Here is a 122353-nt window from a genome sequence, read left to right on the forward strand (position 1 = left end):
CCTTTATAGAGAGAGATTTCTATCCAATTGGGCATTTTGAGTGAGAAAAATCTGGTCCAAAAGGTCTTAAAGAGAAAGAGAGGGAGCTCTAACATGTTGGGTATTTGCAGATATTTGTGTATTTGTGTTTCTAGAGAGAGATGATGATCCTCAAGAGAGCAGCTGATGCCATGGAGGACAAGCAAAGTGTCACGTGCAAGGTTGGCAGACTGAGTAATTCAATTGGTTTTATCCCAATTACTAAGGACACTCTCACGAGCTAAATAAGAAAGCTCATGAGTCTTCCCATTGTTATTACTCTTACATATTTTGGATGGACTCTTAAGATAGAAGAATAAAATAGAAAAGGGAAACAATAGTTTCTTCAAGGGAAACTAAACTTCCATATAAACATTCATACTTATTACATATTTCACCATTTAATTTTATAGACTCTTACCCACCTTCAACCACTAAGCCTACAGAATAGCTCATACCTACATTCTCTCCCAAAGATTAGGACTTAACAACTAACTCCTACATAATAGCTCATACCCACATTCTCTCTTAAATACTAGGACTTAACAACTAACTCCTACATAATAGCTCATACCCACATTCTCTCCTAAAGACTAGGACTTAACAACTAATTCCTACATAATAGCTCATACTCACATTCTCTTCTAAAGACTAGGACTTCATACATGGAATTTATTTGATACAAAAATAAACACATAACATTCTTCCCCCCTCCTTAAGGGTGGACTTTGGAAATTAAGTCTTCATTTGCTTCAAATCCTCCCAAGTTGCGTCTGATGGGGAGAGTCCTTGCCAGTGTATGAGAATCTCTCCAAGTCGCTTTCTGATTCATCGATCAAGCACAGCCTACGGCCAAGCCAAAACATCATCTTTTTCTTCTTGTACATTGGGAAGCTCGTGTTGCACCTGCACAGTTAATCCCACCTTCTTTTTTAAGTAAGATATGTGGAAGACTGGATGGATCCTTGATTCACTAGGCGGGTTGAGTTTATATGCTACTGTTCTTACCTTCTGAATGATACCAAATGACCCATAATATCTTGGTGATAACTTGACATTTTTACAAAGTGCAACAGAAACCTGCCTATGTGGTTGTAGGCGAAGATAAACGAATTCACCCACCTCAAAACTCATGTCTGTCCAATGAGCATCATAGAATTTCTTCATGTGGTTTTGGGCAGTTTGCAACTGATTCTTTAATTCTTTGAAAACTTGATCACGGTCATAAAGCTCCTTATCAACCGACTCCACTTGAGTTGCACCAGGAACATAGGATAACAGAGTTGGTGGAGGCCGACCATAGACGATCTCATAAGGTGTTTTCTTTGTAGAAGTATGAACACTTGTATTATAACAGTATTCTGCCCACAAAATCCAACGAACCCATTCTTTTGGCTTGTCACCAATAACGCACCACAAATACATCTCAACCATTCGGTTCATCACCTCAGTTTGACCGTCGGTCTGAGGATGGTAAGCATATGAGAATTTAAAATACGTGCCTTGTAAAAGGAATAACTCCTTCCAAAATGTGCTTGTGAAAATCGGATCTCTGTCACATATTATGGTTTTTGGCATCCCATGTCATTTGAAGATGTATCAACGAAAATATGAGTCATTGATGATGAAGTATGCATATGAGATATAGGGATAAAATGAGTAAATTTAGACCGGTGATCCACCACCATGAATATTGTAGATTTACCCCTATAAATTGGGAGTCCATCTATAAAACCCAAGGATAGATCCATCCATAACTGCATAGGAATGGGATGAGATTGGAGAAAGCCACATGGTGAGGTGTTTTCCCATTTTTGATGTTGACATATGTCACTCTGCTTAATATTCTTCTTGATGTCTCGCCTCATTCCTTTCCAAAGGAATATAGATCTTATTCTTTAAAAAGTCTTATGGTAGCGCTCATGCATACTAGAATGCATCTCCTCCAAAATAATAGGAATCAAAGAAGATTCAACCAACAGGAAAATTCTATCTTTAAATAATAAAATCCCTTCTTTATAGTGCCAATGGCCCCACGACTTCACCTTGCTGCACTCAACTCACAATCTCTTACAGAGTCAGATTGCCTTCAACTTCTTCATGGATTGGAGTGAGCCATTGTGGGACTGGCCTGGAGATTGCATAACTTTCTTCTATCTCCTCCCTTCTAGACAATGCATTGGCCACCATATTCTATTTATCTAATTTGTGTTTGATGATAAAGTCATAGCCCGTTAACTTCACCAACCATCTTTGTTGAGCAGGAGTTGTAATTTTCTGCTCCCATAGATATTTTAAACTCCTCTAATCGATTCTTAACAATAAATTGCTGCCCAAGTAAAATAATGCTTTCATTTTTTCACTGCAAGGACTAATGCCAGCATTTCTTTTTCATAAGTAAATAAAAGTAAATTTCTACCTTATGATGCATGGCTAAAAAATGCCATTGGTCGCTTCTCTTGCATCAGCACCCCTCCAATTCCTGCGCTAGAGGCGTCACACTCGATGATGAAAGGCTTAGATTAATCGGACAAGGCTAGAACCGACGTCTTGTCATGGCGTTCGTCAGATGCTCAAAAGATGCTTCAGGTCGTGGATCCCATTTGAACCTGTCATTCTTCAACATATTGGTTAAGGGTGCTGCAATTTTACCGTAATTTTGTATGAATTTACAGTAATAATCAGTCAATCCCAAGAATCCATGCAGTGCCTTCAAAGTTGTTGGTTTTGGCCATTCGAGCATAACACTCACCTTCTCTGGATCCACGGTGGCTGATAATATGTCCAAAATATTTCACCTCCCTCTGCTCAAAATTACATTTTTCATTTTTGACATACAACCAGTGAGATCCTAATATATAAAAAACAATATCAATGTGCTTCAAATGAAGCTCTGGCTATAAATTAAAATGGCATCAAAGAATACCAATATAAACTTATGAAGGTACTTTTTGAAGACGGGGTTCATCAATGACTGGAAAGTTGACAAAGCATTCGTTAACCCGAACGACATCGCTAAAAACTCGTAATGGCCTTGATGAGTGCAGAAAGCAGATTTAGCTACGTCATCAGCTTGCATGCGAATTTGGTGATACCCCGATATCATATCCAGCTTTGTGAAAAAAGAAGCTTCATGTAATTCATCTAGTAGCTCTTCAATAATGGGTATCGAAAATTTGTCCTTCATAATAAACTGGTTCAACGCTTTGTAATCAACACACCTCCGTTACGAATCGTCGTTCTTCCTTACCAATAGTATAGGTGAAGAGTAAGGGTTGCTACTTGGCCGTATCACACCAGCTCTCTGCAAGTCGCCCACCATCTTCTCTATTTCCGACTTTTGATAATGCAGATATCAATAGGGCCACATGAAGATGGGCCTGCTTCCCCCTTTAAAAAGTATTTGATGATCATGATTCCGCTTGGGAGGGAGCCCTTGCGGTTCTTGGAAGATATCTGCATAGGATTGTAACAGCTGGCCGAGTTCCACATTAATAATAACTTGAGATTTTTTTGGAACGTAATTACCTTGCGGGTCCATCATAGACAAGGAATAAACCTGCAACAAGATTCCTCCCTTCCTTTTCTTAATTTCATTGTTGAATTCGGCCTCATCCACGATTTTATCTTATGGAGCTTTTAATCCGTTAAGAGCGACCTCCTTGCCGTCAACTTTGGACGACATCTGCATCTTAGAGAAGTCCCACACGATGGGACCCAATGTGCTCAACCAATGAGCACTTAGGACAACATCCCACCCTTCCAACTGGTTGGATCTTCTTCTCCATCAAACTTGGGGAAATTCATCTTTACCACTATCGGAAGACACGTACCAACGGTGCGAGTACTGATTCTGCTTCCATTTCGTTGAGGATGATTATGGGAGCTCTTATCTCGTTCATGGTTGTTAGACACGTTGTCAAGCCTAGTGTTGATAGCAGCAAACATTTATTGCATGAATTCCATCATCGCTTTGAACTTCTGATGTTGCGCAGCTGCAAGGTTCCCCATCTCAGTCTCCATTCGATCTAGGTGTGAGTCAGCCATGCCTGGCTCTGATACCACGCTGTTACGTATAAGGTCGGCAAAATTGAGTAATTCGATTGGTTGTATCCCAATTACTCAGGACACTCTCACGAGCTAAATAAAAACACTCACGAGTCTTCCCTTTGTTCTTACTCTTATGTATTTTGGATGGACTCTCAAGATAAAAGAATAAAATAGAAAAGGAAACCAATAGTTTCTTTGAGGGAAACTAAACCTCCATATGCTTAAAGCAGTGATTAGATAAAACATTCATACCTATTACATCTTTCACCATCTAATTTTATAGATTCCTACCCACATTCAACCATTAACTCCTACATAATAGCTCATACCCACATTCTCTCCTAAATACTAGGACTTAACAACTAATTCTTACAAAATAGCTCATACCCACATTCTCTCCTAAAGACTAGGGCTTCATTCGCAGAATTTATTTGATACAAAAATAAACACATAACACAAAGCATCTACATGGCAAGGGTGAACAGAAGGCTAGGCTTCACCCACCTTGACCTCGAGGCTGCCATTATCAAAGCCACAAGCCACGACTCCTCCTCTCTCAACTATAAACACTCTAGAGTTTTTACATGGACTCAAACTTCCCCATCCTCTCTCTCTCTCTCTCCTCTCCTCTCTATATCTAAAAGGTTGCACAAAACTAGAAGTTGGGTTGTGGCTCTCAAAGGTTTATTGCTCATTCATGACATCTTTTGCTCAAAATCTCCCCAGCTGTTGACACGTGTGGCTATGGGGCCTTACGTGTCTTAGCCTACAATTGTGGGAATCCAATGTTCATTATAATTGTCCAAAAAATTTATATCCAACGTTCATATGGTCCAACGTCCATATGGAAGTTTGATGAATATCCCTGAGATCAATGAAATCCTTTTTTTTTTCAAAGACCCGTTGGAGAAATATAATGGTTAGCCCCCTTATCGGTATAAAATGGGAAGCCAGAGAGACGAAGATAAGAACAAAAACATAAAGGGTTACAGAGCTTCTTTTGTAAACACAACTTTTCTTTCTCTCTCTCTCTAAAAGGCAACCAACAAGGGTTCCTAATCCAAAAATCTACCCCTTCTCTGATATTAGGTTTAGTCTCATAAGCACTCCATCAATTTTCACTAGCATTGGTATTAGAACATCCATGTTTCATCTTCCATATTGTTTTGGTGTTATATTTCTTTATGAGTTTCTGGATATATACATTTTTTTTTCCAGCAAGTTTGGTTCTGATAAAATGTAAAAAATCATACCTTGCATCATGTTGTAAATTTCATTAAAAGAAAAACTAATCTTTATGAGCAAACTAGTCTCGTTTCCTTCTCTACCATAAAAGTTGGCTACAATTTTATTTCTTTGTTAATTAGGAACTTTCTCTCCTTAAGTTTTTTTTTTTTTTTACAGAGAAAACCCACTTCCTACTCAAAAGCACGTATTTGCCCTTTGATCCCTCTATCTTCTCACTACTCACACTTTATCTTGTGTTGGATCCATATATATTCAAGCTTATCTTCAATTGTGAGGCATATATGAGGCATGCATTTTATCGTATTTTATATATCACGTATTTGCCCTTTGATCTCTCTATCTTCTCACTATTCACATTTTATCTTGTATTGGATCCATATATATTCAAGCTTATCTTCAAGGAAACCCATATATTTTGTTGTCACTCAATAATAGCATATATATCTTAATTTATGATATTGCTTATAATTATAGAAATATATAAAATGATGAGCAGCAGTCGTATCTTTTAATCTAAGAAAGTAGTTAACTTTTGGTGGGCCCCAACCTCACGTATTAGTTTTGTGCAAGTCATTGCAACCCCATTATTAAATCGCACATATATCGCATATTTGTTAAATATTTTTATGGTGAATTATCTGTTACATCGATTCAATCACTATGAACATATATCGCATCTCTGAATACACATTTTACTATTTTGTTGTCATATATATTGCTAATATCAGCAATATATCTCTATTAAAAAAAAATGGGGGGAGGGGAGGGGGGGGGGGGGGGAATAAAAATGGAAGGCTTATTTTGCTCATTATTAGTATTGTTGATATTTAAATGCACTTACTATCTTGGTGTGATATAGAAATTGATTTGTTTTCTACAGTGAATCACATATTTGATATTTGCTTTTTTATTGTAACAGCTCACACACCCTTGATATTGTTCATGCACCCTAAATAAATATCATAAAAGGGAAATTTTATATTATCTTTGATAATTATAGTGCTTACTTGTAGATAAGGAGATTGCCTATTTCATATTTTTTTAAGGGATCATTTTATAACTGATATTGTTTTATGAAATAATTGTAGCTCTTTCTATACAAGTATTGGCCACATATTAAATTGTTGGTTCCTTGTTTAGCTTCTTTGGAACTTAGAAAGTATTAGGTTGCTCACACAAAACTTAACAAATGACTAGTAGAATTGTAATGGCTAAGCTTTCTAAAGTTGAAAATTTGAATGGAAACAATTTTGGGATGTGGAAGAAAAAGATTCAATATCTCATTATCCAAGATAGAATCATATATGTACTAAAAGATGATCCACCAGTAGTTGGTGATAAACCAACTAAAGAACATAAGAAAAAGTTAGAAAAAATTTTAGAGGATGACCTCATAACAAAACTTCTATGTTAAATTTTATGCAAGATGACCTTATTAAGTTTTCGAGTATCGTGAAACATCAAAGAAAATGTTGGAGGTAATAAAAACTAAATATAACTCAACCTCTGAAACACACCTCGGATTGCTCTGAGAGCAATATAACTCATTTAAAATGAATGAGGGTAATAATGTAGTGGAACATGTAAACAATATGCTTGTTATGGCTAAGAACTTGGCCATTGTTGAGAATGAAGTCCCCTAGCGCATGCAAGTTTTCATTATTTTAAATAGCCTTCCACCTGCATGGAGGATGTTAACAAGTGCACTTAAGTTGAATGCAAAATCTCTTACATTAGAGGACCTACCTATGCAAATAGCCTTAGAGCAAGAGTACATGAACAAAGATAAAAAGAGTTAGCTCCTGCTTACTGAAAGACCTTCCAAATCTAGCCAACCCAAGCCTAACAACAAAAAATTTCAAGGGAAGTTTAATAAAAAGAACAATCGATTCCAAAAGAGATGAACTAAGCTTTATAATCAAGAAATTAAATAAGGACCGCCAAAATGCTTCTTATGTGGTCAGCCAGGTCACTTCAAGAACCGTTGTCTATATAATAGAAACCTGTAAAATCCAAAGAATAACAGGAATGGAAGCAAGAGGCGTAAAATTGTTTGCGTGGTTTCTGAGTGCCTGCTGACAGACCACGACATCAAGGGATAGTGGGTAGACTCAGACACTAATCGACATATCACAAGCTCAAAAGTCATCTTCAAGGACCTCAATAAAATAAAGATGGGGAGAAATGCATCTACATGGGAAATACCAACTATTATAATGTATTAGGTATAGGAACTTGTAGATTATATGTAGGGACAATCGACCTTGTATTAACTGATCTATATTTTGTCTATTGTATGAGACAAAATATTGTATCTATCCCTTTGCTCGTTAGAAAGGGTTTTGAAGTCCATTTTCAATCATTAAAAGTATCAATCGGAAAGCATGGAAAAATTTATGCTTGGGGACACATGGTTGATGACCACAACTTGTTTTTTCTTTATGTAAATGAGAAAGCTGATAATAAAATTTCAACTAATTCTGGTTATATTGATTGTGTAATGGATGTTGATGCATATACCTAGCATCTTAGGCTTGGCCACATTGGACAAAACTAAATATATAGATTAATAAATAAATGTCTTATTCTTAATCTAAATAATGTCGAATTTCCAACCTGTCAGCTCTCCTTGTGAGTTATTGAATGTGGTCCACCTAGATATTTGTGATTCCCTCAATGTTAAAACTCATAGAGGGATGTCATACTCCATCACTTTTTTTTATGATTTTTTTAGATTTGGATATGTTTATCTAATCCACCATAAATCAGAAGCTTTAGAAAAATTTAAACAATATAAAAAGGAAGTAAAAAACCAATTGGGTAGGAACATCAAAGTTCTTAGAACTAACAAGGGAAATGAATATATATCTGAAGCTTTTGATACTTATTGCCAAGAATATGGTATTAAAAGACATACCACTATGCCTTATATGCCACAACAAGGTGGAATACCTGAAAGACGTAATGGAACCCTATTAGAAATGACTAGATCCATGATGGCTCATGCTAATCTACCCAAGACCTTTTGGGGAGAAGCAATAAGCACATCCATGTATATTCTTAATAGGGTTTCAACTAAGGCAATAGATTCTATCCATTTATGAACTATAGATAACTAGAAAACCTTATCTATCCAACTTAAAGAAGTGGGGGTCGACTACACATGTCCTAATTCCATATTAGCATAGAAATAAATTAGAAAACAGAACTCTAATTTGTAATTTTATAAGATACCCCGAAGGATAAAAGGGATATCGATTTTATCATAAAGATAAGGGACTCATTGAAAGCAGAGATGCTGAGTTCCTAGAAGATTTTATTGAAGAAAACCTACTTGTAGTAGATAATGATAATCCACTTAATATCATAGATGACTTATAACTACTACCTACAGTGGATATGGATAACCCTGATCAACATGATGATATTGAAGCATCCACTCACCCAATGTTAAGTGGTCAAAAGAGGTCTAAAGCTCCTCCATCATACCTTTATGATTTCTATATCTATAAGAATGAGGAGATAGATAACTTCATTGGCTTAGATGAAATCCATGACCCTTTTGAATTCAATGATGCTATGAAATCACAAGAATCTCAAGAATGGGTTAATGCCAAGAGAGAATAATTAGATTCTATTGAGAAAATAAAGTTTGAGATCTATGTGATTTACCATCAAATAGAAAACCTATGGGTTCTAAATGGGTACTTAAAAGGAAGTTAAAATCTGATGGATCAATTGATAAATTTAAAGCTAGGTTAATAGCAAAGGGTTTTACTCAAAGAAATGGAAAGTTGCAACGTTTATATCCATTAAAATAATTTTGGGAATCATTGCATATTATGACTTAGAACTTTACCAAATGGATGTGCATTCTTGAATGGTGAACTAAAGGAAACCATTTACATAGAGCAACTTGAGGGCTTTATAACTAAATGTCAAGAAAATAAAGTATGCAAATTAAATAAACCTTTATATGGTTTAAAACAATATTCAATACAATAGTACTTAACATTTCATGATGTCATCCTATAGATATGATATGAAGTAAATAGATTGAACCATTGCTTGTATGTCTTAAAGAGTGAGAGTAAATTCACAATACTCTCATTACATGTGGATGATATCCTAATAGTTGGAAATGACTTAGAAATGATTGATAAGACTAAGTCATGGCTTTCTTCTCGATTTGATATGAAAGATATGGGAGAAGCATCTTATGTCCTAGGCACAAAAATAATTAGAGAAAGAAAATAAAAAATATTGTGTTTAAACCAAGAGAGATATATTGACTCTGTTCTCAAAATATTTTAAATGGAAAATTGTAAATCATTGTCTACTCCTGTTGAAAAGGAAGTAAAGTTGTTTATGAAGGATTGTCCAGTAGAAGGACAAGAAAAGCCTAGCGTTCTCTATGCACAAGCTATCGATAGCTTGGTATATTCAGTAAGATGTACAAGACCAGCTTTGAATTGTACCGTAGGACTTATTAGTAGATATCAAAGTAATCCAGGCATAACTCATTTAAAGCCAAGAAAAAGAATTCCAAGGTACATTAAGGGAACAAAGCATCTAAAATTGTATTTTCAAGCAGATAAACTTGAAGTTATAGGATATTCAGATGTTGATTTTGTTGGGGATAAGGACGATAGTAAGTCCACCTTAGGACATATTTTCCTCTTTAGAAGGGCAATTATTTCCTGGTCTAGCAAGAAACAAGGCTGTGTAACTAGGTACACACTGGAAGCAGAATATATTGCATGCAGCACTGCTTGTACTTTCGTCGTTTGGATACAGGGATTTCTCGATTCTTTACCCGAATTGATTCCTTTGTTGTTTCGGAGAAAGGGAAATGTGAATCACTTCATAGATGACTTAAAACTGCAAATAATCGATGGACCGATCTAAATATTTTGTGATAATCAAGCTGCAATTAAATTAATTTAAAGTGGGGCAAATAGCTCCAAATGAAGACATATAGATGTCCAATATCACTACATTAAGGATGTAGTTGAGAAATGTGAAGTAATTGTTAGTTACTTGCCCACATCAAATATGATTCTTGATCTATTAACAAAGAGTCTAAGTGTTGAACTACTGTCTAAGCATGCTAGCTTAATATGACTTCAAATTTTTTTAGTCAATCAGTTTTCATGAGTGACAAATCCACATTAGCATGAAAATCCTCATAATGGATATTTGTTATGAGAGGCATATCCATGAAAGCATGAGACAAACCTCATAACAATATATTTTCTTAAAGGTCATATTCAAAAGTGAGAGTATGCATGTGACTTATTATACTCAGCCGTCATAGCTAAGTGGGAGATGTTGACACGTATGACAATGAGGTCTTATGTGTCTTAACCTACAATTGTGAGAGTCCAATGTTCATTATAATTATCCAAAAAAATTATATCCAAAGTTCATAGGGTCCAACGTGCACATGAACGTTGGATGAATATTACTGAGATTAGGGGAACCCTTTTTTCTTTTTTTTTTCTTAGAGGCCCGATAGAGAAATATACCGGTTAGCCCCTCTTCTCCCTATAAAATGTGAAGCCAAAGGGAGGAAGGGAACAACAAAAACATAAAAGGGTTACAGAGCTTCCTCTGTAAACAAAACTTTTCTTTCTCTCTCTCTAAAAGGCATGCAACAAGGTTCCTAATCCAAAAATCCAGGCTCTGCAATCACCAGCCTCATAGCACCCCTTCTTTGATCTCGACTTTTATCTCATACGAGCTCCAATAATTTTCACTAACAATCTCAGCAGGATCAGATGCTCCCATTTATTCTTTCCTCTTTTATGATACATACATCATGCCTTCTCTCTCATGGGGCCTCGATGCCTTTGTTGGTACCTATTTTCCTCAATGATTTTTCATTAGAGAGAGGAAGTGTGTTATCTAGTTTAGATGGAGAAAGTGAGTTCTCTAGTTTTGAGAGAGAACGTGGTTTAGATGGAGATATTAGTTCTCTAGTTTAGAGAGAGAAAGTGAGTTTTGTGGTTTGGAGAGAGAAAGGGGGATTTTTAATGACGAAAGAGAATATGGGGTAGAGGGAGAAACTAAAATGGATACATTTCTTTCAAAATTAGAGAGATCCTATCAATGTTCACAAAATCAAACTGGAACTGTTAACCGGATATGGCCTTGGAAGCGGTTTACCCAGCCTAACAGTTAAACTGGCCGATTCAACTGCTTTAACAAAGCAAGTCCCGGGCGGTCAAAAAAGTGTTTAAAAACAATAAAAAAGACACAAAAAAATCTACTAAAATACAAGAAACCTATAAAGAATGATTAAAACAAAACACATTCAAATGAAATTGAAAATTGATGAAAAAATGGATTTTGACCCATTTTATATATTTGAATGGCTATTTTAAAAATTTTCTAAAAAACATCGGAAAATATAAAATTGAGTATTAATAACCAAAACAATTTTTAATATTTACCATAATGTAAATAATATTTAAAAATGCATTACAAATAAAATTCCTTATTTTTTAGAATTTATATACATTTTTTTAAATTTTTTTTAAAATACCAGTAGATCACCTTAACCACCTAAAACCAGCCTGTTTCGATCTAACCGGGCAGTTAGCAGTTAGCTCGAGTGATTTTACGAATGGATCCCATGAACCAAAAAATGGTTTTGGAAGCCACAATATCTGGAGCTTTTGCTGGTTCCTAGAGAGAGAGACGTGAGGAGGAAGAGAGAGAGAGAGAGATATTTGAGAGAAATACGTGGAGAGATATTTGAGGAAATAAGGGGGAGAGGGATATTTTTACTGAGAGAGAAATGGGATTAATAAATAGCATGTCTTTTTAAAATTGAGAAATTATCTCTAAAATACCTTTATTTTGATAAAATTAGAAAAAAAAAACTCCGACTTTGAAAAACTTTGCGTGCACACTTTTTGCCCATTTTCGGGTTTTTATGGACGAGTTTACCCTTTACTAGTCAAAATACCGTAAATAGCATTACAGTAATTTTAATATCGTAATGTATACAAAATTATTTACGGTATTTTATATACCATAATAAAATGAACTACTTTTACGATAGAAAAACTACCATATTTTTTTAACTGAAGATTACAGTACAAGAAGTGCTGTAATAAATTGGATAAACTATATGGTATTCATATTACCATATATGTTTCCTGCTTTTCCTGCTTTTTCTTTTTTCAACAATTTTTTTTGGCACTTTCATCCAATTTTTTTTCTCTCATCCATATTCTATCTCTCTCATCTATTTTCTATTGTATCATCTATTATCTTTGAGCGAGGTCTATGAGAGCATCAAATATACACACCAACATTGATTTATAGGTATGTCATCAATATATTAGGTTGTTTTGAGCATCTAAAGAAATAGTATATGTTGCTTTGCTATAGTGATTGATGTTATTTGATTAAAAATTTGAGTAAATAAGTTTTAGATCTATTTATACCGTTGCATAAATAAATTTCAGATTTATTTAATGGTTGGCCATCAAAATAATGTTTTTTTTTTATAATACTTGATGTAGTTGGGTTGGCCATTGTAATTTTTTTTATATTATGGCATCTATTTTGCATTCGTTTCCCCCATGCAACCTCCTCATTATTTGTATGTATTATGAATTTCTTATAAGTATTTTATATATTTTTCCATCTGAAATTTTTATGCAGTGATTCAGCTTGTACGCAATAATAATAGGTGAGAACAAAGTGAAAATCATGTTACACTTTGATGGTTTTTTCAAAAAGAAATCTAATGATAGAAGTATTTCTTATAATGGGGACGTAAAGGTTATATTTTTTTAAGGGGATTCCAACATTTGAACAAGTCAAGGATCACTTGTCAAAAGTATCAAATTATGCCTCAAGTAGCATGACTATTAGGTATACTGACCCAGGGTTATCAAGTAACATGATATGTATTGATGATGATGACGACATTGTCAATATGATGGAAGGGTCTTCTCCCATCGCTATGTACGTATCACACATACTTATTGAGTTTGACTGCATTGAATATTGACCCTCAACAATGCCCGATATTGGTCTGTCTGACTGCGGTGACTTCGACGATCAACAATACCCGATAATGGCACATCAACATCGGTCACGCAAGAAGTTTGCAATGAAAATAATTAATTTTTCATATTTGTCAATTATTTGTTATGAGTTCGGATAATTTTGACTTGTTTTGAAATTTTTTTTATACAACACATCCTAACCAGAGCAAGTAGGTGACAGTGAATGTGCTGCTGGCATAAGTACAAGATGATAATGAATGTGAAATCGAGCGGCATATCGATGACATCGATCTGATAGAAAGCCCCCTGAAGATTAACCGTTACGAATTGTACTTCAAGTTAGTCAGGATTTTGATGATGTACAGGCATGTCGTAATCATCTTATTGATTATGCCATATCACAAAACTTCAATATGACGTTCATAAAAAGCGAGGGGAGACGTGTATGGGCAAAGTGTGCTGCAGATGGTTGTTCATGGCAAGTGTGGTATTGGAGGGTATACAACAAACTTCTTCAGGGTGAAAAAGTTGATAAATGTGCACTCATATGCTGGGGGAATAGGTACAGTTCATCAGCCACTTGCTCGGAGCGACTTGGTGGCAAGCAAGATCAAAGACTGGTTGAGTGATATGCCCAATCTTATATCTAGGGATGTGGTTAATGATATACAATGTGATCACGGTGTCATGTTATCGTACCAACAAGCATGACGGGGCAAAGATGTTGCACAACAGATAAATGAGGGTTCCCATGTGATGACATACGATGATCTTGCTAATTATCTTCATAAGATTCGAGTCACTAACCTTGGAACCTTAACCATCATTCAAACAAATGATCATGATAGGTTTGAGCGTGTATTTAAAGGTAATCGTCCATGTTTATATGGATTTTTGTCTGGTTGTAGGCCATTAATAGGACTAGATTGGATATTTTTGAAGGGAAAATACAAAGGGATATTATTGGCTGCAATTGGGGTAGATGTAAATGAAAATATTTTTCCTATAGCATATGCAGTGGTTGAGAGTGAAAACACACTAAGTTGGACTTGGTTCCTAGAGCTTCTGAATGAGGAGTTTTGCGAGAGGTCTGATTTGCCAGCATTGATTATTGTCTTAGATCGTCAGAAAGGGTTGCAAGCCGCAATAAAAACAGTATTTCCAACCAGTGAACAAGGTTATTGTATGAAACACCTTGCCAATAACTTCAAAAATGCCTATAGAAATTCGACGCTCACAAAGCTTTATTGGAAAGTTGCATGTACATTGTATTTATCAGACTTCGATGAGTACATGACAAAGATTAAGAGTGTAAATGCTGAGGCTTATGACTGAATCATGTTACAGCATCCGAAATATTGGGTAAACACACATTTTAAGGGGTGTAGATGCAATCATCTGACATCGAACATCTCTGAATCATTGAACCAGTGGATATTACAAGCTCGGGAGAAGCTCCTTATGAAATTTCTTAAATGCATAAGGGTTAAGCTCATGGGAGAATTTTCAAAGAAAATGGCCATGTCCCTAGAATGGAGCGACGTTCTTACACCGAAGGCTCAAAAGGTAATAGACCAGAGGAGGGATAAGTCCAGATTCCTTCATACAGTCACATGGGCACATGATGGAATGTATGAGATCAATGCGGATAAGATTTATGTTGTTAATCTGGCGACTCATACATGTAGTTGTAGGGTATGACAGGTTAATGGGTTGCTGTGCAATCATACAACCGTTGCTATAGATCATAGGCATGAAGATGCTACAAATTATTGCGGTGTTTATTTCATAGTTCAAATGTATCGTTGGCATATTTCATTCCTTTCAACCCACTACTTGATGTATTAGAGTTGCCAAAGATTGTCTATACAACTATATGCCGCCAGCTGCAAGGAGAACTGCAGGTCGGCCAAAGAAACGTCGTAGGTAAATAGAGTACAAAGATATTATGCCTCTTAAGTGTAGTCGATGCGAGGTTATGGGCCATAACCGGAAGATATGTAAATCGAGTATATAAAATGATATAAATAGGTCATTAGTATCAGTTCTTATTTTCTTGCTCTGTCTTTTTGTGTTTTAAATTGTAAAGAGATTCATCTTCATATGAATTTTTGGTTTAATTAATGAAATATCCAAAATAGCATTGTGATGGAATATCTAAAGTTATGTAACCTTGTTATGAAATAAAGTTATGAAATATCTTAAGTTATGTAGGCATATATATTGTAACAAGTAACGGTAATTTAAATACTGTAGAGTATTTTTTGCAAAATAGTACATGAATTTATTCATCATGTAATTTTAGTGTAAATTTTTTTATTAGGATTATCTAAGAACGTAATTTTAGTGCACCTCTAAATTTTATTATAATATGTAATTTTTGTGTAAAAGATTCTTAAGATTATCTAAAAAATTATTTTCTTATCTAATTATAAAATTTTAAACTTCAAAAATGGTTAAAATCATGTAGATCTATAAACATGTGAAAATCTTGAAAATGGATGGTCTAGATAATGTGTTACAAGATGTACTATTTTTGCAACTCAAAATCTTTCTTTTTACACATTCATACATCTCGATGTCGAGATGATCAATTAGAGTGCCTTTCAAATTGCAAATTTTTAAGGTTATTATACTTAAAAATCATTACGATAATCTAATTACCGTAATGTGTATTACGGTAATTTAATCACCGTAATGATCTTTGATATCAAAAGGAGTAATACAGTCTTTGTTCCACCGTAATGCTCTTTGATGCTCTCAAAGAGCATCACGGTAATCAAATTACCGTATTGTGTATTACGGTAATTGGATCACCGTAATACTCTTTGAGAGCATTACGGTGGAAAAAATTCCATAATGCTCGAAAAAGTCCAGACTTTCGAGCATTACAGTCTTTGTTCCACCGTAATGCTCTCAAACAGTATTACAGTGATCAAATTACTGTAATACACATTATGGTAATTTGATTATTGTAATGATATTTGAAAGCATTACGGTGGAACAAAGAACGTATGCTCGAAAGTCAGAAGACTTTCGAGCATTACGATTTTTGCTTTACCGTAATGCTCCCAAGTGTATCACGGTAATCAAATTACTGTAATACACATTACGGTAATTTGATTACCGTAATGATATTTGAGAGCATTATGGTGATGAAAAAACCATAATAAATCAATTTTTTTTTATTATTTTTATTTTTGAATATTGTGATCTCTACATTTTGACTTTAAATGTTTTAGATGCACTGATACTGATAGATCCATTGGATGTGTGTCAATGGCTGAAGCCACTACCCCATAGCTTCCATTTCCAATGACCTCTTCTATTTGGTAATGACTAGCCTCACCATATTCAGTGAAGAATTCAGAGTCCAACACGTTCTACATAGAAGTCATATGTGGCTCGTCCACATATCTATTTCAGCTCTAAGCTCATTCCCCCAATTGTCAGTTCTCTTCCCCTTCTCTCCCTCCTCTCCCATTGCAAGGGATCTACCGGTATCCCTTGGTGAAGTCCAAATTGTCGGAGCACTAGATATGGCATATACCCCTCACAAATATGTCCACATATGAGGGATGTGCGACACAAAGCAGTCTGACGTACAAGAAGCCCCTACTCTCTGTCCTGCAGTTTCCTGTCCTACTTCAAGATAATCATTGTATAGGGTCCATATGGCCTATGACAAAAAAGAAGACAAATGTTAAGTTGAATAACCTGAACCTAAAATTAATTTCATTATAAATAAACAAAAAAAAAATTTAAGTATATTATACTAACATCATTTATATGCGCATGATCAATCTCCTGTCGGCCCACGGGACCGAAGTTGTGCGCGTTATCCCATACTCTAAGAGGGGCCCACTTGAAGGATCTAGGTTGCCTTGCTCTTATTGCTTTAGGAATTGGGCGCAACAATTTGAAATACTTGTACGCCCAACACTGAAATACATATATAAAAAATTTAGAACCACAACAAAAAATATATATCAAATTTGCTCAAAAGTATGTAAACATTCATATATTAGCATTATCAGCAACATAGTGGCTGATCCACTTAGATGTTGATGATCGGAAATAACAACCTTTGACAAGGCTCGCAACAAAAAAGCTAAGGCAATTGCACCCCATGCATAATGACCAGCTACATCCATATCCTCAAAAAGTTGTAAATAAGGGACCGTACCATCTGTAGAGTCGGCAAAAATTGTGCACCCTACAAGATATAAGAGGTTGACACGGGTGTATCATAGAAGAGTGTGCGTGGTAACTGTTGAAATGTGTTTCTCAGCCATGTCAGCCAAATAATGGAATGGCTATGACTGGGTGGCAGCTTTCCTATCATACGGACTATATAATCCCCGTAGTTCTCTACTCTTCTCAAAGTTACAGCCACACCAGTTACCTTTAACCGAAGAAAACGTCATGTATCTTCAAGAGTAAGTGTCACACCCCAAGAATTTACAATACAGATATTCTTGAGATGTGACAGTCCAAAACATATATACAACTCTTGATAGGACAAATTTACAATGGCGAGGTCTTACAAAATAAATAAAGAAAGCTAGTACAACAACAATATCTTCCAAGGTTGATCTTGACTAGCACTCAAAATGAATCCGTAGTTATCCTGAAAAAATGTTTACCATAGTTTGATGAGTTTGGTTACTTAGTAAGTGATCATCATAATCTTAAAAATAATCATGGTTGGAAGATATCAATATTTTCTAAAAGGAGATATATTAATAAAAATACATCAGCAGTTTCACTTTCAATAAATGCATAATTAAGTATAATCCGAATAATTGAAATGCATATAACACTTTAACGGTAGTGCATAATTCAAAGGATTTCACAAAATACCCTACTGGCGTCCCAAGTAGGTCACCTATATACCCCATCAGCGTCCTGATGGGTCCACTTAATCCCTATCGACGTCCCAGATAGGTCCACTTAATCCCTGCAGGTCCACTTATACCTCACCGCCGTACCGGATGAGTCCACTTAATCCCTACTGGCGTCCCGGATAGGTCCACTTATACCTCACCGATGAACCGGATGAGTCCACTTGCATACTTAAATTATTTCTAAATCTCTTTAAACATTCGAAAGTAGCAATATCATGTACTCAACATATCACTGGAATCATTAATATGAATCTCACTGAAACCATTAATAACATTCACTTTCAATAACATTTCAAAAATAACCAATCAAATATTTTGGGCTCAAATTTAGAAAGGTAGCAGTTCGTAAAGACATTCTAGCATAATTGTCAATTTAATATGTATAGAAAAACTCTTATAAAAATTCAAGAATACGGAATTATCACAATTTATGGGATATCAATTGATAAATGAACATTTCACAGACAATGCTATAATCAAATGCAAAAATATCAGTTTTCAAATAATAAGGTAGTCATTTGCACATAAAATTTACAATGTCTAAATATTCAAAAACAGTAGAAAGAATTCTCACAAATTTACTAACAGCAGAAATATCACATTTATTTCTAAGAATTTTACAGTATCTAAAATTTTCTAACAATAGACAAGAAAAATAAATAAATTTATTTTTCTAAGAATTTACGGCAATTAAAATTTCTAACATAGATACAATATCATAATTTTTATTAAAAAAATTATTTTTCAAGAAAATAAAGTCACTTACATGCAAAACTTATAAAATAGATATTCTGGACGGAAATATCACTATTTATTAAAAACAGATTATTTTTCAAAAAGATGATGTCACTCACCTAAAATATTTTGTGAGAGCTTCCGATAAAAATTCGGCTAGAGAGAGAGAGAGAAACCTCGCCTCTCGTATTTAAACTCTTACGACACCTTATAATAATATTTTATTAAGTTACACCTCACACACGAGGTGTAACGTTTATATTACCTCTTATACACTTAAAGCCCACGTCCACTGGACGTGGCAAGGCAGCAGCAAACAAACAAACTCAAACTAAAAGCTTTGAAAATGGTGATGGTCCCTAAGGACTATCATGCTCATATGGACCATCACTTATTAAAAGTTTCTTTTTTATTTTTTTATTTTTTTTGAAAGTTTAAGATTGTTACAGTAAGCATCATCTCTTCAATGTCTACATTGAAGTGCCCGGTGTTTGTTTCTACACGTCACTTCTCAATAATAGTAGATAGCGTGCAGTGGTCATGGTGAGTCATCGGTACTATGGTAAGATGATACAATCCTAATCTCCTGACCAAATCAATTTGATCGTTGTTTATTAACGATCATGAAGAATTTGCATTAGGCTTGTCATCTCCTGAGGGCATTTTCTCGATCCTGAAATATAATGTGTGATTTCAGGTACTACAATAAATAAAGTATTCAACTAATATGATAAACAATGAATATAATTTCAAATACTTGTACATACATCTCCTTCCCATATCTTCTGTGATACCCTCTGTCTTAGTAAGTAATGTAGGAATCTCAGGACCTCCAAGGAATGGTCCATCTTCTACCATGATCACAGTTCAAAAAACCATGATAAATCACTATTACTCTTCAAAAAGCCGAAGAGTAATCATTATTACTATAAGTGGATGGTGGTTGTGCAAGTTACATTGGATATTACTTTTGAAAGAGAGACAAAAATAAAAAAATTTACAATAAAAAATTAACATATTGAGGCTCAAATACCTGAAAAACATAGTTTTATAATTAGAAATTAAAAGATGAAGTGGAGACAAAAATCAATGATCAATATTGCATACATCAGTCACTAAACATGATTCCAACTTGATGGACTAGTATCTTCTAGTTGACACAAAGTAAAAGATATCTCAATTATCACAAATTGACAAAAGCAAAATATCAAGTCAAATTTCGATGATACAACTTCAATAACAATTCTATGAATGTCTAATAAAATCATGGAAATACAATTTTCTTAATGTCCAATAAATTCATGGCTAATAAAATTATCTAAACAACTTCACATAAAATTTTGATACCTATCTGTAGATCACTGTTAATACAGTATAAATGCCAATGTCCAATGAAATCATGGATAAAAACTCACAAATTCATATATTCAAGAACAAATTTCCCCCCATTAAAAAACATATCCAAATATTGACTTCTCAATTTCATCAAAAAACTATTTAAATAGATTTTGCATAATAGAACTAACAATTGTATATAACTCAAAATAATTCCATATTGTAAAAAATTTCATATAAAGTGTTATTTGGATGTACTTCTCAATGATAATTCATTCTTTCATTTTTTTTGGGCATTTAACATAAAGCCAAAATAAACAAACCTAATTTTTCATCTCTCAATTTCACAAAACTCTATGATAAACCGATTATACATCACAAAAATCAATCCCCCACAGAGAAACCCTAATTTCTCACAATACCCTAATTCAGAGTTTTCACTGGAAAATTCTCAAATTTCACAGGAAAGCCCTGAGTGGATATAAGGGGGTATGGCAAAGCTTTACGGCACTGCATTTGCCGTAATAGAGCTTTAAGAGGAGGGGGGTTTCTGATGAGGGGATATATGGGAAAGCTTTACGGCAATACATTTGCCGTAATAGAGCTTTAAGAATTTACGGTATTCAAAATACCGTTAAAATAACAAAGGTTATTACGGTAAAATATTTACCGTATTATCTATTATAAGAATTACGGTAAATATATTACCGTAATTGAGCTTTAATATTTATGGTAAATAGATTACCGTAATAGAGCTTTAAGCTTTTATGGTAAATATATTACTGTAAATATTTCATGAATTATTGTTGTTTATCTACTGTAAAGGGTAATTTTGTCAAAAAAATTGAAAAATAGGGAAAAGGGGTGTGGGCGAGGTATTCGAAAGTTTAGGGGTTTTTTCGAACTTAACTAAAATTTGGGTATATTACTGATAATTTCCCTTTAAAATTTGTTTGGATTAAAAAAATACAGTCAAAATGAGTAAAGTTAACCCAGGGGCTAGAAGATATAATAGATGTGATCTCCATGCCCTAAGATATGCTTTGAAACCTTGAGCTTATTGGAAAATAAAACATAAAAACAGGGGATACGAAGATATTTCTCCAAATATCATCTCTCTTAAAAGTTACTTACTATATTTGTCAATCTTTATCTTCCCCACATCAAATGTACTTATCTTTTTTCTATTTAAATACCCTAATTAAATCTTTTAAGTAAATTTAAACTTTAAAAAAATTAACTTACACCAATATTTATCTTTTCTAAAAACTCACGCTACCCATTCTTAAAAATTTGCTCACTTAGGCTCTGGTCAAAGTTGTAGGTGATCGTGTTGTTTCTCTTCATGTTCTAGAATTCCGATTTTCTCTTCATGTTCTAGAATTCCGATACCACATTCCAACTCTCTCTTCTCCCCAAATTCTCTCTTGCCCTTTTCTCCCTCTGTCTCACCTTGTCGTACCGATGTCCTCTCTCTCTCTCCCAATTTCTCTGTGGCTCTTTCTCTCTTTTTCACGCCCATTTTTTCTCTCTTTGGGATAAAATATCGGCTAACTGCTATGCTCTTCGCAATACTTTTTTCTCTCTATTGCACTTTAATTTTTATAGAACTCTCAAATGATTGGAATTTTGCTAAATTTTTTTATGGATTTAGCCTGTGGAGCGAGTTATGAGTAAAATAATTTGTGTAATTCCCTAGGATCAAATAAGTTTTAAACTTCTAGGAATCTTTCGAGATTAGAAGTTTAATTACCTGCTATGTTCGTAATGGTTTATGAACAAGGAAGCCTCGCCGAAAGGTTCCAAGAACCTGTCAAGCCGCCACGGCTCTAATAGAGCCATTACAAAGGTAAAAACGTCATTTGTGAAAAAGAAGAACAAGCTAGAAATGGACATAGATGTGTTAAACGAAAACTAAAGATAAGTTTAAAATATAAACAACAATGAGAGATATATTTGCTATTTTCCCTAAATTAATAAACGATAGTAGAGTAATATTTTTGTAAAAAACACAACTAATATGATAATTAAAGCTCAAGGTAATGGGGAGGAACGAAGAAGAAATCTTCATAGAAGAAAAAATAATAATAAAATCTAAAAGTAACAAATTTCTGAAGGGATCATATACTATGAGCCTGTTTATCATTTGTACAAGGATGTTACTCGTAGCCATTAGATGTTAAATTGTATGGTTTGGAATGTGTCAAGAAGTTCAAGAAATATTTTTTTTGAAACTTTTAGTCTAATAAAAAACATGCTCATAACCACTCGATTTGGAATCTAAAGGATGCTCATAACCACTCGATTTGAAATCTAAAATACAAGAATGATTATGATATCCTCGTGCTAAAAATAAATGATGTCTCTGTATACTTTTCCATTTCTTTCTTTAAAGTTCCATTTTTTTTTGTTCTTTCAAATTGGAAAACAAAACGATCCTGAAGATGACCTCTCTTTTTACGAGAATTGAATTCGTAAAAGATTGTCCCCCCTCTCTCTCTAAAGATGGAATCTCAAGAGATGTGAGAACTAATGCAGCGATTTGCCCTAAAAATTTAAGCCCAAGGCATTGGTTAGGATACATCGTCCGCTCCACTCTACTTTCTCTTGTTTCTCTCTCTATTATGTTAGCAAGTCGGGGACTATCAATAAATCAGCTCATCATAAAATCAGAAACAAATTGTTTTTATTTTAAAAAATTTGATGAAAAAATTGGGTAAAAAATATGAATAAGGAAAAGTACTTCATATAAAGATATAGCTAATATATCGGATTAGGCTAAAAAATTCGAAGTAAAAAAATCAGATAAATTTATAATATTAGAAAATTTAAAATTCTAAAAAATAAAAATTATGTCAAAGCCATCAATAACTAATTCATCTATAAAACTTTACTAGATTAATGTAATTAAATCAATTAATTTTGGTACCTCATGACTCTCATCCAATCTTCCAATATCAAATTCATAATTGACTAGTATATACCAAAAAAAATGTACTATATAAGTCTGCCCATTAAATATTTTAAAAAACATCACATCTTATTACATACTAAAAACCAATGGTTTAAAAACCGGATCGGTGACCCGGATCGGGCTTTTCAAAAACCGATCCGGATCGGCGATCCGGATCGGCGAATCGGCGGTCCGGATCGGAATCGGGTGAATCGGTCAGAATAAAGCTTCAAAAAAATCCGAAAAAATTATTAAAATTCATTATAAATATTGTTTTTTAGGAATTCAATAAAAAATGAGGGTACTCCATTAAGAATTTTCATGTTTTTGGATGAATATGCGAATATTGATATGTCCTATGTTTGGCAATTTTTTTACCTTTGCTAGCATTAAGAATTGCCACCATCTGTTTTTTTACATTACTAGGGACACTAGTGCATGCAGAAACTTCTCCCTTAACCCCTGCCAAGTGTTGCTTGAACCTATGTACCCCACTACTTATCACTCTTTGACAGTAATTACAAATAATTTTGTCTTTCTTGTTGAGATCAAGTCTGACCCCATGTTGCCATGCAGGGTCTTCTATAGATCTTGACATGATTCAACTGTTTTAAGATGTAAAAAGTTTAAATTAACCTGACAGTTCAAAAAGAAAAATAATCACAATATGTAGTGATAATATGTTGCGGTAGTTCATGTAGTCATATTCGTTGTTATTTGTTATTGCAAAATACCTTTTTTGACAATAATATTTCGTACATATCAATTACAAACATTTAGAATAATACAAAATGCAAGCTCCAAACATGGCTACAACTCAATTATCAAGAACATACATTTTTTGCATTAAAAAATTAATAATAAAAACAATTCTTCAAAGAGCCGGCTAACATCAGTCATTCCAACTTAAAAATCCATGAACAACAAATAAAAAAAATACAGTTTTGTATTGAAAATATAATAACATGCATTTTTTTGCATAAATAATCCATCAACATACAATTTTTTCAACAAAAACTTTAACAATAAAAATTTAAAATATGGTTTAATACCTCATGATAATTAAAACCTTGTCACGATTTTCACATCTTTTCGGAAAATCATCAATTTTCAAAAAATTCGATCATGAAAAAAAAAAAAAAAAAAATTACAGCAAACTCAAACAATAAAAATTAAAAATTAGGTTTAAATGTTTAATACATCATGATAATCAAAACTTTATCACGATTTTCACATCTTTTCGAAAAATCATCATTTTTCAAAAAATTCGATCATGGATAAAAAGAAATAAAAAAAAAAAGTACAGCAAATTTTCAAAAAATTCGATCATGGATTAAAAAAAAAATTAACAAATTTTCAAAAAGTTCGATCATGGATTAAAAAAAAAAATTCATAAATTTTCTAAAAATTCGATCATGGATTACAAAAAATTCGATCATGGATTACATAAAATTCGATCATGGATTACATAAAATTCGATCATGGATTACAAAAAAAAAAAAAAACATAAAAAAACAAAAAATTCGATCGTGGATTACAAGAACAAAAAAAAACAATTCCATCATGGATTACAAAAAATTCAATCATGGGTTACAAAAAAAAAAAAAACACAAAAAATTCGATCAAGGATTACAAGTAAAAAAAACAAACATTTTGATCATGGATTACAAAAAAGTTGATCATGGATTACAGAAAATTCGATCATGGATTACAAAAAATTCGATCATGGATTACATAAAATTCGATCATGGATTACAAAAAAGTCGATCATGGATTACAGAAAATTCTATCATGGATTACAAGAAATTCGTTCATGGATTACATAAAATTCGATCATGCATTACAAAAAAAAAAAACAAAAAAAAACAAAAAATTCGATCGTGGATTACTAAAAAAGAAAAAAACAATTACATCATGGATAACAAAAAATTCAATCATAGATTACAAAAAACTCTATCATGGGTTACATAAAAAACAAAAAACAAAAAATTCGATCATGGATTACAAAAAAAAACAAACATTTCGATCATGGATTACAAAACATTCGATCATGGATTACAAAAAATTCTATCATGGGTTACAAAAATAAAAAATAAAAAATAAAATTCGATCATGGATTACAAGAAAAAAAAACAAACATTTTGATCATGGATTACAAAAAATTCGATCATAGATTACAAAAAATTCTATCATGGGCTACAAAAAAAAAAAAAAAAAAAAAAAAAAAAAAAAAAAAAAAAAAAATTTGTTCTTCACAGAGTCGTTTTACATAAGCGATTTTAACTCAAAAATTCACCTCCAAGTGAATAAATTACATCCAATTGACTATATTTTCTGATAAACAACAATATAAGGAATCAAAAACCTAAATTTTTAACACATTATTTCTAATATATCATGAAAACAAAATCAAAAGGCGGAAAAAAAAAAAAAAAACAGCGGAATTTTTTTCCCCTGACATCTCACTGTTCATATCAAATTTCTTGCTGTAATTGACCAGATTACGTAAAATTAAAAATTTTAAATCATACTAGACACAATAAAGATTAAAAACCCTAATTATTGAACTCATTTTGTTCAAAATATGCCATGAAATAAATCAAATGGCGGAAAAACAAAAAAACCCAAAGTTCTTACCTGTTTTTGTGAACCGAAGCCTTCAATCTCCAAAAAAGTCTGTTTTTCTCAACGATTTTCACAAATTAGTAACAAAATCTTTTGATTCACAGCTTTAAGATCAATATGCCAACAAATTTTGAAAGATTCATGCCCTATTTGGCATGAAATTTCAAAAATGGCGGAAACCCTAAACCCCGAATTTTTCTTGATCCAAAAACAACCAATTTTTCCACCATTAAATCGTTAAAAAAGCTGAATAAAGCTGTTTACAGCCTGAAAAACAGATCACGTGCCGAAAAAAACAAAAAAAATGATCAAAAAATGACAAATTTGAAAAAAATCCGTGAAGAACACTGTGCAACCCGTGTTCTTCACGGACTCGCCGATTCCGCACAGTGAATCGGCGAGTCACTGTGCGGAATCGTCCGGTTCTCTCTAGAACCGGACGATTCCCGGTTTTTGAACCGATCCGGTCCCTTTTTCGTGAATTCCGAGCGGCGATTTTTAAAACGCTGCTAAAAACAAATATATTATATAAATATATTTATTAAATAATTTAACTATGATACGATGATAAATATACTATATACATTTATTTTTTAATTATTTAAATAACACACCTACTTAGCAGAGCCATAAAAAATACACGATTTTTGTTTTTTCATTACAATGATTTAACTATAGTGTGGTGACTGTGGTCCCTCCATAACTATGATTAAAGTTTAATTTCTTTAATTGAAATGAGGCTCGTGGAAATTTGGATTTCACGACTCTGTTGTATTTACGGTTTAGGGAAGGAAGAAGGAACCTCTGTATTTACGGTTTAGAGAGAGAAGAAGGAAGAACGAAGGAAGAGAATAAAATATTACTGGGTTTATAGAGAAAAGAAGGAAGAAGGAAAAGGCAATCGGCTTGACAAACCTAATGGAAGAAACCCTAACTGATTTTTTAGAGAGAGAAAACGACAATGGTATGGTGATTTGGGATATTTTGAAGAGGATTTTTCTTTAGAGAGAGAAAAGGCAGATGGGATGGGATGCTGATTTGGGTTATTTTGAATAGGGTTTTTCTCTGATTTTTAGAGAGAGAAAAGGAAGATAGATGGGATGCTGATTTGGGATATTTTGAAGCGGGCTTTTCTTTGATTTTTAGAGAGAGAAAAGGAAGATGGATGGGATGCTGATTTGGGATATTTTGAAGAGGGTTTTTCTCTCTGATTTAGGATGTTGTTTGAGATAAAGCCCTAACTATACTAATTTGTGAAGAGGCCCTAACTGATTTTTTGAAAGAGAAAAGGAAGAGGGTTTTTTATTTTCTTGGGGAAACAGCATGCAGAGCTGAAGGATTAGGTATGAGGAACTCCTTTAAGTTTACAGTTTATTCCATATTGTTTATCTTTGTTATCACATAATCCAAAACAAACTATTAATTACTTGGTCCTGAAGTCACACTCTCTGCTTCTCATTCATCAGTATATGTTTTGAGATCTAATTTGTGCCATAAACAGTATTTTCATAAAAACAATTATCAGAAATAATCACAGAAATATGCATGTTTATGATTTTCTTTACACAATGATTTACTTTACAAAATGATTTGCTATAAACAGTATTTCATTTACACAATGATTTTCCATAATAACAACTGAAATCTGCATCTATTTGTTTAAGTTTTTAAAAAAAGAGAAAAAAAATCATACCTTCAATCTGCAACTGTGGCTTTGAAGAACTCAGTGTTGATAAAAATTTCTATTTTAGGTTTTTTTTTGAAATAATAATTTTTTTTCAAAAGCATGAAAGTAGCAATGGCTGCAATGCACAAATATATATATCTTTCAAAAAATATATACGATTTGTTGGCCTGATTTAAATCGTAATATAAAAAAACACGTTTTAAATGCTTTTATGAAAACTACGCTATTTTTTCCCGACCTTCTTCAAAAATTTTTAAAACTGTTTCCATAAAATTGCCGACTTTTGAAAAAATCGCTGATTAAACAGCAATTTGCTAACTATGCTCTCTACACAGTGGGGCTCCCTCCAAATACACAGTAGGCATGTCCATCTCCAAATGCCCTTCTTCCTCTCCTCTTACCATGCCACTCTCGTCACCTCTTTCTCTCTCATTCCAAACCCCTCTTTCTCTCTCATCCAGAAACTCTCTTTCTCTCACATCCCTACTCTCCTCCTCGTTGTTTCTATATGCAAAGCTCTCATCAATGGTGGCACCACCGAGTTGCAGAAGCTCCCCATTGTCCTCTCTCACTCCCTTGTATTGCAAGTCCTCAAGAAAGACCTCAACCCACATAGGAAAATGGAGTTTTTCCGATGGGTTTCTTCCCAAACAGGTTACAAGCCCTCGAACGACGCTTATTCTCTCATGGTTCAAATAGTTTCTCGGAATAAGGACATTGACTCTCTAAGGACACTGATGCATTCCATGAAGACAGAGAAAATGGTTCTTGACTCTCGCTCTTTCAAGCTTATGCTCAACTCCTTTGTTTCGTCAGGTAATTTCGATCAGGCTCTTGAATTACTCCAAGACATGGAAGAAATTGGTTCGAGCTTGAGTCCCCAGATTTACAGTTCAGTCCTTCTTGCTTTGATTAAGAAGGAGCGTGTCGACTTGGCATTAACATTGTTTCATAGTGTTCTCAAGGGGGGCCACGTTCTTCTGAGCTCTGTTGCCTGCAACCAACTTATGGTGTTTTTGAGGAAGAGAGGGATGGTGGTTGAGTTTAAAAGGGTTATCTCAGAGCTGAGAAATCTGGGTTATCAATTCGATATTTGGGGTTACAATATCTGTATTCATGCTTTTGGGTCTTTTGGTGATTTGGGTTTCTCTTTAGAACTCTTTAGAGAGATGAAAGAGAAGAGTTGGAACCCTGATCTTTGCACTTACAATACTTTGTTGCGTATTCTCTGCAATTCCAGTAGGCTTAACGATGCTTTGGCCATTGCAGAGGAGCTTAAGAACTCTGGTCATGATCCTGATGGTTATACTTATCGTATATTAATTCATGGGTGTTGTAAAGCTTATCGTATAAATGAAGCTTTGAAGCTTTTTAGAGAGATGGAGGTCAATACTCGAAACACTGATACTGTAGTTTACAATTGTATGATGGACGGGCTCTTCAAAGCTGGGAAGGTCTCAGAAGCTTGCAATTTTTTTGAGAACATGGTTCAAGAAGGGATTAGACCCACTTGTTGGTCTTATAACATTTTGATCGATGGGTTGTTTCGAAATGGAAGAGCTGAGGCCGCTTATACTCTCTTCTGTGATTTGAAGAAGAAAGGCCAGTTTGTTGATTCCATTACATATAGTATAGTTATATGGTATCTATGTAAAGATGATAAAACTGAGGCCTCTTTGGAGCTTGTTGAGGAAATGGAGGCTCGAGGATTAGTTGTAGACTTGACTGCCATTACCACTCTCTTGATGGGGCTGCACAGGACTGGAAGGTGGGATTGGGCTGAGAAGCTTATGAAGCATGTGAGAGATAGTAGCCTGGTTCCAAGTTTGATAAGGTGGACTACGGAAATGGAGTCTTGTTTAAGAGCTCCACAAGATAGAGCAAAGGACTTCGAACCCATTTTTCAATTTGAAGGTGGTGAAAGAGAAATTGTGAATCTCATAAGTTATGATTCTGGTTCAGAAGACAAAACCCAAATTAGAGATGAGAAAGAATCTGACATCTGGTCCCCCTCTGTGCACTTGGATCGATTAACAGATAAGCCTAGCGCTTTACATGGGACTCGACAATTTTCGTTGTATAGAGGAGTAAGAGTACATGGCAAGGGGTTTGAGTCCTTTGACACTGATATGGTCAACACATACATGTCTGTCTTTTTGGCTAAGGGAAAACTGAGCATAGCCTGTAAGTTGTTTGAGATCTTTAATGCAATGGGTCACAAACCAGTAAGCTACACTTATAATTCCTTGGTGAGCTCATTTGTGAAGAGAGGCTACTTTAATGAAGCTTGGGGTGTTCTTTGTGAGATGAGAGAGAATTGTCCAGCTGATATCGCAACATACAATGCAGTAATTCAGGGTTTAGGGAAGATGGGTAGAGTAGATTTGGTTTGTGCAGTCCTTGACCAACTGTTGCAAACAGGTGGTTACCTTGATGTTTTTATGTATAATACTCTGATACATGTACTTGGGAGAGGGGGTCGACTTGATGAGGCCAACAAACTATTTGAACAGATGAAATCAAGTGGTATCAATCCTGATGTGGTCACTTATAATACACTAATTGAAGTGCATAGCAAGGCAGGTAGGGTGAAAGAAGCTTACGAATATCTGAAAGCGATGTTGGATGCAGGTTGCCCTCCTAATCATATCACAGATACTATACTTGATTTTCTAGAGAGAGAAATTGAAAAATTGAGGTATGAAAAGGCATCTATGAAGCGGGTTAAGGATGGTCCCTCTTGACTTCCTTTGTTGGTATTTATCCAATCCCCTTTCCCATTTATATGTGGGCAAGAGGTTGAGGCTTGTGTCTTTGCCCTGAACCACAAAGAGGGAAAAAACTCCAAACTCTAAAAGGTGCTTCTAAGAGTTCCTTTAACTGAATCATGGTTCCCATACTTCTATAGCTTTCTGCTGCATTTCTTGGAAGTCCTCGTGTTCAGGTGAGGCCCCTAATTATTTGGCTATGGGTAGTCTTCACTAAACATTAATCTCTTTTCTCTAATACATTAGGCAATCAGCCAAAAGTGTTGTGTGCATGTTTTGACTGTTTGAGCCAATAGTTACAAAACTTTCCTACAATTCATATGTTCATATGCACTATTCCTTATGAAGTCTTTATTTCATTTCATAGCAAAACTTCTGCTATAAAAAAGGCTGCCATTTTAGTGTCAAAGCTACTTGTTCTTTGATTAATCCTTTCCTGATACCTGTTTTATTAATGAACAATTTTTTTTGATATTCTACACCACCCAAGCTTCCATATCAATGAGGAGTGGTGTGCATTCTTTTTGGTTGGAAGATATAATGACCCATGACATAGAACTTATTGTAGATGTAACTTTGAGTGGTACAATATGTAGAACTGAATTTATGGAGCTTTTCCTTGACTAAAAAAAATAAAAAATTGAGCATTCTCCTGTAATACAGCCCATCAAGATGGATGCAGAAAGTTATGATATGGTACGTTAATTTCAACTGATTCAAAGGGTCTTTTTCCTCTGCTCTTTTGAAAATCTCATGCCTCTTCCCTTTGGATTGCTCATGGTTTGCAGATGGTCCTTGCTATGACTTTCTCATGAATGAAGTGGTAATCAATTTCAATGTGCTTGGTTATCGAACCAAAGTTTGGGTACAAAGTGAGATAAATCACTATGTTTTATGACCATTGTTTGTTGCAAAATAGAAGAGTAATCGGTTGTGATGTTGAATGAGGTACCTCATATTGATAGCCTTGGCAATGGGCTCGCCTATGACATTCTGCTTTAACACATCAGCCAAGTTATGTTTGAAGATCATTGGAGTAGCCATCTTAGTAAGTATCTAAGGAGGTTCACCACCCCAAGGGGACTACTACAGGGCAGAACGCTATCTGTTATAACCTTAACATATATGAGAATTCAGTGATAATAGAAGAATCTAAAAGAAAGAAAGAACAATTATGAGGGTCCACTTTGTTTTTACCTTTTTGTAATTAGTTTGTATACTTGATGCTGCTGTGTGGTTGCAGGATTATGCAAAATTGTTGGACAAGATTTTAGTGTCTGTGCATTGTCTTTAAACACATTGTCTACATGTTTAAAGATTTGACAAGAGTGCCAGACTAAAATGGTCGGAAAAACGGCAACACTCTTTTAAGTCCATATTAGGTTTTGGAATGTTCACAAACCTGTTTGGCATGTGCTGAATAATTTAACTTGGGTGGGTGCTACTTATATACTTTCTTATCTTGAGTTAGTTTATTCCCAGTATACATAACTTTGAGAGGTGAAAATTATGGAGTAACACTAGGTTAAAGGTTTTGTTAATGCTAATTCATGTTGATTATCACCTTTAGTCACTAATTGTGCCTTACAATGTTCACTGATTCTACTTGATCTTAGATATCTGTTAACTGTCCACAAAATTTAGTTTAGAGATTTGAGGGATATGTTACTATGTCCAGTATTGATTCAAAAGCGGTCCGCCCAATATGGGGTATTTTTTGTTTTTTTTTTTGTTTTTGTTTGGATCATAAAATATGTATGAATATGCATTTTTTATACAAAATTTGGACCTAGAACATGATTACTGGAAACCGCTTTCCCCCTATCTCTAAGGCCACCTAGGCAGCTCCCAACATTTTCTGGAACACTGATGTTCAGTATTCTGGTGAGTTTCTATCTTTTCTGGAATGACTTTCTTTTTAGATGGTCGCACCCTGTGATTTAAAAAGGCAAGGGGAAGTCCCAAAAAAGCGGACGCACCAAATAGTTGGGAAAATACTCCGATGATGATGATGAAGGGGAAAGCCAAAAGTGACATTGATAGAAGTAGTGAGAAAAAATATAGTGACTTTTGGTCTTAGTGAGGATATGACTCTTGATAGAGAAGAATGGAGGAACAAGATTCACGTAGCTGATATCAAATAATTGGGATAAGGTTTGGATGATGATGATGAACGAGCTTGGACTCCTTATAGGTATTTGAGTGAAAATGCTAATTATAGAAAAGATGTTGACGAAGGTCAGATGGGAATGAATGTTGAAGAAACACAAAGACCATAGTTGCCGTCTGTACCATGAAAGAGAATGTGGAGCACAAATGGTGAGAAATACTAAATTACCTCTGGAAAATTTATACCCATACACATTATATTTTATATCCTTACAGACGGTGCACAAAAAAAGTGCATCAAGGTGTTGAGTAATATATACTGTAAATTGTTCATTTGTTGCTGAGTTGTTTAATGGGACACAGTTGTTGATTTAATTTTTTTAAATTGTGCGGTTTTTTATGTTTACTTTGTCATTTAGAAATGATAGAGAAGGCGCAAGTCTAATGGTCAACTGGTGGTGTTTTTGTATCTTCGGGTTCTATGAGATATTTTAGAGGCTGTTGGCCATGGTTGGTTGAGGGTGACAAGTGCCATGGAAATGTTTACCAGTAATTTATGGAGTTTTTAAACTTGATTATCTCTTTTCTTTGATTTTAATTCAATGCAACTGTAGAGGGATACTTTCAAGCAATGTTTAAGCACTTGCCTGAGCCGACTTGGACCTGGGGTTGACAGCTTAACAAACCCAGAGCAGGCGAGTATTATAGTGACATGCCCAACTACTTGCACTAGTTTGAAATCCACCCCTCCTTTTTTTGTTTTAATAATTTCAAACCTATAAGCTAACCTATTTGAGCCAAATTTGAAACCCTAGTTAGATTTTAGCTAGAGCTGCTGATTATATATAATGGATTTGACAAAAAAAAATCATATTTTATGGATTCTTTAATATAAAAAATAGGCCAGGTTTTTTTATTATTTCAAAAAATTCTGATTTCTTCATAATCGATTGTCAATGTTTGATCGCTAAGCCTAGTTTTATGTTCTTGATCTAAACGTAGGCTTTATTTTTACAAAAAAGAAAAGATATTCAAAATATTAAGAGTTGAGAGATTTGAAATTTGGATTTATTATAAAATTTTTCAAGAGTTCCAAACCCTTAGATCCTGACTTGAAAACCAAGATTGGTTTGGGAGTTGTGATTGAGGTTGTCCAAGGGAGCTTTGATACGGATTGGAGGCATTGGTTCGTACCAAGCAAGGAAGATTGGGTGACCAACCTCAGAATTTCCGTTAAATTTCATTTTTCAATTTAAATTGATATATTTGATTTTTTTTTTTACTTGGTCAATTGTACTTGATTTATGATGATATTATGATATTTTTATTTTATCATGAATTTATTTTATCTTGAATTTTGTATATTGCTATACTTTGTATTTATTTACAATATTTTATGAATTTCAATTGTTTTTCTTTTCCCCCATATTTTTGGATTTTTCCCTTTATTTTCCACCAAATAACATCATTTTTTTTATATTTAATGGTTTTTATAGTTTTTTTATTAGTATAGTTTTTAGTTTTTTACTATTATTATGATTTCTAGATATTCCTTTCCGAAATTTCTTAAATTTGGGGCCTTTTTTGGCCCTTACCTTGCCACTGGTGTGACTCGGCCAAGTGTGAGTTGAGTCACCAGAGTAACGTGGCTCAAGCAGGGGTTGAGTCATTGCCCGAACAGGTTATAGAACACTGCTTGTAAGTTGTAGCAAGGTATATTGTCAACATGATTATGAGGGTGTTTTAATCACTTTGATTTTGTATATGTCTTTGGTTGCGAAGATGGCTAGTGGATAGAGCTCCTTTTAGCCACAGCTGATCTATTTTTTATGGTATTGGAGTTATTCAATTACAGCTACAGCCTTCAGTCGGAATAATATGATCATTTGTGTCCCCTTCTGGCATTAGATTTCTTTGGAATTTCACCGTGAGATTCAACAACACAAGTTGATAATTAGTAAGAACCAATTTTTGCATCGTGTTTATTTCATGCAAGAAATTCGTATATTTGTATATGTGACCTTCAACGTACTTAAATACAGAGGACCTTTGTTCAATGAATCAATAATCAATATGAGCCTATTGAGGGTGGTAAGAGATTTGTTTTAAAAGTTCATAGAAATTCTGTTCGAATTATTTCATTTTCATTTGTTTTGGTTGCAAATATACATACTGGTCTTTGCACGATTGGGATTAGGTTGATCTAGCTGGGTTCTTTATTTCTCTCAATATAGTTTGTATCATGTAAAACATAATGAAGCATGAAATATTTGTTTCCTTCCTGATCATTGGAAAACTAAAATGATAGTGTAAAACTGGTTCATGTGTATAAAGCATGTCCAATGAGCTGGAAACTATATAAAACGTCTGGCTAGATTTGTCGAGAACAGTTCCATACACTACATAGCAACATTTTGTTGCACAAGACCAAGAAAGACACATATTTTATACTATTTCCTTCTCTCTTATCTGTATGCTCTGTACCATTCTATCCTTGCAACTCATGAGTCCTGTTGAATTCATTACAATAATTATAAAAAGCGCTAAATTACAATAATGTTCATGTATTTTGTGATACCCACTTTGTGCTATTGACTCATGAAAAGTTAAACTGCCCAATGGATGTGCAAGGTGCATTCTTCTAGGCTTTGAAATGCATCAATAGGTAGTTGAATTCCTATGATCATGGATTTAATCGACTTGGGAGTATCGTCTCATATTGATTATCTTGGTGTCTGTGACTCGCTTGTCTCATTTCTATCTTCATCTTCTTTGGTAAAATTTTGAAACCTAATCGAGCCAATATTTCGATTGCTACGTGATTCTGACTCTGTTACTTGAAGACTCTCTATCTAGATTTCTCCGAGAAAAGAAGAAAAATGGACTTTGCAGACTTGTCATAAGTGGTATATCCATACAATCTATCTATCAACTAAAGTAAAGCTTATCAACTCATTGGCTACGTATATCAACATCAAAGAGCAAAACCATTCCTTATTCTTGTTATTTTCTACTACTCTATCATCACCTTTGCTTTGTTTCAAGTTCTTTGACTTCTATAAGGATTGTTCTGTTTCCTTGTTATTTTAGTTATTCTAGTGAACCTTGTGCCCATAAAGACTTTGTGAAGAATGATCATGCAAGGATAACTAATGCAAAATAAAACTGACACTTGTAGCACTTCCTACTGATTAAGAAACTGCTGGATGTAAGATGGTTTATAAGGTAAAGATTGTAGCCGATGGATCTCTTTCTAGCAGATATAACGGTTTGCTGGTGGTCAAGCGACTTATTGAAAGGTATGGAGTTGATCATGAGATCTTTGTATGGTTTGTTTAGCTTAGTGATAAGTTATATTACCAATTTTTCTCGTCTGTTATCTGGGAATTATGGGCTTAAATAAGTACAAATATCTTGGATGGTTTGTTTTCTGGCTAGTGTTCTTTATGGACAATCATCCAAACAAACTTTTATTCAGTGTTGATGATGCTACGATAACAGTTATGCACTGCACCAACAACTTCTGAGAAAATATGGGTAATTGGTGATATTTCCTACTATTCGTCGTGAGGTATATTGAGATATCATTGTTGGACCCTGTTTCTTGACAGATTTCCTTGGCCGCAGTAACAGTTATATCTAGCCACTATTTGTCACCATGATATTATTTTCATCTCTGTCTAAACCTATGTTTTCTATTGGGTAAGTTTCTTTTAGGCGTAGGATTTATAAAAATAAAGTAAAGCCTTAACTTGAATCCTCATTTTGGAAGCACTTTGGGCATTGTAATGTGACGGCTCTAAAATCCAACACCAACTATGAACTTTGAAGCAAAAAAAATAGTACAAATCTTGTGGAATTGTGAACACTTGAAAATGGACAGTCTAGATAAAGTTTTATAATAAGAAATATATGCAACGAGACCATTCATTTTTTATACAAGGAGGATACCGAATTAGCCTCTTTCACAACTTCATCATTGACCATTAGATTCAAAGTTGGCTGGTTGAGGGTGTGTCATTGAGTGAACACAAAGTCCAAAATAAAATTTCACGAATGTTGTGACACGCTTTTAGCTATTAGACTTTACATCCAATTGTTAAAATTGAAAATCAATAGTCTCATACTATTTATGAGGTTTTGGAATCTTTTGGTTTTTTTTTTCCCACAACCATAATAGTTAAGATGTTGAAATGATCAATTAGGTGGAGTAAAATGATTTTCAGTAGATGGGGGTTTTGATGTCAGTGTACCTTATGTTAAGAGTGTAAATCCATTTATGGTCCTCTCAACTTAAATCACATATGAGGCACATTTGCACATTTGCTCCAATGAAAATTTCGATAGAATTCATCTAAAACCATGTAGAATCACACAATTTTACCAATGAGAAATTCAATGGAATACAATAAGTACAGGAATGTTATCCATTGCCTAGGGAATGAAAGCATCACAATCCCATGTAGCACTAAAGGACACCACTGCCTGGATTTTTTCCAAAAGAAAAAAAAAAAAAAAGTCTTGGGTTTTTAATGGAGGAAAAGTGAAATTACATCTCCTTCAAATTGTACACTCCCTTCTTGTGAGGATGATTTTTTTAGATCTTAAATTTTGGGATCCATCTAATATCATTGAAATGATTATTTAAAAAAATAATTAGAATTTGAGTTCTTCAACACTCACTCTTACGGCGTGTTTGATAACAGGAAGTGTCTTCATGGAAGTTGAGAACTTCTTAGTACGGTTCAACTTTCGTGTTTGATAAAAAATGAGTACTTCAAATAAGAACTTCAATTTACTGTTCATCTTCTCACGTCCTTTTGTAAAAAATGTTCCGACCCAAAGGTCGGAACTTAAAATTGGAAGTTCGTAACTTCCTCCCCTTTGATAACCCTAGCCTCTTTTCTCTTCTTCGCCTCTGAGCACCCACCCCGTTGAGCACCCACCCCGCTGAGCACCCCTCTCTTCGTAGCTTCCCATCTTCACCGTTGAGCACCCCTCTCTTCGCAACATGACCCCTCTCTTCGCAGCACGACCCCTCTCTTCTGTTCTTCGAGTTCAGCCGCTGAGCCGTCGGCTTTCTCAGTTCTCTCTTTGATAAAGCTCTCTCTCTCTCTCTCTCTCTCTCTCTCTCGCAAGAAGAACACATCTGTCTTTGTCTCTCGCTCTCTACATGTCGCAGAGGAGGAAGAAAGAAGCAGGTGCGCCTCCCAGGTATGATCTCTCTCTCTCTCTCTCTAGAGATTCAACTGCAATGGTTTATATTCCCTCTTAATGCTTGTGGACTTTATTCTAGAGAGAGGAAAAAATATTACAGAGAGAAGAAATGTTGGGTCTGGTTTTGATTTGTATGGTAACAACTGCTATCATTTGGCTCTTCTTCAAGTTTTTCAAAGCAGATGGTACCCTGCTGCTTCTTTTTTCATGAATTGTTTTTTTGTTTCCTTTTCATTGTATATATAATTTTTTTGGAACTTTTTTTGTTTATAAATCCTCTGAGAGTGCAAGAGTTTCTTAGGGTTTTTCAGATATTTGGGATTTCCAAGTCTTCTGTATAAATAAGAGATTTTTTGCTGGCTAATCATTTGAATTGGTTTATTTAATTCTATTAATGCCTTGTTTTTTTTGGCTCATAATAGAGGTGAATCTACAGGCCAAAGCCGAGATCAATCCTTTCTACAGGAAAAAGCCGAGAAAAACACTAGATTTCAGGCTTATACAAAACCGTCTCATCACCGTCACACCTCAATTGAAAATTCACGGTATGGCATTATTCTTTTTAAATTGCCTCTCTCTAGTCTGCCTTTTGTTGTTGATTTTTCATTTTCTTCAACAAAATCTTAAAGTTTTCTCTGAATCTCAGTTTTAATTCTTAGATTTTCTCTTTCATTTGTTTTCAAATTTTGTCCATATAATTTTCATTTCCAAGGAATATTGGACAAGGAGAGTGATTGTATCTTCATTATGAAGAAATTCTATTGGTTTTTATATTGGCAGACATGTATATTTGTAAAAGATTTAGTGATTAATTAGTTTGTCATTTTCTTTCCATTTTACTCAAAAACTGATTTTGAAATATGAGCTGAATCTAGTCTCTAGTTGCATCATATCCTTCTCTTTTATGAAAAGAAATTGCAGCTTTGTAGTTGGTTTTGACAGTTGAGTCTATTGAGGGATAATAGTGAACTAATTAAAGTGTTACAATTCTGTATGACATGATTATTATCTTGGCTTCAATAGGAGTAAGTGAAACACTTTGTTAAATGGGGTTTGTCTCAGGGCCATTTGTTTCATGCTATTACTTGGATTATGCATTTAAAGCCTTTTATTGCTTCAGATTAACTTCAGTTGCAGTGGTCTATGGCTACTGAGTCAAGATTTTCTCTGATTCTCAGTTTTTAGTTCTTAGATTTTCTCTTTCATTTGTTTTCAAATTTTGTCCATAAATAATTTTCATTTCTAAGTCTCTAGTTTCATCATATCCTTCTCTTTTATGAAAAGAAATTGCAGCTTTGTGGTTGGTTTTGCAAAATATCTTGATTGAATTGAAACAGAACCGGATTTGTTGAATATTGCAATTGAATTAAAAAACCTATCGTTCCTTACCATAAATCCAAAGTTCTGTTTTCTTTCAGGTAGCCTATTTTCTTTATGAGTTATGCATCACTATATAATTCAAAGTGCTTTATTCTTTCATGTTGTTATGTCTTTCTAGAGTAAAATTATAAGTTGGCTTACCAAACACCATCTACAGTCCCAACTTCTTTGACAAACTCTCCTTAGCTAGGAGAAAAAAGGGATAAGCTTCCTTCAAATCTCAATTGAAGACATAGTAAATGAGCTCCCCAGTTTTGGTGGCAGCATTTAAACTTTTTTACACTTAAGGTCATATATTGTTCCTTATACAATGGAATATGCTTGGTACTTCTTGATTTGTTCTTTAATTGAGTGCATTAGGAGTTTTAGACTGCACTAAGCTGTTAGTTCCATGTTGGATTTAATTGGGGAACTGTGAATGTGAGGGAGGGATGTTATGGTTTTTGACAATGATGCAAGAATCACTGGTCTCACTTGGAATTGACTGAGTTGGATTGGGACCGTAAGGCTGGCAATTCTGGACCCAAAAACCCCGGAATCGGCATCACCTGAGTCTCCCGGTTTTCTCTTTTTTTATGTTTGTATTTTTTATTTATGGTTAACTGTTGGTCTTTACTAAAAAATCTATGTACTTCTTATGTTAAAAATAACTTGAGATATCAATACATATCCTCATATTACATGCAAGTTCATGAGCATGAGTTGTCAAAAAATGTTTTTGGATTTCAACAAATTGTTCTAAAGTGGCCAGCAGATGTTGTTGATAGTAACACATTCATGTGTAGATATAACGACCTATTTGCTGGTGGGGGTGTCCACGATGTAATAGATCATTATGAAAAAGACTTTAGAGCAATGTTTTAGAATGGCAGCATCATTGTAGTTTGCTTTCATGTTGCCTAATCCTTTAAAGTAGTCACAATCTACATTCTATAACCCACGATTCATTACAGAAGAAAAAATTTTGATTGAATTGATGTTCAGGTTATAAAGTTCTATTAATATCATTCAGATGTTTCCATTGTTTCCTTCCGACTGAAAATTGAAAACCTCCAGTGTGTCCAATATATCAAATACAGGGCTATGGTTTTGTAATTTTTGGATGTTAAATAATAATCAAAGAACCTAAAGGTTAACATGGTATATCTCCCTTTTTTCAGGCTTTCTGAATGCTCAATTTCTACACAAACATGCATTCACACTCATTCTCATGCACCTATCATTCTGGAAAAGAAGTTATGTCTATGTGTTTGTGCGAAATGTGATGCCTTTAACTTAATAAGATCAGGTTTTCCCATTTTACATGTTATTGTTGAATGGGCTGGTTTTGTACATGGTTATATATGTACATGGTTACATGCATGTGTTCTCTTTACTTTTGTGACAAAGTAAAGCAAGACTTTTGCCTATATACTTCAACGAAATTTACTTGTGTGCCATTATAATATGAGAGAGAGAGAGAGAGAGAGAGAGAGAGAGAGAGAGAGAACACACAAATGTTGTGTGCATGACTTGTAAATGATATATATTTTTGAATTGTGACGAACATATGTTTCTTAGGTTGGGATATGGATGCATCTGCGGTGAGTTATTGTTGAATGGGTTGATTTCTTACTGCTTGCATTGTGCATGTGTGTTTGAATGGGCTGATTTCTTGTTGCTTGCATTTTCAATTATGTATGTTTAAACTATTACAGGTTATTATTGAATGAGCTGGTTTTATACATAGTTATATATGGATGCATGAATTGTGAATGGTGCTTGACATGCATCACAAATATCTTAACAGATAACATACAAATGTTGTGTGCCATTATAATCTTAGTGAGAGAGAGAGAGAACACACAAATGTTGTGTGCATGACTTGTGAATGGCGTATATATTTTGGGTTGAGATATTGGATGCAGCAGTGGTGAATGTAAGTAGTGCTCAAGTTATTACAGGTTATTGTTGAATGGGCTGATTTGTTACAGCTTGCATTGTGCATGTGTGTTTGAATGGGCTGATTGCTTACTTCTTGCTTTTTCAATTATGTATGTTTAAACTATTACAGGTTATTGTTGAATGAGGCAGAGTGTAGAGTGATTCTAGTTCGAGTTGGAAGCAAAAAATAGATGAAGAATATTCGAGAAATGCTAACAACTTGGTCCTCGGTTGCTTGAATAAATGCTATCGACAATGGACTCCCGAGGCAATGAGGGAATACAAAGATTTTTTTTCACAATCACAATATTCTAAATGCTATAGCTTTAGGGGAGGACAATGTTGTGAAGTTCTCAATTAATTGTGAATCAATTTTGTAGTAATAGAAAGTTATAAACATTATCCAAAGAGAAAATAAGTTTGTTCTATGTCATTTTCTGACTCATAAACCGCCTGATCGCCTGCTTTTGGTTTTAGTCATTGTAGTATAATCGACCATGGATTAATAATTCCACATTTGAAACTGTTGTCGACCATCCATTGATTTCATTACTAGTCTTAACACTGTTGAGGGACAGTAATGCCATCAAATACATATTGCGAAGACCGTTGGATAATGAGCGCTTTGTAGACAGTGTGGTAGAGTTAAGGATCCTTGGGCGGTTGGTTGCCATGACCTGACACTATCAAGCCAACATTCAGAATGCCATTATTTATGCGTTTTGCGATTGATATGGAAAGAGACCAGCCACAAGCATTTCATTTCAATTACATGAACATGAAGCATAATCACGTTAACGATACCGTCTAGCACCTGTGCCAAGACTGAAGGGTTTGTTATTGAAATGTAACAGATCAAAGGATTTTAAGGCTCCATCAATCGCATTAGAGAACAACTGATTCCATGGTGTAGGCATGCAAAATCTAAAATGATCATGACAGTCCCACCGCGCCTCAACATTAGCTAGCACTCATCACGCTGTGTCCATCGTTCATAGGACACATAAATTTTGGACTGTGAGTTTAACTTATATTCATCCAATATTTATATTCCACAAAGTAGTAACTAAGCTTCAGCCATAAAACTAAATAATTTGGTACACAATATTAAATTATTAAATTGAGGTTGTTAAATTATTAAATTGAGGTTGTGCTTGATATTTTATAATTTGAGGTGCAATGAAGTTTATCATGCAACATTTGCGTTAATTGATGTACAAATGTATCTCTTTCTAGGACGTTTCTCTCACTCATCAATAAAACTCTCTCTCTCTCCAATGCATTTTACTTTCAATTGATATTGTATTTCAAAAAATAATATTCTACAAATTAATAAAAAATAAATAATATTTAGGTCTCAATTTTAACATTTATATCCAGATACCAAGTTTTTCTTTAACTTCTCAAGAAGTTATCAAACACAAACTAAAACTTCCTAGGAGGTTATCAAATATATAAACCCAGTCCTTCTTAACTTCCCAGGAGTTATCAAACGCAGGAACTTCTTAACAACTTCCCAAGAGTTATCAAACACATGAACTTCTTAACTTTTCAGGAGGTTAACTTTTCAAGAGGTTATCAAGCACAAAAACCGAGAACTTCTGAACTTTCCAGGGAAGTTATCAAACCAGGAACTTCTTAAGGAACTTATAATTTATAGTTCTTCAAGAACTTCCAATTTACCGTTCATAAACTTGCTTCCAGTTATCAAACAGGCCCTTACTCTCTCAAAACTGAATAGTCTCATTCAATCTTGGGTGACGGCCCCAAAATTCGAGGTCTTAAACATACTTGTCAATTGGATTTTATCAGAGTCTAGCTTGGGTGATTGCCCCAAAATTCGAGGTCTTAAAACATACTTGTCAATTGGATGTTATCAGTGTCTCAAAACTGAATAGTCTCATTCAATCTTGGGTGACGGCCCCAAAATTCGAGGTCTTAAACATACTTGTCAATTGGATTTTATCAGAGGAAGTAAAGTGAAAGCTTTCTTTGTTATCCCACTTCTCAAACGTTAATTTGAACAGACGGTTAGGATTGCTCATGTCACAATATCACGTGAAATACTATTTGCCTTTTATTTTTTTACAAAATATTTTTAAGCAAAATTTCCTGTATCCCATTTTTATTGGGGGTGCACGTAGCAAATTTTTTTAAAACAAAATTACGATATTTTTTTTGTGAAAATAAATGATCAAAATACGTCTAAAAGTTTGAAGAGTATTCTGGTAATTTTCTATAATAAAATATATTTTTTATTATTTTTATCATATGTATCCCTTTTTTTTTTTTTTGACCAAAGTCCAAACGTTTTATTGAAAGACTATAAAAAAATTACATTATCAGAAATAGAAAAAGAAGCAAGAAGCAAGAGAAACACCTCTCATAAATGCATGTATGCACCCCTCATATATCTATGAGCCAAAATTTCGAATCCAAAATGATTTATAAAATAAAAACCAGAACGGACAAGAGCCAATTTGCTATATTGTGACTTAAGCTGGCCATCTATTATTCAATTCTGACGGCAGGGACGCAAGTAAAACTTTCGAAAAGCAAATATACACTTAGGGCAGCCTAGAATGTTTTAGCTTATGTGAAATTAGGATAACGGGAAAGATAAAATGTTCCGAGTATTGGAATCTCTCACATGACTCATGAGTCGCAACTCAACAAATAATATTTCTCTTGAAAACCGTGAGAAATTAAGATTTTTTTTCATGCGGGCTGGGCAGTAATGTCCCAAGATATAAAGCATCCAATCTTAAAGATGGATGTATTCGGGCTGGACAGCATTTCTACGTAATGTCCCAAGATATAAAGCATCCAATCTTAAAGATACGTAATGTCCCAAGATATAAAGCATCCAATCTTAAAGATGGATGTAAATAAGTGATCCATCCGGAAACATTTGAAACTAACGGTCAACTGTTTTTCTTATAAAATTATTATTTTCATATTCTTAAAATTTATTTGTTTTTTATATTCATGATCTCCATATTAAATAAGATTTGAGTGCTAAACAGACATATGGAGAGTGAGAGGGGGTAAAACCCACTAAAACCATATCCTAAACGAGCGAAAAAAAAGCGAAATCATCTTCTCCGTCTTCCATCTCAGGAACACAGTTACTCCTATGGCTTCTTCATCTTCTTGTGCCGCTGCCCTGACACCAACAACAAACCCTAGTTCCTCCATTAAATCCTATCCGTGCCACCGCACCAGGCTCACCATACCTGCCCAATTTCTTGGCAATTCATGGATTGCCACCTTTCCTTCTCTCAGAAAGCCAGTCCCCATTTTTCTTGGACATGAGTCCGGATTTAAAAAGCCACCATATTTACAGAAATGGAGGAGCAAGGCCTCGTTTTTCCCTTTTCTGAAGAAGAAGAAAGACAGCAAAGCCCTCAAAGAAGAGCTCTTAGAGGCCATTGCTCCACTTGATAGAGGCGCAGAAGCAACACAAGAAGATCAGGATCGCATAGACAAGGTTGGTTTTCCTTTAATTATTGGAATTATTGTTTCCTTTGGAATTCTTTCTTTTCCCTATATTTTTTGGTGTGCCACTTGAACTTCGTTCTGCAAATTCGTCTTTGTTGGTCACTGTATTTGCTGACGAGTGTTTATTTGTAGAGAAGATGGAAACTTCCAGTGAAAGAAGAAATAGGGAAAATTGAAACCTAAGTTTCTTCTTTCTTGGGGAATTTCTAATGGGATCCGTATTTTTTGCATGTTTTCTTTCTTTGGGTGTATATTATGGTCAAAGATTTCTTATGTTTTTTTTTTTTTTTAATTGAATAAAGTAGTGAATTGTAATCCGTTTTTTTAATTAAGTCGCAAAGTAGACAAAATTTAGTCACAAAGGCATCCTGTGTATTGAAACATACCAAACCATGTTTGCTTAATTTTTTGGTAGTTCTTGGTCAAATGCTTTATAGACCAATTGCATATGCATCATTTATTTGGAGGTAAAAATCAAAACATTCTTCCTGTAAATGACAAAGACAAGTGTTTTTGCTTGGGCATGTGCAAAACTCTATTTTGGGTAAATATGAAAAAGGCTAGGTTAGCTGGCCTGGACTTTTTGAGACAACTTCAAGGCTTCAAAACCTTGACCTCCCCTGCTTTTTAGTCTGTGAAATTTTTATGCAACGTATAGTATGTGTATGCTCTTTTTATTGGTTGGTCGATGAGAATTGCTTTGAACTCCTTCAATTTGCAATGAGAACACACCACACTTCCAAGAAAGTCCCGGCAATTTTGGTTACCACTCGTTCTATGCTAACAAACTTACAATTCTATTCTCGATGTTCACTTGGCATTATGTAACATGCCACAAGAGCATGTATGTATTGTTGAGTGAGCACTTTCCCATGGGCTGCTTGGCTAGTGTCCTTTTTCCCTTGCTGATGCCTAGTGTATATCCACAAAGTATTGCCATCGCAATGATTCATATGCATGTTTCCATTTCTTTAAGACTTCAAGCTGAGACAATTGCTTTCACGTGTATTGTGGCCTTAAGACTCATTGGAAGCAAAGCACATAAAAGTTAGTTCCATCTGTTGTTGAAGGTCCAGAGATATAATGGAGATGGACTAAATCCAATAGCAGAGAAATAATTGTTCCTATTTAACTTTGTAAATGCTGTGGTGACGTGGACACTGGTAAAAAATTCTCTGTAATGTTTGGAGACAAGAGGAATACCCTCTGAAGATCATTGCAGTTTCACTTTCACATTGAAGACAAGTTGTAAACTACAGCTCTGCATGGGGTAATGTCGTTACCGATGAAGTGAAAGGGATAGCAGTTTTGTCATAGGTGGGTGCAGATTTTTTTTGTGACGTAAAACTCTTTCTGAGAAACAAGATTTACCAAAAGGTGTATGTGAAATCATAGAACTCTTGTTCTGATTTAAGTAAGTGGACAATACAAGCAAGCGTAGATGAAGAAAGCTCAAATTAAGTATTTTCTAGTAATTGTTTTTCATTTATTTGGTAACTTTGGGATTAACAATTAAGGATGAAAGTAGTGTGTATGGGACTCTTGAGCCTGATTGTCATGATGTGCCTAGATACTGATATTCAAATGTCATATTACAAATTCTCTACTTGTCGGATAACCAGTTTATTCCGACTCAAGTTATCTCACATTTAGTATTTTCTTTTTTGTTCTTTTTCTCTTTTCATTGGTTTGAAAATCTTTGCAGTTCCCTTTTCTGTTAGTATTCTTCTGAATGTTCTGTTCAAGACGAAATTAGATAAATTACATCTGGAAGTCCTATGCTGAAGTTCTTTTAAGCTTATTCGCATGATTTAATGATAATAGGTGGACGTGGTTTTATTCTTGATTTTCTGGTTTGTAATATGGACTAGATTGCCAGAGAATTGGAAGCAGTGAATGCCATACAAGAGCCTCTCAAGTCTGATTTGCTGAATGGAAAATGGGAGCTTCTTTATACAACATCTAGCTCAATTTTGCAAAAGCAGGTGGGATTCGCTTTTAGTCAAAAGACCATTTCTTGTCTCAAACACTAGATCACTACAAAAAAATGTACCTAATGCTGCCATTGCACTTGGTTGTTATAGTAAGCAAAGTTTCATCTGTAACTCATATTTGATTTGCCCCTGTTGCCTTATACAATAACTGGATATTCATTAAATTATTGAACTATTCAGCATAAACTCATGTTTGATTTGTACATAGATCTTGTTAAGTTATAGTTTAGACATTCCTTGCTTCTCGATGCTCATGTTAAATCAATTATGTATGATATTTTTTCTGAACTTTTTTCTTGCATGTGATCTGCTTGTTTTGATTTGTTGGCCAAAATCATATTTATGCTTTACACAATTGGATTTTACAACTGATTATCCAGGTGTGCTATTATCGCAACAGAGGCCAAAGTTCTTGAGACCAAATGGGAAAATCTACCAAGCTATCAATGCCGATACACTAAGGGCTCAAAATATGGAAACATGGCCATACTTTAATCAGGTTCTTCCCAGATTGATTTCTTCCTATTTGTATTACCTTCCAAATTTTGTTTGTTTTGTGATGCTAGTTGAACTACCATTTCATTGTTAATAAAGGTTACCACTTATTGGTGAGAGGAAATCCTTGCTTTTTTTTTTTTTTTTCTTTTAATGATCAGAATTTATCATCGTTGAAGTACTGGCTATGTAGGATTCATGATGTAAATTAAAAAATTCAAAATTTTTTTCTTTTTCTTTTATTCACAACCAAGTGATTCTACTTTTTTGTGGGTAAGTACCAAGTGATTCTACTTACAATGCCAAAATTACACAACAGAAGTAGATAAAAAAACTAAGTACAACCTATGGATCTTAGCTGTTACTGCCTTAAAGAAAATAAAATTTAGGAGTCAACAACAATAAACTATTAAAAAAAAAACTGAAGGAAAAATAAACCTGGGAAGACTTCTCTGAATTTTTCGTGGGGGCACCTTGTAGGACTTATTACAACCCATACCTGATTACGAGACCGTTGGCGCACGGATCCTTGGCCTTGCTTAAGTCCTCCAAATTTGGGTAGCACCTATGGCAATACCCTCGCACAAAACCAGGGCTGAGACTCTGAGAGCATGTACACAATGTGGCACCACCCTTTGAGCAAACTAGATGCTGGGCGTGCTTCTCTCAGAGGGCACCCAGGCAGCGTCTCAGCCTAGGTCTCTATGGGTGGCATCCCACCAAGAGAGAGAGAGAGAGAGAGAGAGAGAGAGAGAGAGAGAGAGAGAGAAGGCTAGAGGGACAAAGATAAAGAGAGAGAACTAGAGCATGGAGGAGAGAGACGAGAGAAAAGGAAAGAGAGAGGGGGCTCTAGAAAAACTGATGGTGGGAATGAGGGGGGTGCTGTACTATTTATAGGCGAAGGCCTAAGGTATTTCATCTTCCATTGGGACTCAAATTTGACTATAGGACTACTAGGTAATATGTGAATTGATAAAATTGAGCCATCGTAGATCAGCCATTATGATCAAGGAGGAATCCTAGAACTATTATCCCTCAGATTCTTGACCTCAGCCATCATGATCAAGGAGGAATCCACTTCTATTCAAACCGGGATTACATCTCCCATCATCCCATAAAGTCCAAATTTTTTCTCATTGTCACATAGAAATTACTTCCAATTATTTTAGAAATCCAAAGTTAAAGGGGAAGATCTATTTCAAATTATTTTCAAAATAGAAAATATTTTCCATATCTCAACATGATGCCATATCTCCGAACAAGGAGATCATGGGGCGTCTCGCTGTGGGGTGTGTGGCCCTTTTGGGCCCATTGTCCCACCCATGTGGTCCCCTCATGTGTGAGGGCTGGGCCCGTGGCCCCCCCACATTGGTCCAACTCAATACATGCCTCTACAAAGTGCCAAAATCTTAAAACTGTCCTTTGGGGGTTTTTAATGGCTAAAACAAATTTAAAATTTTGAAAAATATTTAAAAATCGTAGGGGCATAATAAAGTTGGAAAATAATATCTTTGACATTCTGAAAATTCCAAATCATGTTTAAATCAAAACTTGAATTGAATGGGTACTGATGATTAAGAAATAAGTGATACCTCTGACATACTGTACCTATGCGAGAATCCGTATCCCACAATCATCTTCTCAATACCAACCCAACAGAACCATGTCCCATAATCAATCACAACGGTTCATGATTGGACCATCAAAGTTGGTCAATATATGGTGGAACCATGAAGATAGCGTGTCGATTATAGTTGGCCAGTAAATGGTGGAACCATGAAGCTAGCATGTCGATTGGAGGTTCGCCTCCAAGAGCAAGTCATATCTATAAATATGTACATATGTAGATATCACTATAGTGCAAAGGGGACACACTCTTATACACATGTACACCGCTATCTCTCTATAGGGCTGCTTCCCAAAATGTTATTGTGAAGTGTATATGCCGTGCAATGGTTGTTGAGGATTTGGCCTTTGCCCTCACAAGCCCTCAACTGCATGCAAGAATCCTAACGGCTTCCTATCTCTCATCATCATCCCTAGGCATCTCTCTGACCTCAACCAGGGATGACCCATTGAAACCCCCAACATTATTACCTATGCCCAAGAGTAAGGGTTTTAGACATGACCTGAACCATAGACCTCCCAACCCAAGGTTAGTTGACCAACACTATCATGGAAATGTGAATATCCAATTTATTTTTACATGCTTTCAAGGCCTTTAAAGGTAACAAACAATACATCCTGCCTTCCTTTGTAATTGATTTCAAAGATCCTCTTATATTTCTGTCTCATCATGAGAATTTTCAAAAGTTTATAAATAAACTATATGTATTATGTACAAAAGGGTATATAATTTATGTGGGCTTTCTCGTTTAAGCTTGGGAGCAATGGCATGGGGCTTCTCCGAATGCTATTGGGATGGCAGTTTAGGTGACATCGACTTCATGGTTGTGTGGCTTATTTGGATTCTACTTTAGAAAATGCCAATTTTTGTCCAACTTGGGAAACACTGCATTTGTGGGAACTCAAAATTCACATTGACCAAAGTGTATCTTGCAGCCAAACTAGGTGTTACAAACTTGCATGTGAATCTTATGCTTGTCTCGGTAATATTTAAGATTTGGAATTGCAGAAATTGTGACTTGTGATTTTTCTAATGCTGTAGTCTTGTATACTGTTCCCTGCATTGGGCATCTTGCTCTTTTTGGCTTTTCTTATTTCTGGCCAAGTCTTCAAACAAGTCTTGCCCATGTTTAATGCCTATATTGTTTAGTTTATGTTCAATATTGATTTCTTTTCATCACTAATATGCTTCATTCTTGGGGAAAATTTAGGTGGAGCACCAATAGGCAATGAGATGAAAGATAGTAGACTTAGGTGGGCTAGCCATATGTGGCACATACCCAGTACAATACCTGTTAGGATGTGCAAGTTTGTTCAAGTGGAAGCCTAAAAAACGGCAATGGGTATGCCCAAAAGGAAATGGTTGGAAGTAGCGAGAAAAGATATGGGGACTTATGACGTCATTGAGGGTATGATCCTTAATAGAATAGAATGGCGGACCAGGATTCGTGCAGCCGACCCCATTAATTGGGAAAAAGCTTTGACGACTAATATGATTCATTCTCTCCACTAGGTTAGGATTCCTTCTTCTGAACTGTTGTTACACAGTTTGGGAGTGTGACTTTTAGAATTTACAGTTTTGTCTTTTCAAAACTGCAACTTGGTCCTAGGTAAATAATGTTTCCCTGGATACAACTATGTGGTCAAGATACACGCAGATCATTGGTTCCAATTCCTCCAAAAGCCTCATTTGTTAACATGTAAACATCGTTTGCTGGAGACAGAGCCACAATCCCCATCTTCTCTTTCAAAGGATTGCTGCTGTTGCAGGGATGCCGATGCCAGTCAAGTGCCCAACAAGTTTTGCAGGTGTTTACTTGTTTGCATGAACAAATGTGACATGTCAATTCTTAAGTGCAGTAATTTCAGGCTTAAATTTTAAAGCTCAAAGAGGTAAAAACCAAGACAAGTGGGACAGTCTCCAACAGTGTCCCCAAAAACACAAGCACCAATATCAATGTTCAATTTGCATATCAACTCTTATTACATATGCTTTTTTCTGAGTCAACTTTGTGCTCATCTACCTTTCAGTATATTAAGGTAAATATAGAGGCAAGACTTTGTTCCACCAAGGTTTCTCCAGAAGTAATCATGTCATTGGCAAAAAAAGATGAGAAATCCTCTACAAACTGTCCCCAAGGGAGAAACCTTTATTCCATTCTAAAGACTCCTATCCTCAAGATAATACTGAGAGGCATTGCCATGACGGTGAAAAGGAAAGTGAAAAGTGGGTGTTATTGCTGAAGGCCCCTGGGACTTCTTAATTAGCTTCGGATTTCTGTTAATGGCAGACCTTAGTCCATTGAACCAAATCCTCTCCAAAAACTGTGCACCTGAGCAGTGCACCTGAGCATAGACCAAAGTGCCATTGCACATTGTGATACACGTTTCCTGAGTCAATGTGATAGACCGTGCTAGGATTTTTTGATTTGTTCCTGAAGTAAGTGTATAGGCAGTACCCTATGAATGATTTCTTTGCCTTTATCCACCTTGACATTGGAAGATCTTTGATGGCCTACTATCATCAATAATTTCCTTTAGCAAGAATATTAGACTACCTTCCAACTAGGACCTAAACTCCTAACATCATTGTCATATTCTTCTCTGGAATGTGGTGATGCAAGTTGTATTTGACACCAAAAATCATCCTAAACCTATTGCAAAATTCCTTAGGAACATCCATAAGTTCCATCCTAGCTTTGCCTTCTGAGAAAACTCTCTGGCCGAGTCACACTCCCCCCTAGAAATTGATATCTGGTTCATAAAGGGCAGGCCTGGCTCACAACTCAGCGACATTTAGAATCCTAAAGTACTCTAACATATCCTAGAAATTTCACGTATGCGGCTAAAGGTTCTGTTACCAATTTTGATCTCATCAAGATTATTGACTAGGAATGGAGGAATGTTTACTTCAAATACCGTTCTCCAAGTTAGAGAGTAGAAATCCTTGCCTGCAAAGATGTTGTTGCCTAACCAGCCCTTGAATGTCAACTCTCAACGAAAAGCTTTCTTCAGACCGAACCGCCCCCCAACCCCACCAAATAAATAAAAAAATTAAAAATAAAAATAAACCTCACCGGCCCCTTAGTCTTTCTTATATTTATTGGATATTTTTGGCCTACCTTTGAACATTTTTGAGATTGTAGGAATCTAAAGATGCCCCCCCCGATTACCAGAATCGACCAACCTATATGTCGGCCCCACTCCTTGATCTTATTCCAATGCTCCAAGATAGGGATCCCTAGCGGATCACGATTTTTAAATTTTCAGATCTCGATTCCCAACTTATAGGATCGGTTCTATCTGCTCAAATGGGAAATAAGCAGCCAAGAAGATGATTCGTTTGGATCTCAATTGCGATCAATGAACAAAAAGTCGGCTGCCTGGCTGAGTAGGCGGAATTTTTGGAAAAATGCCTAGGAGTGGTCTAGGCAGACACTATTAGGCAGAATAAGCTAGACGCCCAAGGTGCCTGCCTAAGCGGATGCCTAGGCGCTGCCTCGACCTTGTAATTTTACCCCTTTAAATTCGGGAGAGGGAAAAAAAAGGTAATTAAAAGGGGGGATAAGGGTTTGGGGGGCCATTCTTGCCTCAAAAAACAATTTTAGTGAACTTTAGAGTGAGAAACAGCTTGAAAAAAAACTAGATTTGAAGAATTTTTGAGAGATCAAATTTTTTTCAAAATCCTCGAATGTTTACGATAATGAAGGATATTCATCCCCAATCTTTTTGAGGCTTATAAGGGGTGTAAAAGAGGAGATTTGGGATCCCAAATATTTCGGTTTGACCCGAAATCGAGTGCACTTCAAGAAGGTTGGTATATTTCAATAGTTTTCATTTAGGTTTTGTATATTTGTCCCCATAATGTCTAATGATGTTATTATTTGCTATTTGCCCTTTTTTTTTATACTTTGTGATATATATTTGATATGTTATTATGTATTTTGATTATTATTTTCCCATTTGGATATGTAGTTTAGGTCTTTGGGAAAGCAATTTAATAAAAATGTCCATTGCCCCCTAATCGAATGAATATTGTTTTTTACTTCTCTTTTTTTAGTTCTACATGAATTTACTTGTATGATTCGTAAACCATTTTTTTTATATTAGTTAGTTCAATAATTGCTTAATGGCTTCTGGCATCTTAACAATATGTTTTATATAAAACTAACTTCATCGTCATCATCATCATCATTTTAGCCTTTTTCCAATTAATTGGGGTCGGCTACATGAATCTTGGTTCTCCATTCTGCTCTATTAAATGCAATATCCTTAGTGAGGCCATAAGTCCCTATATCTTTTCGGACTACTTCCAATCGCGTCCTTTTGGGCCTACCCCATTTCCTTTTCGGTCATACCACTTGAACTAATTCGCACATCCTAACAGGTGCTGCACTTAGTCGGCACCACACATGGCCAGCCCACCTAAGTCTACTCTCTTATTAAATAAAAAACTATATACAACAAAACTAACTTATTAAATTAAAAAGCATACAATTCTATACACAATAAAATGTGTGGAGCTATGGAGGATTCAACATTTTTTTTAAAGCTAAAAAAATAAAAAAAATAAATAAAAAAAATCCAAATTGCATCATCCTCCTAAGTTTCGGATAAGCTCAACCTTGAGTTTGAAGATTCGAACTCAAATCAAAGACTATCACCATCTAGTTGTATTTCTGGGTGTTGATCTTCATATTGAATTTCGTCTACTTCTTTAGCCAAGCATACCTCCATCCTCCTTTTTGGGCACTCATATGCACGGTGGCCTATTTCATTACTTGGAGGAATCCTTCTTTTCTTCATGAAGTTTTGGATGGTACGAAACCTCCTTTTGGATGAAAAGGTGCTCATTAGTGCTCCATTGGAATTTGGTCTCCACGTGTATAGCAATTTTGAAAAGCTTTGCTTAAGGTCCATGGCCTATGTAGAAAGGCCACATTTCTAATGGTTGGTTGGAGCCTATTAACATAATGATCAATCTTTTGTCCTTTACTCTCTTAGAGGTTATTTTGAGCCACAAGTCTATAAAATTCATGTGTATAATCCTCTACTTCCTTTTCATTCTGTCAAAGATTCGGAAGTCTTCAAAGAGAATTTGCTTATGATCCATAGGAAAGAATTTCCTTTCAATTTCTTTTCATCTTCTATCAGTTAGAAATTCTTTCCTTTCCACTATGAAGTCGGGATTCTTAAACTTGCTCCCTCCAAGCTGCAACATATCCGTGGAGCTTGACTGCAACAAGTTTAACTTTACTTTCTTCTAACAGTTCACTCCATTCAAAATAAATTTTAGCTGCACTCGACTAGTCAATAAAACCCTCTATGTGGAGTTTACTATGAAACTCAGGGAGGTCGACTTTAATACCGAGATCTCGTGGACTCTCTACAGGATGTGGGTCTTAACTTCAAATTTGTTCTTTATGTTCGAGATCGGCACCCCACGTTTGTCGTGGGACTCGATCCCTCTATACCTCGAAATTTGGCATCGGTTCCTCATGGAGCTCCCTCTTCTCGAAGTATGGTATCTTCCAACCATTGCAACCATTGATTCATTACTCCGATCTCTACTCTGATACCCTCCATGGCTTTGTTTATACATTTTGTAATTTGTGGCATTAGGTCATCGATCGCAAGAGCACGTTTCGATGGCATTATGATGATTGGATCTTATTTCGCTTCGATACCACTTGATGCAAGGAAGATGGAAAAGAAATAAATCAAATAAATATAGCAATGAAGGGATAAGGGAATATACCATCTTTCACGATTTACAATGGCACCCCAAAGATCTATTCACAAGATCCAAAAACAATTTCTTTCTTGTCTAAAATAACTAGTTGTCAAAAAGGGACCTCCTTCCCTTCAAATACAAACTAAAAGAAAAAAATAAAAATAAAATAAAAAACCCACATGTCATCTCCTTCTCTCTACCTCTCTCTCTCTGAATCACATTAATATCTCTCTCTCTCTCTCTTTTCATTCATGTGAAGCCCATGATTCTTGGAGGCTTCCCTTGTCTTCACATTAAAACCTCTATCTTTTCATTCATGTGAAGCTTCCCATGATTCTTGGAGGCTTCCCTTATCTTCACATTAAAACGAAGTCTACTCATCCTAACCAACCCAAACACTCTAAACCTATCCATATAGCTAAAGCCGAAAAGTAAATAAATAAATAAAATAAAAAATGAAATCCAAATTGCATAAAAAACCCAATCAAGGATTACCTTTAGGACTCCAAACTTTGAGGATGTAACCTATTCAACCCTAGTGACTAACCTTTGAAGGTATTTTTTTCAAACTGCAATCTGTATGTTCCTAAAAGAAAAAAGCCCAAGATTGAACAAAGACAGTCCAATTTTTGGGCGGTGAGATTATAGTGGATCTCCTAATCTAGGTGGTGATCCTGCTCCAAGATATCGCTCCAACGCTTCTGGATGTGATCTCCATTGGCTCCTTGCAACTCAAAGTGGCAACAGGAGGCCAAGAAGATGATTTATTTGGATCGCAATCATATTCTCTCTCTAATGCTTTTGGATGTTGTGAAGTATGACATTGCAAATAAAGCTACTTGGTATGCTTTGGAATGTGGTAAATGCGAAAATGCAGATGTACATTTTTATCGCTAAAAAGTTAACTCTCGTGAATTGTTATTGGTTATCCGATGCACCTCGTCATAATATATTCTTTATTGTATTTTGTGGGATTATTATTACATGAACTACACCTCAAAGGAATAAAAAAAATTATAGTCCATTTTCTTGTGTGCCATTTTTTATTGTATTATGTAGAATTACTAGATGTTTTGATCTCCTGAATTTTTTTTGAATTTTTTTTCAAAATTTTTTATTATTAATTTAAAAATTGTATGGAATGCGCTCCCTACCTAGGGAGCTTCCTGCATGTGTCGATCTGTCACTCCCTCTCCTGCCCCATTGTCCACTCTTGCTACACAAGCAACTATGAATGACATAAGTTTTGAAGAACTCAAAATCCAAGTATAATTTTATTTATAATCATTGGTAACTCCTAGGTGGAGTAAGTATTTATAGTATTGCTCCAACAGGCGCATAGTATATGCGCTCTTGTAAAATTGTAATCAAAGGAGTTTGATGTGCTTTTGGAGTTTGTAATGTGTGAAATCGTAAACAAAGCAGATTTTATCAATGAAAAATAAGTGCCCTTGTGTTTTCATCAATTATTCCTAGGTGTCTCATCATAGTATTTTTATTGTATTTGTGATACTATTGTTCCATAAGCACAATAAAGTGGAATTTTTTTGTGTGTTCATTTTTTACTGTATTTTGTGGGATTAGTGGAATTTTTAATTTGTTAATAATGTTTTAAAAATTTAAATTATTTATTATCTTTTTAAAATTTTATATTATTAATTTATTAAGTAAACAATGTATTGAACGCATTTCCAACCTAGGGAGCTTCTAGCATGTGATGATCCCTCCTTCCACTCCCGCTTCTGACATCTATGGTGGGCCCCAGTTGGAACACAAACCTCAATCCACCTTTTCTGCATTGTGCTCGGAAACTTGCACTAGGCAATGCGCATTGTATAACATTTTTTTATGTCCACTTGGACTGCTTTCCTCCCTTTTATGGTATTCCTGAGTATTATATAGTTATTCTCCTTCCAGATCATCATTAAGGCTGCCTGCAGGTTATTTGTTTTTTTTTTTTTGTGATTTATTATGGAATTTTTGTTCCTGATATCAGCACTGGCAATTTGGTGTTTTTGAAATAATCATGACACCACCAGTTCTATATAGTTTTTTGGATGTTATGAATGAAACAGCCTGGGGATTCCATCCATGCTGCTTTTTATTCTAATATCTATCGGTTCTGCAGGTTACGGCAAACTTAGAACCTCTCAATGCAAGAAGGGTGCGTGTGAAATTTGATTTCTTCAAAATTGCTGGTTTGGTAAGTGTAAATATAGTTTTATGCAACGTTCCTCTGTCATGGCACAGTAAAAGTTGGTTGTTGGCAAAATTAATTTGATTGAACAGGTGATGATGATGATAACATTGACAAGAATATTTTTGACACACACAAAATTACATGCTAGGGTGTGTCTCCAAGTGCATGCATAGATGCAAATTTGTGCCTAGGAAACTCATATTATTATACGAGAAATTTATGCTCATACCCCCTTAGATACCCGCTATTGCAGGTTTTCCCCCAAAATTTTGTATTTTATGTCCGGACCCTTTTTTTTTTTTTCCTCCAAAATACCCCCACTTCATACCATAAAGTACTAAGTGATGAGAAATTCTTGAATACAGATCTTAAAGATCTAAAGTCAAGACTTAGAAGTCTTACTTCATATCTTCAAGAGCTAAAGTCAAGATCTAAAGTTCGCTTTGGAACTTGAAGGTCCGAAGTCATAGAGTACCAAAATTCTCTATGACTTCAATTCGCAGGCTTTGTTATTTTGGACCCTCAAGCTCCGAAGTGGGGGCTTTTATGAAAATTTTAAAAAAGGGATGTGAACGTAAAATACAAAGTTTTGGCGGGAAAGTTGTAATAATGGATAGGGGGATATGAGCATAAATTTATCCTATTATTACCCAAATTTGTCGTCTGATTATTGCCTTCTACTGTTGATTTTAGGAAAAATTAATGTCTTTTCTGGGCGAAAGCTAAAAGAGCAGGTCTTGAATTATTGTTTTTCCTTCTAAATGAAGCACCACATGTTTGAGTTTTAATGTGCTTGTTTGGTTCTAGGATTTCCTCTTATTATGTGCACTGTCATTTTGATCTCGTGATCTCTATTGCGGCTATTTGTTTGCAATTCATATTTCTGATGCATCAGAGTACATGTCTCTTTCTCCATGTTTATTTCACCTTGATCCCGAGAAGTCGTCTTCCTCCTTGCACCCAGTTACGGACATCTTCTTCTACGTTAGAAATTGTTATTGAAATTGATGTTCTTGTCATCCTCTCATGGACCTGCATGATACTTGTCTCTTGCAACAATCAAAGTAAGCTTTGCCTGTAAAGCTTTTATTCTATATGGGATAATGCAACCTGACGCAGGGTATTTCTCTAAAATGTTGATGAAGGAAGTAGATATAGAGCTGAAGCACATGACATGTAGAGGAACAAATTAAGTTGGGGCTGATAAGTTTCTGTGAATGTTGCTGATTTTGGTTGCCTGTGAGGCTGTGACATGTCATTGTTGCTGGAACTCTAAGAACGTGATCAAGAAATATACAACCCATATCAATTATTTTATCCGCAAACCTTGACATAGAGGGACCTGCTATTAGTGGTGCACTTACATCCAAGGTTCTTGGCAGAAGCTAGTTGAAAGCAGAAAAATACATCTTCTTTGTGTGTTATAGTTCGTTTTGGATAGGGTTTTTTTATCTGGATTTCAGGACTGGATTGATCGTATTAGAGATCCCACTAGTCATGTTAGTAATTTATTTTATTGGAGCTTTATATTTGATCATTTGGGAATCTGTAACCACATTATGAATTCCTGAATTATATCATTATGGTTCTCTATTGAATTAAATGATAGTTTAAATGAAAAGTACACTCCAACATTGTGCATTTATTTTTCTGAGACTAAATATCGGAGTTGCTTCCAAACTCACTTTCCATGGATATGATTCTCTGATTGTCCTACAGATCCCAATAAAAGCACCAGGACGTGGTCGTGGTGAATTAGAAATTACATATTTAGACGATGAGCTGCGGTAAGATCCTAAGACACGTACTATATCCCTCATAATGTATGGGCCTTTTTGCATTGTCTGTTTTCTTTAGATCATGCTAATGCTGAAGGTATATTAGTATATGTTATGGAGTTTTATTTGGATCACACATGTTGCACAAGGACATGTATTTGTGAAAACTTTTCCAGATTTCCTACCCTGTGGGAGTAAGTTTCTGTTCTGTCAGGTCCAGTCTGCCATAAAATATTAGTGAGCTATTCCGCCAGTCTGCCATAAAATATTAGTGAGCTATTCTGACAAGACATAATCACGTAATCTGAGGCATCCATACTGCTTAGGTCTTATTTTTGTTGTTGCTTTTTTTGTTGGGTTCGTTATTTCATCTCTTATCTAAATCAGTGGGTGTACTAAATGGATTATTGCCGTCGTGTTTTTTCAGTGATTCAATTTTAGATTATTATTTGCGGTCTTTTCCTTAATCTACTGTGAAACAACGAACTTTTTGCTATGGAATGAATGTGAATGGCATCCAACCAATTTGTAATTGTGTGATTTATTTTACAGAGTATCTCGAGGAGACAAAGGAAACTTGTTCATTCTTAAAATGGTCGACCCTTCATATAGGGTCCCAGTCTAAGTACAGAAACTTGCATTTTATTCACTTTGGTTGATAGAGACATGATTTTACCATATACCATACCAGGGCTTTCCATGCTCTCTGATACTTGTATATTTGATTATTTGTGCAGCTGAGAGAGCTTTCAATTGAGCCTCACACGGATGCTTGTGTATTCAATTATCCATGTAACTGTAATGTAATTTGCACAAGACTTTCCAATAGTATTTGCCTACGCTTATACGACCCTTTAAATGATGTCAAATAAGTTGACAAATCAAGGTTTTAAAAAAACGGATTGATCATGTGATCTAGCCAAGTATGTGCAGTTAAAAAATTCTCTCTTTTTTTTTATTATACTGGCCAGACCACTTACAAGTGTCCAAGAATTGTGACTTCGATTCAAAAGAAACACAAACAAGAAGAAGATTTTCACTTGCTTGCCACCTATAAAAACTTTATTCAATTCTTTAGAACAAAATTATAAACAAAGTGACATTACGTAAACTTGAGATTACATAAACTTGAGAACAAGAAGCATCAAGTAAATAAAAACCAATAGTAAATGCCTAGGATTACCTCCGAGGCTTGGTATACCCCACACCGGGTCTCCTCTAACAATGGCACATAATATTTTGGTCAACCAATGAGTCTGACTATGTAGGAAGCCTAGGCAAAAACCCTACTCAAACTGACAGCATAACCACTTGGGTGTGCCCCCTCTTTCAACTTAGCTTGGGACGTGCCTTTCTATTTTGCTAGCCTAGAGAGAGAGAGTGATGAGAGAATGGCATACTAGGCCAGAGAGGGAGAGAGGGTTAATACCAATGGTGCATGTCATATCATCCTCCCAATGAGGTGTTTATAGTGCAAAGTTAGGGTTTTGGAGTTTAGGATTTTCTATTTTTATAAAGATACAATCTTGACTATAAATCAAAAGTGATCTGTGAGGAGAAGAGATCTTAGTTATATATTCTTTAAATCAGCTATTATTATTAAAAGGAGTGAGTTAGAACCTTATACCTTTGTTTCCTCAACAAGAATTCTATCAAATCTAATTCATAAAGAAAATGTGTCCTATGATTTCAATTAGTGTCATAGTTTCAATCAATCTAAAAAATCTTTCTAATTTTAATATCAATCAACCCATCTCTAGATGCCTTCTCCCTCAAGTTTCTTTTCTAAGAGAGAGAGAGAGAGAGAGAGAGAGAGAGGAGGAGGGGGGGGAGTGGGGTGTGCCACCCATGTGGTCCCTTGTGGGACCCACACCCCCATCCACATGGGCTCCACGTGGTCCCACCAAATCTGGGCCCCTACACTCACCAATCAATTTTAAAAATAACAAGATGATTTTTAAAATTTATTTAGTATTTTTAAATTGGCTCTATATTTATAAAACCTGAAGAATCAATTTTAGTTATTTGAAAAATTCTTTTTGATAAAATACAATATACAAGGCATTCTAAAATTTATATTACTATTCTAAAATTCATTTAACACGTATTTAATCCTATTCAAAATATTTTGATGGAAATTGGATCCAACTTCGTTTAAGATAATGTGAATATATTGAGACACCCAATCTCTATTAGCAATCATGTTCTACACTTACTTTTTCAAACTGACCCAATAGTTTCTATGACCTACAATTTTTCGTAAGGGTTTATAATTGGACTATCAAAGTCGGCCAATAGATGAAGATAACATAATTCTAATTCATGGTTTACAAGTTCGCTTTTAGGGACAAGTCTATGTCACATAGACGTTTTCACACGATTGCAATGGTGTATGAAGGTCATCTCTTAAGTATATGTACATGTTGCACCTTTAATGAGATTCGCTTTTCAATATGGCTATCATATGTGCATGATGTGTGATGGTTATGATGAGAACTTGGCCATTGTCCTTTCATGTCATGCAATCATATACAATGATTACGAGATCCCCTGTCTAACCACCTTGGGCATCTCTCCAAGTAAAAATACAAGAAGCTCTCTCTCTCATGTAAGTAAAATGCTCCTAAGCTCTTTCATGTATAGTGAAAGGCTCCTAATTAGATGTAGCAATTGATGTAAGCACTACCATCAACTAAACACACACACACTCTCTCTCTTTATCTTTCTCTCTCATACATGCACACACAAAAACATTGTCGTAAATACACATGCAGAGAGAGAGAGAGAGAGAGAACCGGGAAACAAAGGGGGTGCATGTGTAGATGGAGTAAAAAAAACTTTCTAGGGGGAAGATGAGATTTCGAATTTTTTGTTTGTGGAGCTATGGAGGATACTCGTATTCGTCTTACGGTGGTAGAGTCACGAACGACAACCCGGAGGTTTGCATGGGGTCAATAGGCAAGGAAGTGTGAAGGAGGTGCAGAAGATGAAGCCTGGAGCTACAGGAGAGGTAGGAAAGCCAAAGATAATAATCATAGACTCGCAAGACTCCATTCATTGGGCTCTCAAGCTAGAACTGGCTATGGTGGGTTCCTTTTGCCGACCTGTCTAGGATTTGAGTATTTTTGAAGATTGGGCTTGGAGGGTATGGAAATGTAAGGTGGTTAGCAGGATCATTCCCGATAACAGACACTTGAGAATTTTTGGCTCCCGGGAGGATGCTGATAGAGTAGCAAGAACACTTTTGGAGGATGTGTGGGTCACTGCTGAATGGTGGAACTCTAAGGCCAATACCTCGCTTATCCGGCCTTCTTCGGTGTGGCTCAAGATAGAGACCATCCCTATCCAAGCATGGACTAAGGCTGTGTTTGAAAAGATAGTACAGGTGTGTGGCAAGCGTATTGAGATTGATTGGTTCAAGACTGCTGGTCCTTCATTGGGTGTGCTGAGAGCAAAGGTTGCCTGCTCCCCGGAGGTAGACATTCCTGAAAGTTTGGTGCTCAAGTTTAATAACGAGGTGTCTTACTCCCCTAAAACACAGCCCCGCTCGGTCATTGCCTCTTATCCCAGTTCCTCTTCTTCAGTGACCCCGTCCAAGGAGAAAGATGGCCTCTCTCCTTCTATGGCTCAAGGTAGCCTTTCTAACTCTGGTAAAAAGGAAGAAGAATGGCAAACCGTTACCAAAAAAATGAAAGAGGCTACCATCAGATCAAAAAGTCCAGCGTGGCAAAAAGTTGGTGGAGGATGAAGGCTCCATGTGCTCGTCCAAGGAGTCTTCTGGTAGCTCCTTTTCCATGCAGGGCACACTCAATGGAAGGCCATAAGGGCAAATTCGTTTTTGCCCTTTCGTCATAGAGAAGATGGAGAGTCCTCCAAATCCAACCAACCGCTCCGCTCCGCTCCGCTCCGCTCCGCTCGTCAAGACGGTTCCCCTCCCCAAAGGTTCTGACTTTCGCGGCACTCCGATATCTTCTGCAGGCCGTCCGGTCGATTTGTGACGGGGGAAGGCTCAATCCGTTGCACCACGTGGAGCCTGCTCGACCATCCAAGTCTGATCTGACAGCCCTTCTGCCTTCCCCTCCCCCCGAGAAGCTGACTCCCTCTCCTTCTCCTTCAAAAGGTATGTCCATCATACCTTTCTGCCCTCCACAAGATTTCCCAGCATCCCAGATAAAGAAACCCAAAAAAATCTCCTGTGGTTTTATCTCTTCTCTGCTGCTATCCTTTCTTTTGCTAATCGTAAAGTTCAACCTCCACCATCAATGGCTTCCCAAAGGATTACCGTTATTGAACTCCCTCAAGAGGAGCCCATGGAGATTATCCACCTTGGTTTGGTCCCTAATCTTTCTAAAGGGGTGGGACAAGGGCTGTGCTTGAGGCCATATTGTTGTTTCTATGCCTTTGATGGAGGCCAAAGCCGCCTCGGATCTCCGGAAAACCTTGTTTTTGGCCTCTTCCCCGCACATCCCCCTTGCTAGTGACTGAATCTTTTAACTCCTCCTTGGAGGAACTCTTTCCCTGTTCTCGTAATTGGCGCCCTAAAAAAGAGGAGAAGAGGAAGGTCGTTCAAGAGAAGGCGGGAGACTCATCAATGCCATGGGTGTTAAATACAAAGGCACCCTGTAGGTGGTGGAGGAAGCTATTGATGCAGTTTAAGATCTCTTGAAAAGATTCATAATGTCAAATTGCAAGTCAATGAATACTCGGTGGAAGAAAAATTGTCAAAATATGATGGTATAGAAAAAGTTGATGCATCGATTTGTTGAATGAATCAAATAAACTGCATTTTACAGCACTAAGAAGAATTTTGAGATATCCAAACAAACAAAAGAGAACAAGGGTTACAATGATATAGTGAGGTCTTGAAGACCACACTTTCCATTTGAGGTTCTTTGAACCTCTTTTCTTACCCCACTCACTTTTTTATTTTTTTTTGTGTACATTTCACATGTACAAGACGTGCATTTTTTATAAGCCTCTTTTAACCGACATGGTAACTGCATAATGTACCATCTTTAAGGTCTATAACGTTCTTACTTCATCGGTTAATGTACCGCCATTCACAAGTTTTCCATGGTGGTTGTTATGTATTGTTTTAGTTATCTTTTAGAGAGAATTATCTAGAGAAGGACGAGAGTGAAAAGGCGGTGGGATGAGGACAAATGATTAGACTTGCGGCAGAAACAAAATTCCCTCACAACAATTTTCTACGACAACATGTTTGTTATTGTAATGACAAAAATTCCAATATTTCATAGCCGATTGAAGCACATAGAAATATAACATCATTTCATCAAAGAGCTGACAAAAAAAAAAAAAAATGAGCCAAAATTTATCAACACAAATGACCAGCTTGTAGATATCTTCACAAAGATAATTTCAACTGACAAATTTATCCAATTCAGAGATATTATGATAGTGACAAATTAAATGGGGTTGTTAAAAAATAATTTGTTCGCATTCTATTACCTTTCTACTCCTCTCCTCTCTCTAAAAGATAACTAAAATGGTGCATAACAACCGCCATGGAAAGGTCCTAAAGGGTGGTACATATAGCCAACGAAATAAAAAAGCTGTAAATCCTAAAAGATGGTGTAATATGCGGTTAGCATGTTGGTTAAAAGATAGCTTATAAAAAAGGCAAGCTTTGTACATGTGAAATGTGAAATGTATGCAAAAAAAAAAAATAAAAAAAAATAAAAAAAAATAAAAAATAAAAAATAAAAAAAAAAGAAAAGAAAAAGAAGAAGAATGTGAATGGGTAAAAAATCAAATGGAAAGTGTGGTCTTTCACACCTCACTATATCATTGTAACCCTTGTTATCCTTTGTTTCAAATGCAATATAGTGAAATCTTTTGAGTCAATACTGCTTCCTCTTCATCCTTGCTATCGCTTTTTACTATTTTTTATCAAATTATTATATCTACTTGCTATCGTTTTTTACTATTTTTTATCAAATTATTATATCAATGCTTTTGCAAATTTCTAACAGTTTTTCAGCTTTGTTGTTGAAATAAACCTAGGCTCTAATACCAATTTGATGCAAGAAAAGAGACAAAAAACAGAAAATGTCATATTTGAGTGGCTTGTTTTCCTTGTACAAAAAAAGAGATTCCAAAATCTTAAATAGGATTTCTTGTTACTATTCAGAGCCTTTTTTTACTGTTTATAACAAAAAGTGGAAACCCTAACACCCCAAGTCTTTATTATATTATATAAAAAAAAAAAACCCCAAAACTACATCCACTTAAGTTAAAATATCATACAAATACCTCATAATTCCCTTAACTTGAAAGAAAATTCGTAAATGACATACCCCTAATAAAACAAGTATTCCATTAGTATTCTAACCACTTTTTTAAATATCTTAAAAAAATATAAAAAAAACTAGAATCCCTTTAAAAACATAAGAACCCTTAAAAAATAACTCTAAAAATTTCCAAAAAAACATCCTTAAAATTAATAAAAAAAATTTAAAAATGAGACGCACTTTGTCTTGCACACCAAAATTTACATTTGAACATGGCCGCCTGCCCAGCCCAAGCGCGTCCTATGGGCCAACACATTGCCCTATTGTACCTGTTTGTAGGGCCTAAGCCCTTGCTTGTCATGGCTCTCTGGTTGACCCAAGGCTTGCACACCCCTCTCATATAGGAGTGTAGACGTAAAGAGCTGGGAGGCCAAGAGTAGTAGCTCTTCCCACACGTGCACCATGAGCATGTACATCTGTACCATGAGCAGCATGGTGCAGCCACATCCTTAGGATAGCTGGGATAAGGGGCGTTGTCTTGCTCTCCCCCTAGACCAAGCACCAAGTTGAGGGTCACACAGTTAGCATCTATGTAGCAGTGAGTAATTTGTATCCCCTCTTTTGCCATGATATCCCTCGTCTCATTGATTGCAAGTAATAATCTCCAAGCGCTATTAGCTCCCCCTCTGCACTGGTGGGGCTATATTATGTGAGTCCCCCTCAGCCACTTTTTGTTCCTTGAAGGTTAGTAACAGTCCAAGCCCCTCAGGTAGCGGTCAGATTTTTACCTCGTGTGATAGCATTACCACAGGCTCTGCGTATATTAGGAGGGAATTACTTCATAGTCCTCGATAAGTCCTCCTACCTTCAGGTTCAATTTCCATCAAATTCTAGTTCGATATTGTTCACTGGTGGATAGGACTGGCGTTGGGCCAGCCATCTCAGCGCTGAAAAACTAAGGCCTGGGCCACATTATGTGGCCGAGTCTCGGGTTGGGCTTGTGCCTAAGTCATGGGGTGGCTGGCCCGACTTGACTTTTTTTATCCTTATATTTTTGTTCTTTTGTTCTTTAGGTATATTAGGCTAGGCCTAGCTCACTCTAGAGTGGGCCACAGCTCGGCTAGGGCCTCTGCGGCTCGGGCCAAGCTAGGTTGGGCTCAGACTAGCCCGATAGATGCTAGGGCGAGTCTAGCACTAGTGCTCTCCTGGCTCGACCTAGCCTGTTGCCAGCCCTATCAGTGGAGGAGTCCATTCATCCGATCTACTGGTTCCGTATGTTTATTCTAGCGACTTCTCCGAACTCGTAAACTCTACCATGTTTCGGTAATGCCCCAACACTTCTTAAGAGCAGGGGGTCTATCCAACCATAGTTGCTGTGATGGTTTATGTTGTTTCTCAATTATATTACCTTCAAATATGTTTCTATTCTTCTCTCTCCACATGTTCCACGCAATGGACAGCATTTGTTTTTCAATTATGTTACCTTCCAATGTGTGTATGTTGTTCTCTCTCTGCCGGTTCCATGTAATAGCGATACTATCGGTGACTGCCACTTTGGAGGAGGAAATGACTTAGCCCCTGCTGGAATAGTTGGGATATGGTTTCAGGTATCGTCAGGTGAGTCGATTTGACTCCAGTGCCCACATCCATATGTAATGAAATAAATACATGTTCATGTCTTTTTTTGATTTAGATAGATCAGTGGGAATTACAGGCTTATTTTTAAAGAGAGTCAGTTTTTGTTTAAAGGGTTAGTAAGAATGGAGGCCGTGACTTCCAATTGGGGTTCAGGTGATACTACCACCACTAACCCAGCCCCAACCCCAATTCTTTTGGAAGTGTTTTCACCTGATTTTTGCATATAAGGATAGGATAATGTCTCTTCTCAAATTGTCACTGGTTAGCAGTTTACCTTGCCCCAGCAACCAGGCAAATGCTTGTGTACTTTGTAAAGTACTATTACATTTGGACAAAATCTGATCAATTTTATGTTGGAGAACTCCCCTGAATTGGTATTCTCTCAAATGTTTTGATCCTCTGTGTGGTGAATTATAAAATTGTTGCATGTGGTCCATTAAACTAGTGAACTGTAACAAAATCTTTCAGACATTCACCTATGCATGCAATGAATGGTCCTCCTTTCCCGAAGATCAGATGGGATTTGATGCTTTGGCCGAGTTTTCCCGTGATATTAAAAAAAAAATTTTAAAAAAAATCTAAAAAAAATAATGTGGGATTGATCTATCAATTATTTATGATTTATATGTTTTTGGCAAAGATTGATATGTGCTTTTTTCCTTAAATCCCAGTTTTTATATTTTATCATTATTTTTTTACTGTTCAAAAGAAAATTTTATACAATAAGGTATTAATTTTTGGTATAAGAAGATCACAATCATTATTGTGAAATCAAGTGGTTGGGGATATAATTGGCAACAAAATTTATCAAATGTTGCCACATTTAAATCCGTCAGATTTCACTTTCAATAACAACAAATAATTGTGACTTCCTTGTATCAAATGAGAATGTTCTTGTAGTATACAATTTTTTTTTTTTAAATACCCCCACCTATAAATCTTTTTTAAGTTTGTTTGGGCTCCTCAAGGTTGTTTTTTGTTTTATTTTAGTTTTAATTGCTTTTTCTAGTTATTTTTATTTTTTGGAAAATTATTGCTAATATACTTATATTTTAATAACATAAAAAAAAACCCTAACTTTTCAAAACCTCGCCTACACCTTTATTTCTCAACTTTCTTTGGATGAAAATTTCCTTCACGGTAGTCTTTTTACTGTAAAGAACATTACGGTAATTTAAATACCATAATAAGTTGAAGGAGTGTTACGGTAATTAAAATACCGTACTACCTTAAAGTAGTATTAAGGTAATTTAATTACCATATTAATATTACGGTAATTTAAGTATAGTAATAAGTTGAAGGAATATTACGGTAATTAAAATATCGTAATATATTAAAGTAGTATTACGGCAATTTAATTACCGTAATATTGCCCAACCCTCAAAACAAAAGATTTTCTACTCTCTCGAGTCTACTTTCTATTTACTCCCTCGACAAAAATCCATGCTAGCTGTATTTTACAAATATCAAAGTTTTAAGATATAATATCTACTTAATTTTTATATGGTTCTCAAAATTTTAGAACAAAAATACTCTTAATATGTGTTTTTGAATGATGGAGTAGATCCACATCGTGCGCCTTTTGGGAGCTTGATTTTTTTAAAAGAGAGAGGGATAGTCATAATATTAGCTTTGGTTTGATAATACGCTCCCCAAGTGTTTTGTCACATGGAGTAAATTCATAATATGCTCCCAAGGGGTCATAGTACATGGGCTCTTTCTCTTTTTAATGTTATAGATTTTTAATCATCTTTTTGAACTTATTATAGATTGTTAATCATCCTTGTTCTAAGGTTCAAAATCCGGCTGTAGTGAACCTTTTTGTGCCCGGGTGCCAATGTTATGCAATGGTAACGGCTGTTATAGCAGTTATAGAACATAAAAACAACAATAACTGATATTTTAAACATAATGAATTGGTGTGTTTTTAAATCAACAAGTGCATGGTTACACAGGAGATATGTTTTTTACTTATTAAACGTTTATTAATCCTTCTTAATAATAACGACAATATAAATGAATTAAGGGGCATTGTTTCAATAAATCACGGACATAAGTAGCGTTCTGGAAAGCAATGAAATAGTTTGGGTCATAAGTAGCGTTATAACAAATATTTCATCCAGTCTTACCCAACATGTGAAAACAATTACAGCAGGCGTTAATATGATTGGTATTATACTAAACAAATGTCATTAGTTATTCATAATTGCCGCTCTACGCCAAATGCCTCTTACCATCGCATTTTATAACAACTGTTATTCTCAAGATCTTGTGAACTATTCTTGTGCTTTGTTGCAAATAATTTTTTGAATAGTTGTTTTCTTCGAAGCATGTCTCAGTATTGATACATGAAGCATGGATAATGTTCAGTGGGCAGTGTTTATAAAACAGGCTAGGGGCAATGTTTATAAAACAGGCTACGGTAGAATTGGCTCAAGACTAAGTGGTCAAAGTAGAGTGCCGCCACAATGTGATATCTTGAATTGCATTTTATGGATAGAGGACCCGTCCCTACTGAACGACCCAAAATAAAGGCTCTAGTAGCTGAGGTAACTATGGAGTCCGAGTCGGTCGAGCTGACCTAAATAACTTCAAAAAATAAATAAATGAATAAACGAAGGAGAAAGAGAAAGAGGACATAAAATAAGACGAAAACACGAAAAGTTGAGAATCAAATATTTGAATTCATCTAATAGGAGGATAAAAATCAACTTTAGGAAGAAAATTGCATAAAAATTTACCATAAAAACCAAAAGTAGGATATTTTTTGTTTTGATTCAGAAAAAATGTTAAAAGGCTTTTGTAAATCAATTTGATAGGAATATTTAGAGACAAATTTGAATAAAATTGTTGAAATAATAAAAAACAAGTAGAATTCAGACTTTTGGTTGGGGTGAGAACGGACCGGGTCGGTGCCGGATCCAACCAGATCTGGGGATCTGGATCTGACTAGTAAACATCGGATCTTGGTTGGATCCATGTTCAAATCAAATCTTGGATATTTGGATAAGGATCTGGATCTGAATAGTATACATCGAATCCGGATTTGGGTTATATATATATATATACTATTTTTAAAAAATTATATATATAAAAATAAAAAACTATTATTTAAAAGAAATCGGGTTGGATTTGAGTCGGATCAAGATCTGATCTGGATTTTAATTTGGATCTGATTTTTGGATCCATATCCGGATTTTTGGATCCAAATTTTTGTATACCTGGATCCAAATAGGTTTCAAAATTCGGGTTTTGGATATGGATCGAGTCAATTCTCCCTAGTTCTAGGGCTTAAAAATAACGAGATTGTAATAAAAAATCTCTCTCGGATGCCACTTTTGATCAAAATAATGATTTTGGGACTAAGAGGGTTTGATTTGGGCCCAAATCAAAATGAGGGTTAGAAAAGAATAAAAAATGCTGAAAAATCTTTAATTTATCCTTTTTTTTTCACATAAAAAGGGGCAACGTGGAGAGCTAGCAAGTACCATGCCGAGTCCGAGTCGCCTTAAGCAATTCCAAGTCAACTTTTTTTTTTTTTCTTTTTTTTACAAATCTCATTAAATATATTGATCAAACGGAAATTAGCACGAAATTATTAGATAATCAGAAACCATAAAAGAAGATAAGCAATTCCCAGTCAACTTGACCAGACTTTGAGCTCAAGTTGAGGGATTGTATATTATGATACATGAAACATAAAAACACTATGTTGCATGCATGTTGAACTTTCCATTGTCAACAATGGAGTACCATGTTTATACTCAAATTGACATCTTGCAAGGAACCGTTGGTTAGTATGAAGATACTTTTATGAAGGTATTTTTACATGAAAAAATTGTCTCATGGTGTGGGAGTTTTTCATATCAAATGGTCATTAATTGGTATGAAAAAACTCTTACATCTAATCACATAAGAGAGTTTTTTTGCATGAAAATACTATGATTATCTTATGTACAACCTTTAAATATCTACAAGGAAGAAAAGACAAACATAACCCTATAAATAAAATCTAAAAATGGAAAAATAAAAAATAAAAAAATCTCATTGCATTAGTGTTTTGGTGTTCGAAGAAGCTCAACCTCGAGCTTGTTGAACACAAATATTGTAGTGGCCTTCTCAAAAGTTGGTGATGAAGTCTCATCATTTTTCTCGGTACTACCAATTCATCAAATACTTTGTACCCAACCTAAAGTAGAACACTGGGATCTCGTGCTTAATCTTGATTTTTTTTTCAAGTTCCTCGTAAAATTCGAGAATATCAACCTTAATACAAAGATCATGCAGTTGTTCATTAAAACGTGGTTCTTGTATCACAATTTCTTCGTTACATGTAGGATCCACACCTCGAGTCGGTCGTTGGACTTGATTCATCTCTATGATAAAATCTGTGTTGGATCCTTATTGTTGCTAGCATCCTCCTTTCGAATAATGGTGTTTTATAATAGCTGCAACCGCTGATTCACTTCATCGATCTCTTTGCAAATTCATTATATGACTTGATTTATGCTATTCATGTTCTCCTATATGCTTTGGCTATACAGTCTATAATGTATGGTATTAAATCATCGATCGTAGAAACAAATTTTGGTAGCATTGTGATGATTGGATCTCATTCGCTCTAATACTACTTGATACAGGGAAAATAAATAAAAATAAAATAAAATAAGTGGCAATAGAAAACTAACTCTATCTCTCCCCCCATGTTTTTTCCCTCTCTCTTCATCTCAAATCCCCTATAGATCTATTCCATAGAAAATCTCCAACTAAAACCCTTAAAACTAAGATTCCCTTATCTACAATATCTAACAAGATGTATCACAACTAACTCCTATATAAAACTTTCTATTTTGCTCCTTAAATATCTACAAGGAACAAAGACAAAAATAATATCGTATATAAAATCTCAAAAATAGAAAAAATATCACTACATCATTCTCTCAGGGTTAAAAGATGATCGACCTCGAGCTTATTGAATGCAAATCTTCTTTATCTTTAATAACCAATTCATCAATATTTTGTAAGTAACTTGTAGTAGAACACTGGGATCTCGAGCTTTATCTTGCTACCTTTTTCAAGTTCCTTGTAAAACTCGAGACGATCAACCTTAATACAAAGATCATGTGGATGGTCCTCAAAACTTGATTCTTGCATCACAATTTGATCGTTACATTCAAGATCCGCACCTCAAGTTGTTGGTTTCGATTGGCCTCTGCAACAAAATCTAGTATCGGATCTTCATGGTGGTGAGCATTATCTTCTTGAAGAAGTATTTTCCAATCGCTGCAACCGCTGATTTACTTCACCAATCTCTCATCAAATTCCTTCTATGACTCAATTTATGCTCTTCGTATTATCATCCATGGCTTTGTTTATACACTCCATATTATATGGCAATAAATCATCGATCATTGGAGCCGGTTTTGGTAACATTGTGACGATAGGATCTTTCTTCACTCATGATCCATAAGGGGCACGCCCCACCTATTTTGCTTATTTCTCATCTCCCATATCTCACATGGCTTAAACGTTTAAGGGTTTTAGTAAAGAGATGTTAGTTCTCTCAACTAGGTTATCAAAAGGTTATGTCTTAGTTTGAGATTCAAGCTTTTGAAATGAGTTTTTGTTCTATTGGAAGGTTTTGCCTAATTGCTTTTTCATGTTTGAGATTGAAGGTTGACTATTGATCCCATGCCATTAGAAGGTGGTGACTCGATATGCAGTGTAATAAGCCTGGTTGAGGTAACTTTGGCACTCTGTTTCTTGTTTCTTACCATACTTACTTCTTATGTCTTTTGTTATTCTCAAGCATAGCATTGTGATTTTCTTTGGTTAATAAAAGAAAGGTTTTAGTGGCATCAAGTTTTAAATCTTAGATTTGTTTTCTTTATTTTTTTCAAGTAAATTATATTGTATGAACTACTTGCAAGTGATCTAAGCCGGAAAAAAAAAAGAAAAAAAAAGAACATATACACCAACTAGATTACATAAGTCCAACTTTCAGTACTGGATTGTGATGTGCTAACTCTTTTCTATGGTATGTAGGATCAATGCAAGTTATGTTTTAGTCTTAACACGTTGACTACCACTTACGATTAAGCTGGTGCAAGAAGTAGGCAATCATTAGTGTTCTATAAGCTAGAATACCCTTAAAGTTGTACTCTAGGTTATGGAACAATGACGATGAGGCCACAAGGGACAACTTAGTGAAGGCTGATTGAACCCTAGCTTCTTTGTTGTTTGTTGCTCGGTGTCAAAGAATTACATGGTCTGCAATTAACGACACTAAGCATTTCCTCCAAAGACCTTCCCTTCGAATGCCATCCATATGCTTCTAGGACCAAAAAATGTTTCTATGTTTTCACACCCCTGTTAGGAAATTATAATTCTTCAAGCAATTTCTCATGATTCACAATAGAAAACAACATGATCAAAGGAAGCTTTCTTTATCCCTAATATGAGAGAAAGAGAAGTATTCAAAAGAAGGAAAGATGCATATTTCATCATATTCAAAGCCACATGATCCATCGAGTTCTATGCAAGCAAAATAGAGGGGATCCATAGAATATATATATATATATATATATATATATATGAACGTAGATTCAAGCAACTGGTCTAAATTAACAACACCTACGAGTCAATCAATGAATGAAAAATATAAAAAAATTGTCATATTGCTCTATAAAGTGAAGACAGAAGATTGTTTGGATCATCCTAACCCTAATTTCAACATAAACCAAAATATGTCAAACCTTACCATTGCACTACTTTCCCTTATTTTTCCAAATAGTTCCAAAACAATTTGAAGGAGAAATCACGTGAAAAGGGATGGAGAGAGAGAGGGGGGGAGAGAGGAGAGGGGAGTCTAATGTCAAGGTTGATTGTCTTGCAAAAATAAGAAAAATAAGGAGTACACCAATCTTCATTGGTGATTACCTCTTTCCACTAAATTTGTATGTATCTTGTAATCTGGTTTTCTTTTAATGGAAAGTTTTTTATAATGTTAAAAAAAAAAAAAAAAGGGATAGAGAGAGAGGGAAGAGTCTTTTTTGGGATGGGGGATGGACGTGCTTGACAAAGGGGGAAGTTGAAAACCTAGATTAAAAAAATTGCACTCTAACTTCATAATCATCATAACCTTGTCCCAATTAATTAGGATCGACTGCATGAATCTTGGTATGTTATTCTACTCTATTGAAAGTCATACTCTCAGTGAAGTCATAATTCCTCATATCTTTTCAAACTACTTCCAACCACATCATTTTGGATCTACCTTTTGCCTTTTCAGTCATTCTATTTGAACTAACTCACACCTCCTAACAGGTGTTGTACTTGGTTGATGCCACACATGGCCAACCCACCTAATTTTACTCTCTTGCATCTTATCGTCTATTGGTGCCAAACCTAAATTCTCCCGAATGGATTCATTTCAAATTCTATCCCCTCTTGTCTTGCCATTCATCCATTTCAACAACCTCATCTCTGCTATATTCATTCTATGGGTATACTATTTTTTCTTTGTCCAATATTCCATCCTAAAAACTTCATTTGAAAATAGGACACAGTTTCTATGAGTCCACAAACTCACATGTAGAAATGTGAGCCCGTTAATAATTTATTTTTGAAATAGAATTTGATCCTAATTTTAACGGTGTACATAATCTTTAACTTGGGGATTATTAATCTGTAAAAATAAATAAATTTTAAAAACTAGAAATGATTTTTTTGGAAAAAATATTTGAACCGTTGATTTTACTTTTTCTATTGAGGACTATTATTTAGAAGACCCATGGATGGTGTAGATCTACAAGCCCATGTGTGGGCTTGGATGCACCGAACAATTTTCCTTTCTGTTATGGATATGAAGAAGGAAAAATAATTTCAAGATGTTCAAGCTGCCCTGAGCACTCATTAGTGGCTTTTGGCTTCTAATCCACATGGGCCCTTACTAGATATTGATTATTGAAAGCAGCAAAATTTCACAAGCTCTTTTACACTTAAATCAATATTCACACCAAACTCGCTCTTAGGAGGAAACTTAACGCGAAGTTTTCTAATTATGTTTTGATAATGGAGGAAAATTTGAATGGCAATCAATTTCTCATTGACAAAATTGGTGTTTTAGGAATTACTTATATTTTGACAAAGGAGAAAATTTGAAAATTGGCTTACCACTTGTAACATGCACATTGAGGTGCCCTATGAATTAAGGCCAAGTAAACATGCAAAGTGTGTAAAATAGTCCCTGTTTGCATGTCTTACTAATCATACCTATGCCTAATCTTTTTATTTTTAATTTATTATGTTTCTAAATTGTTTACTTGGTATGGTAGGGGATGGAATTCTTAATACCATATTTAAGTCTCCTATCAGTTCAAAACTACATCCAAGCCTTATCTTTAGTTGCCCTTTATAAGCAGTTGTGAAAATTGGCACTCTTCTATATACAATCAAGGGAATAATATCCAAGTTTTTTTTGTCATAATGGTTAAGATGATTTTTTTTTTCCCCCTCTTTTGGAATTTTTTTAAAATTTATTTTTCCGGTCGCTTGCTCATAAGGGAGGTTCTATCCGTAATTATCGCAAAAAGACAATTGGTAGTTTTGTCGATTTTATAGGAGTAAAGTTGAAATTTTTATTAAAAGATAAGGGTATTATGCAAATAAAGTTCTAAGATGGTAACTTCTGGAAAACCATTGTACATTTGTGAAAATTTCAAAATTATTTTTACTTAGTAATTAAGTTACTTATAAAAATAATTTTTAAACAAAATAGTTATGATTTTTTTATAAATATACCCATCACAACCTATTCTATTATGGAAAAAGTTTATGCAGCGTTGAGGCTCTAAACAATCAAATGAGAGCCCACATCAAAACATTTCACTAGAAGAAGTTGTTGTGATGCCCAAATATCCTCAAATTGATCATCTCGACATCAAGATGTATAGACATGAGAAAAAAATAGATTTCAAGTTTTAGAAATAGTGCATCTTGTAATGCATTTTTGGATTGTCAAGTTTCAAGATTTTCAAATTTTCATTGATTTGCTCGATCTACACTATTTTTGAAGGGGTGTGGTTTGTATAAAACCTAGGCTCTAAACAATCAAATTAGAGTCTACCTTCAAATAGTATTGAGAAATGTGGTTTCAATACTGAAAATCTTTTGATAGCCTTCAAATATGTTTTCATCTTTATTTATAAAGTGTAAAGCTTCAAAAATAGTGTAGATCAAACGATCTATGAAAACTTGAAAATCTTGAAAATTGACGGTCCAAGAATGCGTAACAAAATACAATATTTCCAAAATTTGAAATCTATTTTTTCTCATGTCCTAGCATCTTGAAGTCGAGATGATCAATTTAAAGATATTTGGGCATCAAAACAACCTCTTCTAATAAAAATTTTGAGGTAGGCTCTAATTTGATTGTTTAGAGCCTCAGCTCTATATAAACTTTTCCCTTTTTGAAGTTTCAAATTATATAATTAAAGATAAAAATATATTTTAAGACTATCACAAAGACTTCTAGTGTTGAAACCACATTTCTTGACACTATTTGAAGGTATGTTTTATTTTGCTTGTTTAGAGCCCCGGCTCTATACAAACCGCACCCAAATAATATTAACCTTGGTATTTTCAGGGGCTATTAACTGTAGACAAACTATTTGATAAAAGTTCTTAAAAGTTGCATGTAGAGACCGTTGTATTTTGAAATAATTTCTCTTTAATTCAAATAATAATAGAAAAAATGGATGTTTATGCTTTTATGATATTTTTTAGGCTTTAGTTCCCCTACAGCATAAAACTTATATACCTCCCCTTATCTAACCGTCTACTCTGAGTCTATTCTGAATGGAGGGCTAAGATTGCTCCAATCACAATGTCATGTCTTTACACTATTTTATTTTTACTTTTTTTTCTATAAACTATTTTGATACCAAATTTTGGACGTCCAATCCTGTATTAAACTCGTACTAGCAAAAAATATTAAAAAAATATTTTCAATAAAATAAAATGATCATCCCCTGAAAGTTTCAAGGGGTATTTTGGTCATTATATTTTATCGAAAAATATTTTTAATATTTTTTATAGGGTGCCCCAATGAGAAGATGGCACGTACCAAATTTCATATTCACACAATTTGTATAAAAAAAACTACAAATAAAATACTTTGAGTTGTCGGATCTAAGATCAAATGGTGAGCGACTCTCTTGATCAAAATTGGACTGCTGAATGGTAGGAGCAGCATAAATCTTCCATGTTGTAGGAGAAGTACAGAAACCTTTCCTTTTAGTTATTTACTCTTTCGTTTTTTTGTTTTTCTTTTTTTAAATTTCCCCACATACGTGTTTTCCAGTGTTCTAAAACCTAAATTGGATATTGGCTAGCATGCCGGATTGAACGGATTCCCATGGTGGGAGCCGGTGCTAAGAAATTAAATAATATTTAATTTGTAAAATTAAATACTATTTAATTTGTAAAATAAATAAAAATAAAATAGGTATGAATTTGACAATTTTATCTATCTGGACATACTCACTTCTCTAACATAATCGAACAAATACATATAAAATGAGCCGATTCGTAGTTCCATCAAGGAATCAAGTCAGTCCCCACCAATTCCGAATCTGAATTTGTGGTTTCACATTCAGAGCGTCATTCTTTTAAACCATTGTTTGCAAAATTGCTTGATCTAACCGCTAACCGCCCGGTTAGATCGGAACCGGCCAGTGGCCGGTTTCGGTTTTGGGCAGTTAAGGGGATCAACAAGTAATTTTTTAAAAAAAATTCAAAAATATATATATAAATTTAAAAAAATAAAGAATTTGATTTGTAATGCATTTTTAAATATGTTTTACATTATGGTAAGATTAAAATTTGTTTTGGTCATTAATACTCACTTTTATATTTTCTCATTTTTTTTAGAAAAATTTAAAAATAGCTCTTGAAAGATATAAAATGGGTTAAAATCCATTTTATTTATTAATTTTCAATTTTATTTGAATGTGTTTTGTTTTAATCATTTTTTATATGCTTTTTTTTGTATTTTTTTAATTCTTTTTTAATACTTTTTTGACAGTCCAAGACTTACCCGATTAGAATAGTTGAATCAATGTGTTTACCGAATAGGCTGGCTAGTTAAACCGCTTCTAGGACCATGTCCGATTAACCCTTCCGGTTTGATATTGTGAACAATGTTTCAAACACAAAGCATTGACCGTTCCAATTAACTGAAGCAACGCCCTTCTAAGTTCAAACTTGGAACATAGTCCGAAATCCAGGAGATTACCGAAATTTGAATTCAGTCCAAACTTGGTCTTCGACAGGATCAGAAGAGCATTAATTCTAATTGCCCAAAATACGCCGACGCAGACGCAGCCGCAGCCGCTCCCTTGCCCTTTCACCCATTCTTACACGGCTTTGGTTAAAAACCTAAATTCCATTTTTCACACGAAGAAGAAACAGAAAGAGCAGCCTGCCTGAAACAAGTAGATTGAGACGGATTCAAACAAATGAGACAGATTGGAAAGTCAAGAGAGAGAGAGAACAGCAGTCCAAGGAGACAAAAACTAGATGAGAGAGAGGAAGACAGCATGGCAACCCGGCCCGCTCTCAGCTTTGCCCCTAGTTTACTAGCGTAGGCAGGCAAAACAAAATCAAGAAATAAACAATAAACATGTCGGGCCAAGCCCAACCAGGGCAGCCTATCATGCCAGTGGCCCAGACCCGGACAGTCCCTATCATGAGGTTAGGGGTGGACACTGGGACCTGTGGTCTTGACCCCCTAATAGGTAGACCGGACCCTGGGTGGAGGTATGGGTCCACGGTTGGACCCGACCAGTGGGGTATGGGTCTAATAGCCCTGAACACAATTTGCGTCCGGGTTAAGGTAGTCCCATCCGGTTCAAGTCTAGGTCTGGGTCTAGGTAGTCCCTCCAGGTTCAAGTCTGCGTAAGGCGTCCGAGTTTGAGTCCTAGTAGTCCTCTTTGTTTTTTGAGGTAAATATATATATTTTAATATAAATTAAATTTTCATGTCGTGTTCGGGTCCCCTATTATCACTTTGGGTCCGGGTTTGGGTCATGGTTTGGAGATTGGACCTAGAAAAGTCAAAGTTCAGTCTAGGTCCCATGTCATATTTTTGGGTCCCGGTATGGGTCTCTTTGGACCTAAACTTGGACCTGATCCGTCCCGACGCATTGGCACCCCTACTCAGGTGATGATGGGCCGGCCCTCTGGCCACCTTTGGTTTCCTAAATCGGGCCGGGTCCATCACAACCCTTCTTAAGTGAAACATGAGAAAGAGAGAATAACGACTAACAGGCTTCGAGTTTGCGAAACAAGCGTCGGGGGACGGAAGAAAGAACTGTTTTACCCCGAGGGCTGAGTTGATGAGTAATGACGAAAATACCCCTAGACTACTGATTTTCTTTTTTTGGGGAAATCAGGGGCACGTCGGGAAGCGGCGATGGCAACATGCGAGTACAGTGAATCGTCGCCGTCGAAAAGGAGAAGGAAAATCTCATCCCCGCCGCCACCGGACGATTGGTTTGTCTGGTATCACTTAATGCGCCTCATAAACCCTAAATCCTCTCATCATTGCAAATGTATTTAATGGACATCTTATCACTGACCAAATTGCCCCTGAATACTGTGACAATTATCCCTATCCGATATTACGTGTTTATGTGGATAGCTAATCTCTGGCTAAATTGACCCTAAAAATTGGTAAGAATTATTCTCATGGCCCGTTACTTCGGAAGAAGTAAGATCAGCATCTAGTATGTTCCCTTGGGAGCATATTGTATATTTACTCGGGAGTATACTGTTTATTTACTCTCTATTATTGACATGGATTTATTGAAATATATGTTGTCTTCTTTATATTGTAGAAGTAAAGCACACATCTAATTTTACGTGGAGATGTAGTTTTGGTGTTGAAAGTTTTATGATGGCTTGAAAATCAATTTTCATAATTTGCCATTAAATTTATAACTTTAAAAATAATATAGATCAAGCAAATCGATAAATATTTGAAAATTTTGAAAATAAATATTTCAAATAGTATGATACAAGATACACTATTTTTAGGATTTAAATATTTTTTCTCTTCATATCCATACATCTTGAAGTCAAGATGATTAATTGAAAAGTTTTCCAATGTCTGAACGTCAACTTATTTTTGAGGTACACCATTCTTCAATAACACAAAACTGACACCTTATATAAACATTTTATGTTAGAAGTTTGATCAACTAGAAAATCATTAATTATTTTTTGAAAGAATGAGATTTGAGTTCTTACTAGGCTGATTGTTGGGTGGTTACCTTCTAGGAGTGGCAATGGGCTAGGTCTGGGCCAGGCTGCTCTTAGCCTTAGCCTGCGCTTAGTTCACAAAGGCTCTGGCCCTACTAGGCCAACAAAATAAAAATAAAAACAAAAACAAAAACAAAAGAAGAAAACAATAAAAAAGAGGATCATGTCAAACTGGGGTGACTTTGGTCCAAGCCCAACCCAATTCCTCAAGATGTGATTGCCTGGCCCTCAGGCCACATTTTATGGACCGAGCCCTAATCGATTAGGGCCGGGCTGACTAGGCCAAGGCAGACCATCCAGCACATTGCCACCATTACTTTCATTCTAAGTGCACTTGAGTTTATTAGTATATTTGAATATCTCTTTGAGGTGTGTTTTTAGGATAAAGATCTTTTCTAAAGAGCATGGGAGCTTATCTTGGATATTTCTCTTGTAGCACCTAGGTGCTTTAAATATGGAATTGATAGTTGGATCGTGAATCAGGTAGGGTTTGGATTGGTTCAAATCGATCATTAAAAAAATTGATAAAAAAATAAAATAAAATACAAGTTAAAGTAGGAATTTATAAGGCGGGACATAAGAAAGCATGAAATGTGACTAAAAAAAGGAAACAAATATATGTTGAGTATTAAAGACTTTTGACAAAAATTTCCTTCTTTCACCCTTTTGTTGGGAGAATAGGTTCCAAATTGTTACATCTTATGCCAGGACTCTGTATTTTAAAGCCTTTAAGCCTGACGATTTTTTTATCTAGATTGTCAATCTGGAAGGGAATTGGTTCAAACTGAATGGTTATGAGATAGAATGGGTCCATTTCTCCCCTTAAAATCCCCATATATATTTATTTTTGTTTTTTTAAAGCTTGTCTAGTGATTTTTTAGGTCCCTTAAATCTCCACACAATAAACCCAAATTATTTTATTTTTTATTTAAAATTTAATATTTTTTAGGTGTTTAGTTTTCATAATGGTGCAACCTCAAATAATCAAATTAAGTGCACCTTCAAACTTTTTTTTTTATCAATAATTATAAAGTTTTAAACTAAAAAAAGTATTCAAATAAACCAGATCTCTAAAAGCATGAAAATCTTGAAAATTAACAGTTTAGATAAGGGTGTGGTTTGTATAGAGTTTATGCTCTAAACAATCAAAGTAAAACGCACCTTCAAATAGTATCGGGAATGTGGTTTCAATACTAGAAATATTTGTGATAGCATTAAAATATATTTTTATCTTTAGTTATAAAATTTAAAGCATAAAAAATAGTGTAGATCGAGCATATCTATGAAAACTTGAAAATTGACGGTAAAGAAATGCATTACAAGTTGCGGTATTTCCAATACTTGATATCCATTTTTCTCATGTCCATGCATCTTGATGTGGAGATGAACAATTTGAGGATATTTGAGCATCAAAACAACCTCTTCTACTAAAATTTTTGAGGTGGGCTCTAATTTGATTGTTTAGAGCCTCGACTCTATATAAACTTTTGCCTTTAGGTAATGTGATGCAAGATATATTATTTATAAGATTTGAAATAATTTTTTTTCTCTCACCTATATACCTTGGTAAATCGATGATTAATTAGATATTTTTTCAACATAAAAAGAATCTTTCTCAGGGATTTTAAAGGTGCACCTTAATTTTACGATCTATAATGTCAACCTTATTCATCAATTCAAATTGATCCACACCTGAAGTAGATTACCGATTGAGAAAGTGATCTGACATAGATGTATGGATGAACGATCCGCCCATCGATCCGATTTAAAAACAGAAAAACTAATGAGGGGTATTTTTGGTAAGCATGTGAATCGCTTTCGCTCTTCAAATTCCCCCGCTAACCGACATTCGTGTATTCATGCAATCGTTATTTAGGGAGCAAGTGATTGGGCTCGTTAATCTCTGCCTCATTATATATCTTCTCTCTCTTTCTCTCAATCTGGTTATATATTTTTTCTCTCCTCTTTTACAAGAAGAAGCTGCATCCTTCACACTCTCTCTCTCTAGAACTGTTATCTCTGAGAGAGAAATGCTGAATCCATACGCCCGAGAATTCAGACCCGCAATCTTAAAAAACCAGCAACCCCTTCTCATCCATCCTCCAATTCCATCACTCTCTTCTCATTACTGTTCTTCTTTCGAAAAGTATGAGGTTTTTCCCAGTATTCGAATGCAACCTCCCTCGATGTACAATGACTGTTCCTTCTCCTTCTGCAACCCTCTTTTCTTTAATCCAACCTTCAAATCTCGCGTCGATGGCTCTAACGCAACCTCTATTACTCCTTTTCAAACTGATAACACGGTTCGAGCCCAGACCCAGAAGTTTGAATGGAAGACAATGAATAATGGCAGAATTGGGAGTGGAATCAGAGGCAGTGATTTATTGAAGAAGAAAATTAGTGCTTTTCCAGGGGGTTCCAGGAATGGGTTTAATGGGGTTAAAGGAATGACATGGAGGCCCAAGGTGAGGTCTGATGAAAAATTTGTTGGGATTGTTTCTGATAAATTTGAATTCAAGGAAGAAGAAGCTCAGAAAACGACCGTGATGATAAAGAATATCCCCAATAAAATCAGGTAATTGCCGGTCTTTTATTTTTTTCTTATGCTTTAATGGCTGAGTTCTGGTGTAATTTTCATGTTGAAAATCTGGGTTTCTTTCTCTCTAATGATTTTTTTGTTTTTTTGTCTTAATTTTGAATTTTGGCAGTAGGAAGATGTTGCTGAATATGCTGGACGAGCACTGCATGCAAATGAATGAGAGGTTTGAAGATGAAGACTGTCGCTCTGAATATGACTTTGTCTATCTGCCAATGGATTTCAAGTGAGTGCCTCTCTCTCTCCCTCTATCTCTCACTCTCTTTGTAATCTTTGTATTAGACCAAAATTTTGAGAACAATCTCACTCTTCTGTTATTTACAAAAATCGACTCGATTAAGTTACTCGGGCCTTGGTAGAAGCGAGTCATAACTCGTCCGAGTCGAGCTTATTTTTCATTTGTTAAATGAACAGATGCACAGATGCAGTAACATGCTCTGTCTGTCTCTATTTTGACAGAAAGTTTGGTTGTGTGCAGGAACAAGTGCAATCTGGGCTACGCATTTGTTAATCTAACGAGTGTGAAAGCCGCTCAAAGATTGAATGTTTCTTTCCACAAACGACAATGGAAGCTTCTCTCATCCAGGAAGATTTGCGAAATCAGCTTTGCTAAAATTCAGGTACCCCAACTCTCTCTCTCACTCCTGGGTGAGAAATTGATTCATCTCTTGTGCTTAATGTGTAATTTCTGACTCATATGCTGCATCTTTCTTTGGGCCCTAAAACTATGGGCCTGGGCCACAAACCTATGGTCGGGCCAAGTCCAAGCCATCACTTTCTGAAAGGCTGGCCAGGGCAGGCTTAACAGGCCGGTCATGCCTTTTTGTCTTATTGGGCCAAGACTTATTCGGCCGTTTCAGGGCCGGGCCAGCCTAGGGCTCGGTCTGGACGGTAGGGAACCAAACCCGGGACCTAATGGGTAGACCTGACCTTGGGTCTGGGTATGTGTTCAAAACCTGGAGCTGAATAAGCCGGGTACTATATGGGTTTGGGTAGGCCTGAGTAATATGGGCATTTGCAAATGTTGCCAATATGCTTGTTTCTTAGAAAATTTCAATTATTACATAGAACAATAAAGGAATGAGAGTATTCATGAATGTTGTGCAATAGGTTATATGATGGTAACGAAACGACCCGGTTTCTATTAATAAATCTATTTTTTAGATATATTTTTGGATTTAATTTTTAAGGACATATAATCTCTAACATGAATATCTAAATTTCAAAAAAATTAGTAAATTTTAAAACTTAGAAATAATAATTCTAGTAAAAAAACATTTGGACGGTCAGTTTCTATTGTTCTTAGATGAAACACTAAAAATGGATGCTTTACGCTTTTTCGTCGACATATATAGTTATACGGTCTAGCTTGCATGAAACAATTTTCCTAAATAAAACAAAAAGGGCGTGCTATAATAGACCCAACCAGGCTTTAGGACCGATGGTTAGACCCGGCCCCAGGTCCTGATATAGGTCCAAATTTTGGGCTTGAAAGGTTGGGCTGGGTCCAAAAACCTGAACTCAAATACTCATCGGGTCTGGTACACGGCTGACTCGACCCGACCTGTTGCCAGCCCTAATTTACTGGCCCGTGGGGGCTGCACTTGCCACTCTACATGAAATGCACATTGCATGCAAATTCCGTCACATGTTCATCGCGCTTCTATTTTGACTCCACACTTCCATGTTCCTGTGTTGCCCCTGACGCGGTTACTTGTGTGGCTCCAGGGTAAGAGCGCATTGGAGGGGCATTTTCGTAACTCGAATTTCCAATGCGAGACGGATGAGTTCCTCCCTGTTATTTTCTCTCCTCCAAGAGACGGTGTGGCTTCACTTTCCTTTCCCACTCCACTTGGAATACGAAGAGCCCCCCCTTCTCATTGTTACGAGTAATAATTGTAATGAAATACTTTAACTGTGTTGTAATCCTGATCCGCTAGCCATTGTGCCTTGGGACCAAGCGATTTGGTTGTGAAACATGTTCTTAAATATTGTCGGGCTGATTTAGAATCACTCGAGTTGGCGAAACTAACTAGGGTTCTAGGTACTTTTGAATTGTCGATTTTTTTTTTGTTTTTTCTTTTATTCTTCTGTCTGTTGTATCCGATGTAGCATTCGATGTCTGGTTGCAATTTTTAGACCCTTTCATGATGTTTTGGTGCGTTTTCTTTCCTTTAATGGTTGAATTCTTTATTATGGTTTAGTCATTAGAATTTCGATCCCATTCAAGTAACATGGGTTAGTGGATTTTTTTTTATGGTTTAGTCAAAATCAATGTTTGAAAAACTTGGCAATTTTTGATCGAGGTGTTAATTTGGATTCGAAATTAGTTGGTAGGTAACTAGTTTTAGAATGGTGCGGGTCTTGGCTTGATTTTCCCCCCTAAACCCTCTTTTTTATTTTTTTCTATTTCAAAATATATATTTTGCTATTTTTGGGATCATAGATCCATATGACTCGAGAATGATTTGATTCATCCAGTAAAAGAGAAATTGAACCAAGGGGTGGATCTCCTCACCTTTATTGAGAGGTAAAAATGAGGGTCAGTTATTTTTTTTGAGAGAAAAAAGGGTGGAATGCCACCCCCTATATTAGAAATCTTGGAAAAACTCTCTATAGATAATGGTAGGTTTTGTAGTAAAAGGTTTTTCAAAGCAAAGGTTTTGGAACTTTTTGCTTTGGTCATCCAAAAGAAAATCTTAATGCTTTTTTTTGTTTGGTAACATTTGTGGTCGACTCCGTGCTATATGTTAATTTTGATGTATTTGTATTCCCAGAGCGAATAAGAAGAGAGCCAATAGTGACCTGGTCATGTCGGTGCCCAAGACACCGCCAGATCCCGAGAACACTGTAGCAATAGGCCTAATATTGGGCGACTTTTGAAGAAGTATCAGAATGACCTCCAATTGCACGAGAGGATAGTTTTGGATACCTTTGAGAACGTCTGTAAAGTTTTGTCGCATTTTGAAAAGTTTTGAGTTGATCATGATTAAACTTGGTTTTCAAATCCATTTTCCATCATGCTGAAAATGGACCCTATAACTATAGCCCTCTTTTTTGGGTCTCAAAATAGTAGTAGATTACCACTATTAGATTCGGAATATTGAAAAACGTCCAGGTACTAAATTTCGGCTCAATCGGACATTCTGGAACCATTCCAAGTCTAACTTATCATAAAGGGTGGACTTTCACTATTGCGGTGTAGCCTCGGTGAACCAATTTCCATTTCTAAAAACTGTGTTTTCTTATTTCAGGATGATTTTCAAGTGCTCGTAACTTGCTCATTTTGGATCCAATTAAGCTCAAATTCAGACATGTCCTAGATCTCAACGATACGTTCGTTTTGGCGTATGGCACGCGTCATGTATGGCCCGCAACGAGAGAATTCTTAGAGAGAAGATAGGCTCGAAATATGAAAATTCAGATTTTAAAAAGAACATTCGATTCTTTGAGAGGCCGTAGCTCAAGATCCTAATGTCGGATCGTCGCAAGTATAAATCTGTTGCGAGAGCTACAGTTTGATATAATTTTTGGGTACGATCAGGAGCCAAATGACATTGAATTTTGAGGTCGAAGATGGCATATTTTTTTGGTTGTCGGAATCTCATTTTCTAGTGACTTTTCAAAATTGGTACGTGCTCAAACCGATACTAAAATGAACGAAATTTATCACAAAATGATAGTGTCCTCTTCAATTTATGATCAAAATGAAAACTCGGAACATCACAAATCGTGCTGGATTGGTGGTCGAAGAATCACAAGTTTATGGAACTTGGTCGTATTTTGGGTTATTCTTGAAAATCTGTTTCAAGATAATCAAAGGGTATTAAAGCGTGCGTAATGGTTAAAGCATCAATACTACAACGTTTGATCACTCGAATTACCACCGTAGACATTTGAAAAAGGTCCTTATGCTTAGCAATGGCAAGAGACCCGGGATGCTTTTGTCATTTGTTGAAAAGTATTGAAGGGCATTTTGGTCATTTGATCGAAAAATGGGAATAATATTTTAATTCATAAAATGTGTATTTTTTGACAAGTTTTGTTGTTTTTTAACAATCCACCCTTGCTTTGTGGTTACTCTATATAAGAAACTCAAGTCATTTGTAATGAGCTCTCTTGATCGCTCTTAATATCAAATCTTCTTTCAAACTCTCAACTCCTTTATAATCTCAAACCCTCTCACTCTTAAACTCGCATCTTTCTCTCAAGATTCCTTACTCTCACTTCTCTTTAAATGTTTGCTTTCAAGACTCTTAATCACTGCTTATTCCCTCGTTTTTTCCTTGCTTTCTTTATCTTTCTTCTCCTCCTTTCCTCTCCTCTTTTATTCATCGTTTCTCGCGATGGTTGCTCTAAGGTCCATTCGGGGTAATCACCAAAAGAAGGGTTTTCGAGGGATTTTCTTTTCTTCTTCCCGTCTCTTTTTCCGGTTCGTCGCTTCTCATGGTGGTCACTCTTGGTTAAGCTCCCTTCGGGGTAATCACCATAAGAGGAACTTTTAGGGTAGATCTTTTCTCTTCTTCTGAGGAGGCTCTGCTGAGGGCCATCCTGCTTGGGCTTGCTCCACAGTATTCGATCCTCAAAGCATCTTCTGGGGCATATGAACTTCGATACGATGTCATCTCATGCCACCGTAGATGCCTCTTAGGGGAGGTGGCGTTGGAAGGCTGTCAAATTGCCCAATGACTTCATTTTCCCCTTTTCATAACTATCGACTTTTATTTCATATCTTGTTTTTCGTTTCTCCCTCTCTTGGCCAATCTTTACTGCCCGTCCCCCCTTCCATACCCATCGAGACCGCTCTTCAAAGACAAGCCAAAGTTAATGAACCCTCATTTAGCCATCTTACATATGTGTGTGTTTAATAAGGCCCAACATGAATCAAGGAAATCAACATCGGATCGAGCCGAGAGGCAGGGGAGCTTTAGAGTCTAATCTAAGAGGGATCCTGAGAGCCCGGACGTGTCCACAAACCCAAACCGCAGCGAGATAAGTACCTGAATCACCTGTCACACAAAATCTCCCTCACCGTTGGTTACCTTCGCACACAGTTTTTTGAGGGATGGTCCCTAAACCCAGGACGAATCCGTTCCTGGTCTGTCGAGATTGAGGCCTAACCAACAACAACTTCGTCCCTAGTATATTCCTAATCTAATAGTAACTCACATCAATTTGCTTCGTCTTTCAATGGAAGCAAATTGTTATTACTCAAGTGGATAACACTTTGATTGCCACATTGGACTATATATATATATATATATATATATATATATGTCTTGCTTCAAGCCTAACTCTTGGAGGAGTTTCTTCATCCACATCATTTTCTTAGAGGCTTTTATGACTGCAATATACAAACATTTGTAGCTTGGATTTCCATGATACAACTCCTCTTCAAAAGTGAACATGTATCCCTAGGATGACTTCCAAGAATCTATATCTCCAGCATGTCTATATCTATGTACCTTTATAAAACAAGTTTTACCTTCCTAAAGCTCAAACACACGTTTGATGTTCTTATAAGATATCTGAATCCACTTGATTGCAGCCCAAAATTCTTTGCCAACACTTGTAATGAATTTGCTTATTACACGAATGGTGTATGCAATATGTGGATGCATGCATGTCACGGTGTATATCAATTTTTCTAGACCCATCCATAGGATACTTCATTCCTTCATTCTCCTTCTCATTTAACGAGCTTTTGCTTGGCATTTTGCTTCGCATTTAATTTGAAGTGGCTACCAATTGCGGAACCAATAGGTTTTACTTTGTTCATATCCAACCTTTTGAGCGCTTTCTCATGTATCTTTCTTGTGAAAATATGGCTTCCCAGCCTTCTTGTCAAGAGAGTTCTTCATACCCAAGATTTATTGAGCTAGTCTTAAGTTCTTCATGGAAGGTATTGCTCAATTCTTGCTTCAACCTATTAACTTTGTTGATAATATGTTGACTATCAACTCTTGCTTCAACCTATTAACCTTGTTGGTGGTTGACTGATAATCAAAATATAGTAAAAGGATGATAAAATCAAAGTCAGAAAACTTCTTGACGAACACAGTCGTTTAAGGCTTTTCTCATATACCCATGACTCCACATCAAATAATTGAACTACTTGTACTATTGTTTTGGGGCCTATTTCAACCATAGTTAGCAAGTCTCCGTTTAAAATACAATTTTTTAAAAAAAATCTTCAATTTTCTGAAATAGGTTGACAACTTGGAGTTTTTCAAAAGATCTTCAAAAAATCACATTTTTTTTAATGGAACCGATATATATCCGTATTTCACTTTTTTCTTCAAAAAAACTTTTCAGAATAATGTCTTCCCCATAACTTTATTTCTTCATTAACTTAATATTATTGGATTTTGGTTTAAAGAAAAGTACATTAATAGTGGAAGAAAATTAAGAATATTTATTCAGCAAAAAATTCTTTCAAAACTTCACCAATAAGTTCCCTTAAAAAAAGTGTATGAAAAAATAGAAACACTATTTTTCCCCAAAACAAGGTATCAAAACAATTGTATATCTCAAAATAATAAGTAGAGTTAGAAGAAGAGTAACCCAAGAAATTTTTTTTTTTTTTTTTTTTTTTTAAACCCTTAGCATCTCTATAAAGACCAAGAGAGAGAATTTTTGTTGTTTTTGTGTTTAATATTATTATTGTTGTTTTATTTTATGCTCTCAATAAATCAATAATAGTTTTATATTGTGACAACAAAGTGATTGTTGTTGGATTTATTGAAAGTTTAGATAATAAATTGTCAAGTCTTATTCTAATGACACTAGGTAAGGCCGTAAAAGTCTTGTTCAATGCCTTTAATGTATTGATACAATAACTATAAACCACAATCCTATATTATATCATCTTTACATATCTGATTCTTTTGCTTTTTTTTTTAGCCATATCCGAATTATTCACGATTCTATAACTTACCTTTCTTTTAGTGGCCGTATTTTTTATCCAAAATTTTTCTCCCACTTTTTGCAATAAAATTGATTTATTACCGATGCTTTGGTTCGCCAACATATTATTATTCCCCGACTTGCTAAGTATGGTTTCACCCGCATAGGTTGTTCTTCATCTTGCAAACCATGTGCTTTTTTCGTTTCATCTTGACCCTTTTGGCTGCTCCCTATAAATCTCTTCCTCTAAATTATGGAAAAAGACAATTTTGATATCTAATTGCTTAGTTTTTAGATTTAAGCTTGCAACCAGGATTACACCACGACAATTTCATTAAGGGAGAAAACAATTTCATTAAGGGAGAAAAGATTTCCTCATAGGCATTGCCCTTCTTTTGCCTAAAACCTTTCACAACCAATCTTGCCTTTTACCTTAGTTATGAGTTCTTTTTTTTAGTCGTCCGGCTGAATACCCACTTATTTTTAAGTGCTTTTTTGCCTTTTGACAACTTTGCTAGGTCATAGGAGATTCTGTTCTATCTCCTCTTACATAGCTTTATCCATGTGTTAATTAGCTTGAGCTTTCTGGTTCACCTCCTTCATTGTATGAGGCATACTCTGATGCGGGTAACTATTAAAGGATTTACGTCCCGTAGATGACCTTCTCAATTCAACTGTAGGAGGTACTTCTTGAATAGTTTGCTCCCCTTGCTCCACATCAGCCAAAACTAGCATGTCGTGTTCTTATGACCCATCATCTTCTTGCACTTTTTCCTAATATTCATCATGCACCACGGTGGGAGGAACTATGACTGGTCCTTATGAATCATTAAGATCTATGGCTTTGTTGACTTCTTCCCATATTAATTGGTTAAGTCCTCATGAGAGACCGCATCTCTACCCCTGGTCATCTTTTTGTTCTCCCATAGCCTATTGTCAAACTCTTTATCTGAGTACCCTAGGAAGATACGAGTGATTTCTTATCCAACTTGGTTTATTCATTGTGCATGTGCATGAATTATTTGTACCAGAAGAGAGTGAATAGATGTCTTTTTTGTCCAAGTTCTCTCTAGGATCTCACTATCTATAAAAAATGATGGGGATCTATTTGTTACATACTATACTATGAGAACTCTTCCAATCTAATACAGCTTTGGCAATTTGATGGTGGATAGTATACTCCTAACTATTTCTACAGTAGTATGCTTTATTCTCCATGCTACACTATTATGCTGGGGGTATGTGGCATGGTATTTCTTGTATTATGTTACACTTGATAAAATAGCTAAAAGTATCGAGGTGTACCCTCCCCCTATTGCCTGATCGGAGATACTTCAACATCTTGCTTGACTTCCTTTCCACTTGAGCATGGAAGTTTGAGAAGATCTCAAACACCTGATGTTTCAATTTCATCAAGTGAACTCATACATTCTTGAAGTATCACTAATGAAGGTGACGAAGTATGAGGTGCTACCAAGTGACTTCACATTCATGGGATTGATGTTTCAATTTCATCAAGTGAACTCATACATTCTTGAAGTATCACTAATGAAGGTGACGAAGTATGAGGTGCTACCAAGTGACTTCACATTCATGGGATTACAAACATCTGTCATCAAGTGCACTCATACATTCTTGAAGTATCACTAATGAAGGCGACGAAGTATGAGGTGCTACCAAGTGACTTTAAATTCATGGGATTACAAACATCTGTATCCACCGGATCCAAGATTTTTGTATCAATACGAGAGTCTTTCCTTGCAAAGGAGACTCTATGTTTTTTGCCTACGAGGCAGTGGTTACATGGGGAAAGAGATGTGTGCCTATTAATTGAAAGGACTTGTTTCTTTACTTAGATCTAAATTCCGTTTTTACTCATATGGCCGAGTCGCCTATGCCACCAGTCTAATAAGGGTTCTTCCATGAGAACATTAACTTTGTCATTGGGGATTTTCTCGTATGTTCTAGAAAGTTAATACCACTTCTTGCAGTTTACCACTATAAGAGCTCCCATTGTCAGCTTCTAGTAGCCCTTGCCAAGCATTGACTGATACCATTCATATTCTATGCTCCTTCTTGAGATAAAGTTTAGATGAAGATCTGGTACGTGTCTGATGTCCTTTTGCACTAGCTTCATCCCAACATTGATCTTACTGTATACATTTTCCTTACCCAAAATCTTCAAAGAACCATCATTCACCATCTTTATAGAGCCAAAGTTTCCCGCTTTGTAATAAGAAAATCTAGGGGTGTAGCATGTAGCATTACTCTAGTATTTACAACTCAATTAGAGTTGGACAAACTTGACGTAAAATTGATGCGCCCACCACCATGGTTTTTGACCAGGCAAACATCTACTAATGGTCACTTCAATGGTTTCCCTACCATAATTCTTGGTACTTCCTCTTTCTACTTCTTTACATGCTTTATACACTCTTTCTACAATATGCTACACCCTCAATCTCGCATTGAGTGGGCTTAAATGGCCTTGTAATGGTGTGAAACGTTGGTTTGGGGTTTTCACGTCCTCTAATTTCATCAATGAGGGTTTTGGACCCGTCAAAGTAATTTCATCAATGAGGGTTTTGGGCCCGTCAAAGGCTGATTTCTAGGTCATCCTTTATAATTTTGACCTTTTTACAATACTCCACAACCTTTGCGTCGTAGTCCATACATTGTTTCAATTGTATATTCTTTGCTTTGTATTGCTTTGAACCAAAATTTGGGGGATATCTGGGGCTATGTTGAGGCTCAATTTGCGTCCATCTTCACCATATTTTATCATGGCTTTTATTATGAATTCCATGTTGGATAAGATTCATAATTGACTTTGAGACCCCGTGGTTTTTGTTAGGGAGACCCACTATTATACAAAATGAGGCTCTTCGACATTTGGAGCCAGAATGTCTCTGTATGGGGGCCCTTTTACCATTCTCCATACACCTGCCCTTTGGTTTTTGATAGATCTTTTGTTGTGGGCTCACCAGGTATAGGAAAATACCTGCAAACACCTTATGTATTAGTTCTCTGCTTCCTTTATTGTACTTGGAGTCATAATCATATTTCACTAGCAAATTTGTGGTGAGACAGCAATTAAAAGGCTTGATTATTATTATGTTTATAATATGCATTATACATATTTGCTGCATGTCATAAATGAGCATGATCTGGTTAATGGGTCCAAAATTGATAGCAACACCACCTGATATGAACAACAAATTGCCAAACAATGATGAACTCATAGGAGATGCACGACCATGCTGAGAGATGATCGGTAGAACGATTTACTTAAATCACAAGTTCATGGTGGCATGGTAAGCGAGTTCACACTAGAGTGAATGAAACTATATAGATGCAACAAAGAGAATATGTAAGAGTGTGTTTCATGAGCGTGGAATTCCTATCAAGTGAGCAAATCACTATGATGCCAATTGGGCATGATATCCAACCGTTAACCATTCATCGCTTGACATCCGGATATACTTTTAGTTTGGGATCCGAAAATATATTGTGGGCAAGAAAGAAGCAACCTACAATAGCATTGTCATCTATAGAAGCCAAATATAGTGCAAACATATTTGCCACATGCCAAAGTGTGCGGTTCACACCGTCACTCAAAGATTTGGAGAAGCCATGCACTACAATGTTCCAGATTCATAATGACAACGTCAGTTCAAATATGTTGGTATCGAATCACTCGCCCTTGCTCATATGAAACACATTGAGATGCATTATTACTTTGTTTATGAGATAGTGTTGAGTGACGAGGTTGACTTAACAAAAAGGGAAAATATCTCCATATCTCGTATTTTTAGGTTCCATTTCACCAAAGACCCAAGGTTTTGAAATATATCTTGAGATATAAAAATTATAGATTATATTTCTTCGAACCCCCTAAGTTAATTTAAAACTATTTTTTTAGGCCAAACAAATCTAAAAAGACATGCTTTTTCTAAAAGCCATCCTCCCAAATTTCTCTCACTCTCCCTACACCCCTTTTGTCTCTCTTCGTCTTTCCTATCTCTCTCCCCTCACTCTCTCTCCTCCCGCTATCTCTCTCTTCACTTTTCCAGATAGAGTGAGAGACATAGGAAGATAAAGAAAGAGAGAACTTTGGGGTATATAAGTGGAGAGAGAAAGGATTGGGTTCGATTGGTTGGGTTTATGTGGTCTTTAAAGGCTTTATGAGTGCTTGTAAAATGAAATGATATAGTGGAACATGAACTTAGTGGGAGTGTGGTCCCTCGTGGACCATACTAAGCAAACAATGATTTGTTGATACCGATTTGTGCTTAACGATCTAGGCCAGTCGGTTGGAAAAACTCCATGTTACATGGGCATGAAGAACAAACCGATGAGGGTTTATGGGTTAGCCCTTGATAAGGTCGAAGAACATGCACCGAGGGACTCTGTCACCCTTGTTTGTGATGATGTCCTACAGAAAAAGGGGTCTAAACCTCATCCATGTACCACCACACGATATGCATATCGATAGATCGCTCGAAAAAGCCATTATGCATGTGCGAGAGATACCCCTATGCGCCATAGAGTTGTGGTCGCATATGGTCATGGTGACTTTGACTTGTCTCTAAGAGAGGACCTGTAATCCACAGACTAGGATTGCGACCCATTGGCTCATCCGCTAGACTTTGGTGACCTGCTAATGAATCCCTGCTTGGACTGTAGGTCTTGAAAAATACTGGGTCGGTTCGATAAGGCAATTATGGTCAGTAGTCCACAGTTGAAGGTGGAGTGCCTCATGATTGTAGATTAAATTCCTTAACCATATGGATCCATTTCTCATCAAGTTAATTTAATTATGTTTGTTTTATGATATAAATTATTTTAGAATTATTATTTGAATTTTTTTGAGTCATTTGATATTTTATTTAATTTTTTTTTTTGACTTATAAAAACGAAGATTTTGATTTTACAAAATTATAAAATTCAAATAGTATTTTAGATTTATTTATTTTTTGATAATTTAAAATTATATAAAATATCATGGAGGAGCCCATAGTACACATGGGCCCACCATGTGTCAAGTGGGTGGGCCCCACATGTGCCACATATGGGTGGCACACCCCACCCATTGGATTCTTTCTAGTTTAAGTTATTTCATAGGTAATATTATGTTATGACATGTGGTCAAATAAGATATGGAATGTTTTAACAATATATTGACAAAATATTGAAAGTGTACATTGACTTGATATATCTTTGGAATATTTTGTGAAAGATTATGAAATGTATAATATTTTAATTAGATTTAATTTATCTAATTTCTATTGATAGCAAAAAGGTTAAGGAAAGGGGGATAATGATCCATGCACATTCTAGAATGTTGATGGCCCTTCTATGAAATGAATGGCTCAGATCTCTCATCTCACAAGTCACCCTTGATCGACGGTATACGTTCAATCTCACAAAAAGAGGCAAGCCAAGGAAAACCCTAGAAATCCTAATCTTGTTCAAGCTTATAAAAAATGGATTGTCTCTACCAGTAATCTCTACACCTTATCTTTCTGTCTCTCTCTCTCTTAAGAAAATATCTTTATCTCATGTTTGATCTCTCTCTCCCACATTGTGAAAGAACTTAAGGGTTTAGATTATAGAGTTCTTCTCTATCCTATCTCTTAAATATGGATTTATGGCTAAGGGTTTTAAGGTTTAGCAAAAAGGGAATCCATCTCTCTCAAACTAAGTTGCTAAGAGAATTCAACTAGGGTTGAGTTTGTAATCAAAAGGGTTCATGTTCACATGGTGTGGCTTGGCCGAAATTTGCTTTCCCGGTTTGAGATTAAAGTTAGACCGTTGATCCCATGCCATCGTATGGTGGTGAATTGGTGTGGCGTGTAATAAGCCCGATTGAGGTAATCTCCGGTACTCTTCATTTTGTTTCTTGCAATCTTATCTTTTATTCTCAAGCATAGTGCATAGTTGTTTCAATGGCATCAAGTTGTTAATATCTTGGTTTTATTGTTGTATTGATTTTATTTTAAAATTTATTTTATTATAATAAAGACCACGTATAAGTGATTTTTTGCCAAAAGAAAGGCGTGAAGAAAAAAGAAAATATATCCCCTGGTAAAAGATTGCATAGGTCTTTCTTTAATTGGTATCAGAGCTATTGATACTTAATGCCATTAGTTATCTTTTCTCTTTATCGAGTTTAGATCAAACTTGGGACTGAGATATAAAAAAGCTAATGACCTTTGTGGTCAATAAATACACCCAAGGCTAAGAATTATTGAAATATTCCAACACCAAAAAGGCACTCTACATAATGAGTATTCTGTGCTATTTTGGATTAGTGATATGAAAAATATAATGAGGTATTTTTCTATTACATACTTCAGTGATGTTTTGTATCTTTAAGAGTAGGATTTACCTGCAAAATTTTAGTGGGAGATCCTATAGGAATTGAGAGTTATGAACTCAATAATGAAGGGTGTCAGCTCTGACTATGTAAAATTCAGGAATATCTATTAAGTTCCATGATTTTTCTCACAAATTATATGATTTTATTTATAGCTGAATTGGACTTTCATTCATAAAATTGAGTCTACTTTCAAAAAAAAAAAGTTTCATCAAGAAAGTCCTTGTGGTTTGAAAGATATGATCAATTTATTAAAGGATGCGCAAGTGTTGTTTTCTGCAACGAAAATTATTTTCATAACTTAGAAGTTAAGATTTAATTTCTATTCTTAACAGAATATTTTATGGTTCACACTCAGTTTTTAGACTTCTATTCCGAGTCTAATTTGTAATAAAATTTATTTAAGAGATAAATATTTATGAGAAGAGAGAAATAAAATTTTTTGATTGAAGAGAGGTCATTCTAAATTTTTTGTAATTTGGTATATCCTTCATTGAAGACATGGATAGCTATATTTATCAAGTCTACTTAACAGAGTGATGTAAGGTTTGTGAAAATATATGTGTTACTATTATGTGTCTAATTGTAAATAAAATTGGTTTGAAAGAGAAACTCTATGATGGTAGAGAGAAAAGACAATTTTATCAGATAGTGTTCATCCTGGAATTTTGCAGTATGATTTAATGTCACTTATTTATTTTTCTAAAGAAAAATATTATTTGGGATTTAAACTATGATGCTATGATTTGGTTTTGAGTCTAGTTTTCAACACAAGATTTCAAGAAGAAATTCTTTTAGAATTGAGAGAAACAAATTTTTTTATTAAGAGGTGCTCAAACTGTTTTTCAACTGAAAAAATTACATTGTGGCATAAATGTCACTAAAATGAATATTCACTAAATGGTATGATTTAGGGATGGAACTGAACACTATTATATATATATATATATATATATATATATATATATATATATATATATATATATATAAAACTATTTCAATACACAAAAAGATTCGAAAATTAATTCTTTATGAGTTGAGAGATATCATATTTTTATCATGGGAAGCTCAAGTTCTATTCTGCAGTAAATTAAAAAGATGTGTCATGTTAAGACACATCTTTGGATTCCTAAATATGAACACCTTTTTTGTTTAAGAGCTCATTTAAAAAGGTTTAATAGAGTGCTATGAGTATGGTTTATTATAATAAAATTTCAGAGAGAGGTAATACAGAGTTGATAAGATATGACATTCTATGTAAAGAGTATTCGATCTGGGAATAACAGAAAGAAGAAGAAACATAATACCTATAACAACATCTCCATTTCTTCGAAATGAAGGGATATATAGAGAGACTTGGTAGTAGCATAGAAACGCTAAAGATCAGTAGGAGAATCGAAATTGTGATATTTGAAATAATGGGATGAAGAAGATATTTTCTTCACGGTATAAGATAGGAGAATCCAAGTGTCGAAGAGATGGACACTTCGTGACATGTGAAAGGTCATATAGGGAAATCTATTCCACATTATATGGTACAGTCATATAGGGAAAGGTCATATAGGGAACGAGGATTTAATAACTTTGTTTAATGTACTTTGGTTATATTTTGGCTAATTGTTTTATGAATATGTATGGAGTATGAACATTAAGTGATAAGTGCTAATAAATTTGAAAGTGCTGGTTTTGAATACCATGTGTTTTTGTGCCTCCTTGTGCTTGAGTATGAAATACGTAAGGTAGTGATACACATGGAGATATGATTTGAGCTTTGAGCCCTAAGGATGAAACACGAGAGATGAGTGAGGCTTATTCAAATATGTAAGCACAAAGGGAGTGTTCTGATGGAACTTGGTCTTGGTAACCATCCTCTCAATAATATCTATAATATGATGTGTTGCATGTGATGATGATCTTTTGATAAATTATCCATAATTGCCAAAAAAGAAGTATTTTGTCAAGGCTTTAATAGACATTATTTAGTCGTGCTTTATTTTGGATAAAGTTATAAGACGATATATATGATTTGTTTTTTGTGGTCATGAACTTGACTTGGTAGGAAATTAAAGGTGAATGTGGTAAAATGATTTATGAAGGCTAAGCATGTATTTTATAATTAAATTGGATAATTTGAGAAAGGCCTAAGTCTATAAATATGGTTTTGAGAAAATCACATAGTCTTGTAATGTCCATTAAGTCTTCATAAAAATCATTTTAAACTGTCATATTATTATATAACTATTGCTTGTGAATGCATATATATATACCAAGTCAATTTTTTTTTATTAAAAAGAAAAACATTTTGTCTTGAAGGTATTTGTAAAAGTGGGAGAAAAACTATTATGCACTGTTTTTTTTTAAATACCTATATGCCTTGACCCATGTTTCTAGTTATTTAGTATCCTCGATTACTTAAGACTTTGAACTATAGGGAATGTTGTAGGAATGCCATCATGATGGGCTTCCCTAACACATGTTGTGTTGATTAGATAACTTGGTTTGTATGAATTTACTACCAAGATGTCTAGTGTGGTTGAACCTTTGTGGTTCATTAAGGTTTTTGCATATTGTGAAACCAACGGGTATTGAATTACATATTGCATGAGACTTGATATGCTACCTCATGATATATGCATAAGAATGTTGAGAATATATATATTGTATGTGCAATAATTGAGTGGGAATTGCAACAGTCCCACGTTTGTGTAGTTGTTTGGATATTCAAATATACAGGTGCAAGCTATCTCACAGGTCCAAATGATACGAAGTCTACATCTGGATATGTGTTTATGTTTGGAGGGGGTGCAATTTCTTGGAAATCAAATAAACAAGATGTGACGAAATTGTTCACCATGAAAGCAGAGTATGTGGCGTGCTGTTTGATGATCGAGGAGGCTGTATGGATTAAAAAATTTCTTAATCGACTTGACTTTCACCTCGTGCGTTGTGAGGCAGTAAGAATTGTCTACGACAGCATGGTGACGATATATGTATTAAAGGAGCCACGATTCTATAAGAACTCCAAGCATATAAAACCATGTTTCTATCACCTAAAGAACGATGTGAGATTGAGAAAGATCGAGATCCAGATAAACTAAATAATCAAGTGGGAGCACCTGCTAGTATTTGACATGCCAAATGGAACAACAGACTATAATGTCGTTCACTCATGGAACCCAAATGTTTGGTGTTGGTTGTATTGCTACAAAATGGAGCAGTTTATTTAAAGAACTCTTTTGAGCCCATGAACATATGACCCCATGCGATGAGGGTACGTGATGGTATTTTACGACAATAGGTCCATTATTCGCGATGCGATGTGAAAGATGAGCTATGACCATTTTTTGGATGAGATCTAAGTAGCAAAGAGAAAATTGTGTTATACCTATAAATCTTTTTGTGAAATGATTAATGGCGAAAGCTATGATTAATGTATTGAGAGAATAAGTAAAAATGCTTAAGAGATATTGTAATTGGGAGAAAGATATGGGAATAAGAGAAAGTGAGAAAGAGAGAATGTAAGGCATTCAAAGGCCAAGTGAGAGATGTTGGATTTTTGTGATTTTTAAAGGCCTTATGAGTGCTTATAAAATGAAGTGATACAGTGGAACATGAACTCAGTAGTAGTGTGGCCCCTCGTGGACCATACTAAGCAAACGATGGTTTGCTGATACCGATTTGTGCTTAACAATTTAGGCTAGTCAGTTGGAAAAAATCCATATTACCTGGGCATGAAGAACAAACCGATGAAGGTTTATGGGTTAGCCCTTGATGAGGTCGGAGAAAATGCCCGGATGAGTGAGCCGAGGGACTCTGTGACCTTGTGTGTGATGGTCGCCTATAGAAACAGGAGCCAAAACCTCATCCATGTACCATCACACGGCATGTATATCGATAGATTGTTCGAAAAAGCCAGAAATCCATCTTTTAAGGTGAAGCGTATGCAGGTGCGAGATATATTTTTATGCGTCACAGAGCTATGGTCGCATAACGTCTTGGTGACATTGATTTGTCTCTAGGAGAGAACCTATAATCTACAGACTTGGATTGCGACCCCTTGACTCATCCTCCAGACATTTGTGACCTACTAATGCGTCCCTGCTTGGATTGTGGTTCATGAGAAACACTAGGTCGGTTCGATAAGACAAGTGTGGTATGTAGTCCACAGTTGAAAGTGGGGTGCCCCATGATTGCAGATTAAACTCCTTAACCATATGGATCCATTTTCCATTAAGTTAATTTAATTATGTTTGTTTTATGATATAAATTATTTTAGAATTATTATTTGAATTTTTTTGAGTCTTTAATATTTTATTTATAATTTTTTTTGGACTTATAAAAATGAAGATATTGATTTTACAAAATTATAAAATTTAAATAATGTTCAATTTTTTTTTTGATAATTTAAAATTATATAAAATATCATGGAGGAGCCTATAGTACACATGGGGCCCATAGTACACATGGGCCCACCATGTGTCAAGTGGGTGAGGCCCACTTGTGCCACACATGCGTGGCACGCCCCACCCATTGGATTATTTATTGGAGTTTAAGTTATTTCATGTTTTGGTAATATTATGTTATGACATGTGGTCAAATAAGATATGGAATGTTTTGACCATATATTGACCAAATATTGAAAGTGTATATTGACTTGATATATCTTTGGAATATTTTGTGAAAGATTATGGAATGCATAATATTTTAATTAGATTTAATTTATCTAATTTCTATTGATAGGAAAATGGTTAAGAAAAGGGGGATAATGGTCCATGCACCTTCCATAATGTTGATGACCCATCTATGGAATGGATGACTCAGATCTCTCACCCCAAAAGTCAACCTTGATCGACGGTCTATGTTCAATCTTACAAGAAGAGGCAAGCCAAGGAAAACCCAAAGAAACCCTAATCTTATTCAAGTTAATAAAAAATGGATTGTATCACCCAAAATCTCTACCCTTTATCTTTTTTATCTCTCTCGCTTAAGAAAATTTCTCTCTCACTCTCTCATGTTTGATCTCTCTCTCCCACATTGTGAAAGAACCTAAGGGTTTAGGTTATAGAGTTCTTCTCACTCCTATCTCTCAAATATGGATTTATGGCTAAGGGTTTTAGGGTTTAGTAAAAAGGGAATCCATCTCTCTCAAATTAGGTTGCTAAGAGAATTCAACTAGGGGTTGAGTTTGTAATCAAAACGGTTCATGTTCAACTGGTGTGGCTTGGCCGAAATTTGCTTTTCCGATTCAATATTGAAGCTAGACGGCTGATCCCACGCCATCGAATGGTGGTGACTCGGTGTGGGGTGTAATAAGCCCGATTGAGGTAATCTCCAGCACTCTTCATTTTGTTTCTTGCAATCTTATATTTTATTCTCAAGCATAGTGCATAATTCTTTCAATGGCGTCAAGTTATTAAGATCTTGGTTTTATTGTTATGTCGATTTTATTTTGAAATTTATCTTATTATAATAAAGACCATGTATAAGTGATCTTTTGCCAAAAGAAAATGGTGAAGAAAAAAAAAATGTATTTCCCTGTAAAAGATAACATAGGTCTTTTTTTCAGGATTGCATGGAGGTGAGAGATTATCGAGAGAAGAGAGAGCTATTTGGAGAAACACAAGAGAAGAAAGAGAGTGAGAGACAGAGGAAGAGAGAGAAAGAAGGAAGTTTGGGGTATATAAGTGAAGAGAGAAAAATGATTGGGTTTAGAATGAACATGTCTTTTTCACATATATTTAGATTAAAAAATAAGTTTAAAGTGGTCAAGGAGTTAAAAGATATCTTTTAAAACATTAGGTTTATTAAGAAATGAAACTTAAAATAGAAGATATGGAGATATTTTTTCTAATAAAAATACCAACCACTAATTGTTCATATTTTTACGAATCAAGAGAAAACTACGAAATTCAAGGAAGTTCACGGCATTAAAGATGTCGTACCAGCCTGGACATAATGGAGGATGTTAAAATGGTACATTGCCAAATCTGTTGTTTTGGAAATACGAATGTCGATGGAGTTAAATTTAGCACATTAGGTTCCATCCAGGAGTTTATAGTTATTAGGAGCTATTTGTTTGGTAAGACATAGCTTATAAGAGTAGCACATAATGGGTTCTATAAATAGGGTGTAGAGTTCTGGGTTAAAAAGATGGATCTCATGTATAGAGTCTTGGAGAATTATTAAAAGGGTGTGGTTTCCATAAGGTTGCAACCTTAAACAATCCAATTAAGGCGTACTTTCAAATTTGATCATAACATATAATTTTGATGTAAAATATTTTTAATATTATTTCAAAATCTATTTTCATATCTAATTATAAATTTGTAAACTCTAAAAATAGTTAAAATCAAGTAGATCTATAAACATATGAAAATTTAAAAAATGGATGGTCTAGATAATGTGTTGTAAGATGCTCTACTTCTGGGACTCAAAATCCAATTTTCTTTCATAATTATACATCGCGATGTCGAGATACTCAATTAGAGGGTTTTTCAACATTAAAATAACATTTTCCAATGGATTTTTGAGGTGCATCCGTAGTTCTACATTTTAAGGTTGCAACCTTATATAAATTTTTTCCTTATTAAAAAGATCAAGGTCAAGGTCACCCTGCCCTAAAGGAAGAAAATTGTAGAAACCAAAGCGAGAGAAAATTGTAGAAACCAAAGCGTGTGTAAGTAGCCCACTGTGGCCAAAGATTTCTAGAATAAAAAGTTATTTCTTTGCTCCAAAGTTTCTTTGTACGTGTACATGATTGAACAAGGCCATTATCAACTGAGGATTCCATGAACGTTGAGAAAGAATGCAGTTGCAAAACTTGCAATTCATGAGCGCTAGGACGAACTCTTTCGAGGATAGCCACCACTTTCGACTGAGCGCTTCAAAATTTGCTCTCTCTCAGAGTTAGTTTCAGGACCAACTCTCTTCAAGACTTGGGGTTCGTTACGCTTCAACTGAAGCTCTTGGAGCTGTTAGGCACTATGACAGAAAATAGAGGAACAAATCATAATACGGAATTTACATAGATCAAAATTTACATAGTTGACCAATAGGGCCATAATGTTACTTCTCAATCAGAAAAACATCAGTAAAAACCCTCACTAAAATACTCTCTTCAACTCCGCCAAAAAATACCACAGAAAGAGATTCTTTCTTGTCCAAGAGTTCACAATTGTGGTCCTATGATTTGGACGATCCAAGAGTAAGCAAAAACTTGCCTATAAGGTTTCTAAATCCAAGGAGACAACAAGCCCTAACGTATGATTTCTTCGTCTACTTTGGATGATCTCCACCTTGATAGTAAATCATCCAGGTGCTTTTATGGTAACCTTTTTTAATCTAACTTTTGCATGGTTCCAACTTCCATTGTGAAACTTCGTGAATATTGGCTGCTTTCTCATTTGTTCCAACTTTCCTCAATTGAATTTCACCTTTCAACCACTTATCAAACATAATGGCATCAGATCGATATGTTCTTTGTCTCTAGATGATAGGCCAAGTTTTTGGACAAATTAATGGCATTAACGGTATAACAAAGTCCTTTAATGGTTTGACATTGACGCCCAACTCATTAGGGGTGGCAATGGACCAGACCCGGGTCTGGGTATGGGTCCAAAATTTAGACCTAGTGGGTTGGGTCCGGGTCCTATATAGATCCGACCCAAATAATCTTAATATTTTAATAGTACTTAATATATAATATTTATATAAATAGAATCATATATTTTAGTTATAATATTTAAATAAGGGTGCGGTTTCTATAAGGTTGCAACCTTAAACAATCCAATTAAAGCACACCTTAAAATTTTATTATCACATGTAATTTTGTTATAAAAAATTCTTAGTATTATCTTAAAATCTATTTTCATACTTAATTAGAAAATTTTAAATTCCAAAAATAGTTAAAATCAAGTAGATCTATAAATATATGAAAATCTTAAAAATGGAAGATCTAGATAATGTGTTGCAAGATGCACTATTTCCGTGATTCAAATTTTTTTTTTTCGTATTCATACATCTCAATGTCGAGATGATCGATTAGAGAGTTTTTTCAACATTAAAACAACATTTCTGATAGATTTTTGAGGTGCATATGTGATTCTCCATTTTAAGGTTGCAACCTTATATAAACTTTTCCCTTTAAATAATAAATGTATATATTTAACACAATAAAGATAATTATAAATTTTTAGTTATAATATTCCAATTATATATATATATATATATATATATATAGGAAAAGTCTTACCAACGCCTATAGGCGAAAATGAATAGTGACCCTCATCACCGTCCAAAGTTCATCACACAGGCCCGATTGTCCGATAGTGTTTTATTCTTCATTTTTTTTCTACAAATCGGAATGATCTGAAATTTGGAGCGTGTGAACATCTTAGTGAGGTGCACCTAATAAAAATCTATAGAAAAAAAAAATTCGTGAAAACCAAATTAACCAAAATACCCTTGAAACTTTTCAGGGGTATTTTGATCAATTTATTTCATGTAAAATATTTTTTTGATATTTTTCGTCGAGTCTTCTATTTTTTATGAACACACTCTCCAAATTTCAGATTATTCCGAGTTTTAGAAAAATAAAATAAAAAATAAAACACTGCTAGACAATTGTGACCGTGTAATGAATTTTGGAAGGTGATGAGGGTAGGCGAAATCACTGTTCATTTTTGCTTATAGGCATTTTATAGCATCTATGGAAGATACAATTAAACGCCTATAGGCGAAAATGAAAATTGAAATGCTACCGGACAACTGTGTCCTTGCGATGAAGTTTTGATGGTGATGAGGGTAGACGAAATCACTGTTCATTTTCGCCCATAGGCGTTGGAAAGAGTTTTCATATATATCTATATATATATATATATATACTTTATGTCCTAATGCTTTGCAAATGGACACTAAGGGACAGACAGTATTCTTTCAAACAAACATAGAAAAATCTAATATTGTAATACCTAAAATAGTATCTTGGTCCCAAATTAGACTCCTTGATAAATGGTTTATGCACTGTGAGAATCAACAATCTAAAACCCCTATAAACAGAGAACCAGAGCAAATAATAGAATATCTTGACGAGGAAATTGAAATACAATTTAACTCTTCAAGACGAAGTAGGATCAATACTGCTGATGGTCCTTCAAGAGTCCCTTCTAGATGCTCTACTTCCTCTGCTCCTCAGTCTGTGCATGAACGGACTAATAGAAGACCAGTAGTAGAAAGCCTAACTAGAACAAATAGTCAAGTCCAGCAACCAGTTTATAGAACTTATGAACCCAGTTCCCCAGATAGAGAACCAACAACATCAGACTTAGATTTTAATATCCTGACCCTCCAGGCTGAAGAAAAATTTAAAATAGATAAAGAATGGATAAAACATGACTTCTTGTCTAATGAAAATAAGGGGATTCGAGACTGGTATCTGGCAGAGTTTCCTCAATAATTACTTGATGCTCTGCATATAAGATTTAATAAATTTATAATAAAAAACAAAAGGCATGTAAAATTCTTTGAATGGTTGAGATGCATCTTAACCGAGAAAAATATCAAAATCCCAAAATTCAGTCTCCATATGGTCGAAAGTCCATATCAAACTTTCCATACTACACAACGAGAAGATCTGGAATCCATTCATCCCCCTGAAACGAACATTCAGATAAAAGGAAAGTCTGAAGATAAACTAGAGGCTAAGGCTTCACCTTATAAGATTACCCCAAAAGAAACTGACCACCATACACATAAAATAGATGCTATCCCAAATATAAACGAACAAAATAATTACATCAATCTTTGTTTACAAATGATTGGAAAACAGACAACTAGAATAAAAAACCTAGTTAATAAGTCCCAAGAAAAGGTAGTGGATCATAAAACCCCTACAGGTTATAAAGGGAAGCAAGCTTTGCTATTCAAACCCCCTCCAAGTATTAGCAACGAACAGTTTAATCTTCAAGGCATAAAAAAGAAAGATAATAATAAGGAACTAGTGAATGAACTAGTTAGAAGATTGGCAAGTCTAAATATAAATGAGAAGGGGACAACTTCTAAGAATAAGAATAGCTCCGATCAAGGGGCAATGGTTCTTCAAGTGGAACCTGTCCATAATAATAATGATCTAGAAAAAATGGAGCAATCATTCAAAACAGAAAGTCTTGAAATAAACAGAATAGATTATGGAAAAAAACTTAGGCCTGTTTCTCAAACAAAAATGTATTATCCAAGGCTTACCCCTGTAGATCTTCAGTTTGAAGAGGATTTATTTATAAGTTCTATATCTTATTCTAGAAGATCTATAGTGAATTGGAATATTGATGGAATGTCAGAAAATCAAATTCTTGACCTAATGAAGCATATAACTATGTACGCAACTGCTTGTAAAATAAGTGGAAATCAAGATCAGGAAATAGCTAAAGCCATCATCTGCGGATTTACTGGATGGTTAAGAGGATGGTGGGACTTCCACATGGAAAAAAATGCAAAAAATGATATATTAAGTGCCGCTAAATAATGGGCAGCCAAAAATGAATTTGGTCAAGACATTATAAATAATGAAAGTGATGTTGTTAATACTCTCATATATACTATTACTCTCCACTTTGTGGGAAGTACAGCCTTACTTGATGCTAGGCCTGAGGATATTCTCTCTAATTTGAGATGTCCAACATTATCTCATTATAAGTGGTACAAAAATGTGTTTTTCTCTAGACTCCTTTTTAAAGAAGATAGTAAGTCCGACCATAGGAAAGAAAGTTTATTGCAGGACTACCTCATCTTTTTGTCGAAAAGGTCAAGACACGGCTAAAAAATAAACATAGTGGAATTATACCATACTCTTTATACACTTTGGGAGAATTATCTGCAGAAATATGTGCAGAAGGTCTTGCTCTCTGTACAGACTTGAAACTAAAAAGACAGTTAGAAAAACAAAGGATGACTGGGAGAAAAGAGTTAGGAGATTTTTGCAAACAATTCGGGTACAATACCCTACCTTCTTCCAGAGATCTTGACAAGAAAAGATATAAAAATAAAAAATATAGAACAGGTCTTAAACCTTCTACCAAAGATAATTTTTCTAAAAAAATTTCCCCAAAAAATACTTCTTTTAAAAATAAGGGAAAAAGAAGAATTCTAGTCTGTTATAACTGTGGTAAGGTAGGGCATTATAAAGATAAATGCAGAATTAAGAAAGAGATAAATTCTCTACAACTAGATAATAATATTAAAGAACAGTTGCTTGAAATATTACAAATTGATGTGGAGTCTTCTGAAAATTCTTCTGATTCTGAACTGGATATACTGACAGGAGAAATTAAAGATGAAGAAATAATTTTTAGCAGTTCCGACTCTGATCATAGTAGTGATAAACCTGATTATTCATGCTTTTGTTCTATCCTTACTGAAGAAGAGAATCTAATCATAGATTTAATTGATAAAATATCTGATCCCGAGACTAAGCGAGATACTTTAGTCCAATACATAAATATAACCAAAACAAATAAAACATATACTCCTCTAGTACGAGGGAAGATTATAGTTTCGCTGATATCCTTAGAAGAGTAGAAAATAAAAAGGATCATAATAAAGAATTCTCTGATATGAATACAATACAAGATTGTAATTATGTTAGCCTGCTTGATAAAGTAATTACCCAAAAATGGTTTACCATAATAAAAATAGTTGTCCAAAAAGAATATAGTTTTCAAACCACTGCTCTAATAGACTCAGGGGCAGACTTAAACTGTATAAATGAAGGACATGTCCCTATTAAATATTTTCGTAAAACAACACAAGTCTTAAATACAACGGATGGCAGTAAAATGATTATAAATTATAAACTCTCTAATACTATAGTCTGTAATAATGGAAACTGCTTTGAATTCCCTTTTATTATGGTTAAAGGATTAAGTCAGTCTGTAATCCTAAGAACTCCATTTTTAAACATGCTTTATCCAATAAAGATTGATAGTACGGGAATTGAAGCTAATATTGAAGGACATGATGTAAAATTTAATTTCATTGAAAAGCCGAAATTGTGGGAAATTAATAATATAAAAAAGTAAAATTCCAATGAAGAAAATTTTTTATATTACCTCAAAGAAGAAATAAAATATAAAACCATAGAAACCAAGCTTTTACTTCTTGAAAATAAAAGGACAATAAACAGCCTTAGAAATAATATTGAAAAGAAACATGTGCCAAACTCCCAAATGCTTTTTGGAATAGACAAAAACATGTTGTTGATCTACCCTATGAGGCTGGTTTTCAAGAAGAGAAAATTCCTACTAAAGCTAGGCCTATTCAAATGAATCTTAGACTCTTAAAAATTTGTAAAAAGGAAATTGCTGAGTTACTTCAGAAAAACCTTATTAGAAAAAGTTCTTCCCCTTGGAGTTGTTCAACATTTTATGTTGAAAAAGCCTTTGAAATAGAACGGGATGCACCTCGATTAGTCATCAATTATAAGCCCCTCAGTAAAGCCTTAAGATGGATAAGATATCACATTTTTAATAAAAGAGATCTATTAGATAGACTGGTTAATGCTTGTATTTTTTCAAAATTCGATTTAAAATCAGGATATTGGCAGATATAAATAGTTGAAAAGGATCGTTATAAAGCTGCTTTTAATGTTCTTTTTGGTCAATATGAGTGGAATGTTATGCCATTTGGTTTAAAAAATACCCCTTCAGAATTTCAAAACATTATGAATGATATCTTTAATCCCTATACAAAATACATTATTGTATATATCGATGACGTCCTAGTTTTCTCGAAAAATCTAGAACAACATCTTAAACATTTAATTACTTTTATTAAAGCAATTAAAATGACTGGCTTAGTAGTTTCTGCAAAAAAGATTAGCCTTTATCAAACAAAAATCAGATTTTTGGGACATAATATTTTCCAAGGAAGAATAGCCCCTATAGATAGAGCCATTGATTTTGCTGATAAATTCCAAGATATAATTACCAATAAAACTGAGCTCCAAAGATTTCTTGGTTGCCTAAATTTTATCGCTGGTTCTATAAAGATTTGGCCATAGATGCCAAGCCTTTATTCCAAAGATTGAAAAAGAATCCTCCTGAATGGACGGATTTACATGCTACAACTATTGAAAAAATAAAAATCAAAGCTAAAAGGTTACCTTGCCTTACACTTTCCGATCCAACAGCTTTCAAAATTATTGAATGTGATGCTTCAGAAATTGGATTGGGAGGAATTTTGAAACAACAGATTGAGCAAAAAGAACAGATGGTCCGTTTTACTTCCAAAGCTTGGAATCCAACCCAACAAAATTATTCTACTGTTAAAAAGGAAATCCTAGCCATTGTCCATTGTGTGACAAAATTTCAAAGTGATTTCCTCAATAAAAAATTCTTAATTCGCACCGATTGTAATGCTGCCAAAGATATACTCCAAAGAGATGTAAAAAATCTCGTCTCAAGGCAGATCTTCGCTAGATGGCAAGGTATTCTCTCATCTTTCGAATTTGATATTGAACATATTAAAGGTCCTACTAATTACCTTCCTGATTTTTTTACTTGAGAATTTTTGCAGGGAGGGCAAGAGGAGTCTACCAAAGAAGGGAACCATAGAAATAGTTCATGTCCCCAGTAAAGTCCTGGCATCATCATCATCACCAATAACCCCAAGACAAAATAGACAGATTCTGGAAATAACATTTTCCCCTGAGCCCGTACCAATAGCCATTAATACTCTCGATGAAAAAAGTAAATTTATAGAAACCTCTTTTATAACTATCATCATAATAAAAGATGACCATAAGGATAAAGATCCTATTGAAATAGCTTCGATATATCTGAAGAATCATCTATATCCCAATAATGGAGAAAAGAATAAAGAGTATTATGAAACCATTCTTATTGAAACATGATCAATAACTGTGGTCCATTTTTATAAAAAAAATACTAATACAATTGCATACTCTAAATTCCAAATACGAAAAATAATCTCATACAAGGAGTGGGGTTATGACCCCCTAAAACCCAGAAGAATACAAGCTGAAGGGTTTAATAATAAATACTACCAATACTATGAATACATTAAAGCATGGCAAGAGGTGTTCGCCTTTCAAAATGATATGAATTCTCATACATGGTTTATACAAATAAAAATACTAGTAATAGGAGAATTCCCAAACTAGTTCAAAAATTGATTTGTGTTATGGGGATCCGGGACAGATATATTACTACCCAATATACAAGCTTCTCAAAAAAAATTTATGGAATATAATAATAATAATCCAAAAATAGATCTTCATATGTACTTTATGGCCTTGTACCAGGTCCCTTGGATTATGAAATGGTCATATCATATGTCTGATAATTATACGAATAATTGGGAATACCTTCCTGAGTTAGGAAAACAAATATATATAAAATGGTGGGATGTCTATAAAAATGACTCTTTAAATCCCGAGAAAATAAAAATGAAAAGGGTACCATCTCCACCCCCCAATACATAAATGAATATGTCTGACTACCTAAATAAAATTCGTTAGCAATATCCAAAGGCAACCAAAGAGGAACTCAAGAAAAAGCTACTATAAATATTTGATGAAGATGAAGAAACCATGTCAACATCAACTGAGAATGAAGAAACTTATGAACAAGAAAATGAAGACATGGATTCTGGAATCTCGCAATAAGACAATAGAGAGGATGGATCGACTGCAGACTACATAACACACGTATCCTCAGAATAAAACAAAATACCGACAAAATAGTAACCTACTATTCATACCTTTTGTCAGCTCAAAATACTATTCGTACTTTTTGTCAGCTCAAGATACTATTGAATACTACTTTATGTCTCTTCCCCGACAGCATCTGACACCGACACCTTTTTTCACGTGAGGGCTCCTTTATGTCTTTTCTCCCCGACAACACCTGGCACCGACACCTTTTAACACGTCAAGACCTGCTTTTAAGACTTGAAATTTTAGTTTGACGTCCTCCAAGTTCTATAAGAAGGGGCTAGCTACTCAGAAGAAATCATAGGAAGAAAGGGAAGAGTTTTGAGTGTTTTCTTTAGTGTTTGCTTTGAGAGTTTTGAGTGTTTTCTTTAGTGTTTGTTTGAGTGTTTGAGTGTTTTCTTTAGCATTTGCTTGAGTGTTTGAATAAGCCTGAATCTGTTCAAAGGCTATATGTGTGATTGGGATCGTCTACCCAGGTACTGTCCAGAAGAGTGGAAGCTCTGTTCCAGTTTTTGCAAGTGCTGTATGTAAGTTCTTTCCTTATGCAGTTTAAAATTGTTATATGTATGAAAATTTGGCATGTTGTTTATATAAACTGGGTAATTGTTAATGTATCTACTCCTTTGTTTACATGTTGTCTAATATTAATTGTTTTCGCAATATTACTAAGATTTCTTTCTGTACTTTGATTTTATATTTATTTTTTAAGACAACCCATATGGTATCAGAGCCATTTTAGAACAATGGTGAACTGTAAACCGGACCTGTTCTATAGCCTAGTAAGACTAAGCAAATTGGAATATTGATGGAATGTCAGAAAATCAAATTCTTGATCTACTGAAGCATACGACTATGTATGCAACTGCTTATAAAATAAGTAGAAATCAAGATCATGAAATAGCTAAAGCCATCCATCATCTGCGGATTTACTGGATGGTTAAGAGGATGGTGGGACATCCACAAGGAAGAAAATACAAAAAATGAAATATTAAGTGCCACTAAACAATGGGCAATCAAAAATGAATTTGGCTAAGACATTATATATATATATATATATATATATATATATATATATATATATATATATAGGGTGTGGTTTCTATAAGGTTGCAACCTTAAACAATCCAATTAAGGCGCACCTCCAAATTTTATCATAACATGTAATTTTAGTGTAAAACATTCTTAGGATTATCTAAAAATGCATTTTCCTATCTAATTATAAAATTTTAAACTCCAAAAATGGTTAAAATCATGTAGATCTATAAACATGTGAAAATCTTGAAAATGGACGGTCTAGATAATATATTGCAAGATGCACTATTTTTAGGACTCAAAATATTTTTTTTTGTACATTCATACATCTCGATGTCGAGATGATCAATTAGAAGGGTCTTTCAATATTAAAACAACCTTTTCTGATGGATTTTTGAGATGCATATGTAAAAAGTTTATGTAAGGATGCAACCTTATAATGTAGAACTACGGATGCACCTCAAAATCCATTGGAAAAGATAGTTTTAATGTTGAAAAACCCTTTGATTGATCATCTCGACATCGAGATGTATGACCATGAAAAATAAAAAGACATTAAATCTCAAAAATAGTGCATTTTACAACATATTATTTGGACCGTCCATTTTCAAGATTTTCGTATGTTTATTGATCTAATTGATTTTAACCATTTTTAAAATTAAAAATTTTATAATTAGATATAAAAATAGATTTTGAGATAATCCTAAGAAAAATTTACATCAAAATTATATACCATGATAAATTTGAAGGTACACCTTACCTCTACAGCTACGGATGCATCCGTATGCCAACCACACCATATATATATATATATATATATATATATATATATATATGGTGTGGTTTCTATAAGGTTGCAACCTTAAACAATCCAATTAAGGCGCACCTCCAAATTTTATCATAACATGTAATTTTGGTGTAAAACATTCTTAGGATTATCTAAAAATGTATTTTTCTATCTAATTATAAAATTTTAAACTCCAAAAATGGGTAAAATCATGTAGATCTATAAACATGTGAAAATCTTGAAAATGGACGGTCTAGATAATATATTACAAGATGCACTATTTTTAGGACTCAAAATCTTTTTTTTTGTACATTCATATATCTCGATGTCGAGATGATCAATTAGAAGGGCCTTTCAATATTAAAACAACCTTTTTTGATGGATTTTTTAGATGCATATGTAAAACGTTTATATAAGGATGCAACCTTATAATGCAGAACTACAGATGCACCTCAAAATCCATTGGAAAAGATAGTTTTAATGTTGAAAAATCCTTTGATTGATCATCTCGACATCAAGATGTATGATTATGAAAAATAAAAAGATTTTAAGTCTAAAAAATAGTGCATTTTACAACATATTATCTGGCCCGTCCATTTTCAAGATTTTCATATGTTTATTAATCTAATTGATATTAACTATTTTTAAAATTAAAAATTTTATAATTAGATATAAAAATAGATTTTGAGATAATCCTAAGAAAATTTACATCAAAATTATATACCATGATAAAATTTGAAGGTACACCTTACCTCTACAGCTACGGATGCATTTGTATGCCAACTACACCCTATATATATATATATATATATATATATATATATATATATATATATATATATATATATATATGGAAAAATCTTTCAAACGCCTATAGGCGAAAATGAATAGTGATTTCACCTACCCTCATTACCGTCCAAATTTCATCGCGTGGTCATGATTGTCTGGTAGTATTTTATTTTTTATTTTTGTTTTACAAATCGGAATAACTTGAAATTTAAAAGGTATGTACATATTACTGAGCCGCATCTAATAAAAATATAAAAACAATTATCCGTAAAAAATAATTCGATCAAAATACCACCAAAACGTTTCTAGGGTATTTTGGTCAATAGTTTTCATGTAAAATATTATTTTTATATTGTTCGAAGATTCCCCTATTTTTGATGAATGTACGTTCTAAATTTCAGGTCATTTTAATTTATAAAAAAATAATGAAAAATGAAACACTACCAGACAATCGTATATATATATATATATATATATATATATATATATATATATATATATATATATATATATATATATATATAAAGTACTACGCAACGTCTATAGACAAAAATGAACAGTGATTTTGCCTACCCTCATCACCATCCAAAGTTTATCGCGTGGTCACGATTTTTTTTCTACAAATGGAAAGGATTTGAAATTTGGAACATATATTCATAAAAAATAAGGGAATCTTCGAAAAATATAAAAAAAATATTTTACATGAAAATAATTGACCAAAATACCTCCGAAATGTTTTGGGGGTATCTTGCTCAATTTAGTTTTAGGAATAATTTTTTTTATATTTTTATTAGATGCACCTCAATTAGATGTACCTACCCTCCAAATTTCAAGTCATTCTAATTTATAAAAAAAAATATAAAAAATAAAACACTATCAAACAATCGCGACCGCACGATGAAACTTGGACGGTGATGAAAGTAGATAAAATCACTATTCATTTTCAGCCGTAGGCGTTAGGAAGACTTTTCCTATATATAAGGCTACGAACGCCTACTGATGAGAATCTACAGTAATTTTGCTCCACCATATCCAACCGCCGGTTCAAAGAAATTAAAATAAAAAAGGCTGTGATTTGCTAAAATGCTTCAAACTCAAAAAAACTTCGCATTTACCCCTCCTCCTGCTTCCTCTCCTCTGCTTTGTAAGCCTCCACTCTCTCTCGCTTGCCCTCCTCTCTCCTCTGCTCTGCCAAGCTCCCCTCACTCTCGTTCGCTTCCTCCTCTCTCTGCGAAGCACATAAGAATCTCGTCGGCCCTCTCTTCTCACTGCAAAGCTTCCTACAATCGTTGTGCACTCTCTCTGCGAGGCTTCCCTCTCTCTAGATGTCACAGCTGCGCATCCCTCTCTCTATTTACAGCAAGTGAAACCCTTGTGCTTGGTCATCCCTATCTCTCCCTTGCGCCCATTGAAGCCTTCTCAGCCCACACAGAGAAACCCTTTGTGTGTCGCAGCCAAGGACCTCTTTCTACAAGTTCCTTCCTTTGATATACAGATTAGATGGAAGACAAAAAAAGGATTTTCCCTTATTCGCTTCTTTCTACAAGTTCCTTGCCTTTGGTACTTCTTTGAGTTCTTGATTCCCTCTCTCTCTTTGCAATACTCAGGGTTTTGGTTTTCTTCTAAATTTTGTACTTTTTGTTAATTATTTGATTTTTGGTGAGTTTCAGGTTTGCTAGAGGAGTGCTTGTGTACATTGAGGTGGTTTGCCTGCATTTGTGTCGAGAGGGGCGAGCCATTGGATGAGGTGCTCTTCCTCATGGTCCAACATGTAAGAAAGCTTGCCTTATTTCTAGCAACTATCTAGTTTTGCTTTGAAAATTGCTTGATCAATTTGTTCTCTCTTTTGTTTTTGTTTTGGAAATCAACTTTCTGGTTTCCTATCTGTTTCCCTGGGCCTCAAAAACTTGGAGTTGTGTTCTTTTGTTATCTCAAATAGATTTCGTAATTCTGAATTATCCATATTATTTTTGTCACATAATTACAATTAATTATTATATCGTTATCCTGCAATTATAATTTTGTGTAAACTGCATATTAATATCAGAACTTTCATATGTAAGCTAATTAGATCTTATACTTCCATTTATGTATCTCCTTTTCAGTGTGTCGAATTTGCCATGTAGTTTCTTTTGAATAATATACTTTGCCTCATTCATCATTTTAAAATTTGTTTTGAATAATATACTTTGCCTCATTCATCATTTTAAAATTTGAAAAGTATAGGTTTCCTTCCAATTGATCTTTCAAATGAAGACGGGCTCTGTTGTAGGAAGTGAAGTTAAGCAGTTCAAAGAATTGCAAGAAATCTTTGTTGGTTATTTGAAGATACTTTTGGAGCCCTTTCAATTAATCTTACAAGCATCATTATCAAAAAGGAGGATCACTACATTGCCCTGGGGTGGCGCAAGCTAATCCCATACCTTGTCGATCATGAGATAATGTCCAATCAGAGTTCAAATGGACGTATCTCAACAAAATGCTTCTTAACTTCTCAAACTGAAAGAAATTGTTTTATCTCATATAGATGCTATCGGTGATCAAAGTTTATCTCATACTTTTTTTGTGGAATATTTTATATAACAACCTATATGGAAAAGCTGGCCAATGGTCATCTTACTTCATCCGTTTATTTTTCCCATACACATTGTGATTTCTAATTGCACTCTTTTTTTTCTTTCTTTTGTTTTGTTTTTTTGGGATGATTCTAAGTGGAAATTTCCATATTTTTTATTATGAAATAGATCCAATTATTATTGGAGGAAAGTGTGGAACTTTTTGTACAATTGAATGGTATTTATTAGCATTCCGGTTGAGATATTATGCTTTGGTAGTTATTAGCATTCAGGTTGAGATGTTATGCTTTGGTAGTAATTAGCATTCATGTTGAGATGTGAAGCTTATGTTTTCTTATTTCCTTTTAAGGTCCAGTTTAATTATAACTTTTAAGGTTCAGTCTGTCCTACCCTTCCCTTCCCGATTCCCCTGCTCTGTGAGCTTCCCGCTGCCACTTGAAAGCCTTTTATTTGAAATAGCCATATAAATATACAAAATGTGTATTACATGGGTGTGTAGCAAAACTAGCCGAGTAACTCAGCCAAGTCACGCTACACTGGTTGTAGGTCTTATTTACTATTTTATCTTCTCATTTTGTGAATTACTACAATTTGAATGCAAGTAGCTTCATTATTAACCATAAATTTGGAAAAACGGGCAAGTATTAAAGTGGCAAATTGTGAAAACATGAAAATTTTCACTGGAGTTGATTGGAAATGTGGTTCAATAGTTTAGATACCATATTCTATTCAAATCTTCCATTTCCTAAATAGGTTGTTTTTTTGTTGCCATCATTCCAGGTTCATTGCGGGTTCTTTGCTTGATTGTTACTGATGAGTAATCGAAGCAAAGAGATAATAAGGATCTATGACAAGAATAAGAGATACGTCTCTTGGTCTAAAAGGAAAGGGGGCCTATTTAAGAAGGCTGGCAAATTCGCACCACTGACGGGCGCTGAAGTGGGTATAATGATAAACTCCAAGAGAGGTAGGTTGTTCACTTGTGGAAACCCCTTAATAGATGATATTATAACCAAGTACTTGCAGGCCCCCAATTACTACATGAGTCTCGCAGGAAACACTTGCAATACTTAAGCACCTTGCACTCTAAAATCCAAAGCCAGTTTCAAGATGCGACTGAGCTATTTAAACTAGACATGCATTCTAAGGATATATTTGAAATGGAAATACAATAATTGAAAGAATATGTTTCCTTCCTCCGAGGGTTGCGCGAGAAGGCTTCAATACTTCCAAAAAATGGCAACAATAATGTCAATTTGGACTCCGTAAAGTCTAGTCACCAAACTTTGTATCAAGAGAATTCACATGAAGACTTGACGAGCACATCGAGTTTGCCATATAGTATGGACCTGATTCATCAACAAAGTGTCGAGAACATGAATATTCATTTATGTAGTGGAGAATTCCAGAAGACGAGAATGTCGAGATGGGATGCTCATTTGGTTTATCTGAGATTAGTGATCTGAATCATCGTGGAAGCATAAATGCCATGAATGTTTGTTTCAGTAATGGAGAGTGTGAGGCTTTATTTTTGTGTCCACAAGATGAGGGCATAGAATGAGTAGCTCATTGGATTTGTCTGAGACAAGTGATTGGAATCATCTAGGAAGCATCAATTATATGAATTTTTATTTGTGTAATGGAGAGTCTAGGCCAAAAAGTTTATATCCACAAGATGAGAATATCGAGATGGGCTGCTCATTTGGTTTATTTGAGATCAGTGATCTGAATCATCATGGAAGCATAAATGACATGAATGTTTGTTGCAATAATGGAGAGTATGAGCCTCTGTTTATGTGTTCAGAAGATGACAGTATAGGAATGAGCAACTCATTGGGCTTGTCTGAGATAGTGGTTGGAATCATCTTGGAGCATGAAGGATATGAATTCTTACTTGTGTATTGGGAGGTTTGGATCTCAAATTTTGTATGAACAATTTGAGAATGTTTTAATGTCCAGTTACCAGTATTCCAGCTTTGTGTTCTTATTCAGAATGGAGACAGATTCTGCTATGCAATGTTGGGCTTGATATGATTCAATATGGCACAGTGTGCTTGTTCCACCATGTGGTGAAATTTTGTGTAGTTTTAAAGGACAGTGGTTTATCTGAAGAGTGGAGTAGTAGTACAGGACGTGCTGAATTTTTATTTACAAGGCATGTGCTGAATTTTTATATTTATTTTTTTGACATGGTAATGGTGGGAACATCCCGATTTTGTATACTTGTTTCCAATAAAGAGAAATTCAGGGTTTGTTTACATTTTCTTTATTCAAGAAGATATCCTATTTGTCAAGTATCTTAATATAAATCCTCTCTCATGAGATTGCGTTATATTCTGTATTAGGGGTTTCTCATGTCATCTTAATGCATATCAAAATGTTTGAAGCATTATTAAAGTAACTCGGATTCATAGATTGGTCTAAGATCAGAATGTCGAAAGGATGCATGTCATTGCATATGTTGTAAATGAGATTAACATACATAACAATGTGCTAATGGTCAATAACTATATTCAATGATTAAGGGCAACCTCTGGATATTGTAGTTATCATTTAATGAATTTGAAGTTTAGGTGATCAGACTTTGTTTCCACTTTAATAGAAACCTTGATTTGTGAATATATCACAAGAGAACCTCAAATTCACTTTGTTTTCCATGAATCTTTAATTCAATGAAAATACAACTGGTTGAACAAATCCTCTGTTATAAGTTTTATATAAACTACCTGAACTGCTCTTCATGTTTTTTATATGAATTCAGATTGTGCCAAAATTAGATTAGTAAGTAAATCTATTCATGTCTCAACCAGATTTCTAAGATCTGTACCAAGCAGTAAGAGCAGATTGGTATTTCCGTATCGAACCAGTCATTCATATGAACTGATCTATGTCCAATGAATGTAGAGAGTCAGATCACTTTTTATTTGAAAATTAGTTTATGCTAGTATTATGAGAGAGAGAGAGAGAGAGAGAGAGAGAGAATGTTCAACATATCAAATAAAGCGGTAATTATCTGGATATAAATGCATTTCATTATCCATGTAAACCCACATTGCATACATGAATGTCATACATGAAAAAATAAGGCTCTTAACAAAAAGTACTTTATGTGCCCCATAAATAGGTCACATCCAAGTAAATCCACATTTTATTATAAATGGATTCCACTATCCATAAATCGAGCCTTTACATGACCCCAAAAATAGGTCATTTACATTACCCCAAAACAGGTCTTTTACATGCCCCCATAATTAGGTCCTTTACATGCCCCTATAAAAAGGTCCTTTACATGCTCCATAAATAGGTCCTTTACATGGCCCCAAAATTATATGACTATTCAAATATTCACCCAACCTCGAAAGTCAATTACAAAAAGGGGTATTTACATATTGCCAAAATTTCAAAAATTAGTCAATACATAAACTCCTTTATGCATATGTGCAAATGAAGCCCTGTGAGTTGTCATATCCTCCATGCGAATACAGTCCTGCAATTTGTCATATCCTCTGTGCAATTGCAACCCTTTTGTCTATGGGTTCGATACTTACACCATTCCTATTGTGGGTTCAATACTTACACCTCTTGTTAGGGCTGCCTTTTGCATCTAAAAGTATAGGATCTCCGTCTCTATCTATTGCACCTATATCCTCATCAAACGGAGAATTATAGCAAGCTTCATCTACCATAGCCTGAGCACCACACTCGTACCCATTTTTTGAACTAGTAATGTCGACAGGAGAGGAAGGACATGTTGATGTTGAGGCGTCCATGACACACGCATAGTATATCTATTGGTTTATATGGTCAACAATGATAAGCAAGTAGGAGAACATATAAATATGACAAAAAAATCATATTTAAAAAAAAAAAAAAAAAAATAACGATAGCTAGAATATCCACAAATGATAATAATAACAACATCAACCTAGAAAATTTAGCTTAATTAACAACAACTCCATGATGGCTGGATGAATTACCCAAACAAAATTCCTTGATCTCTTACAATTCAACATCATGAACAAGCTCTCTTGCTTAACAGTAGCATGCTGAAATATCGTCAAACATATGGATCATGTCCAATAAACCTAATGTCCTAGTAGAATTGTCTAATATTCAAGTGACATTGTAATCTCAATTAACCATGTGAGAGTCTACAAGCAAAACTATGTCATAAAATATCATAATTTACACCAGGGTTCTTCCCAATAGTTTGTTTCGCCAATTTTACATTACGGGCAACCTTAGATTTCTTAGAGGGGAGATTCCTGAGAATTGATGCAATGACCTTCACTTGGGACCTTGATTTTGACTTCCACCTTGGTTTTGATTGCCACTTTTTAGTGCCACAATTCTTAAATGGGGATTTTTCCTGTTTTGGGTTCTATTCTCTTTCTAGATTTTTGCACCTTGTCTTCAAAACAAGATGACCCAATTTGAACTAGGACATTTGGTTATGCACAAACACTAATTTCCCAAAACAATATCTATAATAGTGCCTATACATTCTATATTGCAAAAATTTCAGAAGAAATCTCAAACAATCCTAAAACAGATAAAAGAGACATCATCGACATTGCAAAGTGCAAACTGTAACTAATAAATGAGAAATATTATTGGGATGCCATAGTACAATAAGCCAATTCTTTTGTAAATTATGGATAAAAGATTGAATTAGAGAAAGACATGCTATTCATAGAAAGACACAGATCAAATTAGAGCAAAAAACAATATTCATAGAAAGTAACAGATTCAATAACCCAATTCCTTTGAAGTTTTGTATAAAGAAGAAAACAACAATTGCAAATGAGCACAAAAAACCAGAACCATTGCACCAAACATAGGATGAAAGCAATAAATAGAAATGGGCTCATAAAACCAGAATCATTGCACTAAATATGGAATCACAAAACAAATTACATATCATTACATTATAAGAAAAAGCTCTATATAAACCCTAATACCCATACAAAATATGCAGTTTACACAAAATTACAATTGCAGGATAACGATATAATAATTAATCGTAATTATGTGTCCAAAATAATATGCATAATTCATAATTACTAAATCTACTTAGGAGAATAGAAGAACACAACTCTAAATTTTTTTGGCCCGAGGAAACATATAGGAAACCAGAAACTTGATTTCCAAAACAAAAACAAAAGAGAGAACAAATTGATCAAGCAATTTTCAAAGCACATTGGATGGTTGCTGCAAATAAGGCAAGCTTGCTTACATGTTGGATCATGGGGATGAGCACCTCATCCAATGGCTCGCTCCTCTTGACACAAATGCAGACAAACCACCTCAATTTACACAGGGACTCATCTAGCAAACCTGAAACTCACCAAAATTCAAATAATTAACAAAAGGTAGAAAATTAAGAAGAAAACCAAAACCCTGATTATTGCAAAGAGAGAGAGGGAATCAATAACTCAAAGAAGCACCAGAGTCAAGGAACTTGTAGAAAGAAGAGAATTTGGGAAAATCCTTTTTTTTTCTTCTATCTAATCTGTATATCAAAGGAATGAACTTGTACAAAGAGGAAACTCCAAAAATTTGGGGTTTTGGATCCCATACCTAAAACCGATCGAGAGAGGTCCCTGGCACAACACATAGAGGGTTTCTCTTTGTGTGGGCTGAGAAAGCTTCAATGGCTGCAAGGGAGAGGTAGGGACGGCGAAGCGCAGGGGTTTCACTTGCTGTAAATAGAGAGAGAGAGAGAGAGAGAGAGAGAGGGGGATGAGTAGCTGCGGCAGCTAGAGAGAGGGAAGCCTTGCAGAGAGAGTGCGCAGCTATTGCAGGAAGCTTCACGGAGAGAGGAGAGGGCCGCCAGGAGAGAGGAGAGGGCCGCCAGGATTCTTATGGGCTTCGTAGAGAGGGGAGGGATCTTAGCAGAGGAGAGAGGAGGGAAAGCATGGGTGGGGGAGGGTTATAATCATTTCTTATATATATATATATATATATATATATATATATATATATATATATATATATATATATATATATATATATATATATATATATATAGGATCATGTCAGCCCACGGGCTGACAGCTATAGTGTCAGCTAACAGCCCAGATTGAATCTGGCCCGATCCAATGATCACGACCTCATTTTGTGTTTGAATTTCATTTTTTTTTATACAAATCTAAATCACTTGAAATTTTGAGCGTATATTTTTCAAACATAGGAGAATCTAATAAAATATAAAATAAATAATTCGTATAATATAAATTGATCAAAATACCCCAAAAATTTTTGGGGGCATTTTGATTAATTTTTATTTTACGAATTATTTTTTTATATATTTTTATTAGGTGTTCCTTGATGAGAAGAATGAAAGCCTAAAATTTTAAATGATTTGGATTTGTAGAAAAAAAATGAAAATTTAATTACGAAATAAGGTTGTGACAATCAGATCGGTCTAGATTCAATCTGGGCCGTTGGCTGACACTATAGCTGTCAACCAATCCATTCCCATATATATATATATATATATATATATATATATTATTTTTTTATTTTTTTGGGTTGGGTCTAATCGGGTCCGGTCAGTCCTGGGTTCGGTCGGACCTGTACCAAACCCATTGCCACACATACAACTCGTAGTTATCAAAACCAGACCGAACCGACAATCTAACTGGAAGAATTGATGATAAGACCCTAATTGGATCCAACATGAGCACTAAACCCATATTTCTTGAGAACCGGTCAAAACTGGTGGAGACCGGTTGAACCAGTTTTGCCAGTTCTCTTGAATGAACCGGACCAATCTTTCCCCACCTCTCTTGCTATTTCTTGCCCTAATTTTTTCATTGTTTTTTATTTTTAGTGCACATGATATTTTATTTTTAAAATACTTATTCCAAAAGATTTAAAGATATTGACAAAAATAGTCACCCTAAATAGTTAAGAGGACGTTTTTCCATTCTTCACTTTCTTTTTCTTTTTTTTGTTGCATTTTTCTTTTTGTTTAAAATTTTTATTTCCCTCTCTTTGGAACCACTTGTTCTCTCTCTTTAATATGGACAAATACGCA

The 122353-nt window shown here is 34.9% G+C and overlaps 4 protein-coding genes and 1 long non-coding RNA gene across 26 annotated transcripts; 4 read left to right on the forward strand and 1 right to left on the reverse strand.

The window, feature by feature from the left end:
* Positions 1 to 207: 207 nt before the first annotated feature.
* On the reverse strand, positions 208 to 4312 carry LOC148782311 (uncharacterized). Of its 3 annotated transcripts, XR_016053235.1 has the most exons (4): positions 3547 to 4300; positions 2438 to 3474; positions 1027 to 2347; positions 208 to 924 (listed from the first exon to the last, which is right to left on the reverse strand). It is a non-coding gene; the product is annotated as an uncharacterized LOC148782311 (long non-coding RNA). The 3 variants fall into 3 exon arrangements; XR_016053236.1 differs by having other exon boundaries at positions 1141 to 4312; XR_016053234.1 differs by having other exon boundaries at positions 208 to 3474.
* A 9496-nt stretch (positions 4313 to 13808) lies between these two features.
* LOC148782312 (uncharacterized) lies at positions 13809 to 14678 on the forward strand. Its single transcript, XM_088864611.1, has 2 exons — positions 13809 to 14032; positions 14252 to 14678. The coding sequence occupies exons 1-2, from the start codon at positions 13809 to 13811 to the stop codon at positions 14676 to 14678; spliced, it is 651 nt and encodes a 216-aa protein (XP_088720737.1).
* Positions 14679 to 26624: 11946 nt separating this feature from the next.
* On the forward strand, positions 26625 to 41415 carry LOC18423217 (Tetratricopeptide repeat (TPR)-like superfamily protein). Of its 6 annotated transcripts, XR_016054193.1 has the most exons (6): positions 26626 to 27241; positions 27921 to 30529; positions 35641 to 35761; positions 37169 to 37676; positions 38102 to 38224; positions 41113 to 41415. XR_016054193.1 is itself a non-coding variant. In XM_088864940.1 (2 exons), exon 2 carries the CDS (start codon positions 27963 to 27965, stop codon positions 30327 to 30329), a length of 2367 nt encoding a protein of 788 aa, XP_088721066.1. In that variant the 5' UTR covers positions 26626 to 27241; positions 27921 to 27962; the 3' UTR covers positions 30330 to 30830. The 6 variants fall into 6 exon arrangements, 1 of the variants encoding a protein (XP_088721066.1); XR_016054190.1 differs by lacking the exon at positions 26626 to 27241 and having other exon boundaries at positions 27757 to 30529; XR_016054191.1 differs by lacking the exon at positions 26626 to 27241 and having other exon boundaries at positions 27757 to 30529; positions 38116 to 38224.
* Positions 41416 to 44021: 2606 nt separating this feature from the next.
* On the forward strand, positions 44022 to 59138 carry LOC18423220 (putative plastid-lipid-associated protein 4, chloroplastic). 12 transcript variants are annotated; one of them, XR_016054196.1, is made up of 7 exons: positions 44022 to 44472; positions 46355 to 46468; positions 46858 to 46976; positions 56461 to 56535; positions 58252 to 58319; positions 58863 to 58935; positions 59048 to 59138. XR_016054196.1 is itself a non-coding variant. In XM_011628047.3 (7 exons), the coding sequence occupies exons 1-6, from the start codon at positions 44119 to 44121 to the stop codon at positions 58933 to 58935; spliced, it is 783 nt and encodes a 260-aa protein (XP_011626349.1). In that variant the 5' UTR covers positions 44022 to 44118; the 3' UTR covers positions 59048 to 59138. The 12 variants fall into 12 exon arrangements, 6 of the variants coding, with proteins under 6 accessions (XP_011626349.1, XP_088721067.1, XP_088721068.1 ...); XM_011628047.3 differs by having other exon boundaries at positions 46878 to 46976; XR_016054195.1 differs by having other exon boundaries at positions 58863 to 59138.
* Positions 59139 to 81382: 22244 nt separating this feature from the next.
* Positions 81383 to 85693, forward strand: LOC148782313 (protein MEI2-like 5). Of its 4 annotated transcripts, XM_088863719.1 has the most exons (5): positions 81383 to 82096; positions 82230 to 82343; positions 82596 to 82737; positions 83846 to 83939; positions 85372 to 85461. In XM_088863719.1, the coding sequence occupies exons 1-5, from the start codon at positions 81552 to 81554 to the stop codon at positions 85374 to 85376; spliced, it is 900 nt and encodes a 299-aa protein (XP_088719845.1). In that variant the 5' UTR covers positions 81383 to 81551; the 3' UTR covers positions 85377 to 85461. The 4 variants fall into 4 exon arrangements, with proteins under 4 accessions (XP_088719845.1, XP_088719846.1, XP_088719843.1 ...); XM_088863720.1 differs by lacking the exon at positions 83846 to 83939 and having other exon boundaries at positions 85372 to 85693; XM_088863717.1 differs by lacking the exon at positions 85372 to 85461 and having other exon boundaries at positions 83846 to 84268.
* Positions 85694 to 122353: the final 36660 nt, after the last annotated feature.

This window comes from Amborella trichopoda, chromosome 4, assembly GCF_054954075.1.
Source record: "Amborella trichopoda isolate Santa Cruz 75 chromosome 4, AtrichopodaSantaCruz75HAP2 v2.0, whole genome shotgun sequence".
Lineage (NCBI taxonomy): Eukaryota > Viridiplantae > Streptophyta > Magnoliopsida > Amborellales > Amborellaceae > Amborella > Amborella trichopoda.

Excerpts from the sequence above, each read along its gene's own strand:
- LOC148782312 (XM_088864611.1), top strand. The coding sequence starts at position 13,809 with ATGGTTGTTCATGGCAAGTGTGGTATTGGAGGGTATACAACAAACTTC. Across the intron at positions 14,033-14,251 it reads CAATGTGATCACGGTGTCAT|GCCATTAATAGGACTAGATT; the intron begins GTTATCGTACCA and ends GTCTGGTTGTAG.
- LOC18423217 (XM_088864940.1), top strand. The coding sequence starts at position 27,963 with ATGCCCTTCTTCCTCTCCTCTTACCATGCCACTCTCGTCACCTCTTTC.
- LOC18423220 (XM_088864941.1), top strand. The coding sequence starts at position 44,119 with ATGGCTTCTTCATCTTCTTGTGCCGCTGCCCTGACACCAACAACAAAC. Across the intron at positions 46,977-56,460 it reads CATGGCCATACTTTAATCAG|GTTACGGCAAACTTAGAACC; the intron begins GTTCTTCCCAGA and ends TCGGTTCTGCAG. Across the intron at positions 56,536-58,251 it reads TCTTCAAAATTGCTGGTTTG|ATCCCAATAAAAGCACCAGG; the intron begins GTAAGTGTAAAT and ends ATTGTCCTACAG.
- LOC148782313 (XM_088863717.1), top strand. The coding sequence starts at position 81,552 with ATGCTGAATCCATACGCCCGAGAATTCAGACCCGCAATCTTAAAAAAC. Across the intron at positions 82,097-82,229 it reads AATATCCCCAATAAAATCAG|TAGGAAGATGTTGCTGAATA; the intron begins GTAATTGCCGGT and ends GAATTTTGGCAG. Across the intron at positions 82,738-83,845 it reads TCAGCTTTGCTAAAATTCAG|GGTAAGAGCGCATTGGAGGG; the intron begins GTACCCCAACTC and ends GTGTGGCTCCAG.